Genomic DNA, 134,253 nt, shown 5'->3' on the forward strand with positions numbered 1-134,253 from the left:
TTCAAGGAAAACTGATCAAAAACTATGATCTGCCTTTTGATGTAAAAGAGTTGCAAATTCAACAACAAACTTGTCCTTACTACAAACCAATTTATGATTTTCTTGCCCACGACATTATTCCAAGTAATGCTAAGCATGCTAGAACTGTTCGTTCTCAAGCAGAGGATTATTTGTTATGTAATAGTTTGTTATTCAGGATATTTTTGCATGAGACTAATGATGCTAAGATGACTCTTCAGTTAGTCGTACCTGAGACTATGGTAGAGCAAATAATATCTCGATATCACGATGACTTGTTAAGTAATCATCAGGGTGTAATGCGTACATATTTGACCATTAGACAGCATTTCTATCTGCGTAATATGTTTCAACGCATCAGTAATTATATTCAGGCATGTCTCCGTTGTCAAGAATTCCGTAAAAAACCGGACAAATTGAGACAATATCATGCTCGCATTCCTGATTCTTATCGTCCTTTTGACAGACTTAGTCTGGATTTCAAGACTATGCCCACAACGGCTACAGGATTTAAACATTTGATGGTTGTTTGTGATGAGATCACTAGATTTGTTGTATGTGTTTCTCTTAAGACTCTTGATGCTGAAACAATATGTGAAGCATTATTGCAGAGGGTAGTCACAACTTTTGGTCCACCGTCTTGTATCATAAGTGATGCGGCAGCTTCTCTTACAGGAAAATTAGTGGAGCTCTTAAGTAAAGCTTTAGGCATTGAACAAAAGTTCATCAGTGTAAGCAATCATGGAAGCTTACAGGTTGAAAGACACATTCAGACTCTTTCAAACTTCCTCAAAGTGAACTTAAATCAGTTTGGTACGGATTGGGTACGATTTGTCCCAACATCAGCCTATGCATATAACACATTTTCCTCTCCTCAGTTAGGTAGCTATAGCCCATTTGAACTTGCATTTGGACGTAAGCCGCCAAATCTTACAAATTTATCATTCAATCCAATGGCAGGATTATCACAATCTCATGGAGAATATGCTGCATTGTTAAAGAAACGATTTGATCATTTGTCAAGGGTAATGTTAGTCTTTCAAAAGAAGCAACAAGATGCTCAGAATGTTAAGATAAGTGCAAAACTAGACAAAGGTGCAATTTATTCAACGGGTCAATTAGTTTATCTATATAAGCCAACGTCTTCCTCCTTGACTGCGAACTCTCGCAAAATTGCTGCTGAATGGTGTGGACCATTAGTGATCCATCAAGTTTTGGATAGGACTCATTATTTGTTGGCCACTCTCAAAGGAGAAATTCTTAGTGATGTATTCAATTATAACAGGCTTAAACCATGTTTTGTAAGAGCATCTTCTGAAACTAAGAATATCACCAACATTCAGAAATTGCGTCAGGTCTTGAAAACAAAGGGTTCATCAAGTGAAAAGCTTGCACGAATGAGAAATGTTTTGAGTAGTAACACTTCTAATGCAGAAAATGTTAATGTCATGCAAGATGCACATGTTGAGTTTCATGATGAGTTTGGTAACATTTTGCCAGGGGTAACTTCAGATCACATCATGTGTCTTATGACCACTAAGCCAATGAATGTTGCATCCTTTTTAGAGAATAGAGCACATAATGAAGGATTAGCAATTCCATATCCTTCCATGAAAGATAGCATATTGAGGCAAAAGAAAGTTTTTGCAAATGCTCCACAAGGAGACATGAAAGTCCAACGTGCTCGATACAAATTGGGTGAATTACAGGTTCTGGTCACTTATCAGACACCATGTTTTCCAAAAGGCTTTAAGAGTCATGATTTTTGGTGGAATGTAGGAAAATATTCCAACACAGAGGAAATAATGAATTTTCTCCATGAAAAGGGATTGAACATTACAGGCAATCCAGGCAGGATGTTGCAAACATTATATGGTTAATATGTATAACTGCATATTGCTTTAAGTTCAGATGAACAGGTGTTTTACCCACAATTGTATGAATGGAATGCGTCATGGCAATTACCTGCATACCTGTTAAGTGGAAGTCATTGTACTGTATGGTGTAACAATATAAGCTTTATTGTTTAAAACGCCACCAAGTGACCTAGTTTCATCTTTTATAACAAATATGTAGTGAGTATACCTAATTTCTCCTTATGAATTCGTTCAAACGTTTACCCGGCAATTAGAACATATCCGGAATATTAGCAACATGGGTTTTCATATATTGAGAAATATTTTAAGGATATTTACATTGCATCATTTATGTTATATTGAAGGCTATTTAGAGACAGCATTGGTGATGTGCAACTTTTGCTTACAGCAACAGTTATCGAAGCAAATGAAAGTATAGATGTTTTGAGGAAATTATGTATATATTTTCTTTTCCTCAAATATTCATGCAAAAGTAAATTTCATCAAGAAGTTGAAAAGACAAGATGTTAAGTATTATGTAAATTTGAAGAAAGATTTGTTGATGTCATAGTCTATGGGGTCTCTTTTATGGTATCGAATATCTAGTACTTTGGTACTTTACTAGATCATTTCGGAGTGCATACCTAGGGTCACCATGCTATCGAGTCACATTTTCTTGATTTTCTTGAAGTGGATGTATATGATTCACAAGGTTTCAAAACAGTTTTGAAACTACTGTATGCCTTCATTAAAGAGGAGGTACTTTGTAAATGAGTTTGTAATATTTTAAGGTTCTTTTTTTTAGTGTACGAAAATTTATGGAACGCCAAGGTGTTCTGTTCAGTTAAAAGACAACTAAGTCTAGTATTCTCTGATCTCTCCCCAAATCACGGCATGATTTCACTTTTGATATAAATGTATTATTGATGTATGAAATGCATAAATGTATTTTGTAAGAGATACTGCATATTTTGCTGTGTCATGTAACTTTAAGATATCTTAATGATATTTTTTTTAGATTACATCATATGATGTCATCAATTTTGAAGAGGTACACAAAATATTTTCATGGAGAATAGTGTCAATGTATATACCATATGATCATTTTAAAAATTCGTAACCAAGATGTTAACCTTTGAGATATATGAAGACCATTTATTGAAGTCAATGAATATTAGTGAATGTGCTTACAGTACTCTACCTTCTTGGGATAATGATAAGTTAAAGCAGTATGATGTTAAAATTTTGGAGTATCCAAAAATTTTAAAAGATTGAGGGGGATGTTATGAAATAGTGATACCATCTCTTTGATGTTACCGAAACACTCCATCGAGACACCTTACAGGGCCTCTTATGTATTTAACTAGGTCATGGATTCAGTTTTCCCACGAGAAGTTTTTAACTATCTTATTGAATCTTGGTACAGGGCCTTTTCCCAAAATAGATTCCATTATGTCTGTGGAACATTCGAGAAGGTTCTCTCACGTGGTATGGAAGTTTCCATAGAAAGGGGATGGACTTCCAAACTCCCAACCAATCAGGGCAGATCAGTGCCAGCGCACTTATTTTTATATCGTTAAGTTAATACAGGATGGTCAGGTCATTGGCTGCCTACTGATTGTGCGCAGTGAGATTTTGTAGAAGTAAGATATAAAAGTAAAAGGAGGCCGAAAGTTTACGGACTCCGTCAGCAAAGTTTATCACTTGATCAGCAAATTTATCACTCCGCCGAAAGTTCATCACTCCTAATTGTTTAATTGACGGAGTCAAGTCAAGTCAAATCATTGTAATTTAGTTTTATTTGTTAAGAGAATCGAGAGAGAAGAAATTATACCGAATCATTAATCAAATCCGATCTTGTCAAATTGTTTTTTGTGTGAACTCATTGTTTTCTTCCGTTCGAGACATCTCCTGAAGAAGCATAAATACGGCATCAAGATATCCCAGTACCTTTCTATCGCGAGTCCCGATGTAGTATTACCATCGGAGGAGCCGGGCTCGTCACAATATTACACTTTGTCAAAACATGGTTACTGATGAAGTTAGACCAAGGGCAAGGCTACGTACATATGCTTAAGTTAGGCTAAACCTATTTCCTAGTATTGAATTGTTAGTGGTAAGCCCAGGACATCATAACCGTCATCCCATGTTATTATTATGGCATGTGGATCTATCATTAGGGATATGGTTTTAAGTAAAATGAGGTGGTGGTAATTTTTGCCATTAGGCTGTAGTCATATCGCTTCCGAAAGGACAGCCGTAGCCGATCTGGGGTCCAGATTAACTTTTCCAGGGTCCAGTGAAAAAACAATACAGCAGCTGAGCAGACGACACTAGTATTACCAGTCAGAAACCACGGTGCCTTACGCACCATTGAACCAGGGACTAGCAAACCCACCATTCATTCGAGAAAAAGACAACAACTGGCAAGGTGTTCTGTGGACTTCAAGAGAAATGTCCAACTGGCTTTTAATGTATATTTGTTATATTAATACACGAATTACCTTACGGAAAACTAACTATGACATTGTAAACAAACTGTATATTTCAATGGGGAAAGGTAATGAATGTTTGTAACATGATGACGGCACAGTCTCTCAAATTTTCGACCAATTACAATTGCCAGTAAATATTTCAGATATTATGAACCACAAGTTTGCCTCCCTTTCGTTTGAATAAAATTGTTGCGTGTGCCAGCGTGTTTTTTAAGACGAAGGAATATTTAAAATATTTTAGACTTAGGAGATCTGGGGATATTTAGCCTCCAAAAATGGTGGAACTATGCAGCAGTTGGATGTTCTTGCGGATAATCTTATTCAAGATGGAGAAATCCATGTTATAACTTACTAGAAAGGTTTATTTATGTTATTTTTTTAATTTCTTGAGAGATTCCTGTATTTATTTGTGCCGTTTGTGCTGAGATAAACTCCTAATCATAACCTCTACTTACAAAATAAGTTTTGTATTCTGTAAAACGGTTATTGAGTAATTCTGTTATTTCGGCAATATTGTAGGGAATATCAAACAGACAGAAATGTTTTAACTTCCTCATTGTATTTTATTTGCCACAACTCTTTTACCCACTATATACTGGTGCTGTGCCCGACTGGGTAAAGGCGGTGACATTTGAAGCAATGAGACTTAGCAATCAGGAGGGTCGGGTTTTTGTAGTAACTCCGTGTCGAGCGTCCACATATAAAAAATAAGAAAAGAACATACGAGATGATAGTTGCGTCTAATCTATTCCAGGGTTAAGTCACAAGTGGAGGTAATGTATGTACAGGGCAGTATATAATATATATGGGGTTTTATAATATATATTGAGCTATACTCTGCCGAACAGTCGTTCAGTCCGTAGAACTTGATTACTAATCTACTACAGGGTTCGTTTCCCGACCTGGTTACAGTAAGGTGTGTTTTTTATCCAAGAGAAATATACGGTTTTACATCTGAAGTGACTTTCTAAATTGAAAAGATTCCAAATTTGAGTTAAAATATTGAATTGGAAACCACCCGACTTATAAGTTGTAATCCATAAGCACTTGTGGGCTACTCCCACATTTGTGGTCGCTTAAGCATCGTAAAAATAACTGCTGATTATTATTATTATTATAACTACCCTGTAGGTTTGTTTTTAAAATTCTCAGCCATCGTTGGTTCTAGCTTCTATACGCTACGACAGTAAAAATATTTACAATCATACAAAAATATAGAGAGATCCATCCATCCATCATTAGACTATTGTGATATTGTCTTTACAAGGATTTCAAACTTTGACCTCTGTTAACGTCAAATGACATTTAACCCATACTAACGGTGAACTACATAGTCTAAAGGACATCTGAAGTGACGTTCCCACTTCTTGTGTTCCAGTTTTCGACATCTGGCACTCGTTAGGGAATCAACAACTTATACCAACCAAGAACGATCTTCACTCAAGCGCGCGCTCTCTCTCTCTCACATGCCATCATGGTCACAAAGTTTCCTTTTGCCTCCGGCATTGAATCAAATCAGAAGCCGGTCGGATTAGCGATTTCCTGCCATGTTTCATTTGACAACGTAATGCAATAACAGCAGTGCACACGGTATGGTAATGTTTGCCGTTATTGATATGATTTCGAATGATCAGCAAGGTTCTTACAGAAATGCAAACCTGCCTATCAAGTAAAAAAGATTTAATTTAACAGTTATGTGCAAAAGTCTCAAAAGGGTTTCAGACTTGTTACCTATGTTAATGTCAAATAACCTTTGAACTCCACCAATTCAAAGGGATTCTTGTGCTCACGAGGGCGGATTTACATACCAAGATGTTGCTTTGAGGTACCATGCCATGTTTACAACGTTTTCAGACTTTGACCATTGTTGACCTCAAGTGAGATGTTACCTCTTTCAACTGTTTGGATTTATACTTACGAAGTGGGATCTACATATCAAAATAAAACAAATGTGCATGTAACTTACAGTGTATACAAGGCTCTGAGGTTTCGATGTACGTCGACCTCGAATAACTTGAACTAAACGAAAGTATGAAATTCAAGCGAGACGTTTTTTTTTACTGATCGTATTTACAATCTATTCAGACTTTGACTTATGTCGACCTCAAATGAAATTTGAACTCCAAGCAAGACGTACATTTTTACAAAAGGTGTTTACACCATAAGCTCTTTTGACTTCAAATGACCTTTTGCCTTCACAGAGAAGATAGTTCGTTTAATGAAACAAGAATGCAAAAACAATGCGTTGAGCTTTCGATGATTAAATAAGCTGCATCATTTAAGAATGTTACACCTGGAACCTCCCTACTTAATATATTATATTTACAATGCCTCTGACTCCTACTCGGAATTCATGACAAAACAGAAAGCCAGTTGGCTTTGTTAACTTGTTTACAAGGTTTTCAGACTTTGTCTTTAATGTTGTTTGCAAATGACCTTTGACCTCAACCAAATTTCAATAGGGTTAATACACTGAACAAGTCGGATTTACATACCAAGAGTGAAGTTCAACATGGATGTAAATTTTGAGTAATCGTGTTGAAAGGGATTCGACTTTGACCTCTGTTGATCTCAAATGACAATTGGACGTTTACTAATCAAGTTGGATCTACCAAGTATGAAGTTCAAAAAGATTTATGTTTGAGTATGGAGTTAATCCACCATGAACGTTTTGACTCACCGTGTGTGTCCACAACTAACTTTGACCTTTGGTGACCCAAAATAACATTTTACCTCGTCAGAAAATAAGGGCAGCTTCTACTCAATGTGATACATCTACATGCAAAGCATGAGATCCATTTGTGGTTCCCTTCTTGAGACATTGAGTTTACTATTTTGACCATCAGTGACCTCAAATAACTTTTGATATTCTCAAACAATAGCATTTTTGTACTCAATATGGGATATAAATTCATCGAAGATTTCCTGTGTGTTAACGAGCAAAGCTACACTCTTCTTGATATTTCTTAGTCCTATCTGTTAAAACCACAGATGATTCAGCCGCATCACACGGACGTCGCCCACCTGCCTTTCAAATTTCAAACTTTCACATCGGATGGCGGTTGCTTATGATTCGAGTCTTCCAAAAGCTTTGCTCTAATTAAATGAAATATACAAATATATGAATAAATACGACTATTATAAGTGCATGTTTCCATACGCATTAAAACATTAACACAGTGATTAGTAATAACTCTACACATTGTACATTAGCTTAGTATATGTGCGTAAAAGACGACATGTGCCGTACAACTTAGTGATTATACACAAATGACCACATTTGTACTGGACCAGAAATGTAAGTGGACAATTTTGCATATTAGTCGGATGTGGCAACTTATGAGATATCTCGATAGGCCTGCTACCGAGAAAACTATTTATGCTGTCATTTCGATTAGGCTTGATTATCGCAATTCTCTTCTATATAGTGTAGGTACATCCCAGATTTCGAGCTTGCAAAGGATCCAGAACACGGCTGCTCGAATCATCCATAGGGCGAACAAGTTTACCCCTAACACCCCTGTACTGGAAGAACTACACTGGTTACCAATAAGACTCCGTATTGGCTATAGAATCCTCATTCTAGTTTTTCGTGCCATTAAAACTGGTACCCCAACTTATCTGTTCTCTTACATTAGCAAGCTAAATTTAAACCAATTCGTTCGCATTATCAATTTCAACTTGAGGTTCCAATGTCACGTACAAGATCTTTCGGTGACTGTAGCTTTCTGAATGCTACACCACTTATATGGAACTCCCTCACGATTGAAATTAGGTCTTTGGATCTATTATTCAATTCAGGCGCTGTCTTTAAACTTGTCCTTTCTCTCAACTCTATTATTTGTTGCACCTTTCAGCACCCTTAAAGCGCATTGAACAACGCTTTTGGAGTCTGCGTTATATAAGACTAGCTATTCTTCTTCTTCTTATTATTAGCTAAGTGATTGGGCACTATACTGTATAGCTTACTGACTTTTCTTAACACATAATATGTCATCTTTGTAACCTCTGAATCTATAACATGGCTTATCAGTTCAGATAAAGTACATAATTGAATCGCAGTGAAAAGACTTACCCTTCTGTTTGGTCGGTCTGAAAGCAACAAATGGGTAGGAATGTTGTCACATATAAATTTTAAAATATGAAATATGAGAAACATGAAAAAAGTCGACTTGGTTTATGTAGCAAAACACAACGTTAAAAAACATTAAAATTGTGCATAGTGATCTAAACCTGTGCATAGCGATCTATAATTTAGTTGCTTACATAATTCACTTCGCATTCCAAGTACACCCATATAATGAATTCCAATATCATTTGACTTTAAGGTCTTACAGTTTAACATTGTTGCGATCGCATGAGTTCATAAACGGTATGCAACAATGCTATCAAAATAAATTCACCACGGTAACCACACTATGTTGTTGTGAACACAGTTACCATTTTAAAGTCATGCCCGTAGTGGCTGCACCAATGGGGGAGGGGAAAGCATGAGGGGATTGGGAGGGCAATGAGGGCTCATTGATCAGACTGCCTAGACTTATCAGTATAGTTTACATCACCAATGAGCAACGTTGTTTCTCTTTAATTGACTCTAGAACTTTACGCTGTTGGTGTGTGGTTCCATTCCTTGATCAGGAATGCGATATGCTATTTCTAAGATAAAGGATTGCTATTACATTTCATACAGCCTACACAAATGGATACTGAAACCAATATTATAAAAATATGCAGAGACTGCTTCATACTGTATATATACTAGCACTTAATTCTTCCCACTGTATTTTTTCTTCACAAAGTTACCTCTGACCCCTGTGATTTCACCTCACAAACCCACAGAAAGTAAAAGTAATGTAATTTTTGTTATGGTTCTTGTAACTCTGTGTTAAACTACAGAACAAATTTTTTATCAGAAATGATATATTTTTTTCCAACACACAGCAGATATTTGCTTCCATACACTGCAACTTATATCTTAACCAACCTAACTCTACAAAGTTAAGCCTAACAATACCTCTTGCTGTAACAATGAACATGTCATCAATTGTACAGGTGATGTTCATGGAATCACGTGACACATAGCCAACCATCAGTTAAGGCATAACATTAAATTTACTTCCTCCTACACTTAAGTCCAAGAACGGTGGATCCCATTTAGATTGGGGGAATATGACCAAGATTTCTGAAACTTTCCCTCTGTGAAGTCAAAAGCACACTGAACAACAACGGGTAGGGAGGTACGTAGTGAGCTATCAAAAAGAAAGGGGTTGGGATTGCAGGGGAAAATAATAACCCTTGGCCATGTGGGTATCTTTTGCTGGACGAATTTTACTTTTTTATGCTTCGTTGGGCCACTGCAGATGGTAAACTGCAACATTTTATCTCGGAATGTTGACGGCTTCACCCACTAAACTTCACTTTTGTTTATAGCAATTCCAATTTATTTTTGAAGTTGTCACACCTAAATTTATGTTTCTTATCTCAAAATGTCGTTGGGTTTTTTCCTTGCAAATTTTGACTAACTATACCTCAAACTTTCACACATTTCCTCAAACTGACGTCATTTAATCGCAAAACTTTGACTTCTAAGTTTGACAAATTTTGAATGGTTAAAGTAGTTGTTTTTAGTTTGTGAAGATTTTTTTTTGCTCTAGTGGGGTGGAGAATAAAGCCCACCACCAGACCACCCCACCAGGCCCTGCTGTCTTTGGGGTCATCGAGTTAAATAGTTGTCCTAACCTAATGAGATTTTCGGGAAAGAAATAGCGGGAGAGCGGAAGCGTGTACTCATTAATACACTAATAACCCATATTTTGTCCCACCCAAATATTATGGGTCACATAATTGTATATACACATACAAATCTTTACATTTTACTCGTAAGTACAATGTTTTCTTTAATATTTTACCAAATTTACCACAATATCTATAGAATCCTCGCCTGTTCGTAGAATAATTTGATAAATTCATGTGATGAAAATTACAGGCATAATTTCCACTTATAATAGGATACTGAATTTACCAGTTTACTTACCACTTCTTCATTTGCCTTCTCTTTCTGTAATACAAGTGTAAGACATGAAGTTCAGTATTATCACGCACATAAACAGAACATGCAAAACTAACACGGAAAGAAAAAGTGAATGAAATATTTTCTCCTGAAATTGGAAATGACCTTAATCTGTGTAATTATTTACTTTATTACAGTTTGTTTCTTGTGAAGAAGCTACTTGTAGCGTATCTGTTTGCCAACGACAATCACATAAAAGTTGAATACGGAACTTAATCGTTATGTCTTTATAAGGTCACTCTATACTTTGGGTTGTAAGTGACATACTAGTACTCCCCCCCCCCCTACCTAGAAGTAAAACGTAATTGCGCCACTCCTGAAAAATATGAGAGTCGTTGAATGAAATCAAGTGTTGTTGACTTCAACTGTTCATATTCTTTGTTGCACTGGATTGAAGTATATTTTACTAAGTAAGGTATACTTACAAGCATGTAATATACATTCTCGTTCAGAGGACCGAGTTGTTTACCCTGTGTGAATAAAAAAATAACACAATGATTAGTACATATGTATGGAAGAAGACATTAGCAAGAACTTGATGGGTGTTATTAAGACGAAACCCAGATGAATTTGACTATGTTTGTTCTTCTACTATGTAAAGGTATATTTAAAAAAAGGTCTATTTACAATGAAATCTTCATATAATTTATGTTACGAGGACATACCTCCCATTGTCCAGTGTCGTAATTCAAATGTAGTATTCCTGCAACTGCAAAACCAGTTTGCCACTCGACTGAAAGAGACCATAAAAAGAGTTTTCCTTAGTCTGGTATCTACGGAAACTTGAACGTGTAAAACATTTAGTACAAGCCCGTTTGGTCAGCTACATCCGGACATATAACATTTATTTAATTTTCGAAGACGATCTTTGATAAACCTAGTAATTCTCGATTAAACAGATGCACTGTGCCACCTGTATTTTAGACACAAGTAAAAGTCTACTTGACATTCCTTTAACACCCCTCAATTGTTATACTGGCGTCCTGTTCACAACTCATATTTGCTAAAAACACCCTTTCACACTGGACTGTGCATGTCTTCAACTCTCGGGGTCCTGCCTAATGCTAACAATATGAAGAAAAGAGGTCAATGGAAAATGCATTGATCTTTGGAGAACGCAGTTTTTGAAAAACTGTTAGTGATCTGATATCCATCCGAGTTGTTATTCTAAATAATATTTTTACTAGGTTTTCCCACTTTGACCTTCTCAATACACAACCAACTATCTTCGGATATGTTGACCATTCATATTGCTCCTGACGAGATATCGCACATATACGCATGTACCATCATGACTGCATCGGTGAAAACTTACTACCTCCGTTCCACCCCTCCCCCTTCAGGAAACAGTGATTAATGCACCCATGATTAGATGACAATCAACCCTATATATAAAGTACTACTGGAGCTTGAAATAAACAACTTTTCAAACCGTAACTGGATGCTGAAAAATTATACGACGAAAATATCAATTGAACAAAAATGAAAAGAGGTCAATTGTAATGTGAATAGACTCTTATCAACTGAGTGTTAACCTCAAATAACCTCCTCCCCCCAAAAAAAAACAAAAAACAAAATAGGATTCTGGATTTTATTTCACTCCACCCCCACCCCCACCCCCCAATAAAAAGGAAAAGAAAAAAACTTGTATTCATTACGTTAGATCAACTACCACCTATCAATTTCATCCAAACTGTGCTTTTTAATGTATTGTTTTTAAACAATTAAAAGCGTTGACCTTCGTGTACTTCACTTCACTTTTTAAGAAAATAATTTTCTTCTGCTAACTAAGGTGGATCAACACCCCAAGTATGACATTAAACCATCTTAATCATTTACACTTGAAGTGTTTAGCTAAACCGTCACGCACATACCCACACCCCACGAACATACCTAAATGCACGCGCAATTACCATCGCATAAATCTATTTGGCTTCGATAAGAAATGCGCTATGCTACTGACATTATGCACGACGAAAGCAAGTATGAGCCCAGTACATAAACATGTAGCTTTAGGGTTGTAGATAAAGACGTGAAGAAATCTCCTTTTTTCGTGTTTTACTAACTTTTTCTCAAACCAGTTGAACAAAGGATAATCATAAACGCATAAGTCATTGTTCTTAATCGTGCAGATGCAATCATTTACAAAACAACATTTCACCTCATCAACATTTACCTGTAAAGATTAATTTATTTGTAAGAGTAATTTGTTAAACTGCACTCTTACCAAGTGGCTTCTGTTGTAACGTGCTCAACTTGTTCTCAAATTTAAAGGGCAGCAGACTTCTTTCAATCCTTTGAGGAGAAATTGTATTAATTCGTCAGTGTTTTGTAATTAGATAAACTGAAAGGTGTGCAATATTATACTCTTATTGTTAAGTCCACAAATGCCGGTTCAAGTATTTTTTTACTTTTTTTTTCATTTCACATCTGATGTAGCCTGCTCAAATGAAGGAACATACCACCGTTTTTCTTGGTAAATAAATCAATCAATTAGCTGAAAGAGGTATATTAATTCTGTACGTGATATGTGTAAGTAAGCACGAGATGGTTCGACATATTGCTAAAACGTCTTCACATCTAGTTATACTCTAACTGCAGTAATTATTCCAACATATAGGTAAATTGAATACATGTAATTCTTTCTCAGACAATATGAATAATAGTCGACAGTTCAAAATAACTACGCTTACTTGATTTCGGTCGGTGGACTTCTGGAACAAGCATATTGCAGGATACTTATCAATTTGGTTAGGTCCCATTGTTGCCATTTTTCGTTTTCAAAGTCCAATCTGTTCAAAGTGTTAAGCGGAGGTAAAACTGCTCCAGAGCTTAGATTAATAGCTACACCGTTATCTTCAACTGACGTGAAGCTGTCTCGCAGTATAATCTTTTGAATGTCAACCTATTCAAGAAATTAACCACATAATAAGTTTGAGGAAACATGAATGAGGAACCTCAAAAAATTATCAACATCAATTAGATCATTTACTAACTAGGATAGATTACAAAGTAATTCAAAGATTGACCAACAGGAATATTGCTTTAGCAATCTAAGGTGTCTTTCATATCGTGTAAAAAATATCTAACATGAAATTGAAATCTGAAACATGACAGTTGTCTCAATTTAGCTCAGTTAATTTATATTTATAATATTGATATGACGATGCTTGGTGTTTTTGGCTCCGTGATTCTATTTAATAAAGTAATGTTACTAGGTTGCATTTTAGAGGTAAATACCAAACATGATGTGGTTTGAGAAGCAACAGGCTTATTGGCAATGGAGATGGACAACAAGCAAAGGAACATGACTCCCCTCTGTACTAAATACAAAACGTTTTCTTTCATTTAATAAATACATATTTTACACATAGTTATGTAATATTCATATATTCATCGCCTTAACTTGTAGCATTTAAAGGTTGCAAATTGTTCGTCACAAAAACACAACAAATTTACATATTTTATGATAGTTATTCAACATCACGTGTATGATTACAAAGTCCATAATTTTACACAATTATTAATCAGTTAAATCGTATCTATATTAAACAATGTTAATCTTCTCTGCAGTGTTCCTCTGTAGAGTTTGAAACTTTCTAAATGGAGTGGACACTAGATGCAGGCAATTCGTTGTTTTAAAATTTCACATATCATTGCTTCAACAGAAACAAGCATTTAGAGAAGTAAACTAGAGTTTTATCTCACTGAAAGTCAAAGATACGTGAAGTCGCTATTTGAAATATTGTTCAATGTATCGAAACATCATGAATTAAGACATGACTGAACGGTTAACATATTGGGCAAGCACTTGTTAGATGTATATACGAACTTAGTATATATTTAGTGAATGTTTTATTTTGAAAGTTAAAAGCAAAATAGAATGAAATAATGAAGATAACTATCTATGCATCGGTCACATTTATTCTCAACGCCACATATTTTCAGATTCTTCTACCAATTGTTTTTGTTTGACAAAAGAATATCAAGCTTAGGTACATAATTTCTTTACATATCATTCACACTGAATCGAAATTAAAGTAATATTCTTTTAAGAAGTTTTTTACCTGTCTTTCAGATGCTTCCTTCAACCTCTTCACTATCCAATCGTGTGTAGCTCGAGTTTGGTCTTTCGAAATTATAGCTTTCTTATACAAGGCTTTACAATGAAAGAACAAGGTCGATTTATGAGTAACAGTCTTACAATCGTATTTAATTTCTTTCTGGGTCATTAACTTAAATTTATATGCAGGTGCAGTACAGGAAACTTGATAATAACTGAGAACGCATTGCTTCTTACATCAAAATTAAATACACAGTAATTGAAAGTTGTAAATAATCCATGAAATAATATTTATATATATATATATATATATATAGAAATATAAATATAGCTTAGATACCTTTTAATTCTTCTTCTGTCACCCTTTTTGGAGGTTCGAGTAAGTGCTGTTGTTGCTGCTGTTGATGTTGTGTTGATGCTGTTGTACCCCGTCGATCTTTGGAATTAATCTCTGTTACGGATAAGATATAAACTGTATTACTCATCTGAGTATTGTAAGCTGTAGTTCTAACAGCGAAAATGAACGTATTCATAATAAAAGACACAAGCTTCAACGGACATTCTGAATACGTTAGGTAAGATAATATATTGTTATGTACATAAATAGACGCCTGAGATCTGTGGGATGTGAGTCACTAGTTTTCACGGGAACTGCATTGACAACTTGAACTCTGATCTAAAGAAATGACCGGCACCACTCTATATGTGAATGTAATGATGCATAAATATACAAAGTGATCATCTCATAATTGTCATAGTGCTGATAATAGTAATACAGTCAAAGCGTGACTTTGGCTGAGTGGGCGTGACTAAAAAAAAAGGTGTAGAAGTAAAAGATATGTTATTGCCTATTTTATGTCAGGATGATCATGTATGTTAACATTCAAATACCACTTTAATCTGTTTAATATGATTAATCTGTTTAATCTATATAATCTATTATATTTATTCTATTTAATCTATTTAATCTGTTTAAGTTATTTAATGTATTTAACATATTTAATATATTTATTCTATTTTATTTATTTCATCAATTTCATCTTTCATCTGTTTAATCTATTTCATCGATTCCATCTATTTTATCTATTTCATCGATTTCATCGATTCATCTATTTAATCTATTTTATCGATTGTATCTTAATAACGTACATCGTTGGCTAAAGTCTGGCTTTGGATGGTGTGTTCCAAGGAATAAGTTATGATGACATGTTGGCTAGTCAATAGCTTGGACAAATCCATGATAGGTACCAAAGTCTAAATACATACTATTATCAAGTTATGTTCATCCAATGATTTCCATCTTATTAAAGTTTCTTAGTCTATCCTTATTTTCTCCTTAGACTACTTGTGGAAGCCGGAAAGTGAATTCACCCGATTGTAACAAGAATTACGTAATTTGAATAAGTGCATTTGCTATAACTACTTTATTACAAGATATTGTTACGAAGTGTGGAGAGTGACGAACACGTTTAATCAGCATAAATAGGTTAGAGTATTCAAATTTTGATCAAAACATTTAACAGATGAAACTAATTTGAAATATGTAGTTCTTGACAGTGTGCCTTCACCAAGACATCTAAACGTATTATGGATCCGTTTGGCTTACATCATTCCATTTACGTGGATTCAGTCTGATTGTAGTTATTATCACTGCTCTAATTTGTAGTGAAACAATGAACTATAGAACTGCGTCACAAATACAGTTAATTGAAACACGACAACAAAAAATGCACTAGAAAGTAGGTGCTAACCAGGTTTGTAGCTAGGATTCCCCACACATAGTAGAACAGGAATCACAGGAGAGCATTTCAAGATTTCTAACCAGGAAGGGGTGAGAAGTCATAGAGAGCATCTGGGTGAGGCTTAATCCAAGTGTACGGCTATGCCCTATTATTGCAATGGAAGACCCCGATCCCATCACTGATGCTACAAGTCGGAGTTAACACAATGTCATATCAATGATGGGAACATGGATAGCCGTTAGTGGGGCAAGTAAAGGCTGAACCAGATATCCTTGGTGTCACAGATTGCAATGGCTTCGAAGTGTTTTCAGTATAAATAAAGTAAGCAGATATTCCTAATAGGAAAAACTGATTTTAACGTCTAGAGCAGGGTTGTCCAACCTTTTGTACAGGAGTGCCACATGGAATGATTATGATGAAGGAGAGGGCCGCATGAACCCTACGCTCGATTTTTTGCCCGGAGCCCAAGGCAACAACATGTGAGCACTGCACGCGGAGCGCACTGATTTATTTTCCTTCCTGATAAAACAGATGAATAAAGTACACCCGCCCCCCCCCCTCCCCACTGAGAATGTCACACAAACTGACCTGTATTCGGTTTTTTGGACCCAGAAGGTTCGAATGATTGATTATATAGCTTCAAATTTCTATCAATAAATCTGCTCACTAAAATTTCGCACCGTACAGCATCTCTGGCTGGACTATCTAGGTTGGACAACCCTGGTCTAGAGTTATCTAAGGAAGCATCGACAACGGTCTGATTGCAAAAAGAAACCTGAACCAAATCAATTAAACAGAAGTCTATTATATACTTTAGAGTAATATTTACATTTACTGATTAATAAATAAATTACCTTTCCATCGGTAGAGGACGACTCCGATGATAATCAATAACACTAATAACACAAAGAACACAACAACACCAATCCAACCAGTTCGTCGTTCCTCCTCTGAAATACCAAGAGAAATGGTCAAACATGAATATCAACAATTCCAAATGCAAGTTGACATCATCTCCAGATAACAAATCAACACGGCTATCTTAAATTGGTTCATAAAAGTCCAAACATGCATGTGAACGATATACAACGGTATGTCATATCGGTATCAAGAACTATACACCGCATACAAAGTAAAAGTACATATCTTACACGTTAATTTTGTTAAACTCTGTCCCTTTATTTTGCAACGCTTCTCCTCCAATTCCACATCAAAACAACAAATGTATTCGATCAGTTTATGTTTACTACGTTAACTGGAATACTACATAAAATTTAACCTGCACATAAAATAGTTATGGGGAAGTTCTTTCATTTTAATGTAGTTCTTACCCTGAAAAGTTACATCAGTTGATGTAAATTTCGTTGTAACACCGTCAGTGCTGTAAACACACGTGTACGTGCCCAATGTAGGATTTTTAACCGTGTTTATGACCAGAGAGCTACTTTGCAATGTGAATCCACCAGGCATCGTAACTTCACTCCTAATTTTAGTTCCAAATGCAATAATTTCTTCCGTTTGACCCACTTTTTTCCATACAAAGAATAACACATCTTCCCCGCAGTTCATAACCACTCTTTCATTAAGAGTTACAAGCAGAGGTTCCCTAGATGCTTCCAGTGTCCCGCTTTCAACCAGTATCGTAGATTCATTGTAACCTACCTCAGACACATTGCTTCTCGCTGCACAGACAAATAAACGTAATGACAGAGAGGTTTGTAACGAAATATCTACAACAGTATAGTAAGATTGTAACTCATTGACACTGGTTGTTACAGCTTTCGACTGAGAAGAGATCTGTTTATCGCCACTGCTAGTTCTCAACTTCCACGACAAATCATCTAATACTGCACCTACTCGTAAAACACTACATTTTAAACTTGAAGCAGTGTTTAATTCTAAAAAGCATAAAGATTTCTGGTCACATCCAGTAGCATCAATGGTAGGGTACGGTTCACGTGGTTTGTCTGCAAATTGTGAAAAGGAAGAAAAATAATATTGTCCGGCCAGAATATATTCGGCCTCATAATATGGATAACTTTTATGAATTTAGTTGGGCTCACTAACAACTAAAGGTCGGTATTCTTTCATTGAGATCTTTCCTACTCAAGTAGTTCATACTCGTCCAGCTAGCCTGGGCATTTATTGTTAATTTTTGGAGACCATACTTAGCGAAACATCTCTATTTCAATAAGAAATTGAAACTGTAGCTTGTCCCCTAAAAAGATATCCTATTTAGACTATTTACTGAAGATAATATACCACCATCTGAAATTACCAAATGACATCCAGTCGTCACGTAGACACCGCATGATATTCAACCATATTCATAACTTCATTATAGGGTATTAATATGCTGCAGTGTGGTTTGACTGTTAGATATATACCCACAATGCAGCTGGCTTCAACGCTAGTGTTATTTCAATAATGTAACTTTTTACACTGTTGAACCATTGTAACTCTATTAGTAAGCTACTAATCACGTAATACTATTTTATCATCTGTATGGTTGTACACCGACCGTTTCTAACTTGTTCTCACCGTTCCATCGTTTGTATGATAACATTAAACAACGTCTATATAGTATGAATATGACTGAGTGAGTATATGATTAAAAGTATGGATGAATGGATTGATGAATGAATGAACAGACCACCTTTTGTCAGCTTGTAAACCTTCACGTTAATGAGAAACAATGTATGGAACATGACAATGGAATATGAAAGGAGAATGTGAAGATCATCGAGGAATGATTAACTGAACTAAAGTCATATGTTTCACACCACGCCTTTCTTCTCAACAAGCATGATATATTTCTGAGAAGAAATTATCACCAAATAGTAGGCGTAAAATCGGTCAGTGTCTCGATTTTTCTCTTCTTGGAGGATGATTTAACGTTGAATGATTTCCGGGAGAAAGAGAAATATACAGAAAAGTATCGGAACTTTATCGAACAGACACGCATCTACAATTTAAGGGAGGGGTTTACCTACTGTCAGTTATGCCTATGACGTTTTTCGTCGAACTCTACCAAGCCGCAGTTAAAATGTTAAACCTCTTATTGTGTTTGTATGTGGATTCCACATCGCATTGTTTCTCTACATCTTCGCTCCAAAACTCTGAACTCCTTGTGTTCGGTCCAGTGTTTCGACGGATAATGCTGATGTGGTTTGTCTTGATGTAAGACATCATGTTGACGTTCTCTGTTCAATTGACTCTTTTTTTTGTCTTCTATGTCCATCAATGATATCACATCATATCACGTCAAATATATTTTTCAACTGTGTTTATATGTCTTTCATTTGCAAGCATGGAATAAATATTTGTTTTTATTCAAAAATCTCATTTCACTAAGCAAAACCCTTATAAGCCAGACTTGAACTTGGAACCCTAATATTACCCCAGGTAATCACTGTAGACTCGATTTTTTTCTTGTCCCTTATCACCCTCTACATTTGTTTTCTAATTGTTACCGTCGAGCCATGGTTACTGTCCAATCATTCTCTGGTTAATATCGATACTTGTGGACCACGACAAACAGACGTCGGGTTGTTTGGAAACTTATTTGATGTATTCCTTACTGAAGCTTAAACACTTCTCTCAAAGGGCGAAATATTGAATTATTGAATCATGATTCACAGGCTTAAGAAATATTTACAAATCACTGCTTATCCTTGTTATTACTTGCCATGCTAATTCCATTGCAGATTCGAATCAACTGTTTTAGTTAAATGAATTTTCGACACATCTATAGCAGTTTCTTTATCGTTTCAATAAAATGATACTGCTTTTTGTTTCTTATGTGGAACATTTGAAAAGACATGTGAGCATGCTTTGGCAGATTGACAAGGAACTTCTACTTTCTTGCAAGGTGTCAAAAGTACTATTTTTGGCAGATTTTTTTTTTAACATTTAACAATAAAGAGGTTATTAGGTCATTGTTCTATACAGCAATATCCTTCTAACTTTCTTGTTTTCAACAGGACACCTTTTTTACTTTGTAAGAAATCGCTGAAGAGCGACCCCCTGCTTAGCTAAAGACTTGTTGCAAAAACCTCAGATTTATGTTAAAAGGAGAAAGCAATATATATGACTCCGAGAAAGGCGCATATAAAGTATGAGGAATTGAGACGTCCCTTTTGTTTCTGTACAATGCTATTTGAAGGATAGTTTTAAAATATCTGTATTTAAAATTTCCTCCATATGAAAGCCTATAGTGTATTGTCTTCATTTTGTTATTTTTGTAAATACAACCACCAACAATAAACAGATGCAAATGAACTAATACCTGTTGTTATGAAAAAAATCGACTTACTAAAGACAACTACATGAACATCTTCAAAGATAGGATCTTCATCTAAAGTCGCCAATATTGTTACTCCGAAAATATTATTATGTTTGGTAGAAACTTCGTTGATTACAAGAGATCCATTAGGTTGAACAACGTATTCTCCAGAATCATGTCCGGGTCCAGATATGATGCCGTCTCCGAGGGAGATAAATGGTCGATCATTGCTAGTCACATTGGTCGAGTTGTACCAAAAGGCTCCATATAAACCACTAGGATTGCTGCAGGATATCACACCTTTCTTTCCTAATTGCAAATATTGCGGAGACTGACACTTATCAGATGAGACAACCGTTCCTGTAATTAAAGAAGAAAGACTTATACATGGAACCTGTTCTCAAATCGCATGAAAGTTGTAGGGAATCGATTTTCCCCTCACACCGACTTCCATTCTCCAGTTCAAAATGTATAAATGGGTGAGTCTAAGAAATACACAACCAGCATATGGAGTCGTAATATATGTTGACTTGCATTTAACTAAATTTTAAAATTACTATTCAATGGACCCTACCCCAACCATAATAGTATTCATAATATTGTATTACCATCATGCAGAAACTTTCACCACATTTGAGAATGTCACCCCCCCCCCAGCTGTCCCTTCCTCCCCTGCAATACCGCTCGAGACTGGGCGTGTGCATGTGATGTGATAGTACTGTACATAGGAAGTCTTAATACCGAAGTGCAGGTCTTTCATTCCACTTCGTGTATATTCATGAAACCCTTCCCTCGCCCTTACGTGTATTACCAACAGCAGTCACATACCCCCCCCCCCCCTCTCCAAGATAAAACCGGTATTTGATCTTACCACTCATTAGGCACCAAAGGATAGTAGTGATCACGAAAAGGTTTGTGGTAGACATCTGAAAAGAAAACTAACACTTGAACTCCTGACATAAATTGATCGTGGGGCATCACAAAAAATGAAAACCAGGCCTGATAGTTCAGGATGGCCTTCATAGTTCATTTTTTAACAGTCACATGCAATTTGGCAGGAAAACCTGTTTTCGATAGAATTTGAAAGTTAATATCCTCCATTTCACTGTAATCATTTCTTTTTTTCATATATATGTTTTCTTTGGTGCTGCATTTCTCCCTATTAATCTTCAGTGAATTAACAAGAAGTTAAAATAAAATGAGCTGTTTAGCCATTACTCATATCAGTGAGGTTATATCCGGTAATTTTTAGTCAAAGGGAGTTTCAGTTGCGGATAGCCACTTCTCAACTTGGGTCGCCAAAGAAAGGGTTATATAAGCAGGATGGTAAAGTAATTATCATATATCAGTTGTATCAAGGATAAATCTATTGTTCTCTAGGTAAAATATTGAACAGGAGGGTCATTTCATGTCAAATGAACAGATTATTGGAGAATTCTGTAGTTGAACCTTCTCCAAAAACAACACCATTCTTGATGATTGGAGCACCATGAAATTAGGAAACTGTGAAAATTTCAGTTGCATTGCTTAAAAATTGTCGATTTATAACCATTTGAAATTTTCAAGAAACCCTGTGGGCCAAGTGGCATTTCCTTAATTTTCCTCAGTAATTGAACATCCCAGCACCCTCTCATTACAGAAAGCGGTAGAGCCAATTACCTCATACCAAAAGTAATGCAAAATTAAGGTTGTTTTAATACTGTTTTGTGGAGTTGTTTTAAAAATGCCACAGTATCCACATTTTTGAATTCTTTTCCTAAAAATGTGCCATTGTGGGTGATTAAGTTCTCCTAAATTACTTAAGGATAATTGAGTGTTTTTAAAGGGTTTATAGCTCCATGATACGACTAACCCAGTGAATACAAACACACGCTAACAATGTTTTCCTGTGTTATACTTTTAAGTTATGTAACTCCGAAGATGATATATCATGTTGCGATCCAGTACGTTGAAGGGTTGTAGTAGCCAAATAATCACAAACATAGCCATGTGAGATTTGTGAATTTTACTTACCGGTACGTTACTTGTACTGTAAGTAAAAAATCCTTAAGTATTAAACCAATTTCAAGGTTCTAGCTTTTTCCATGAAAAATTATGAGATTGTAAAGTTGCTCCGAAGTGCAAAATCTGTCGTTTTTGACAGCTGAATAGTCAAAATGGGTCAGGTTGAGAGAGGCTGATTTTGTAGTCTATAGTATAAGAGAATTTATGTTTGTACAAACCGTGAAACATGCTATGACCTTAAATTACAATAACAGGTGCTCAGAAAGCCTGTGTAATGGTAAAACAGTACTGTAAAAATCTCAAACTTTGATTGAGTTTTGATTGATTTAAGTGATTTCCCATTAAATATTTAAATACTAGGCAAAATAACTTCCTTAAATTTTCGGAGAGGGTCTAGCAGCAGCCATAAGTGATTTGATACGGAATGACAAAAATAAACAAGCATTTTGTCTATACTAAGTCAACGATTATTCATTCATGCCCTTACTTAACTAGGCATAGCAACGTGTCTTTGTAACCTAAGCCCGTGCTATCATTAAATGAGAAGGGACACCATTTCCAAGGAAACTTGTCGTTCACCAAACTTACTATGTTTATCTCACGTTGGTTCCTTCATAAATGGCAAACCTGCATTAAAAGATTTCACAAAGACATTAAGCATCACGTGATATAAGGTATTTCATATATAACTCATATATTAATCGGCGTTTGTGAAACGATTGCTTGCTGATTGTATGCTGTAGAAGTTAGAACGAAATGCAGCTCATGGTTACATGCATAGTGTAACGTTCGTCAGAGTATTAGACCTTTTACAAAAAGATATATACATGACAGAGTGTATACACATAAATTCGGGAAATTCCACTTGGTATTATTAGAACTGCCTCGCAAAATACTGTTTTGGGGCTTTGTTCTGATCGATCCGATATGCAAAATCTAGTACACATATTGCCACATTCTGAGTCATATATATGGAATAAACATACCATGGCAAAACTGCACAATGATTACCAACTTTTAACATACTACATAACTGACCTTATATCCTGTTTTAGGAAAGGAACCTTCACTCAGATAATCTAGTCGGGGTGTACACAAGCTTACGTTGACTTCGACACAACCTACGTACAGTACTACAGCATACGCCCACGTAAAACGAAACTTGCAGCTAGCCTAATGTCTACCGGCACTAACTGACTCAAAACAAACGAAGTGTTTAACGTATAATTATGAAAAAATGCGAACCAATAACGTCAACTCCATACCTTAAAAAATCTATTGTTCACTATAGGCTACGTCTCTTTGTGTGCTAGGTCTACACAGTAGCGCCTTCACTACAACAAACTACAACCAGCATTACGAATGAAACAACGTAAGGTTCATGGTGCAAGGTCAAATCACTGAAAGTTGACACAGTGATACCAACGAGGTTAATGAATCTGGAGAAACTATCACACAGTAAATACGCGCGTACGCGCGTACCATGTATGGAGGGTCATGTGATGTGTTCCAGGGTGGTACTAATATACTACTCTCCCTATTACGCACGATGATTTCACCTAACTAGTATAAAATGTGTTTGCGTGCTTAGAGCAGCAGACGACACCCGTTACCTAGCAATAACCGTGCCTGTAGCCTAACGTGATAGCTATATTCCCGTCGGCGTATTTTTTTTTCCTAGGAGGGTTAGGGGTAATTATCATATATAGGCGTATCCAAACCCTCGCGCATGCGTGTTACTCATAGACACGCGTTACTCATCGATCGCTGTAATACACATGTGTGGGCCAGGTGTACGTGGGCAGTATGTACGCTGTACAATGCAATAGATCTCCGCTGTACAGTTTTACAATGCAGTTTGCCTTTTTGGCCAAGGATTACCAAGTGAGAATTGAAGAAAATAAGTGAAAGAAGTACAAATTAAAGCTCGATCAAATCGTCACCCTCAATATCATCACATAATTATTTTTCATTTGTACAATTAAACAATGATGCAAAGCAGATAAAGTACCGAATGACTGATAGTTCATAAAAGCAGGCTTAAGTTTGTATGTAGGCCTACTATATTAGTATCATGTACATGTTACACTTTACCGTAACATTAAAGTTTACCGTGAAACTAGAAATACATGTAATGTAGGCTAGCAGATTAACATTAACCAAATCATTAAATTAATGTCAGTCGCGCACAATGATGACGACAGATGAAATCCGTACATTGTGTCTAAAATCTGGGTGAGAGAATTACTTTAGTTAATGCAATTGTATCGAGTAACTTTACATCTAGGGCGAGATTCCAGCTGAAGATTTTCGCAAGGATTGTCAGTCGAGCAGGTCTCCATTGTTGCACGAACGCATATACGTATACATGTGTGCAAAACGTGAATCGCGTCGCACACACTGTATGTACGACTACTACTACTAGCTATAAACTTTATACGAGTAACACGCAAGCGCGAGGGTTTGGATACGCCTATATATGATAATTACCCCTAACCCTCCTAGGAAAAAAAAAACGCTTCCCGTCGAGCAGCATTAGGCTCTGTTCCATGGAGAATTCCGTGGTTGCACTGAACTAAACATTTCCCCACATTTCCCATTTCTACATTCACTTATAGCGTGTGGTAATAACGTTAGGCCATATGAGACAAAGCTTGCCCCTAGAGCTGTATTAATAAGTAAGATTATGTAGAAAGCCTGCCTTCATTCAAGAGAATAAGGTTGAACGTTAGCATATTAGCACTATTTCGTAGGCCTGAAGTACCAGTACCTTCTTATGCCGTTACTTCCCATGTCCGAACCAACCAATCTTTCACGAAGTCACTAACACTGTTCTCGAACAGCTACAGAGAAATATCAGTATAGTACCACCCTGGAACACATCACATGACCCTCCATACATGGTACGCGCGCACCCAATTGACATGAATCCTCCAGATTCATTTACCTCGTTGAGTGATACACGTTACAGAGATCGTTCGTATGGAACGCCGCAATGACAAAATTAGTTTATCGCGAAAAACACGGTCATCCATTCGATAAACTGAGTTTACCGATCGAAATACAGAGTTTAACGGCGATGAACCCGGTTATCGAATTATTGCACTTATGACTTGCCATAAAGCTTATTTGCATTATTAAGCATATTTGAATGCCGATTTTTCTTCATATGTGTAACTCAAACTGGCCCAGGCCAGTTAATTCCAGATAATATATGCTGAATAACCGTGCAGTAAGAATCAACCAATTTTACAATCACATCTAAGCCGAACGTTCAGCCGCAATTCGTGCTCTTATCGTATATCTCATGCTTCAACAGTCAGAGTTGTGCAAAAATGAATCGTATTCAATCCATGCAACATGTAAAAGGTTTTCCCGATTGATCGAACGAGATATATTCAAATGATGGGGTGAGGCTGCGTTCGGCAGTAACCGTCACAATAGTAACTACTTATCCTTCTTTACATATTAACGTTGCGTTCTCTCCTGGGTTCGTATCTTCAATTATCTTCAATCATCATCAGACAGTGATTAATGACTATTTCGGCTATGCTAGGTTTTTGGTGTGGGTGAGGAGGGGGGGGTGGGTAAATTTTCTGTCCTAATAGTCAGGCACATAGCGGTGTGATCGCTGTCCTGAGTGAGGGGAATGAGGGAATGAGGGGAGGGGGTGTCCCTTTTTTGTTTCTCGAAAAGGGCTTAGATGCAAAATGGTGCTATCATTAACATCGTTTTAAACTTCATTCGAGTACTGAAACTTTCCTTTTATAGTACCAAAACCTTGTGCATGGTCAAAAACTATCCGGTTTTATCAAATATGAAAACAAAAAAAGGATATGTGAATACAAATATATGGCCACTCAGAGAGACATTGCGTACCGCACATATTTTTGAGGTGACTGTTTATTACATTCCCCCCTCCCCCATCATCGATTACATCCCCCAGGTTCGAGTACATTTATATTTTATTGTTCTTTTAGCTCCTTTTGATTTCCAACAAACTTTCTGTGGGGAGGGAGGCACTCTGCGACCCCCCCCCCCTCCCGCCTGCTACGCTACAGCGGCGTAGAATACAATTTGAGGGTTCATTAGTGTCATTTGAGAGGAGAGGGGGCAGGGGATTATACATCCATGGTCTCTCCGAAAGGGAAAAATTCAAGTCGTCTGAGGGGGGGGGGGTCGTGGTTAAACGCATAGGCGTAGGAGCCTCATTTGATTGGGGGGGGGGGGCTGTAACGACTTGCCCGAAAAATATAAGCAAAATTTTTTCGCGCGCTTCGCGCACGTTCTACATGTTAATGTGCATATTATATAGGCATCCATCAGTTATTACATCACCTGCCAATAACATAAAATCATTTTCCGTGTTATTATATTGGTTAGAATTATTGGGGAAGTCGTTACAATAATAATGATAATAATAATAATATAAGTTTAACCATTGAAAAACACATTACAAATTCTTCTTCTTTCAGTAGATGCCAGTGGCGGAGCTAGGGGAATTGGTCAGGGGAGGGGGGGGGGGAGAGGGGCGCTTTTGACACTATCAGAGCCGTATATAGAGAGAGTTTGGCCAACTGGCGATTTGTGACGTCACACGCAAACCATGGGCATCAAAATAGGTCCAGTTGTCGTTACCAGTTGCGCGAAACACGAAAAACACCACACACAATATATAGCAGCTTTGCACACAGTATGCGTTATTTAATGACATTTACGTTTATCTTCACACCTGAAATGCATAGAAAACTAGCTGAAAACCTGTCATTACACTTGTTTTATTTTACGCCTCATACTACTACTCCTACTTTAGTCATACAAACGAAAAGCACACATCACAGTCCTGGCTAGGCTAGATTACAGACGCACAACTATAGCATCAGGCCTACATTTATAGATCCTTCAATTAAATAAAGTAGGCCTACACATAGAATGACAATTTATGCTTCACTGATCTTTTCAGGTTTGCCAAAAGTAGTTGTACCAGAGGTCATTGTCTTAAACTCCAGAAGTTACAAAGTAGGATTAATATTCGGCATAACTTTTTCTCTAAAGTCTAATACAAGGGTTGTGAATGGATGGAATGGTTTGCCTGAGAAGGATGAATTGCAAGTAGTGTGAATGGGTTTAAGAATGCTTTGGATGAGTACATTAAGCATTGTAATTGGGTATGACATTTGATGTCCTCGGTTGTATTCCTCTCATATAGCCTTAGGGTCCTTAATGGGGACTTGAATGTCTCTCCTGGTCTTTTTTTTCTACTAAACTAAACTATATACTTGAGTGTAGGAGTTAGCAATAGTTGGGAGTCTGTGGGCAAACCTAAGACTGATATTGTGGTGTTAATTTCTCAGGAATGTACTTACTAGGCTATAGTAGGTGCAACAGATTGAATGGGTCTGTCGAGAAAAAAAAAACCTGCAACAACTGAATACTGGTGTATGTTGTAGCTTATGTATTTTCCATTAACATATATACTATACGGTCATGTCCTTAATAAGGTTTCATGGATCACACTAACATAGTGTGCCTACTTGTCAGTGTTGTCAACTGAGCACAGGGCTGATGACATCATTCAGTTTGTTATTATGCAGACAGCAAATGGCCATAATGATAATTATTAATTGTTACTTATTCTTCATACTGCCCTTACTGGCCTTACCTGAACAGTGATGTATAAAAACGCAAGAAGTCGTTAAGCTTTTCATTTAAGAATCGTTTCAGCCTGTCCTGTTTCAAACATATGATTGGCAGGTTTCCACGTTACATAGCTTATCAAAATGGAGCTGATCTGTAAAGCAAGAAAATCACACATATGCATGCATACAAACACACTCATATAACAATTTCTGAATATCTTTTCAGCTGCCCAAAGGTACTGGAATGCAAGCTCTGTTGGACGAATTAAAAAACCCTCATTGTACTCTTTTATTATGGTCGGCGTAGCTGGAACCAGCAATGATGGTGATGTGGATTTGACAGTACCTAGACAAGAATTCAATAGCTGCTTTGTGTTGAAGTGGGTTCAACTTGCTCAATTCCATGACAGGATGACGACTAGACATCAGGATGAATTATCTGTTGCAGAGCTCTATAAACCAGGCAGTTGTTAAAACATCCATTGGGTGACCCTCACAGTCTACCAGGCACTGCATCGCAGAAGCAAAATGAAGTGTGTGATGCCTTCTTCTTATGAGAGTGGAATGGTATCAGTGTGGCCTCTGTCAATTTGGCTTCAAGTCTTTGTTTTCTTGAAAGCTGAGAAGATCTTTCAGTGGTTTCACACTGACCTCTGTACTTGACAATTCATGTGTATTTGCCAGCTCAGGAGGAAGCCAGATTTTAATTAAATAAACCGATGCTGACTTTTTTTTGGACATGTGGTACATCTGCAAGGAGGTGAAGGAAGCAGTTGGAGTTGCATGGATGTGGAATCTTGTTGATAGTCTGGCAGTCTTATCCACAGATTATCCCAAAGCTTCTCCACATTGCCACATTCAGAACTTATTACATTGATAAACTTGAAAATTGCAGGAATCTAACGAAGCACCCATCAAGGGAATTTGTTTGTATAATTATTGAAAGCTGTGACCTTCTGATGTGACAGACTAATGTGAAATAAAGGGCAGTAGATTACCTTGTAAATGAACCTTGTTATTGTTTGATTGTATCTAATGTTTGCAAAATTTTAAGTTGCATGCTACCAATTGAAACATAATTCTTTCTCTATTAATGGGATATAAATACTTCTCCTTTTTATGTTAGGAGTTTTTCTTCAGAGCACATGTCACCTTTGATTTGTAAAAAAAGTCCTGAAATTCAGGGAGTTAAAATTTACTGTCTAAAGATAATTTAAAAAGATTTTTTTAACTTCAATCATCAATGTGGGTGTCAATTAAGGGAATAAGGAGGTACTGATGCAACTTTGATAAATGATAGTTGACTGCATCCAAATTAAACCAAGGCCTAGGCTATACTTTTGAAGAAGAAAAAATTAGGCTGAATTCATGTTAGCCTAAAAAGGCTAGGCCAATGCTGACAATTAACACAAACCAAGATCATTTAACCATTTGGGCACTTGTTTATGGCATACTAAAAAGGGTCTATATAATTAGGCCTGTATGTGTACACAACCCACAAGTTGCCAATGAGTATAGACCTAGCCTAACTAGTTTAGGCCTAGGCTACTTTGTTTTCCTTAGACCTAGTTTAATTGGGCCTTATACTGTGCCATATTATGTAATGTGCTATAACAGTTGTAGTAATAGAAGGAATGGTCCAGGTCTAACTAAGCCCAGGCTTAACTTATGCTTCGGGCTAACTAAGGATTAGGGCTTTACGTGATGCCTAGAGGCTAGCCCACCCTTTTACATTAAACTAAAAGTGATACTTTTTTAGGCTAGGCATAGCCTAGGCATACAATAACTAGGAATTAGGATAACTATATGTGCGACTGAAACTGCCATGCCTATGATTAGGAGAGCTGGCATAATGAAATCGAATTTGTGGATCGTAAAACGATAGAGAATAGCCATGCATGTAATTACAGAACCAGTCTGAACGTAAAATTCTCGCATTGCTTGTACATTACTCGTATTACACTAGGGCCTATGGCTTGTATGGGCCTAGGCTACACAGACTTTTTTCATTAGATCTCCATCTTGTTCTTTCTACTTCCAAAAAATTCCTCCTCTTTTATGGTCAGTCGGATAATCAAACAACAATATCCATGTTCTGACCGATTGCAGCATCCCCAGCACCATTTCTTTCATAATTTCGTACTTTTTTCGTGTACACAAACGATAGTCTATACACTGTGTGTAAGCGTGTCGTCTGCTATCAAGTTTTCAAGTGGACCTATTTTACCACCCTGTGTGGGCGTTTTCCCTCTCGACCAATCCAAATCGGTTACATGGTTGGCCAAACTCTCTCTATATACGGCTCTGGACACTATCTAAGCGGAGCGCCACCACAGGTTGGCGCGGAGCGTACAGAAATTTTTGAGTAAAGATACTCCCTAGATCGCCGGAAATGACCCTTTCCGGGCCTTGCTAATTTGCAGATAAATGAAGAATAAATAGGTGTCATTGTAGAGGACTTCACTTTTCTTAAATCTATCTCAAATCATCCATCAAAGCTCAACGCGATCCTTCCAAGTGGGCCGAGGTTTTGCCACTTGTTTTGTTAGGCATACGTACAACGCTTAAAGCCGACCTCGGGTGCAGTGCAGCGGAATTAGTTTTCGGTACTACTCTTCGCGTGCCATGTCAACTGGTATCTCCTGTTCCTGACGTGAACGAGCTTGATCCTACAATTTTCGTCGACCGCCTGAAACGACAGATGGCCGATTTAAAACGGACCGACACCAGGCCAAATCAACGACATGCGCAGCAGTCCGACGATCTTCAGCACTGCACACACGTTTGGGTTAGAGTCGATTCAGTGAAACGTCCACTGCAACCTCCGTACCGAGGGCCTTTCCGTGTCATTTCCAGGAGGTACAAAACATTTGTATTGGACATAAATTGCAAACACGACACAGTGTCGATTGACAGGTTAAAGGTCGCGTATGCTGAAGACGACGAACTTGTGGAACCGACCGAACCGCTTACTTTGCCCTCGTTCGAGAACGACGAACTTTCAACCAAAACACGCCACTCGGACGATAAGCCCACCGGACTCATACAGCCTGACCCCACTCCAAAGACCGTTACGCGATCAGGTAGGCGGGTTCATTGGCCAGCGCGATATAGGTGAAGAACTGTGTACATATATGTTTTATATTACGTTTTGTTTTTCTTATCGATCACTCTTTTTCGCGAGTGATCTGGAAGGGGGCTATGTAGAGGACTTCACTTTTCTTAAATCGGAAGTGCGCCCTCATTTTTATAAGATTAATTACGATCGATAATCACTCTATCAATGTCATGACTAATACTAGGTCAAGAGACATTGGTTTCGATAAAACAATGGATGGTTTTATTCCGACGAACGATAAGCGAAATATTTCACACAACGATAGAATATATAGCTACTTACGACTTACGACTACGACTTGGATTACGATATTCAACGGATCGACAACGCTTATACTTACGACGAAATTACGCTTAAACGGAAAACTTTTATTGTTTTTCCCTACTTTTATTCAACATCAAATCGGATATGTGTTGCCCCGCTTCCGGGTGAATTGTTTTTATGGATTAGGATTTTGATAGCGGAATTTGTGTTGGATTTTTAATTGGATCCTGTCTGTAGTATTCGTACGAGACGGCGACCTAGCGCAAATAGGACTGTAGTGTTTGAGGTGAGTGACGTACTTTTATATTTCATATAATTTACCACCTAATAACCCTAGCGTCCAAATCATCGCCATTTGTCAGAAAGTTGCACCAACAAAGTGTGAAAAATGTCAATAGGTATTTGAGAGCGCAATAAAAAAGTCAATAATCGCGAATAAGTAAAAAGTGGTAAAAAGCTGAAAAGGGCGCCAGTAGTCCATTTGAGTCCGTCAGGGGCCATCGCCCCTCTGACTGTATGGATGCTCTGCCACTGGTAGGTGCCCGAAAAAATTCTCAGCATATTGCCCGAATTTTCACCAAAATATTTGAAAAACACATTGCAAATTATTCTTCTTTCAGTAGGTGCTCGAAAAATCCTCAGCATAGACCTATTGCCCGAAATTTCACCCAAAAAATTGAAAAACACATTGCAAATTATTATTCTTTCAGTAGATGCCCGCATAATTCTCAGCATATTGCCGAATTTTTATCAGAAAAACCCAGAAAAACACATTGCATATTATTATTCTTCCAGTAGGTGCCCGAAAATTCTCAGCATATTGCCCGAATTTTCACCCCAAAAATTTGTTGATTGGGGGGGGGGGGGCTGCAGCCCCCCAGCCCCCCGCCTCCTACGCCTATGGTTAAACGTTCAAACAAACAACAACTTTATAATTTTTTTCATCAACATTTAAAGGCTTAACAAACACAACCGTGCGTATCAACCTTATTATTCACCTAGTTTTATCTAGGTTGAACATACTTCAGGATTTCCCATTTGAAGCCTGAATTGTGCAATTTTCTTCAAGAGGCACACCAAAGAAAAATAAACATTCAGGAAACCCAAGGTCACAGCCCTTCTTTAGGGTCTATGTCACAACAAATCATTCGGGGTAAAGGATTGGAATTTAGTCCCCACCTTTCCATAAAATTAGACTTTTTAGTAATTCTGTTGCTATAGCATTACGATTCCTTGTAAGGGTCACTGTATGGTTTCTGGATGAATGTAACCGGTGGTTTGACCTAATATAAAGCCGACATTCTGTAACGGCCCAGAGTAACGTGAATCCAGGACAATATTAAGTGGCTATCAAAACCTTATCTAATATGATTAAGATTTTCAATACCATCAAAATTGGAACCCAAGGTTCCTGGAAGCCAGTCCAAACAGGCATTCTTTGTCAACACAGTCAATTCTGGACCTTCAAGAAGGGAAAATAAGTTTCTCCTAACATCACAATTCACCCAGGATTGCTTGTAGAACCTATGCAGTAGTATTCGTTCAAAGAACACAATCCCTTCCCTAGTTGAAATCAAGTATGCCCTGCGGATCATAACGGTCTCCCAGTTCTTGAAGAGACCAAATGCTGGAAACAATCAAACCGATGAGAACGACTTCCTCGCAGTAATGCACATATTGTATCACCCAGTAAAATTCCATCAGATTCTAAGGGTTTTAATACTACTGCATCAATGACATAACAATCCTGTCTTACACAACTTGAAATAAAATGACTAGTAATAAGCTCAAATTATTGGTTTGTACTCAAACTATTGTATATAGTTCCATTCGATTCTAGAGCATTGTGTGTTGTTAACTGTGAGATTTGACGATCTCACCTACAATGATAGTTGAAGCTGTGTGTCTCAAAATGAAACAGTGTTGGCAGGTTATTCATACTTTCAAATGGACAAGTGCCATAATTCACTATACTGCAGCACATATGGGTACATATGTGTAAAGATTCATTATAGTGTTGAGTCAGGGAGCTGCTACTCTAACCTGGTTGAGTAAACAGGGTGCTGAATACAATATCACACACACACACACAAATTGGCTGGTTGTAATGTAAAAAACGAATAAAAATTTGAGTAAACTGCTGAATCAGAACCAAATGAATTATTAAAATGATATGAATGGCTCATAAAAATGGAGATTTTTTAATTTAGTCTGAAGTACTTGTGCACTGCTTGCAGTCAAATTGAGAAAAAGTCCCAGTTGGGTACGTACAGTACGTTGTGCACTGTGTTGCAAACTGGCATTTGCTGTGGCTGAAATTAAAGTATAGTGGCAGATAAAGATAATCCTTTTCCTACTGAAATCAGTCAAAAGCAGGTTTCCAAGACATCTTTAAGCCTTTTCAAGATTTCCACATTCTAAAATAACTAGATTGTGGATGCATTAACCACACCCTCAATCGAATAACAATGTAGACTAGCTGGATAACGCGTAATGCAATTTTGTCAGATCATTCCTGCCAGCTATAGCAAATATATTTATAAATTAAGAGATGTAGTTTGAAAGTTATTGCCTAACTATTTGACAGTTGTAAGTCTAGACCATCTGTTCAAATGTCATCGCCCTCGTCATCATTATTGTTGTTGTCGTTGTTGTTATTATTATCGTTGTAACCATTATTAATATTTTTCTTATTATTATCATTATGATCATCATTGTTATTATTACATATAAATGTATATGTACCTTGGTTTTACCTTATTGTACCACAGCCTTACCCTTAAATGTGGGATCGCTCGTAATTTCCTCTTAAATTCTGTCCTTCACACCACCCGATTCAAAAATAATATCAATACTACCCTCTACAGGTTCGTCGCTGTTGTCTCGTAATATCTTAGCAATCCCGTATTTACGGCTAGTAAGCAATAAACGGGTTTGGTTACCTGAAGCGGTGGCCTTGGCGAAATTCCTGCATAGTTTCTTGTCTGTGGTAGTGTCAGTACAGGTCCCTGGTCAGTATAGTATCATGGAGCTATAGGTAGTAGCCTATGCGATAAATTATTACGCCGCGTTTTCGTGTGTGCTGTGTGATAAAAAAAAAAAAAAACTCTGTGGTTTGTTTTACGATCATAACTTTTCACAACTAGTGGGCTGTACAGTATAGGTGTAATAGTTTGACCAGTAGCAGCTCCGGGAGCTGCTACTCCAGCAGTTCCCTGCTTTTACTCTTTTAGGCCTACATGGTGAGCAGTATAAGTCCGAACTGTTCGGATGCCCTGGTTTCGTAGTTGATTCACTGATTTGGAAAGCTCTGCATGCTTTATGCAGGCGCGTATCCAGGATTTTCTAACCCGGGGGGCGCGAATTACTATCTAAGCGGAGCGCCACCTAACAGTTGGTGCGGATCGTACAAGAAAATTTCTGGTTTTGATACCCCCCAGATCACCGGAAACGGAACTTCTCGGGCTTGAAAATGACCAACCAGATGTACACTTTTGCCTGAGAACCAAGTATTTCCCAAAAGTTTTTTCCATCCATAACCTTTTTGAAGTTTGTCACCGGTCACACATCATATTCGACCTCATTGCATATAATATGGATCATTGCTATTGTAGGTGATTCTACGTCACCCACGTTTTAAGCCCATTATTTGTTCAGAATTTGAAAATTCAGATTTCTCGTGAATAAAATCACTTCAAAACATACCAATAATGTTGCACAAAATTCAATCTATTGACAACCAATATAGAAAAACCTCTTTCAACCCCTAACAGACAGGTCAAAATTGCACGAGTAGAGGAAAGTATGATGAAGAATGTTGGTCAGGAAATTTTTGAAAATTCAGACACAGTTAATTTATTGGTGTAGAAATATTAAAACCTCTTATAATGGCTATTATTAAATTTGGTTGAAGGAAATGAAAAATACCAGATATTTCCGATATCAGGTATATCGAAACCGACCAATACACACATAGGCGTAGGTCCCGTAGGAGGCGGGGGCTGCAGCCCCCCCCCCCCCGCAACCAAATTTTTCCCCATTTTTTTTCGGGCACCTACTGAAAGAAAAATAAATAGCAATGAATAGCTTAAAAATTATCTCCTTGGTAATTGAAATAAAGTTCTAAGCTTGACCGACATTACTATTGTAAAAGAGGGTTTTGACATAAGTGGATCTGTATGCTTTTCCTCCATCTACATATGACATTTCGTTGTTAACATTAGCATCCGGCGGTATACTGTGCAACTTTCACGGACCGTAAGGTACACGATGCCATGCAATGTAATGGCCGGTGCTTGCTTATATGATATTGGCATCGATATGCTGAACGCGCGCGGAGCGCAAAAAAATTTGTGGCTTTTTTTTCGGGCAAGTCATTACAGCCCCCAAATCCAATTGGGCTCCTACGCCTTTGACTACACACATAGACAGTTTCAGAGGCTGTTCATCGTGGAACATGCATTTCAATGCTCACTGATATGAGGTTATATCTGCTCTTTGCTTTACAAATTCGAACAGGCGTGTAGCGAGTAATTGCCAAGGGAGGGGCGAAGCCTGTAGGCAAACTATCTAAGCGAAGCGCCACCATGGTTGGCGCGAAGCGAACAATAAAAATTTTGGCCGAAAATGCCTCCCAGATTGCTGGAAATGACACTTCCCAGGCCTTGTAAGTTGCATCTAAGCATTGTCTATTTTGTAATTACTAGCGATGTCGTAAAGAAAATTTGCTCGGGGGGGGGGGGGGCTGTCGCCCCCTCCCCGAAATGCGTCATGTTCCCCGACGACTCGGTCGAGTTCAAGACCAGCCACAGTTGGTTCCATATAGCACAATTGTACAATTGTTTAAGGCATCCATACACACACACGCGTTATGATAGACCATTTATAGTATTTATATAGATACATTAGCGAGAGAGGAAAATGGACACTTCAAAATGGAGTTGTCGGTGTAAGGGGTAAGGTGAGGCGCACACCCCCTCCGTAATCCTTAATCTGTCACTAGCTACCCTAGGGATCAGCGCTTTAACTATGACTGTTCCTCTTTCTCTTCCTGAGGTCTTGGCTATCTTCTACTCCCTCCTTTTCTCCATTTCTCTCTTTTTTCTTTTTCTTTTCCCTTCCTTCTTCTCCTCCTTTTCTTCCCCCCTCCTTTTCCCGTTTTTCTTCTCTTTATTCTCTCCTCTTTTCCTTACCCGGGGAGCGCGCTCCCCCAACGCCCCCCTGGATACGCGCCTGTCATAACTGTATCGAATATCAGAAGTTTAGCCTATAGACGTACAGTAACCTAATGCTGTTTTACTGTAAAAACCATCGTATTTCAAACCTTTACAGATGCGCCAGTCTTGTAATAACCTGAGTAAAGTATTTGAAATGTTGTAACCGAAGTTGCGAGTCGACATTCTTTCACAGCTCAAGAAACTAATAGTGAACTTTATGTCTGACACACTGACTCGTGTCACAAAAAGACAAACGCGAATTAGTGAAAAAATTGACTGAAGTGATTACAACATTAGGTATCAAACGTATGGTCAAGTCCGTCATGTGTGAACAATTGGTATTTCAGCCAATTTAGGTATTAATTATACATAGACACAGTCACAGCTTACATTGAATTTTATATATAAATTTTAGTTATATATCAGGAGGGAAAGTCAAAGCATTTTATGTCATAAACCATATATAGATAAATATGTATATTTAATTATTGTTGGACTCCTGGCAACGGGCCCTATAGGCGATCACAGAGCACTTGCCCTAGCGGCACCCCATCCTCCTAATCGGTGCACGTAAACCCTATCCTTGCACCCCTTTGACCCGAATTAATAAAAACGAAACTTGAACGGAAAAGGGAAGGAAAATACGTTGCCATGAGGGGCGGCTCCACCCTCTTTAGAAAGGATTGGCAAAAGGGGAATAAGTACATGAACAATAAATTAATAGTTATTTCCATTGAAAAGTGACTCGCTGAACATCGGCCGTCAAAGCAAAACAATTTTTTCCTTCTAATTCACGTCAGTTTATTTCTTTCCAGCGTACTGTACTCCAGAATTGACTATCCTGCTTCTTGTTCCGAACGGCTCCCAACGAAATGCCAACAAGTCAGCAACAGTGTTGGGTTATACCCAGCCCCACCATGGGGCACCTCATCAAGACTGACTCGTATTACAACTCGAAACTTTAACTGAAATTGGATTTAATTTGAAGGAAAAGAATACTAGATGTCTGCATGGATCATACTTATCTATACTATTGTGTGACTATATAGGCGTACGGGCTCTAGTCGACCAGGAGGGACGCTGGTGGGGGGGGGGGAGCCTTTTTTGTCTTGCCACAGAAAATTAAACATTGCCCGGAAGTTCCTAGCACGATTAATTCATTTCAAACTTCGACGGCAATGTAGGACACATAGAACCATATAGGCCTATGCCTGACTATAAGATCATTGAACCATCACGTTCAACTCCGAATAATCTTCCATTTGCCGATTCATGACATTGGGAAGTAAGGGGTGGGGGGATCGGGGCTTTCCTTTTGATCCGCAAGTATAGTGAACGGTCACCACAACAAGGGTGTTTAGCTTGGGAGTAGCACGGGGAGACTTGTCAACCTTGTGAACATTTTTTGGGGGGGGGTGAGATGTGGGTGGGGGAGTCGGCAAACTAAAACATACAGGGTAAACAGATGGCAGGAAAGAGGTCCAAAAAGAAAGAGTGAAAGACAGATGAAGGGATAGAGGAAGAAAGTAAAGAAAATGTGGAGATGGAGGCTATGGGTAGAGAAAGATATGATATGAAGGTACAGAGAAAAGAAAACCAAGAGCAGAAAAATGGAGATCACTGGGATACTGTCAAATACACAAGAAGAATAACAATCTAAATACTGGAATTAAATAATGCACCACATAAATACAGCTTTATGAAATCAGGAAATCAAAGGGGAGGGATATAATGTTTCAAGGATGATGGAAAATAAGACACAACAGAAGATGATTATGGTTTCTGATCTATTAGGCTTCTTCTCTCTACTGCTACCAGGATGTAAGAGACCACAGGGACTCACACAACTCTTACGTTGTGATGACCTCTGACCCTTACTATGCCTAACTGTTATCTTGCCAGGAAATAAATACACCAGTGCATGAGAGGAGGTGAGAGACAGGACTGATTGATCGTGTCTATAGGGGTGTTTAATGTACATGTGATTCAAGAAGATAGATGTAAAGTGTAGCATTGTTTGAACACTTCAAAGGGGACCCACTCCCCACCCCCACACCCTCCCTCACATTCAAATCATATCCCCTCCTGGCAACGGAAATGAACACCAGTATAAATAAAGCTATACAGATATTTATACACGCTGTGCGTGTAGGCCTATATACAATAATACAAAGCTGGCCATTCTCTGATTGTTACTCCTTGATTGAATTTCCCCAACCTTGCCCACCTTGACTTAGAGGGTGGCCAAGCTCCTGATTCACAGTCATAGCTACTATCGAACAAAATGGACGAAAGCAATTTATCTCAATCTGGTGATGCAGATGTATCAATAGCTGCTAATCCTACGTTTGTGAATGTCGCACAACCTGTGAACAAAAGTCTGGGAAAAGTGCTTGCCCCTGTCATATGTATGATCTCTTTTGTTCAGGATCATGTAAATGTGGCAATGTGTATTTGTATGGTCTGAGGTTTCTCTCCCATGCCGCTCCATAACTAATCCTACTGGTGACATTGGACAGAACATGGCAGATGGCTTCTTGAGAGGTGTTGAAGTAACTGGATCAGAAGTATCTGTAGAGATTACATAAAACAATAGTTACTAGAATGCATGTATCCTGCTATAGCTTCTATGGCTGTGACTAAATATATACTTTTGTTTAGAACTTATCAAACTTATGCAGCACTGGAAATTGACATTTCAATTTAAATGGTGTCATTGAGTTTAGAGGACACTGAAGTAGAAGATATTGAAGTTACAAGTATGTTGGTGAAACCAAGACCACCACCAAGAAGCAGTTCTAGTCACAGGTCAATACCATGAAAATGGAGACTCCAGTAGGGGGGCACTTTCAGCTGCCCAATCATACCATTAAAGACATGTCCCAACAGGTAACTGAATTCATAGACTAACCATCTCAGACATAGTACACCACAGCAGAGATAGAGAGAGTGGATGGAATGCCCTATAGCACCATTCAACTGAATGGGCTCAATATACAGGAAGGACATGCCTAACTTTATCCTGCTCCATCTCTGTATTCTGCTTCGAACACCGTTCGAACACATAAGCCTTAAAATAACCCCAAAACTATATCTTCATTTTATTGACAAATATGTACGTACATACTTGCACACGGGTTATTTTGGAGAGGAAATAACTGTAGCTTCCTAGTTTTTAGTGATATTGGCTTTGCTTGTAGGTTATCATGGTGAAATCGTGTATTTCTTAGGGGTGTCCGAACTTCGCAGTATTCTGTACTTCGCAATACTGACTAGGCTATACATGTTACCTAGGACAATACCCTGTAGTACTACTTTAGAGGTCTTGTAAATAATAATAAATAAATACTGCTAACCTCTAATACTAGTTCTGTCTAGTGTAACCCTCCTTGGGTGGGTCCAGGGAACTTGATCTGCCAGTTCCAAGATAGATCCGTATAATAAAAATCCTTATAAATGAATAAATGTATAACTGAATGCGAAGCGCTAGTAATTAGGTGGGTTGCATTGTTACATCCCACACATAAAATTTCCAGTGGATTCCCGAAGTTTATACGAAGAATATACGAATTTATTTAGCCAGCTATCGCTGTGGTGTAGGAGATGGTATATATCGTAGTGCTAAAATAATATTACGGCTTAGAGAACAACCTTCGCTGACCGATTCACTGAACGAAGTGGCTGATCAAATATGTCGCTGTACACTTGAACTTATGACGCCAAAACTTTCTCTCGTTGGACACTGGTCCTCTTTGTTCAAGTTTACTATAAATGGGAGTGGAGATAAGCAAGAAAGTTGGGCGACAGAATGTCTATAAACAAAAGGCGTAGGCAGTTCCACTTTGCGAGAGGAAATAAATATATACTCGCTTGCAGTGCGGTCACAACACTACTATGTACTAGTAGGGTACCGTTTTTTCCGAACACGTTACTTTCCGCTGAAACAAAACGGTTTTCCGCAAACAAATTTGTCAGCGGAAAACAACGTTTTTTTTCAGCGGAAAGTACCGTTTTTGGGGGAGGAACAGAATGACTTACTGAAATGATTAGGCACATGGAAGGATTTAGGATGTTGGAAAAGATAGGATTTGACTGTAACAGGATAAAATGTAGCTTCGAGACTAGGGCTGCACCGGATATCCGGTCCAGCCGGACTATCCGGCCGGATAGTGAGGAATTATCCGGTTCCGGTTCCAGCCGGATATTTTTCAAAATCTGGCCTGAATTATTCCTTAAGAAGGTGTTGGTATTAACTTAAATCAATGTAAACTATTTCCAAAAATTAATAAAAACATTCAAAGTAAGGAAAAAATTAGCTACAGTATATACAACAAATACAGTTTGCAGTAAAATCATTTCTTGCAGCCTTCATCAGTTTAATATTGTGCAGGTAAAATAGACCATTCATATACTTATCAGTCAAAATACTGTTCCATTGAAATACTTTCCCATTATTGTTGGCATTCATGTTTTCTCTGAATATTTATGTGTGAAACAATCTCTTATATGGTTAAATACGTCTGATTTTTTTTTTGTAAATTCCACATAAACCACCTTCTTTATAATATGCGTATACCTCACCTAAGATTTGCTCCTTGTTTCATACTTCTACTTCTTATTAATGATTTTCTTTTGTGTAATAAAAAAATCCGGTTCCGGCAGTATTTTATCCGGCCGGATTTCATGTAGTATCTGGCAAAATCCGGTTCCGGCCGGATCCAAAAATTTGGATCCGGTGCATCCCTATTCGAGACTAGATTATTATTAGGATAGCTTAGGTTGTAAGCGCTAGCTTAGGCTATAAGCACAAGTTTAATTTTAGTCAAACTTCGCCACCTTTTTGGGTTGTAGTTTTCGGTATGCGGTGAAGGTGAAAAAAGGTGAGCTGCCGTGACGATTTGGTCTCGCTAAGTTTCATCCTTTAGGGGGAGGAGGGTGAGGGGGTGGGGTGATATTTTGATGTATTGGTGATATTATATGTACGGAGTAAAAATATAAAGGGCCATATAATATTATGTCGGTGGGTATTGTGTGTGGTGTTTTATTCATAATTCATAACCTCATTCAGTGGGTTTTTGAACGTTAGTAACAATAGACCTAAGCCCGTGAAGTATAAGAAGCTAAAATGGGAGCTGGGGTTGTGAGTTTGTTTATAGCGGTTGGTAAATACCGCAGCAAATTGCAGATTGTACCCAAATGCTCTTGAAACAGTTTATTTTGGTAACCTTAATCAGAGGGGCAGGGTGGGGCAGAGTGGATCATTGGGGGAGAAGATCATGGGGCACAGTGATACACTTCAAATTACTTGAAGAAATAGAGTAAAAACAGTATGTTTTTCTATTTATTTTACCATCACATCGAAGCCTATAACTCCCAAAAGAATTACCATAGTGGCTGCAGTACCAGACAAACTTGAAATTTCATTGTTGCTGCTTATCATTGTGTTTATACCAGGGTTTAGCCTAGTTTTACAGTTTGTTTTACTGAGAAGGTAGAGAAGCATTAGCAGTAGATGTTTTGATGTTAGGCCTATTTTAGTATTGTTGAGTTTAGTGTGCTTATAACTATCAATTTTCTTGCTGCTGGTAAGATCACCTTGAGATCCTTTATTTTCCTTTTGATCATTTCACATGTGCAAATTAGTCGAGGTAGATACCAAACAAAGTTGAATCTAGGCTATAGTTTCAATTTTTGGATTTGACCAATATTAATATTCATAGTTGAGTTTGAATGTGTTTGTTACTCTTGCTGCCATTTAAATCACCTTTAGCATTTTAATTTGCTTGTCGATTTTTTTGATATACGCAAATTAGTTAGCTAAGTTGTTCTTTGTTTCCCTTTCTAATGATTCACTGTGCCCTATGGCAAGCCGTTTTACTTTTTATTCAATATTTAATGATATCTTTAATTATTTGATGATATCATTAAATCAATTGTTGATATCAAGAATTCGAATTGTTGATATCATTAAATCAATAAATGATATCATTAATTCAGTTCATTTCTTGATATCAATAATTCATGTAATGATATCATTAAATGAATTAGTGATATCAAGAAATGATTTAAGATATCTTTAAATGTATTTGTGATATCTACATATCACTAATTCAAATTCGTGATATGTACATATCACTAATTAGATTTAATGATATCAACAAATATGACGTCATATTTACTGATATCACTAATTCGAATTAGTGATATGTACATATCATTAATTCGAATTAGTGATATGTACATATCATTAATTTGAATTAGTGATATCATCAAATATGACGTCATATTTACTGATATCACTAATTCGAATTAATGATATGTACATATCACTTATTCGATTTAATGATATCAACAATTATGACGTACATATCAAGAATTCGGCCATATTTAATGATATCATTAAATATGGCTGCGATATGTCTGATTATACGGCGTAGTCTCAATAACTCATCCGTACACAGGCCTTATGGAACTAAGCTAATGGTAGTTGGTATGGGTCTAGTGCAGTGCAGTATACATTACATTAGTTATACGGTAGGCTCAATACATAAAACTGCTCTCAATATGGCGGGGATTGAAGCTCAACCAGTTCTAGACAGAATATAATGCACCAACCGCACTGCACTGTACTTCCCGCCACATAATCCCAGGCGCTCAACATGAGGGCGTAATTGATGATATCATTTAATATGGCCGAATTCGTGATATGTACGTCATATTTGATGATATCATTAATTGGAATTTATGATATCAAAAATTTGAATTAATGATATCATTTAATATGGCCGAATTCGTGATATGTACGCCATATTTGATGATATCAATAATTGGAATTTATGATATCATTAAATATGGCCGAATTCGTGATATGTACGTCATACTTTTTGATATCATTAATTTAAATACAGATATCTGAAATTGAATTTATGATATCTTCAATTAAATTATTGATATCTATAATAGTTCATCTATTTTAAGATATCACAAATTCAATTCTTGATATCAGAAAGTTTAATTATGATATCATCAAATAAAATAATGATATCAATAATTTCCTTGCACCAATTAATGATATCATCAAATATAACGTACATATCATTAAAACAATTTCAGATATCATGAAATAATTCATGATATCATGAAATAATTGTTGATATCATTAAATAATTGTTGATATCATTAAATACTGAATAAAAAATAAAATGGCTTGCCATAGTGCCCCATGGAGTGAGCCAGTCTGAAAAAATCCCCCCCCCCGCCTTTCCCCCTACTACATTGTGAAATTTAAATTGTTGCTAGGTCGGTGTAGGGTATTGTTGTGAATGTAGCATTCATTATATACAATCAAACACAAAAAAGGGAGAGAAACGGTTTTTGGTTCCTTGCTGAAAGCAAAGGAACCTATGTATTCAGGTTGGCGTGTGTGTGTGTGTGTGTGTGTGTGTGACGCTTTAGCTTGTATGCACGGTAACTCAACAAGGGATTGACTGATCATGATCAAACTTGGTGGGTGGGTGGCCCATAGTGAGTAGATGAACCCTATTGTTTTTGGTGCTCACAAAGGTCACCAAAGGTCAGTTATGGTCCAAAAACCCAAAATACTAAAACTGCAATAACTCCCAGTGCCAATGTGCGACAAAGTTGATATTTTGGGACAAGTTGTGAACTGGTTAGGGGAACATTTTGAAACTTAACGGTCATGTGATCTGAGGTCACCAAAGGTCAATTAATGTTAAAAAACTAGTATTTTTGCGATAACTTGAGAACGAATTGTCCGTTAGAGTTGGGAGTTGCTTCAGTATAATCCAATTGTCGACCCACACCTGGGTGACCCTTGACCTCAATTTGACCTCTGGTGACCTTTTCATGTTTTGGGGATTTTTACAGTTTCGATGCTATTTTCAGATGTCAAAGGTACCTTCCGATCACAAATATGGATAGGTTGACCCCCGTGTGACCTTTGTGTGCGAACTTATATGGGGTCAAAGTTTTCGGTCAGAGTTAGGATGGCCGTACAGACTTATCGTGTTGATTTTTGGAATCAGCAGATCAAACTACATTTGAAACCAAGGTCAAAAGGTCAAAGGTCACATTAGAAAAAATGTGCTTAGTTTGGGAGAAAACGGGCGAAAAAGAAAATGTTTGGTTTTGATGCTAGATTTGGATATCAAAGGTACCTTCCGATCAAAAATGTCAATGGGTTGACACCCGGGTGACCTTTGTGTGTATAGTTATACAAGGTCAAAGTTAATTTTCACACATTTAATGCAATAACTCCCAGTGCCAAGGTGTAACAAGGTTGATATTTTGGGACATGTTGCAAATGGTATAGAGGAATATTTTCAAACTTAATGGTCATGTGATCCGAGGTCATCAAAGGTCAATTAATGTTAAAAAACTAGTATTTTGGGTGAGACAATGGGCAAAGAAAAAAATGTTTGAATTTTTACAGTTTTGATGCTATATTCACGTCTCACCAATCAAAAATGTCAATAGGTTTACCCCAGGTGACCTTTGTGTGTGAAGTTATATGAGGTCAAAGTAAATTTTCAGACATTTAGTGCAATAATTCCCAGTTCCAAGGTGTGACACGGTTGATATTTTGGGACAAGTTGCAAATGGTATAGGGGAATATTTTCAAACTTAACGGTCATGGTGATCCGAGGTCACCAAAGGTCAATTAATGATAAAAAACTAGTATTTTTGCGATAACTTGAGAACGAATTGACCCTTAGGGTTGGGAGTTGCTTCAATTTAATCCAATTGTCGACCTGCATCTGGGTGACCCTTGACCTCAATTTAACCCCTGGTGACCTTTTCGTGTTTTGGGGATTTTTACAGTTTCGATGCTATTTTCAGATGTCAAAGGTACCTTCTGATCATAAATGTCAATGGGTTGACCCCCGTGTGACCTTTGTGTGCGGAGTTATACAAGGTCAAAGTTAATTTTCAGACATTTAATGCAATAACTCTCAGTTCCAAGGTGTGACACGGTTGATATTTTGGGACAAGTTGCAAATGGTATAGGGGAATATTTTCAAACATAAAGGTCATGTGATCCGAGGTCACCAAAGGTCAATTAATGATAAAAAAACTAGTATTTTTGTGATAACTTGAGAACGAACTGTCCGTTAGGGTTGGGAGTTGCTTCAATTTAATCCAGTTGTCGACCCGCATCTGGGTGACCCTTGACCTCAATTTGACCTCTGGTGACCTTTTCGTGTTTTGGGGATTTTTACAGTTTCGATGCTATTTTCAGATGTCAAAGGTACCTTCTGATCATAAATGTCAATAGGTTGACCCCCGTGTGACCTTCGTGTGCGAAGTTATACGAGGTCAAAGTTAAAAAATATTAATGAGGTCACGGGTCAAACGTGACAAACTCCCAAGTTGCAATAACTTGGCTACTATTTATTGGAATTTCGTCAAACTTGGTATGATGATATTGGTAGATAGTCTCCACACACTGATGTGTGTTGCAATTGATATCATGCATGTTTATAAGGGGGGGGGGGCTAGCATTATTTCGTTATGAAAAGTTTGTATGCACAATAACTCAACAAGGGAATGACCAATCATTACCATACTTGGCGAGTGGGTGGCCCATAGTAAGTAGATTCACCCTGTTGATTTTGGTGCTCATTTCATGAATATTAATGAGGTCATGGGGTCAAACGTGAAATACTCCAAATTGCAATTACTTGGCTACTATTACTAGTCGGAATTTCGTCAAACTTGGTATGATGATAATGGTAGATAGTCTTCACACACTGATGTGTGTTGCAATTGATATCAGGGCTTAGCATTACTTTGGCAACAAAAGTTTGTGAGCATAAATTACTGTTGTTGTATTAGGGCTTTGTTAGAAATTTCCCTATGAATGGAACTAATGAACAGCAGCAAGGAACCATGAAATGTTTTCATTCTGGTTTTAACAGTCAAAAAGTCTATTCAACAATAAAACAAATATAATACATTTTATTAAACAGGCGATTTATTAATAACTTTCAAAGCCAACAAGAACACTTAAATAGTTAATCATGGTTGAGCGTACTTGGGAACTACCCCCAAGGCCCTGCCCATGCCCTCTTTTCTCCCCGTAGGGACAGGCGAGGAGTTAGTTCCTGTTACCTATACAGCTCGATCTCTTCTCCTAAACATCCAAATTGCCCAGCATCTTGGCACATGCCCGTAGCAACCTATTCGTGGAGCGTGTCCCCTCCTCGAATTCATACCAATAGTTTAAAAGCTTCTTTTCGATGTTTTTGAATCCTTTCCTCTCCACTCTCTTTAGTTTACCTTCTGACACTAGCAGAACTTGTAGTTTCACAAAGCTGGCCGCTTCAAACATGACCCAAACAAGAGAATAAAATGGACTCTTAGCCCCTATTTCTTTGTTTAAAGCATGGTGCCACCCTGTAAAGAAACAAGTTAAGTAGCTGTTAATTGAATCTCTGCAACTTTTAATATAAAATTTGCATATTACAAATATAAAATATATTATATATTATAAAATATTATCTGCAACAAGTTGAGATATTAATTTAATTCCTTTGTGTAATATGACTATTAAAACAAAACAGTTACAAAAATTACTTAAAGGATATAAAGTGTCAACACCTGTCAATCAGTTACCTTCTACATCAGCGTTGCAAACAGAAGTCAAATCATGGACATGTTTGTAGAGTTAACTTCTTTCTCCATTTGCCAGTTTACATAGGAACGTAGAAGATAGATCTTCGTGGCATCTCTTCGTCGCTGTTGTTCCTTTGCACTGCTGTTTTTGTCAGGTCCATGCAACAAAGGCCTTCCTCCACTTCAACCTACACTCGTTCCAGGATAAGGCCGTTTTCTTTCGCCCGATTCTCCTTGCCCTGATCCCTTTTCCATGATTGTCACTATACTTTAGTCTAATCGAATGTATTTGTACGAAAATCGTACAGTGTTCTTTGCTCGATAGGCACACAAACAACAAATTATCGCGTACGAAAATCCTTTGCGGTAAACAGTACAGTAATCTGAAATGCTGTGTTATAGCACTATGTGTGCATGGGTACGGGCTTGTTACGCATACGCTTGCCTGTGCTATTCACTGATCTAAATTTGCCACCGAGGTCACGTGAGTATTCGGGGTCCCAGTAAACCTCGCTGAAACCTCGATAATGCCAGCGCCCTCAAAAAAAAGGTCTACGAGCGATATCGCCTTTAACTTAACAGAGTTGTTCTCCAATTGTATCACAGTTTCCCTTAATTGTCTTAATTATAGTCAGTATACTATATTTTATAGTCATATTTATTTATTAGTATATCATTATATCAATATATTATGCTCATTAAATTTCACCCACTGGTGAAAATGCATCATAATTGGGCGAATTGAAACGTACAACAAAGTATCACTCATACTGTATTTCATGGTGTCGTATATCTTTATAGTATACTATGTTACATGCACCAGATTTGGTCTATAAGCTGCAGGCAAAATATGCATGACTACATTCTAAAGGTTTAACAGTTGTTTTAAATTATAGATACACCTTCTGTAAAGTAAAATAATTATGTACCATAATTTGATCCTATATAGGGTAACATGGGTAGCGGTATGCGAAATTATTTTTCCCACTTCGACGCGGCCACATGGGCGTGGCTTATGAAATACGTCACAGGCCAGCAAGTTTGTAACTTCGACTTTGAGCTCTTACGTCTAGCTCTTTAATAATATACTCAGCTAATATACTCAGGCCTAATATACTCAGGCCTAAGACATGACTTCATGAGATCCATGATGATGTGCGACTGCTCCTCCCAGTCAATCGGGTCTTAAGGAGCTCTTGAGGTAAATTCCATGACAAAATCAAACTGTGTTGTTCTGATATTGATAAGCTAGGCCTAGGCTAACGCTGAAACAGTTAAAGTTAGGCCCAACCTAATGTGCTAGACACAGCACAGGATGGTTCAATCAAGGTATGAATTAGGCCTAGGCTAAGCAATGTCTGAGGACATTGGAGCAAATTGGCCCTTGTTCAAGTTGCTGACCCTTTGGTTTGTTTGGCTTGATTTGTAAATTGCACCCAGCTAGGCCTACCTTGACTAATGACTTACCATTCCATGGGGCCACCCTCTTGGTCTTTTCTCCCATCCCCTTTCACATTTCCACAACCCCCCACAGCACCCTCCCCGTCCCCAACCCCGCAACACCCTCCTCCACCCAACAACTCCCTCCCCCACCCCCAGAAATATTTGTGATTACATATTCTTACTACTTGACAATTTCATTTGACAGGCATTACTTCCAGCTCCATTGCTTAGTGGAAATCAACACAGAGTATGTCGCTTCAAAGAAACGTCACTACACTGTTTTGCAGCTGTTCTGCGTCTGCCATTTACTACGAAAGATGAAGCTTGTGGCTGGCTCAATGACTTTGAAGAATCATCCCACAGTACATGGAGAGTGTCACGGACTTTCCCACATTCTGGATTGAAGAATATGTCATATGAGTGGATTGCTGGTGGTGTGTGTATGGACGATAGGGGGGGGGGCGCGGCTTGTGCAATGATTGGTTCACAGATTATTTTCAGTAAACAGAACTCGCACGGTTTATTTATTTCATGGCCTGCTCTTATTGTTCTCCGATTCCGAACATAAACATTCAGTGAGGCAGCCAGGGGGGGGGCACAGGGGGGGGGGGCAAAGTTCACCCACATAAATTATGGGGACGCAATTTACATTTTGTAGAATGAAAAAAGGTAGATTGAAAAAACTTTGAGAGTTGGGAACTGAGGTGGCTAGTCATGTGAATGGGTTGACTTAACCTTGATTTTTCTACTTATATTCCTGCATATTATAAATAATAAATCTTGTTGGAAAATACCCCACCTTTTAGCATGTTGTCCATATCTGTGGTATGGCTCTTATATTTTATGAAAGGCAACCCCTATTACAGGTGTTACAATAGGCCAGTCAGAATATACGACTGTCAGTTCCATATAATGTAATTTGTTATAAAAGAAAGGTAGTGATTATGCTCATATTTTTATTTAATGCTTGATAATGGTCCAAAATTGTTGAATCTATGAATATATCCTGCACTAATTGTTTTCATTCCTTGACTCCAGTTGAGGAATCTATGCAGTCATGTCAGTGGGCGTGTGTGTGTGTGTGTGATGCCTGGCTTGTTAACACGATAACTTGCCCCCACTTAGATATATGAGGCTCATACTTGGGATGTGTGTTCCCCATAATGAGTACATGATCCGTATCGTTTTGGGGCCAGGTCAGAGATTTTCTGAGGTCAACAGAGGTCAAATTATGGAAATCTTGTTAACACGATAAGTCCCGAATGCTTGGTCCGATCAGGCAGAGATTTGGTATGTAGCTTTCTTATGGGAGATCATGAACCCTCTTGTTTCTGATGTAGACCAGTGGCCAGTTTTGGCCTATGTTGGCTTGCTAACACAATAACTTTAATTGGGACTTCAATCAATATTTGGAGTCTTCTGATATCGTGTCTCTCACAAGCTTTCACAATTTGGACCTCTCCTGACCTTGAATGACCTTAAACTGATACCAAAAAACAAGTATTCTTGCCATCTACATGGATAATTAAGCTCATATCGCTGCCGCTTGCGTTTTCTAGTTAAATCGGGAGGAGACAGAAACATGACTAAGTGGCGTCAGCAGAATGTTTAGAGAGTTACATGCTCTCCGAGACGTTGGGGGCATTGGTGCCCCTCCGAGGACCATTCGCCCAAAAAAGTTTTCGATGTATGAGTCTCGACAACATGCATGTAAGAGCATCGGATCAGAGTGCATGCAACCCCCCCCCCCCTCCTCGCCCCTCCCCCCCAATGCTTTTTGAGGATTTGTGCTACGGTCGTGACAGCAGGGTCTGGAAAAGTTATAAATGAACCTCCCGTGGTATTGATTATCGTCCTTGACAAGTTCTGGCGAAAAAGTTAGATGTGTCACTTCATATTACACCAGGTAGGCCCACTGACCTTTCAATGCTAAAAACCTACAAAGATACATGTATTGTATTGTGCCCCATATTGTTTTATCCATCATTCTAAATTATTTGTTCATTTATAAATGAACCCCCTTTTAAACGGCAGTAAGGAGCCTACGTGCTTTCATCATTAGTTTACGTACGCTACTGGGTATTGTTACGGACTTGAAATATTCTACCCATTTTATTAAACAGTTGTCACTTGCGTCTGTATTAACTATAACCAGGGAGCTGCTACTGTTAGAGTAGCAGCTCCCTGCTATAACTGTGCCTAAATAGCAATGTCCCTCTGAACTATACTATTTATTATACTGGTACGTGTACTAGAATCCCTGACATGTAACTTAATTGAGAACTTTCAGCACCCAAACAAACACCCGAGTGATATCACTGCATAGTCTGTGACGTGGACCAATAAGCCGTAACAACGACCGATAGTCCACGCCCATTATGCTAATGTGGCCGCGTCGTAGTGGGAAAAATAATTTCGCTAGCGGTATACGGCTGTAAGACTAAGGTACCTTTGTTTGCTGCGAGCATATATATATCTTATATCTTATATAGAGTGATATCTTATTGTATTGCCTCAAAGGTCATTCCTTTGATATATGTTCAAGGCCAGACTATCAACTATCTCACAAATCAGATTAATTTCTAAAATATGACATGGCCGTTGCTTCAGGTACGAGTATAACTATGCTGCGGTTAATCTCTCGTACATATACATAATGGCGGTAATAGTACATCGATTGGGGCTGAACCGTTGCCAGAAAATAGGAAATTTTACTTTCATTTACAATTGATGACTAAATGTTTTTTTCTATAATCTGAATAATAGGTTGCCGTAAGAGGAAGTTACTAACGTTCTTTCGTTTTCATGTTCATTAGTGAATCAAGGTTCATTACTTTGTCGAGTTGAAAAGGAATACAACTAACAGCAAGAACAAATCTTAAAGAGGTAAAAAATAAAAGCGGCTTTGTTTCAACATGGAGAGACATTGTTTGATAACCTTCTTGATTATTTTAAACTTTGCCGGTTTTATTGGATTTGATAACTCAATATCAGTCAGACTGATCGAAAGAGATTCTGTGACCTTGAAGTGTAATGGATCTGCGACAGAAGGAAACAGATGGTTTATTGACGATCGACTCATATATATAAATAAATTCTTGGCTGTTTCTTTGTCGGGTGTCAACTTATCAAATGATTACTCATTATCAATCTCAGATGTTACATTCAGTCATCAAGGATTGTATAGATGTTATCGTAATTATACCCATGTTGTGAGCTACAACGTGATAACAGAAGGTAAGTAAATAAACATTAAACTTCCTGTCGTGTTAGGAATTGACATTTCTAGTTAATATCAAGGACTAACAAATTAAGAACAATCCTGAATTTCCATGGCATTAAACTTGTATTGAAACATGTACAGTTTTATCTCAGTAGGAGACGGACATACCTAGGATCAAATGCTCCACCCTCATACATTATAAAGTTCTCAAACATAAGCGTAAGTAGTATTACAATACTGCTGTCTATCTTACCATGGAGTTGTGAAGGTCCTGCTCTTACAATATTTGATACCTGTTAGGAATTTACAGTCCTAGTAGGACCTAAAGCTTAGGAATAATTCTGTATTTAGTTTTATGTAATTTTTGTTGTTATAACTCAAAATTATTCTCATTCATGAAGTCAAACTTAAACTGAAACATGTACTAGGTAGCGAAGAAGTTGAGATTTTAGAAAAGGAATAAAGACAATAGAAACATGAAGAAAGTGAGGTCATGTTTTGTAAGCGACACATTGAAAACAAACTCAAATAAACACAAGTTGAAAGAATAGACAGATTATAACAATGGCTTTAAAAGTCCAACATGGATAAAAAGAGCAGGTCTGTATGTAAACGTGTTTTTCTAAAGGATTATTCCAAACCTATGTTATACTGCAGGATATTGCTGGTTGTACGTTGTGTTATTGCACAGAGCAGTTAGCTTAGGAAGGAAGAGATGACTTCTAAAATTATACAACTCTTTGCAACTCTTATAAAATGATATCATGCAGTTTTAATGGCTTTATGTAAAGACAGTGGTTGTCAACTCGGAAAATTTTAAAATAATATTTTGAGATAACTTCTTTCTCTGTGCTTTACTTAACATGTAAAATATGATACCAAACAGGAACGTTTAATACCATTAGCGGAATAATGGCTTCATTTAACGTTTTTCCTGACATATGTGAAAAAAATATTGAATAAATATTAATACAAATTGTTAATTCCAACTTAATATCAATCTCAGATTATTTCTCTTTTCAGTGATCCCAGAGCTTACGTTGTCATTTGACGAGCAAACATTTAGTGAACCACGACGTACATATGACTACTTGGTAAAAGAGGACGAGCCTCTGGAGCTGAAGTGTATGGCGGTTGGATCAAGACCACCTGCTAGCCTAACGTGGGTTGTGAATGGTGAAGATGTAGACGCATCCAATGTACACAATGTACTATACAAACCAAACAAGGAGAGGATAAACACCACAGACTCAGAATCTACATTAAATCTACTACCAACTGGAACTCACGTCAACATTTCATGTCAGTTTAAAGGGATAGAATTAGTCATTCAGAACCTGACCATCAACTTCATCTTCTTTGAGAGCTCAGATAAATCAGGTAAACTACATTAGCTTTTATACAAACAATAAATTAAAAAATACTAAATGAAGTAGTTTCGTTTGTAAATTATGTACTCTTTCAGCCGCATTGAAGTTTTAGTAAGTTCTCCTAACGTTTATTTTTTGCAAATCTAAACAAAAAATGTTGTCGAAGTGAAGATAACAAATACGGTCATTATAAATCACTAATAAAGCTTATCGGGATTAAATATTAAATAATAAACTGTATGATAACAATTGCAAATCTATCAATCAATCACTAATCAATATCTCTGGTGTTGTGTTTTATAAGCATTTCCATTTAAATATATAGAGGGTAGACGGTAGGCATTGTTGATCGCTGAGGATGGAATTCCTGACAACAAAACAAGGTTTTTACGAAGATTTTGACAACGAACTGCTTAATGACAATGGTAGCAATATCTGCAATAAGCGTTGCTATTATCATAATTGTGTGTTCAATTGTTGCTTAACACGGACTATGTAAAAACAGAATAGTTTTCTCAGAAAGTTCTGCGAAATACAGCAGCAACATTGGTTGTTTGTTAGTCAAACATATTGGTTTTGTGTCTTTTGAAATTTTGAAATCGAAATTAATGTTTGTTTTAGAAAGTTACTATTATTTCGAACACTGACATACTAAAGTCTAACTTGGTAAGACACTATACATTGCAAACACAGTAGATAATTGAATTTAAAAAATATTTGTCTTAATTTAAAGTTAGAATTTGACAACAATACAGTTTACTTGTTCAGTTTGATTTTTCCTAATTAAAGAAAAAATTTACGAAATCTTTTACATGTTCAATGTGTCCTTATGCGTGATGTAAACCACTAAGAAGATAGAAATGTCTGATCGATGAAGTTTTTATAAGAGACTGAATTATTTGATTCAATCTGGCTCACCATAGAAGAAATTAAAGCTTTACATTTAAGAATTCTTATTTCAATTCGATAGAGAAATTCCTTAATAAGATTTTTTTTTAGAATCTATAGCGGTTTGTTTCTTTAGTTTGATAAGTTGTATTTATATTTTTAGGTAATACTCAGATACTGTTGGGGAAATGGACTACACAACCTGGTGCATTGAGTCATATGTCGATAAACGGACAACATGTAAATTACTTTTAATGACTTTTGTTTAACAGAGGACGCAAAGGATGACAAAGACTATGTCCCGGCACATGACCATGATTGGATAATTACAACAGCTATTATATTAGGCGTCGTTGGATTGATCGTAATAACATTTGGCTGTGCAGTAGTGCTTCTTAAAAAAGGTGAGGAAATGTGTGACATTTTCTAAAGTTCATATTAATTAACAAAATGAACCAAAATTTAATATGTAACTAAGGTCTTGTTGAACCATTTGGTGACAAATCGGGCCATGTGAGCTACAAGCATCCGAATGATGGAAGGAGAGAGTTTTCACATTGGTGAGACTTAAAAGAAACGATGATAGGGTTATTCAGTATTATAGAATACAAAAAGATATGGAACAGACAACTATACACTGTTGGTTCAAACCTATATGTCATTCCTCGCTCTACATACGGTTTCTTTGATGTCAGCATTATAACAGATATTTATCAAACCGTTATATTTCCTTGTGTGATATCGTTGCTAGTGACATTTCCTTGACACTAGATACCTTTATGATTGTGTGTTCCCTTCATTCAAAATTTTCTCACCATGTTTGTTTTTTCCACACTGGCAACATGACTTGTAAAAGAGAAAGCAAAATAAAGACTGTGTTTTTTGTTTGCTCAATTGTCATGATGTCATCAAACACACTTCATACAGGAAATAACAAAGCTGTTTCAATATATAAATATATGTAACTATTTATAAATATTTCCTTCAGATTCGCAAGAATTCCAAGTTTCTCAGTAAGTAACTTCGATCCTTTTTGTTCTATTCAGCTTGTTATTAAGAGAGATAGAGAGATAAAGCCGGGGATGGGAAAAGTTTGCCGTGGTCCAAGCTTGAAGTTCAAGACAAATTATACAATAATTTTCAGTGTAAATTGAGTCATAAGAGAAAGTGTTATTCACTAATCCCTTCATGATAAATTGGAAATCAATAGTTATGATAGGCTTTATCATAAACATGACTGACTGTACATCATGAGAACAACATTTATATATTTTTGTTTGTATGCTTTATTGTATGTCCCTTTGTCTGTAGATTAACATCCCCGGCCAGTGGGCGTTGGCAGAGGGTTCCAATTGGGTTAAAGCATGGTGTACTTAATCATTATTCATTAAACTGAGGAAAACTCAAGTTGGGGCAGATTGGCAAGGGCATAACTTTTCTTAAGAATTTAACATTCCAAACAATTTCCAGACATGAGATTATCAAACTTCATAATTTTGTAATGATTATTTAAGTTTTGTATAGTGCTTTTATCGGACTTACTCCATAACAAACTATAGTGTTAGCAATAGTCTACCTGTGAAGCTTGGTAACTGACATCAACTTCCTTGTTAGCTGAAATTAAACAAAACATGTAGTTTCAGATATCAGTGTATTAATAAAGATTAATGATCTTGTCACTTAAACGTTACATACTTGAAGATCAAGGTTACAATTAACTGATTTCAGGTAATCATTGCTAGAAATAAAATCGTCTTTAAAAGGCATTTTCTGCTTAAACTTTCATTTTTCTCCAGGGCAGAAAATAAGAACAATTCTACATCGGAACGAAGGAAAATTTCCATAGACTCTGGTAAGTTACGAAAAATATGTTTTTTTTTGATACTATATGTTAATAAAATTATGATGAATACAGTTTAATATAGAAGTTTCATTTTTTGGTTCCTTGCTTTAGCAAAAGGAACCTATGCAGTCAGGTTGGCGTGTGTGTGTGTGTGTGTGTGTGTATGTATGTGTGTGTGTGTCTGTGACACTTGCTTGGGTACGCTCTATCTCAATAAGGGAATGTTGAATTGAGGCCAAACTTGGACTATAGATCCGCCATATGGAGAAGGTGTGCCCTATTGTTTCTGGTGCCCACAAAGGTCACCAAAGGTCAGTTATGGTCCAAAAACCGAAAATATTAAAACTGCAATAACTCCCAGTGCCAATGTGTGACAAGATTGATATTTTGGGACAAGCTGTGAACTGGTTAGGGGAGCATTTTCAAACTTAACGGTCATGTGATCCGAGGTCACCAAAGGTCAATTAATGATAAAAAACTAGTATTTTTGCGATAACTTGAGAACGAAATGTCCGTTAGGGTTGGGAGTTGCTTCAATGTAATCCAATTGTCGACCCGCATCTGGGTGACCAATGACCTCAATTTGACCTCTAGTGACCTTTACGTGTTTTGGGGGATTTTTACGGCTTTGATGCTATTTTCAGATGTCAAAGGTACCTTCTGATCATAAATGTCAATAGGTTGACCCCGTGTGACATTTATGTGCGAAGTTATATGGGGTCAAAGTTTTTCGGTCGGAGTTAGGATGGTTGTACAGACTTTTCGTTTTGTTTTTTTGGAATCAGGAGATTAAACTACATCTGAAACCAAGGTCATAAGGTCAAAGGTCACATGAGAAAAAATGTGCTTATTTTGGGAGGAAACGAGCAAAAAGGGAAATGTTTGGTTTTGATGCTAGATTTGGATATCAAAGGTACCTTCCGATCAAAAATGTCAATTGGTTGACACCCGTGTGACCTTCGTGTGCGAAGTTATACGAGGTCAAAGTTAATTTTCAGACATTTAATGCAACAACTCCCAGTTCCAAGGTGTGACATGGTTGATATTTTTGGACAAGTTGCAAATGGTATAGGGAAATATTTTCAAACTTAAGGGTCATGTGATCGGAGGTCACCAAAGGTACAATTAATGTTAAAAAACTAGTATTTTGGGGGTAGAAAATGGGCAAAGAATAAATGTTTGAATTTGTATAGTTTGATGCTCTAATTTAGGTCTCATCAATCAAAAATGTCAATAAGTTCACCCAAGGTGACCTTTGTATGTTAAGTTATATGAAGTCAAAGTTAATTTTCAGACATTTAGTGTAATAACTCCCAGTGCCAAGGTGTTACACAGTTGATATTTTGAGGCAAGTTGCAAATGGTATAGGGGAATATTTTCAAACTTAAGGGTCATGTGATCCGAGGTCACCAAAGGTACAATTAATGTTAAAAAACTAGTATTTTGGGGGTAGAAAATGGGCAAAGAATAAATGTTTGAATTTGTATAGTTTGATGCTCTAATTTAGGTCTCATCAATCAAAAATGTCAATAAGTTCACCCAAGGTGACCTTTGTATGTTAAGTTATATGAAGTCAAAGTTAATTTTCAGACATTTAGTGTAATAACTCCCAGTGCCAAGGTGTTACACAGTTGATATTTTGAGGCAAGTTGCAAATGGTATAGGGGAATATTTTCAAACTTAAGGGTCATGTGATCCGAGGTCACCAAAGGTCAATTAATGATAAAAAACTAGTATTTTTGCGGTAACTTGAGAACAAATTGTCCGTTAGGGTTGGGAGTTGCTTCAATGTAATCCAATTGTCGACCCGCATCTGGGTGACTCTTGACCTCAATTTGACCTCTGGTGACCTTTTCGTGTTTTGTGGATTTTTACAGTTTCGATGCTATTTTCATATGTTAAAGGTACCTTCTGATCATAAATGTCAATAGGTTGACCCCCGTGTGACCTTTGTGTGCGAAGTTATATGAGGTCAAAGTTAATTTTCAGAAATTTAATTCAATAACTCCCAGTTCCAAGTTGTGACAAGTTTGATATTTTTGGAGTAGTTGCAAATGGTAAAGGGGAATATTTTCAAACTTAAGGGTCATGTGATCCGAGGTTACCAAAGGTCAATTAATGATAAAAAACTAGTAGTTTTGCGGTAACTTGAGAACAAATTGTCCGTTAGGGTTGGGAGTTGCTTCAATGTAATCCAATTGTCGACCCGCATCTGGGTGACCCTTGACCTCAATTTGACCTCTGGTGACCTTTTCGTGTTTTGTGGATTTTTACAGTTTTGATGTTATTTTCAGATGTTAAAGGTACCTTTTGATCATAAATGTCAATAGGTTGACCCCCATGTGACCTTCGTGTGCGAAGTTATATGGGGTCAAAGTTAATTTTCACACATTTAATACAATAACTCCCAGTGCCAATGTGTGACAAGGTTTATTTTTTTGGACAAGTTGCAAATGGTATAGGGGAATATTTTCAAACTTAACGGTCATGTGGTCCAACATCACCAAAGGTCAGCTAATGTTAAAAAAGTAGTATTTTGGGGGGAGAAAATGGGCAGATAAAAAATGTTTGAATTTTTACAGTCATGCTCTATTTAGGTCTCACCGGTCAAAAATGTCAATTGGTTGACCTTTGGGTGACCTTTGTGTGTGAAGTTATGTATACAAGTTCAAAGTTATTTTTTTTTTAATTTAATGCAATTAAATCTCAATGCCAAGGTGTGACATGGTTGATATTTTGGGACAAGTTGTGAACGGGGTGGTGGAACATTTTGAAAATTAAAGGTCATGTCATCTGAGGTCACCAATATTATCATATCTGTTGACACGCTTGTAGGTCTCTTATATTTCTTACATTTCCGACGCCATATTTAGATCTCAAAAGTGCCATTTGATCCAAAATCCGATCACATTTTGTGATCACAAAAGTGTTGGCTATAGTGTTGGTTACTTTATGGGAACATGTAGGACCACAATTACTTGGACTATTTGAGCCCAATCTTGCTTGATAATATTATGTGTATTGTCATATACCCCAAGCAAGGAACCACAGTGCCCTTGGGCTCTTGTTTTCAAATTAGTAACAAGCTTGATCATATCAACGATCATTAATTATGTTTCTGAGAAAAAGTTGAAAGTGCTGATACTAGTTGTAGTTTCACAATGGGATTCATTATAATATGTAAGGTTTCTTATTCAGCAAGAGCCTGTGCGTCTTAGCTAGTAGTTATGTGTATTATGTTGTAACGGAATTAATCCTTGATCTACATGTGTCACTCTATCGGAGAAAACAAAATCAAGTGAATAGAATTTGGTTATATTTGTATTGTTGTATATGCTATTTTCATTTTTCTAGGTTAGTCGTAATTGATCGTGTTTAGCAAATTATATATTTTAAAGCTCGATGTCTGCTAAGCATGTATAGTTTCGAAGGATTGCAATAAAAAATGTTCTTAATTAGCTAATATCAAATAATATGAATAAGCTGCTTCGTTTGTTAGTGAATATCCAGTGAATTAAATTTGGTTGTATTTGTATTATTGTATGTCATTTTTCGTTTTCTATGTAATTCCTAATTTAATATGTCTAGCAAAGTATATATTTTAAAGATCGATGTCTGCTAAGCATGTATAGTTTCAAAATGGTTCAATAAAAATTGTTCTTAATTAGCTAATTTCAATAAGCACCATCCGTTTGTTAGTAGTCATGATTACCAAACTGCTCAACTGTCCTGGTTTAGGGATTGGTTAATCGAAATTATGAAACTTTAGTTACTCTTAATCACTTATTACTTGATATGTAGTCGGTACAACATCGAAGAGTGTGAAACGGCATTCCGTAGCGAGAAGGAAGAGAAAGAGTCCTAAGGATGTCAACCTGATTTCGCAACTTCCAGGAGAAGGTTTCATCACGACCTGGACTGCTCAATCTACTGTGGTTCCGTCAAATGAAACGCAGTTCGTCGCAAGAACCGTTAAAGGTTAGCAAAAATTACAACTTAACCACGCCTTATGTAACTAGGGCATCTATATAGAGCAAGTTCTCGACCGGGGACAATTATATCACGACATTTCCTTTTAATGTCTTCAATACTGCAATTATAGTACAAATAGTATTAAAATATCTTTTATCCTGCATTACCCCGTAGACCGTGGCAGGGGTCGGGAGGTTTTGAGTGAGGTCAGGGTTTTCTAATTTTTGTTCCTCTTCTTTTTTGGTTGTTTCTTATTTAGAGACATATATGTATGTATATTTTCAAAGTTAAGTATAGGGAGCGCTTTACTCATTAAGCTATAAATGTTTTGTTAAAGCACTTCCTTTCACAACTTTTTGGATTTTTGTTACTTTATATGTGCTTCTTAGTATCACCCGAACGTTGTGATCAAACAAATAAATAAATGAAATAAAATGAGAGCTGTAAATTGAGATCAGTGGAGACTGGAACGATGAACTCAGTATTGTGTTTATATGTGACAGTACTACTTTAATGTTGTATATTGAGAACAATGGAGACTGGAATGATGAACTCAGTATTGTGTTTATATGTGACAGTATTACTATAAAGCTGTATATTGAGATCAATGGAGACTAGAACGATGAACTCAGTATTGTGTTTATATGTGACAGTACCACTATAATGTTGTATATTGAGATCAATGGAGACTAGAATGATGAACTCAGTATTGTGTTTATATGTGACAGTACTACTATAATGTTGTATATTGAGATCAATGGAGACTAGAATGATGAACTCAGTATTGTGTTTATATATGACAGTACTACTATGAAGCTGTATATTGAGATCAATGGAGACTAGAATGATGAACTCAGTATTGTGCTTATATGTGATAGTACTAATAATAAGCTGTATACTGAGTTTGAAGGAGACTAGAAATGATGAACTAAGTATTATGTTTATATGTGATAGTATTACTATAAAGCTGTATTTTGAGTTCAATGGAGACTAGAATGAAGAACTCAGTATTGTGTTTATATATGTGATAATACTGCAGTAGAGCTGTATTCTGAGTTTGAAGGAGACAAGCATGATTAATTCAGTATTAGGTTAAAGTGTGGTACTATTGTTGTGGCTGTAAAGCTGTACATTGATATCAATGGAGGCTAAAATGAAAAACTCAGTATTGGGTTTATATGTGATGCTTCCGTGAAGTTGAGTTCTGAGTTTGAAGGAGACTATAATGATAAATTCAGTATTGTGTTTATGAACGGTAGTACTGCTGTAAAGCTGCATGTTGAGTTCAATGGAGACTAGGGTTCTGAACTCAGTATTGTGCTTATATGTGATAGTACTGCTGTAAAACTGTATGCTAAGTTTTTAGGAGACTGGGGTTCTGAACTCAGTATTGTGTATATATTAGAGAGCAATGTTGTAAAGCTGTACATTGATATCAATGGACACTATAATGATGAACTCAGTATTGTGTAAATATGAGGTAGTACTACCATAAAATTGCTGAAGCTGAAGGTTGAGTTCAATGGAGACTAGGATTTTGAACTCAGCATTGTGCTTATGTGTGTTAGTACTCACGTGTAAACATGTATGTTGAGTTTGAAGGGAACTAGAATGATGTACTCAGCATTGTGGTTCTAGTTATAGTACTTCTATAAAGCTTTTATAAATACCATCCATCCATTCATCCACACATCCATCCATCTAAATAATACCTTCGTCAAGCACCTCCTATTGTAAGCAATAGTCATCAGTCTTGAGACAAGTAGTTTCACAACGTGATTCATTTTAGCATTTAAAAGTATTCAAACTTGACTAATATTGAATTGATTATCACATATGTGAATAAGTTTATAAGTGCGTTGCTCATTACAGGGGTTTCGAAACCCTCGGTCATCAAAGTGTAAGCAATAGCCATCAGAGTGTTGAGACAAGTATTTTCACAACGTGATTCATATTAACGTTTAAAAGTATTCAAGCTTGAATAAAATTGAATTGAGTATCACATATGTGAATAAACTTATAAGTGCATTGCTCATTACAGGGGTTTCGAACCCTCGGTCATCAAAGTGATCAAGTAAACAATTGTATTAGCGTAAGCAAACACATAAAGCAACAACGACACACATAAAGATCTTTAAAAAATGATTTGATTTTTATAATCATTTTCAGGGTGAGCCCTTAAATATTCTGTCGTTGTAGTATTTAAGAATGTGTCCGGAAATCGAAACCCCAAAGAAAGGTGAATGTTTAATTTCGCCACCGTTGATATGCATGTTAATTACTATATCAACTGACCAAATTAAAACAAAGAAACGACGGATTGTTAAAACAAGTAAGTATATCGTGGTTTAAGTAAATTGTTTAAAGAATATGACCGAAACAGATTGATTAAAGAATTGTCGGAAATGTTCTGTACCAAAGATCAAACCAACATCCTCATAGCATCGTGGTATCTAAAAAATATGAAGTTGGTGATATTTTGTTCATTTCACACTTGTTACATATTTTTGAATTTAATTGGCTCATTGTCGTCAGCAGACGTTGTATTAACCTATGGATAATGCACGAAAAAGTCACCGGCGGATTAATACAAGCTCCCAAAAAAGAGTATCACAGCTAGCTGCTTAAGATAATTCAAAACAAACGAATCACAAAACTTCTCTGAAACGAATTAGACCAAGTAGACTTGTCGTATGACAACTATCCGTTCGGTGCGAGCGCCCATTGACCAATTGATGCCCTGAACAGAAACTCATCGACTCAAATTCATCGATTTCAAGGACCAGTGAAACATTGCTTGGAAAATTGTATTAATTTATATTTTTTCTTGTTGTTTTTTCTCTCTCTCTCTCTGTCTCTGTTTAAAGAACAAGCTAAAATGACGGATTTGTACAACTTTCAAGAATGCGCCTGGTTTCTTAGCATTCTAGAGAAAAATAGACACTTGGTTAACTTCTTGGGTGCAGCAGTTGATGATGGTAAGATATAAAGTATCAACAAATAAAAGATAAACAGAATCATCCAAATAGTCACTTTATGATGGATTATCAGGAGCATGTGGAAGTGATATTTGGACTTGCACGTAAACAAAGAAAAGAAAACTTTCTAAGTCTATTACAGTATCTTGAGAAATAATTGTTAAAATAACGCTAATTATTGAAGGCATAGTAAATTAAATAAAATCGTTGCGTGAACTAGTAAATTGGACAGTCTGGTTTCCTTTGATTATATCCTTCGGAAGACGTCAAGTCGGGATGTCGCACAGTGGAAAGAGCGTTTCTTCACTGCTGGGTAATTGCGTGACGCTCTGCTGGTAAAGATGCTTGCTTGTTATTTCCACCACCGATTACAATTTTGTTTTTGTCAATTAATACGGCAAAAATTACCATTAGACCAACAACAACGTTATATAAGCGTAAACCTCTTAGTATACTTGTACGAGCTATAACAATTCACATGATTCACGAATGTTTAATAGTACATTTTCAGGAATTAATAAATTAGTGTACTGTAGACAAAGTCGGACGAAAATATTTTACTTATATAAGCTTTCGCACTGGACTTAACAGTCAGCTGCATTAGTGTTTATTTTATAAAAGCGTATTTCCTTAATATGTGTCGCACAGTAATCACAAGCTTTACAAAGCACGACTTCAGTACGGGATTGCGTCAAAAGATTTCCGGAGACCGGGAACTCAGCTCAGAGAACAAACAGCAAGGTGCACGGTTACAGATGTCACATTACTCTGTCTAGGAAAGAAATGGTGATGTCTCCGTCAATGAATACAGCATCACTTACTTAATGTTGGACAATTTATACAGCGCTATGAATGGCTTAAAAACTTTGCTACGTAAGTTAATAATACACTAGCTCGTTCAACTATGGCACGATCAAACCGAGGCGGATTTCAACATCGTATCGCGACACGTTTCTTCGGGACGTTGGAGTTTGGGATCGGGAGGGCTGCTGGACTAGCGGGCGGGCCGACAGTTGGGGTGTGATTGTTTCAACTACCCTACGTTTCACCACAAAGAAAAAAAAAAGTATTTTTAAACTCATCTTTGCTTTGAAACCTAATTTCGTAATTATAACCCTAATATAAAGCAACCAGAGAGAATAATTTTACGTTTTTAATTTAAATGACCCTCTCCAACTTATATTGAGTTTTCGACAGCGTTTTCAGTTCCTCCCACCTTTTGGAAAACCCTGGACACGACCTTGATTACAAACGGAAGACAATGTTATGGTATCTGTTTATATTTCAAATTGAACGATAACTCGAAATTTTGCTCATTTTTTTATATTTATAGTCCCATACTATATATACCAAGAGTATGTTGATTGTGGATCAGTGCGAGACTTTCTGCTGATGAATTACCAGTCGGACTATGAGGCGAACAACGCAACCTCGTCCCAAAGGACAGAGAAGTATGAAAAAATCAAGACAAGACGATTGATCCTAACATCTTTCGTCAATGATATTAATAAAGGAATGGATTTTCTCCATACTAAGAGTGTAAGTTCATATAGGCTTCATCATGCTAACTCTAAATTTGCAATGTAGATCAGGTAAACATTGTTATATTAAGTTAACATTTACAACACAGTTTCGGCACTTTTCACGACTTTCAAATTATTCATATCTTTGAGATGTCATTGTGCTAAAAAAAATTGTTACAGTGACAAACCTTGTGCAAAAAAAAAAATCTTTCAATGTATTACAAAACGGTATTATCCAACTAAACTTTTGGGTTTCCATAGGTCTATTTGCTAAAATGTGTAATTCTCAAACAGATCCCTAAAAATATTTGAGCGGAGGTGTTACTTTCAAGATGATATTAGACTGTAACAACAGTTACTGTTAAATGTAGTAAGCAACCTTATATCGTTTCATCAATTTAAAGCAACTCTTTGAATGTATCTAACTTACATGTTGTTCTTGTTGTTTTATTCAGTACAGGCATCCAGCTCTTGCTGCACGAAAGGTGTTATTAACCGAAGCAGGATATTGTAAGCTTTACGACTTTTGGCCCGAGAAATTGGTCCCCCATAGAATCACACAACTGATTAATAAGGTAACTATTAATCAGTTTTACGGAATGGAAACAGAAGCAGCATGCAAATAACTTACGTACCCAGGTAGACGATAAATGGAAAAATAGCGTCGTTCTATGTTTCGATCAAATATAATTCTCGTTCAATCACCTTATTCCAGACCATTCTGTACTATTTTAATTGGTTGGATAAAATAAATTACTGTTATTTACTTGGACACTTAAGCTCAGATACAGGATACGTTAATAAAAGGTATCTTACTAAGTACCAGGGAAGGAGTTGGTCTATAGATCTTACGGTATAACGCATTGCGAATACTGGGGATCCTTACAAGATGAGTTTCGTCTCTTCCACCAATGGGCTAAAGCCACTCCGGTTAATATCGGAACGGACGGTTCTTATTAAACGCTGTTGTGTGAATGCAGAGACAAGTAAATGAGTGGACGAACGGCAAAACGGATGGCCGCATGGCTGGTGAATGTAAGATTGAATTAATTGAACATAAGAACGAAGGAACGAATGTGTAAATTAATAGATAACGGAACCACAGTTAAATTGATGTGGAAGTGAGTAACCAAATCGATTTATGCATGGACGAGTATAATTGATGAATGAATGAATGCTTGAATGATTAGGTGAAGGATAAACGAATGAGTAAATTAATAGATAACGGAACTACAGTTAAATTGATGTGGAAGTGAGTAACCAAATCGATTTATGCATGGACGAGTATAATTGATGAATGAATGAATGCTTGAATGATTAGGTGAAGGATAAACGAATGAGTAAATTAATAGATAACGGAACTACAGTTAAATTGATGTGGGAGTGAATAACCAAATCGATTTATGCATGGACGAGTGTAATTGAAGAATGAAGAAAGGAACAAATGAATGAATGAATGAAAAAACGAAACTAGAAATGGACTAAAGAAGTACATTTAAATTGTAGTGAGAATGAGTGATCACTTATGTATTTATGTATGGACGAGTCGATTGATGAATGAATAAACGAAGGGGCGAACGAAAGGGTAAATGAATGACCATCGGTGAATGGAAGAATGAATAAGAAAGATAAGAAAAATATAAGAAAGTTAATAGATGTTTAGGTTGATCTTATACACATAACCACTAATACATTTCCGGTTAGGCTTCACAAATGTATATTTGTTGGGGCATTTGAGAATCATGATAGCCTTTAGTATCATGTATTATCATTACATTTTAAGAACGTCTTTGATTATGGAAATTGAGTCATAATGAACTAAGAAATATTATCCTTTTATCTGAAGCAAATTTGAGAGGACTCTGTTTGTTATATACTTCCTCAACAGAAACCTCGACCAGTGGCTTGGCTGGCTCCAGAAACTCTTTTTCTTGAGGAATATTCTGATAAATCGGATGTTTGGTCTTTTGGAGTCGTTTTGTGGGAGATATGTTCTCTTGGTAAGCAAGTGACCTATGGCGTAACTAATAGATGAAGAATATGGCGTATATACTTACATTTTAGACCTCCCTATAAGGTAACTGGTCTTCTAAAATACCAATAAGCAAAGATGTTGAAGGAGGTAACCAAAGAACGTATTTTTCCCCAAAAAGTATCAGTTACCAAACCAGCACTGACCAAGAAGCAGTTGACACACTTGGTTGAACGATAATGTAACAGACTGTGTTTATGTAACAGTTGAACCCACATTCTTCAATACACTGAATTATTTGTTGTGATTCAAGCAGCAGGTCTATAGATTGGGACCTACTGTCATCAAAACACTTAGTTATTTCTTGTGCTTCAAGTAGCAGGTCTAAATAATGGGATCTACAATCTTCAGGGCACTAAATTATTTCTTGTGCTGCAAGTAGCAGGTCTAAATAGTGGAACCTACAGTCTTCAAGACACTGAATTATTTCTTATACCTCAAGCTGAAACCTACATCAGGTCTAGTCAGCTTATAGATGGATCAGGTTATGATCAATCACAATTTGTACTGTCTATATAATAAATAGTGCCTATTAGTGAGAGTCAATGAACAAATCACTTGTCCAATTTGTTAACTCTGAGACTACGGATTTATTAGGCACTTGCTCAAAGAGAGACCCATTTAAACACACATACACATATACAATAACCAATTGTTAAATAACAACTACTGTTTAAATTAACTTTCCTTTGCTTCGAATAGATTGTTTAGCATTGCGACGTTACTTCCTTGTTTCATAAATCTGGATAACCAATTCAAATTCTCCTTTCAATTTGATAAACTCAGAGGTTATATTCACTTTCATTCTTGCTTTTAATAAATCTGTAATGTAAAACAAACAAAATGCTAGATATTCGCTGCAAACTTCATTCGCTAAAAAAGGTCAAGGAAACACACATATTGAAAGGTTTAATGAAACTGTTATGAATGCTTTTGGCAACAGCAAAGTTTATGAGAATATTTATGTATTATTTTCATATTTCAAAATTCATTTATATTCAGAGAAACAATATTTTCACAATACAATTTTTATAGTGATGAGATAATAAATGAACACAAAACGGACAGAGAAATTATAATCTAAAGTGTGCACGTTCCACCAACGTCAATATTGTAATAAGGAAGTAAACTTTTGAAGAAGATCTGAACATGGTGAATTCACAGACCGCTCTCTTTGATTCATTTCCTGTGAAAAAGAAAATATTTTATATTCACTTAGTCACATCTAGATTTAATAACTTGATATTTAGGTTGGGCTTTTAAGTAACAGTCTAGAATACGTTCTCTTCTCTGCAAGTGTCTGGCAAAGGAAAGTCATTTACATTAAAGTGATAGCGTCAACTGCTAGTTTTTCCATTTACGTTTTTTCTTCCTCTCTTTTATCATCACAAACTGACCAGGTGAGACACCATACGTAGGAAAAACTTGTGACGAAATCGATGCATTAGTTCAAGACAATCAAAGTCTTACCCAACCTTTATCCTGTTCAGGAGGAATGTAAGTGAAACGAGCTATATGCTTAGAAGAAATAACGCTGATATTTTTATTTTTTTTAATATGACATATTCCATTACATATCCATGCATGAATAATACAAAATACTTCTTTTAGTGTTTGTTCATAGTTTATTCATAGTTTATTTATAGTTTATTAAGATGGCGGCATGCAACGATGCTCACATACATCGTTTAGACTAGAAAAGTTCAACTGTGAATAGTGGGGTCCGGGGTTTCTAGTGGTAATGCGACTTGTAACTGTGAATTAAGCATTTGATAAGAAATAATAGTAGATGGATTCTTAGAATGTTCATCTATTAAGTACCGTCCTTACATATACCTTGGGTTATAATGGGCATCTTATGTTGTCTCTAATGTACTAGCTTTAGATGTCCACTCACTCACTCACTAATAGTGGTTTACTGGCTAGGATCAAAGGAGGTTTGTTTGTGGGGGTGTAAAACATATTTCAACCCCGCAAAAAATAAGAGCGTTTATTGCTATAATCTTTTGTTTCCTTCAGATATTTCACATCTAATATTTCTTTGTCTTTTCTGGACGAAAATCCTCAGAATCCGCTTAAATGACAGTCGGCTACAACAACCCAAGGACCATACCATCTTCTTTTATTTAAGTCCTTGTACCGCCTTAGCTGAAAATCTGTATTAAAATCTTTTAAATGATAATGGCATTGCTTTCCTTTTTAGGTATAGTCTGATGCTTTCTTGTTGGAATAGAAATTCTAAGAAGAGGCCTTCCTTTAAGCATATTCTGAAACAGATCAAAACGTTGCCATACTGTACAACAGAGGTAAGCATATTCAGCCAAATGCAGGGTTTACCCGAAGAAGGATTGTGGTGTAGAAATCATGCTGCAAAATTGTGGATAAATAAAGAAAATAATAAGCTTTTTTCTGTTAATTATTTCGTCTTTACCTTTTCCTTGTCAGCGAACTGCAGGTTGATTTTATTGATATTTCCTATTCATAAGTAGCAACTCATAGGTACCTGGACTAAATATAAGATGCACAACGTGTAGTCCCTATAGCGTACAAATTTAGCACATCCATAGCAGTAGCAGGTTACATTAATGTTAGGAGCACATCATTCTCATAAAGCCTTTCACGAAATATCATTTCTGCGTTACTTTCAAAAGCTCTATGTTTTTCCTTTGTGTTGTTCTGAATAATACAAACAGATATCTTCGCAGGTCGTCTTATCCGTCGACTTATATTTATCGCATGAATGTAATCCAATTCTACCTCATACAGTAAAATAAAATAAAGAATCATGAACGCATGCCATGGCCTTTAAAGTACCGTCTCTGGATACAATCATCAGATTGATAACATACTAGTGTCGTTCTAATTTGTTTTATTGCAGACGACAGATGACGACCAGGATTACTCAGATATTACCTCATCTCCCCATTACTTCACGGTTGAGATGGAACAGCGCTACAAAGGTCTGTCAACCACGGAGGAATCGAAACGGCCAAAAGACGTAAGCAAGAAGACACAACCCGGCCGCAAGAAGACATCTTTCACGGAACAAACTGAAAGATTAAATGATTCAAGAAGGACAAATATGTCTAATTCCGACCGCAAAAAGACATCTTTGCCGGAAGAAACTGAACGATTGAATGATACACCGAGGACAAAAACAGGAAGAAAGAAGAACACTAATGTGAGAGAAGACGTCGAAGTATAGGATATTGTATTTCAAGCACATCTTGGCATGTTACGCAACACAGAGTCTATACATTATATTTTCGCATGATGACTCCTTCAAATGTAAAATCCCCCTAATTGTTAAAACAAACATATTATACTCCTTTAAAATTGTACTACTGACAACTGCAAGGTGATGGGATACAGGTTGACAGCGGGTTGAAAGCATATCACTTCTATTGACCTTTGACATTCACGAAAGAGAATAGGGAGCTTGTAAGCAGACGGATCTGCATACATTGTATAAAATTAATCGACAATGAACGTTTGAGTTACTGTGTATATATGCCGGTGTCCAGTACACGCACACGAAGACACACACTCAGTCTATGACATACATCCTGTTGCCTCCGGCAAAGTAATAAAAACCAGAAAGCTCAGAAGATTAGTTTAATAACTTGCATTGATTTTGTGTTAACTTAATTAAATGATTGTTTTAGAGCATCTGGGCTAAGTTTGTGCAAGCATTTAGTCAAACTATAGGAAATTTTCATTCCTATCAACCTACCTACATATACATAAATACATATGTATACATACTTACATACATACACTCACACATACACACATCGGGAAGGAAGGAAGGAATGGACAGTTACTGCACATATATTCCTCTTTAATAGTTCCTGTTTTAATCGAAACCCGGAAAAATCTTGGCATTTGTGGAACTTCTCTTTGTAGAGGTGAATAAATGAAAAAGTGAAAATATTGCTTGTCATGATTAATTAAACAAAAAAGTTCAACTTTCGATGTTATAGGGCCACGAGTTGTTTCCTTGTAAGAGTTATGATACTTATTTGGATTTGCAACGTAGGCCTATTACAAAGTGCAAACTTAATTTGGTAATTGATAAACAGTGTCGTGCATATCAAAGGTGTGGGGAGCGAAAGGAGACACATTCTAACCTAGAAAAATCTATATGGAACGGTCAGAGGCAAAGAAATAATTCAATAAAGGAAGGGCGTGGCACTAGGGTCACTGAATGATGAGACGGTCATGCGTCCACACCCGGAAATAAAAAAAAATAGACCTCAAATGGTGCGTTTATTCTGAGGTGCAATGTAGACAACAAATGGTGCGTTCTGAGGTGTAATTTAGAAATCAAATGATGCGTTCTGAGGTGACTTTGGAATATAAATTAGTTTTATAATGAGCTCGAATTGCTTGTTTGTGCTGTGCGTGCTTGTGATTGAAAAGATGGTAAATATTTTCCCCGACTGAACGTATTAATGGCGAAGTGTAAATCGGCTGTTAATTACCTGTAGCCGCTCTCGTGTCTTGAAGTTATTTCACTCTTATTGTTTCCCATAAATCTTTTTTTTTTCTATATAGAACGAGTTCGTTTTAAGCTTTATGGGATGTGATTACAAATTCCTCTTTTGGTTCTCTTACCATATCCGTGATGATTAAAAAATACAATGGCGAAGCGCTAATTGAATTTCCTGATCCGCTTTCGATTCTGCTAGATACTCACAGACTCTTGATGGTTTGTAAAAGTAGAGAATCTTCGACCGTATGGCAAGCCGTTTTAATATTTATTCATTTTTTAATGATATCAGTTATTATGGTTTTATATATATATAGAAATATATATATACATATAGTAAATCAATAAAGAATAACACACCAGAAAAATTCCATTTCACGACCGGTTTCGTCCTTTTGGGACTCTTCAGGCGAAATTAGGAATCGAACCCCCTGAATCCTGTGTCACAAACCGAAGTCCGTACCACTCGACCACAGTGGTGTGAATTCGTAAAAAATAGCTTTGTATAACTGTTATTGAGGGCGGATTACCCCAGTGTTATGATTGTGATATGACCCCTGGTGCTTTGTTATTAGACAATTTACACATAATAACCACTCTTTATAGGCAAGCCAAGCCGTAAATAAGAAATAAATGTGTAGCAAGTGGTATGATAGATATATAGTAAATAAATAAAGAATAACACACCAGAAAAATTCCACTTCACGACCGGTTTCGTCCTTTTGGGAATCTTCAGGCGAAATTAGGAATCGAACCCCCTGAAGGTAGGAATCGTAGTTATACAAAGCTAATTTATACGCATTCACACCAGTAGAATCACTGTGGTCGATTGGTACGAAACCGGTCGTGAAATTGTAAACCATTAAATATATTCCGTTCTCCAGACAACAAGCCCCTTTATCATTACCAGCAATGAGGAGTATAGGCTGAAGAGAAGGATATTAGGCTGCCTTAATCACTGTGATATGAATCAAGGAGCAGCTTACTGCAGCCTAATCTACAGGCCTATACCAATCTTAGTGCACTGTATATATGGAATGCACAATCTGTGTACCGTACAATCATTCTCCTCACATGCACCTACGTCGTGTTATCGCAACTAAATATAATATTGTTGACTATTGGTTATGTTCACGTTATGTTGTTGGATTGACTGTGTTTCAATTTGATCTTAACTCAGATGAACACATATTATGTAATTTATTTGTTTAATTTGTCCAAACTAAATTAATTAACAACGCCATCTCCAGCTTTTGGATATAACTGAAGTTTCATTTACAGTCACTTACATTCAGATTACAATAAAAATTAAAATAAGAATAACTGTTGAATTTTAGTTTGATAATTGAGCAAAAATAATAAGACTCATCCCAACTCTAGCTCTATAATAGTTTTTTTTCTAGTTAGCAATTATAGTTTAATTGATAAGGAATCTAAAGTGTAAGTCATGTTAAATAAAGGTATGTGAAAAAAAAATAAGAAAATGTCGTTGTTCTTTGCTAATCGTGAATACTTAGTGTGAGGACACGCAGGAATAAATAGGCAGAAGAGAGTGCTAATTTCTACCACCGCTTGTTCTGGTGGTCATGTGGTTTATTATTTCTCTCACATAGCATGTTCGAGATAACTTTTAGTGGCTACATAAACAAAAAGGACGGTGCAGCACCTTCAGGTGATTTTCCTGTAAGATAATAAAAAGAAACAAAACATAAAAATAAAGTCACTTAATTTTATAACAGACTAACCCTGCCCTCTGTGACGCAATTAGGCTGGTTTCTACGCTGTCTGAATAACTACAATGACAAGGGTAGAACTGGGAGTACCACTAGACTTAACACATACTAGTAATAATGAGATTGTGACATTTAAATCACGGCACGTCTGCCTAACAATCTCTGTTCATTTCTGGGCAGGGCATTACACTTATAAAACAATAACACAATTAAGCTAGTCAATTACATCTCAACCAGTTCCCCGTGCACAGAACGTGTAACTTATTATAGTATACAACGTTGAACAACTAATCTTGGTTACCACAGCAGCGAGAGGCATTTTGTCCAAAACCGATATCAACAGAGGTGAATTTAATTTTAATCAGTGCTGGTTAACACATAAAGTGGTGAATAATGAAAGAAAATACCATAACGAATAATTGGATAATCTTACACAGGCTCACTCGGGTGGCTTGCCTATTACACACACATATATTCAACGATAATATGGGCGCAGCCATCTTGTTTGTTTTGAGAGAGCGCTCTATCGGAATGCAGTACGAAATACTTTACACACACTAAACAATTCACCGTACTTAAGGCACGCTTAGCCTAGACAATGCACACACGATGCCCTCGAAAACAACAATAACCAGGCATGTGAACTTATAATAATATATTTAACAGTAGAGACTTAATTAAACCCTAGAAAATACTCGATTTAAACTTGAATACCAATGTTATGCATTCTCGGAACAATAAACCTAGGCCTACCCACGATATCACGATAGGCTAACCCACGCTGAGAATAGGTCCACGTTATACAAACAAAAATACAAATTGTGAGTCACAAACTAACTAAAACTTCCCTATCCTAACATGAGCCAAAGCTTAAATATAATATACAAATAATTACCTCAATTACGTCTTTAAAAGCGACATCTTCGGCAATAACTTTACATTTCTCAAGAGCGTTAATTTGTATGGTGTTCGTAGTAAATTATTACGTGTAATGGTACAGCAACGAACGCCGAAAGGGACATATGTAAAACCAACACATGGCTCCCTGTGCGATGCACTACATTAGCAAATTAATTACCTCCTATTTACATAATTTCGTGTACAGTTAAAGTGGTAATAACACCCCAAGCGTACGAGAAGACTCGAAGACTTACAAAATTTAAAAAGCACCTGACATCCGATAAATATGACCCATTCTATTATTTTTATCATTTGTTATGAAATTCTGCAGCTTATCTTTCACATTTTCGTAATAAGCAATTAAAGTTATTAAGCTCCTTGACCGGAAGTTAAAAATATGCGAAAACTGTCTACACGGTCGATGACTTCATCACAAGAACCTGCTCGGAGTAGTAATGTAAACACCAATTATAAACACGTAGACGCAACTTCTATGTGAGAAGTTATCGTTTGACAAACACTTCCCTGAAATGCCTACCAGGTGTATTTTAGGGGAAGCAGGACACTTCGCCCAACAACCATTTCGCCCAACTGCCATTTCGCCCAACCTTACCATTTCGCCCAACCAGCCAGGTAATTTCGCCCAACCAGCCTGGTCATTTCGCCCAACCAGCCTGGTCATTTCGCCCAACCAGCCTAGTCATTTCGCCCAACCTTGTTTAAATATGATACTTCAAAAGGAAACGTTCGGGAATTGTAAACGTTACAGGATACGAACCGAATATGAATATAAGGAAACTTGAGGATTGATCAGTGTGTTAGGGGTTAATTATTAAATTGAAAAAAAAAATATAAAACCCGTCCGTAATATTGAATTACTATATTTAATCAATGTAACCACTTTATCAATGTTACCACATATGTAATCAATTTAGACACGACTTCAAGTTTCCTTAATACTCGATTTGTATCCCGTAACGTTAACAATTCCCGAACGTTTACTATATCAAACCTATGAAACCTAACCCCTAAAACACTGATCCATCCTCAAGATTCCTTAATATTCGGTTCGTATCCTGTATAGTTAAAATTCCCGAACGTTTCCTTACTAAAGTTATACAAAGTAAAGGACTTCAAGTTTCCTTAATATTCCTTAATATTCGAACGTTTACTATCATACTTAAGGAAACGTTCGGGAATTGTTAGTCAGTAGGATGGATCAGTGTTTTAGGGGTTAGGTTTGATAGGTTTTTATGAAGACCGATTCCCCTGTGTTTGTATAATAATATAACTTCCATTGTATGCGTAAACGCCTAAAGTAGTGTAATCCTCCCATTATACCCGAAATAACTACTCAGACTCCGATCGACATCGAGCGGACCCCACTTTTTTATTTACCTATTACGAAGTAACCTAACCCAAAATAAATCAAATTGAACTAGTGGAATAGAAAAAGTAATATTATTCTGACTGAATATTAGTAAAAATAAGGTTGGGCGAAATGACCAACACGGTTGGGCGAAATGACCATGCTGGTTGGGCGAAATGACTATGATGGTTGGGCGAAATGACCATGCTGGTTGGGCGAAATGACCAGGCTGGTTGGGCGAAATGGCAGTTGGGCGAAGTGGTTGTTGGGCGAAGTGACTAGAAAGCACTTTAGGAGGTTGCAGTAATACAGGCAAAGATGGTATTACACTGCACAAGTTTCCGAAAGATAAAAAATTAAGGAAATTTGGTCACGATTCGTTCAAACTACGAGAGCCAATTTCCGGGAACCGTCCAACACTAGTGTAATACGCAGTGCACATTTAACTGTGGACTGCTTCGCCAACGCCATTAAATTGAGTTTGGGATAGCGTTTCTTAATGATCAGCTGCCTGGAAAGTATCCGACGATCAAACCCCTAATGCAGGATTGGGTCGATATCGACCCAAATAATCATTGAGTTTAAAAAAAAAATAGTACTCAGGCATCTTACATCCTACAACATTCATCAAGGTATTGAAATGTATCTAAGACCATACGTTTGTGTATAAAACAAATACAAAGGGGGGTAACTGTGATTTTTTTTAAGTGGGTGGGGCTCAAGGTCAAAGGTCAATCTGAAAATGACGTAATTTGGCTAAAAATCGATGTTCGCTTCATAAAAATCGTGATAGAAAATAAGAGTTGAACAACCCCCCCCCCATTATATTTGGTATAAACCCTAACATGTTTTGAACATATTCTGAGCATTTCAGGAATATATCTATAGAGAGTTCTGAGAAAAATGCAAATGTCCTTGAAATTTCCTGTAATTTGACACCAAAATCGTCCAAATCCGTTCATTTTTGAGAAAAATCTCATTCCCGAACGCTTCAACCTACGTACGTGTTTTTTTTATTCTTATTTGAGATATTTAGGCCACTGCAACATTTGTAATTGATAGTTATGGTATAGCGCCCTCGCATTCCTTTGTAAGTCGATAGCAACCGCCGTTCTTGCGCAATATTGTTTCATTGAATGTTTAGTGTACAGTCTCAATGGACTGTTTCGTACGGGTACACTTTCAAATAGGCCGTGGCCCAAATTTACGGCCCAATAGGCCCTAAAGATGTGGGACGATTGGTCAGATACCATGATGAGGTCCAGGACCCTCTGGTCGAACCAGTTTATCAAGGTTCGGTCCTTTTGAGGACCCAGAAATCGTAAGTCAATAGCGTTGTTTACAAAAAAAGGCTAGGCTAGGCCTAACGTTATGCCAACGTTAGGCTGTAATTTTCGAAAGTAAACAACTTTTGTACTAATTGAAATCAGTCATAACTCTGTAAATCCTCAACAGATTTCAGAAAATAAGGTATCATCTGAAAGAGCAACCCCAGTAGAACCTTTATCATACAATTTGAAGTCAATTTTGAAGTCATTAGTGATTTTATTGTATTTTGGTGTTTTCCAATTAAAACAAAAGTACATCCTAATTTGCATATTATAATTTGCATATAATTTGCAATTTTTATAAAATTATCAATTCCAAATTTTGTTCTCTATTGATCTAAATCAACTTCCTAATAGAGAAGTTGTCCCTAACCTTTAAAAGCCAGCCCTAACAAGATAAGTGTCCCAAATCCTAATTGTGTGCCCAACCCCCCATGTACAGAAGACAAACGTCAGATTTCAATCCGACTCTTCCAAGGCTCCAACCGAACAGGGAGCAGAAACGTGAAACTTACCTAGCACAAGTGGAACTCGTTACACCAACTGTGTTGCTGTAGGCTAAGTAGCCTGGGCCTCTTGTATGTAGTAACGACGGAAACAGTGACGATAGCAAAGTTGGTCTCAGAGACAAAGTAGAAGGACGGACCTACTATAAAGGCTCGCTTTTTTGTCAGATAAACGGGCAGTGAAAAAGCTTAGCTGGCAACTTTGTATAGGCCTATGTCTTACTTTCTTGTACTATGCAAATATTGCGGCCTTAGCCCATGCATAGGCTAGGCTATTATTAGTCTTATTCAAAGATGTAAGTGACAGTCTTAATTCAAGCCACTAAATGTCGGCTTCTCTCTTTTCTTTTTAGGTTATGCTGATGAACTTATGGAGGAGATGGTAAAAAGCGCAGAGCAGGACGCTGGTCCTGGTTAATATCCAGAGGTGCATCCCCTTTTATTATCATCTTTCGAACATCCTAGCGTAAAAGATGCTCTTTGCAGGCACATTTCTAGGTTCTCATCAGATGAAGGTGCATCCAGTTCTGGCAGTTTCAAGGAATAGAAATGGAAGACTGGGGATGTTCGGAGGAGGGTGGGGGTTGTCAACAGTGAAAACGTTGCATTTCTTACAGTTGATTTGTTAACTGTTCAAATGGAGTCATTAGTATCGTATTGAAATAATTATCATCTAAACTATCAATGGGCCAAAGAATACAATAGAACAACATGAACTGGTAATTTGTGCCAATGATGTAGCGTAAAGCACTATTTTGAATCGTACGGCTCAATTTCATAAGTCAGAACAGGCTATTACTAAGTGACCTAAGCCCCAGTGAGTTTGTTCAAAATTTTGTATTGAATGTAATTTTGAACAACTTTATTACTCAATCACTTGATATGATTCCATTGCATTAGAAATAGTTTCATTGTAGCATGCAACTAAGTACAATTAGGGGGATTATTGGATGACGAAAAGGGTTTTACCAGTTTTTTTTTCTTCAAATATATGCTAAATTGTCTTGAAAATATTTTATAAATTGATGGAAGAACAGAAGCATCACTTGATGATTTCAAAAGTAAGTGTGAAATTTTCTGCTCAAGCTAGTCATCATGTTTAGTCAACGTTTTTTGAGAGTTATTAATGCTATTTAGCAGTTTATCTAGCTAGTGACATAGCTTGGCAACATTGATGTTTTCTGTGTTTGTACACATTCTGAGAAAATTTGTGTACAGCATTTTGAGGTCACTACTGCATGATATTAAAGGTGACCTCAATCTGGCTCTACAGAATGAACCTACATAGGCTCTATAGAAGAAGTTTATCTAAACATTTCAAATCGATGTTATCAGCCTGTTATTTTTCACCAGGGTACAAAAGTTTAATGCTACTAGATATCGTCAGCAGAGAGCAAGTTTCGGGAAGGCAGCAACTGGGATCCAGAAGGAAGCGTCCTGTCCTGCTGCTTTGAAATTAAACTCTGCAAAAGTCTCTATATCGTCAAACTAGTTAGTCTTGTTTATACTTGAGCTAAGTAAAATGAGTGCATAAAATGTTACTTTAACATATTGCTTTAGATGAAGAAGTAAACTAGTTTAGAAAATTTGATGAGTACTTCCTGTCTTGCGTTTTTTTATTGAAACATTTTAGATGTAACAGCTCACTCTAAGTTTGGGTACTGATAACCTTCAAATCCTAGCACTGGAAAGCTCTCTCTTATTTTCTGCACTGCACATGCTGGTATGACCACTCTTAAGTGACGCCCTAGGAAACCCCAGCACCATCTAACACATTGCCTGTACGCCGTGTACCTGAATTATCTGAACGAGACGACAAACAATAAAACTATTAAGTCTCTGAAAAATAAGTTTGCTGGATGATGCCAAATGAACAATTAAAGTACAAACCTGCATCCTATTGCTATAGTAGCAAAAATATGGGGTGAGGGGTTGGGATGTGTAATTTATGATACCATAATGCACTCTCCTTTTCATTGAACAATTAATGATCCTTCGTGAAGTCCCATATGGTCTAATCAATATTTCATCTATTTCAGGTATCTTGCTATTTTATACCTCGCTTTTAATCAGTTACTGTGGTCACTGACGTGTACCAAGCTTGTTTGCAAGACCAACTTCAGTGTACTAAGATTATGCAATATCCCATTTTCCCCATATGATAGCTGTGTTGTCTTAGCTAAGGTTTCCCACAAACAAAAATGAGCTCAATCATAGGCCTACACCTCTTGTTAGTACACAATTAGTTACAGTTAGAACTGGTGTATACAGTCCATTGAGTGCAAGTTGTTTGTTTTTGTAAATTATCATTCTACAGTGCCTTATAACTCATTTACAACCATAAACTATAGCAAGTGAAGAGGAAATTATGGCTAGGCCACATACCATTGTATGTTTGTGTTCTACGTAAGAGTCAAGTAATATTGTCACGGTTTTTCGTAGGCCCTATATCGAGTTGAGCCGAAGCCTATATCCATTCACTTATGTCAATGTACTACTAACGTACTACTGCTGTGGCCCTACTGTCACACAAGAAAACAACCGTTAAAACGATCCACTGACATTCGATTCATGACCTACAATATATTGTTTTGAATCATTTCGGGAAATAACTAAGATGTAGCCAACCGTTTGGTATCTCATATATTTTACATAATAATTCACGTTTTTATTCTGTCTCCGGCTGGCTCTTCTGCGGCGTTTGATTGCGATTCTACTGCATGTGCGTCGGCTTGTGCAACATCTGCTTCAACGAGAAGAGGCTCAAACTGATAGGGCAAAAATCAGTAATTTTCTTCGTTTGCAACTGGTTCTTCATCAATGTCTTGTTGGAGAAAGTCATCTTCATCGTTACTTGAAGAAGAATCCGAAAGATAACGGTCCAAATCTTCGCTAACCCCGGAATTCAGATAGAAAAGCTTTACACGTTGGGAAGCAGTGTCCTGCGCTAACGCTTTGAGAAGTGAAAGTGCGTTGACTTTAGGCCTAAATGGTTTCTGGCAATGACGTCACAGGGTAGCTGTAGAAGGTAGTTCGGATGCCGTGGGATCCATAACTCCTTTACTTTGGTGTCAGATTTCGCACCCAAGAGAGTACTGTAATCGTGTTTTTTGTATCATATGTAATATGTAGAACATAAACTTTATATTTAGGCGTATTCATCGGACCGTGTCAGGTGCTCTTTAAAGTCAACCTTAGAACGAAGTTACACGCAGAATTAACAAACGATTTAACAAACACTGAGTCAGATTTCTATTAGTAATTATATTAATTTTGATGTTTAATGTCACGGAGAAGCTATTTAATTGCAACATGTCATCTTTTTTATCAAAAATATAACCGCATCAACAAATTGTCCTCAATCAGAGGCTTGATATTGTTTTGTCTTAAATCTTGTTTATCAATAATATATGTGTCACTCATACAAGTACCAATACTATGAGTAGTTCTATACACAGTTTTTAATCTTTTTTAAGAATATTTCTCGAACAAAATCACGGAAAAGATATAATTGATATTAAGCACATTGTTTATTTCTTTATCGTTCTTTACTTAGAAGAATGGTGGGGAGAGTTCGCATACCTCCAATCGAGGGAACCAGTTGCAGTTGTGAACGGTGCTACGGCAATGGACGGGGTAAATATAAGCATGTGGCCACCACGTGAAGAAACACAATTAAGTTGGCATACTCCTATTAGATTATATATCCATCCGCTCGATTGTTCTCCTTCAGGAAAAGTTCCAAAAAGCAGGAGAACAGTTTGTTTGGACGTGTTATCATTCATGATCTAGTTTTTTTGTGGCTTGCATGTTGAAGAGCATGAATGGAAGTACATGTGGTGAGAAAATTAGGTCAATTGAGGCAATTTTAGACCACTTTAGGCCTCCCAGGAGCAGCGTAGGAAAATTGTTTGCTACTGAGTGAAGAGGTTTGTTTACAAGTGACGAGAACTTCCGGCTTACGATAGCAAAAATCTACATGGTCATGATACGGAAACTTGGTGGTTCCATGAAAGGCCAACTTGTCAGCTATCCGGTGATGGGTAGAGTTTAGCTAGTGAAAACTATCTAGACTTATGATTTAGTGTGTAAGTCAATGGTGGCTTTTAACGAGCGTATGCTACCTTATAAAGAAAGCGTCTGTGGCTATTTAGGTCGCTATCAAATACTTCTTGAAGCTTCGAAGGTGAGCTTATATACATTTTTTGAACGAACTTAAAAAAGTGACGAAATACATCAAATGGTTCTTTGACATATCTCGGACAGGGCGTTTGACGTTTCTTCATTTGTTACCCTTTGGTCCTACAAAGTTTGTCTTAGTAACAGTGTCTTTGTGAAAGAGTAATTAGAAGGATAGTCCAAGGGAAAAGTAATGTTGGCTGATTAAAATTTAAAATATCCTTGTTATTCTTTGTACTGTAGTGTTATTTTTGTAATTCCTGTACATATACTACAGAGAAGAGAGACCGATTTATAGTAGGGACCCTATGGTGGGGTAACCTAATGGGCACCTAATGGTAATTCCATTTCTATGCACCAGCTGAGGTATTTGTTTTGTTTCTGTCGAGAGCCTGGAGTAGACTGTGACAAAATGAGAAGACACTGCTAAACTGGTAAATAAATCATTGTGAGCTTAAAAGCATACGGTTTCGTTTCGTTATTTATAGTATTCAAGAATGATCCGCAAACATGACAGGAGAAGGGGGGGGGGGGTTGAGGGTGTTCTGGTTTTGTTCTGTCTACAGCCCAAGACACGGTGTCAATTACGGGGACCTTTAAAATATGGGAATAATAATCATAGTGTATTCTTTATCTACTGAAGTAACAATGAAGACTTCATAATACAATTTATTTGAGAGTAATATTAATTATGCAGTTAAGAAGTTTACATTTTAATTTGTAATTTTATCATTAACAGCAAGCGAAAGTCCATGCCCTAAATCACGTGATTGTGCTGTGTATTCGTCACATCTTCAGGCTGGAAGTTTTTCACGTAAATGAAGAACTTTACGGATCAATTGAAATACTCCGGTAAGTTGATCAAACTAGGAAGGTATTGAAAGCGAAAAGTGGTAATTATATCAGACCAATATATAGTATATCGTGTTAAGTTTATGTTGTAAACAGGTTTATCTTAACTAAAACTCTACCTTAGTAACTCTACACTCCCTAACCTCCCAACCTCCACACCGTCCCCTCCCTCCCTCCATCATCTCCCCTCCCTCCCTCCCTCCCTTCCCTCCCTCCCTCCTCTACCTCCCCTCCCACTATTCTCCTCGTTATATTTCATAATAAATTAAGTTTGAAATAGCAAATATGTCATCAGCTACTGACGGGTTTTTGAACTTTTAAACATTACGTTCTTGTATGGGATCACAAGTCAGAAACCACGGTGCATAACGCACCGTCGAACAGGGACTGGAAAACTCACCATTCATTCAAGAAAAGACAACAACCGGCAAGGTGTTCTGTGGACTTCAAGAGAAATGCCCAATTTGCTTTTAATGTAAAGTTCTTATATTAGTACACGAGTTAACTTACGGAAAACTAACTAGGACATTGTAAAAAAAACTGTATATTTCCAAATGGGGAAAGGTAATGAATGTTTGTAACATAATCTCTCATAACTTTCGACCAATTACAACAATGGCCAGTAAATATTTCAGATTACGAACCACAAGTTTGCTACCCATTCGTTTGAATAAAATTGTTGCGTGTGCCAGCGTGTTTTTGAAGACTTGAAGGAATATTTACAATATTTTAGACTTACGAGTTCTGGGGATATTTAGCCTCCAAATATGGGGGAACTGTGCAACAGTTGGATTTTCTTGCATATAATCTTATTCAAGTTGGAGAGTTCCATGTTATAACTTACTAGAAGGGTTTATTTATGTTGATTTTTTAATTCCTTGCCAGATTTCTGTATTTATTTGTGCCGTTTGTGCTGAGATAAACTCCCAATCATAACCTCTACTTACAAAATAAGTTTTGTATTCTGTTAGACGGTTATTGAGTAATTATGTTATCGGGATTACTCTACGGAATATCAAACAGACAGGAATTTTTTAACTTTCTCATTGTATTTTATTTGCCATTACTCTTTTACCCACTATATACTGGTGCTGTGGCCGAGTGGGTAAAGGCGGTGGCATTTTAAGCAATGAGACTTAGCAATCGGGAGGGTCGGGTTTGTAGTAACTCCGTGTCGAACGTCAACATAAACAATAAGTAAAGAATATACGAGATGCTAGTTGCGTCTAATCTAATCCAGGGTTAAGTCACAAGTGGAGGTAATGTATATACAGGGCAGGATATAATATTTGGGGTTATATCATATTTATTGAGCTATACTCTGCCGAACAGTCGTTCAGTCAGTGTAACTTGATTACTAATCTACTACAGGGTTCGTTTCCCGACCGGGTCACAGTAAGGTATGTTTTTCATCCAAGAGCAATCTACGGTTTTCCCATCAGAAATGACTATCTAAATTGAAAAGATTCCAAATTTGAGTTAAAATATTGAATTGGAAACCACCCGACGTGTAAGTTGTAATCCATAAGCACTTGTGGGCTTCTCCCACATTTGTGGTCGCTTAAGCATCGTAAAAATAACTGCTGATTATTATTAGTATTACTACCCTGCAAGTTTGTTTTTAACATACTCAGCCATCGTTGGTAACCAGATTCTATACGCTACGAAAATGAAAAATATATACAATCAAACAAAAATATAGAGAGATCCATCCATCCAGCTTTAGACCATTGTGATATTGTCTTTACAAGGATTTCAAACTTTGACCTCTTCAAGCAAGACGTACATTTTTACAAAAAAGTATTTACACCATAAGCTCTTTTGACGTTTACTCAAACAAGAATGCAAAAATGCATTGAGCTCTCGATGATTTAATATGCTGCAGCTTTGAAGAATGTTATACCTGGAACCTCTCTTCTTAAGATATTATATTTACAATGCCTATGATTCCTAAATCGGAATTAATGAAAAACCAGAAAGCCAGATAGCTTTGTTACAAGGTTTACAGACTTTGTCTTTAATGTCTTTCGCAAATGACCTTTGACCTCAACCAATTTCAATAGGGTTATTACACTGAACAAGTTGGGTCTACATACCAAGAGTGCAGTTCAACAGAGATGTATTTTATTAGTTATCGTGTTGACAAGGGTTTCGACTTCGACCTCTGTTGATCTCAAATGACCATTGAACGTTTTCTCATCAAGTTGGATCTACATACCAAGTATGAAGTTCAAAAAAGATTTATGTTTGAGTTATCGTGTTTGCAAATTTTTCAGTTTTAACATGTCATGACCTCATATAACAGTTGACCTTCACATAAAAAAGCAGAAAAAATAGGTTTTGTAAACTTGATAAGACAGGTCCAAATACCAAGTATGGAGTTAATCCACCATAAACGTTTTGAGTCACCATGTAGGTCCACATACGAAGTTTTTATTTCAAACTTGACCTTTGGTGACCCAAAATAAAATTTCCTACTCAGAAAATAATAGGCACATTCTACTCAATATGATACATCCACATGCAAAGTATGAGATCTGTTGGAGATTCCCTTCTTCAGACATTGTGTTTACTATGTTTACATATTTTGACCTTCAGTGACCTCAAGTAACCTTTGGCATTCTCAAACAAATAGCATTTTCGTACTCAATATGGTGTATAAATTCATCGGAGATTCCCGGTGTGTTTACGAACAAAGCTGCATTCTTCTTTATATTCCTTAGTCCTATCTGTTTAAACGAGAGATGTTTCAGCTGCATCATACGGACGTCGTCCACTTGCCTTTCAAATTTCAAACTTTTACATCGGATGGCGATTGTTTATGGTCCGAGTCTTCCAAAAGCTTTGCTCTAATTAAATGAAATATACAAATATTTGAATAAATACGACTATAATAAGTGCATCGTCATACTCACTAAAACAATGTATCCTATCTCAGTGATTGGTAATAACTCTACACATTGTACATTAGCTTAGTGAGTGTGCGTTAAGGACGACATGTGCCGTACAGCTTAGTGATTGTACACAAATGACGACATTTGTACTGGACCAGAAATGTAAGTCGACAATTTTGCATATTAGGCGGATGGAGCAACTTAGGAGATATCTCAATAGGCCTGCTACCGAGAAACTTATTTATGCTGTCCTCTCGAGTAGGCTTGATTATCACAATTCTCTTCTATATAGTGTAGCTACATCCCATATATCGAGCTTGCAAAGGGTCCAGAACACGGCTGCTCGAATCGTCCATAGGGCGAACAGGTTTACCCCAACACTCCGATACTGGAAGAACTACACTGGTTACCAATAAGACTCCGTATTGACTATAAAATCCTCATTCTAGTTTTTCATGCCATTAAAACTGGTACCCCAACCTATCTTAATGTTCTCTTACATCAGCAAGCTAAATTTAAACCAATACGTTCGCATTATCAATTTCAACTTGAGGTTCCAATGTCACGTACAAGACGTTTCGGTGACCGTAGCTTTCTGAATACTGTACCACGTTTTGAACCTCATTCCGGGTTGAACTTAGGTCATTGGATTCTATTATTCAATTCAGGAGCTGTCTTAAACTGTTCTTTTCTCTCAACTCTATTATTTTGTGCAACTTTCAGCACCCGTAAAGAGCATTAAACAACGCTTGTTGGAGTATGCGTTATATAAGACTAGTTATTAGTAGTAGCTAAGTGACTGGGCACTGTTGAGACACCATTATACTGTATAGCTTACTGACTTTTTATAACAAATAATATATTATTTTGTTACCTCTGAATCTATAATACGGCTTACCAGTTCAGATAAGGTACATAATTGATACGCATCGAAAAGACTTACCCTTCTGTTTGGTTGGTCTGAAAGCAACAAATTGGTAGGAATGTTGTCACATATAAATTTGAAAATATGAAATATGAGAAACATGGAAAAGTCGGCTTTTGGTTTTTATGTGGTAAAGCACAACGTTAAAAAAAATTGAAAATGTGCATGGTGATCTAAAACTATAATAATTTAGTTGTTTACATGATTCACTTTGCATTCCAAGTACACCTACATGAATTCCAATCTCAATTAACTTTAAGGTATTGCAGTCTAACATGGTTGCGATCGCATGAGTTCATAAACGATATGCTAACATGATATGAAAAGAAATTCACCATGGTAACCACACTATGTTGTTGTGAACACAGTCACCATTTTAAAGTCATGCCCTTAGTGGCGGCACCAAGGGGGAGGGGAGAGCATGGGGGGTTGGGAGGGCAATGTGGGCTCATTGATCAGACTGCCTAGACTTATTAGTAGAGTTTACATCACCGATGAGCAACGTTGTTCCTTTTTGAATTGATAACTTTTACGCTCTTGGTATGTGGTTCCATTCCTTGATCAGGAAATGCGATATGCTATTTCTAAGACAAAGGAATGCTACACAAATGGATGATGAAACAAATATTACATGCAGAGGCTGCTTCATAGTGTATATATATACTAGCACTTAATTCTTCTTCGTTTCCTTGCTATAAAGTTACCCTGGCTCCTGCAGTGACCTCACTAACCTGCAGAAAATAAAAGTACAGGGATGCCAGCAGGGTTTGCCAAACGTCCCAAAGACTATCTAAGCGGAGCGCCACCCTGGCTGGCGTGTAGCGTTGCAAGAATATTTTGGCAAAACATCCCTCCCAGATCAATCAATCAATCAATCAGCGCCAAAGTCAACATAAACTGTTCAAAGATCACCGGAAATGAAACTTCCCAGGCCTTGTAAATATCATTGCAATAATGTTGGGAACTTTATGAAAATGTATAGAAAAAATGCGATATAGGCTCCAGTTTGTGTGTGTTAGAATAATAGTTAGAAATTCACGCAAATTCCCGGGAAAAAAGCTCTTGTCTGTTTCAAATGGGACGGAAAGATCGTGTGGAGCCGGAACAAAATTCCAAAATCTGGGAAAAGCCGGAATTCCGGCTATTGTCGGAATTCTGGCATCCCTGAAAATAATGTATTTTTTTATGGTGTGTCACTGTGTGTTAAACTACAGTACAGATTTCTTATCAAATATTATATATTTCCCCTACGCATAGCAGATATCATTTTTCTTCCCTACACGGCAACTACGTAATGGATGAGGTTGGGATGGGAGGGGAAAATAATAACCGGTGGCCACATTGGTTATATTTGATAGACGATTTTTTATGCTTCGTTGGGCTACTGCAGTGGTAAACTTCAACATTTTATCTCGAAATTTTGACTGCTTCACACACTAAACTTCGCTTTTGTTATATCAATTCCACTTTCTTCTCGAAAGTCTAAGTTTTAATACCTAAATTTATGTTTCTCATCTCAAAATGTCGACCGTTTCGACCTTTTTAAACTCATTGCTCGATTTCTTTACATAGAATAAGAAATTATGTCGAAAGTGTTCATTTAAAAATTTCATTTATTTTATTTATGCTATAATTCTATATTCTCTAACCTTTGGCTATTTTCTCCTGCAAATTTCGACTACTATACCTCAAACTTTTAACCATTTCCTCAAACTGACATCACTTAATCTCAAAACTACGACTTCTAAGTTCGACAACTTTTGAATGGTTTAAGCAGTTGTTTTTATTTAATGAATGTTATTTTTGCTCTATGTTTTGATTGTTAAATAAAAGTTTCAGGCAAAAAGTGGGGTGAGAATTAAGCCAAAACACCCCACCAGGCCTTGCCGTCTTTGCCGTCCTTAAAGAAAACGCGGGAGAGCGGAAAGCGTGTATTCATTGTTACACTAAAAGCCCATATTTTGTCTCACCAAAAAATTATGGGTCACATAATTTTATAAACACATACAAAATCCTTACATTTTACTCTCAAGGACAATGTTTTCGTTAATATTTTACCAAATTTACCACAATATCTAAAGAATCCTTTCCTGCACGTAGAATAATGTGAAAAATTAATCTGATGAATAGTACAGGCATAATTTCCACATATAATAGGGTGCTTACTTTACCAGTTTACTTACCACTTCTTCATTGGCCTTCTTTTTCTGAAATACAATTGTAATGTTCAATATTATCACCCACATAAACACAACATGCAAAACTACCACAGAAAGAAAACGTGAATGAAATATTTTCTCCTGAAATTGGAAGTGACCTTAATCTTTGTACTTACTTTATTACAGTTTGTTTCTTGTGAAGAAGCTAATTTCAGAGTATCTGTTTGCAACGACAATTATATAAAGTTGAATACAGAACTTAAACGTTATGTGTTTATAAGGGTACTCTATACTTTGGGTTTGTTCATAATTAATTCTGCAAGAGGTAATAAATCATTCATAATAAATCTCAAACCACCAGTTTGGCTTTGATTGTAGAGAAGATGTCTATAAGATAGGAATTCATGGTAATGTGGAGAGTTATTACAGCATGGCAATCCAAAAAAAAACATAACTCAAACTTCCTACACTTTTTTGAAAAAGCCGACAGTTTAATATCATCACTAAGTAAAAGATACAAATTGAACTTAATATGATACACCAACTACTGCTTAATTGCACAATGGTTATACAATTAATATAATGGGAATTAATCACTCTTTGCTTTAAAAATGCAAACAGTGTCCTGTTTCTTAAATGTCCATTCCTCTGTTCATTTCTAACTGAGTCTACAGTTTGCATAATTTGTAGGAAGCATACCAGCTACTATAACGTACATATAATGACCGGAAGTAAAAATGTAAACGAAATGTAACGTTTGCACAAACAATGAATCCTTTATTCTTCCTTTCACTCTTGATACATCCCCTCATCTACAAGCAACATGATCTGTCTATATAGATGAACATTCATTGTAATACACTGATCGTCTTGACACAAGGTAATCCTAACATTAAACTCATGATTACTTTGGTAGATTTTGCCTAATTATAAGATATTTATATATTACTGTTAAATAAAATCTACACACATTTCAAGCCGTTTCATTTATAAATACGAAAGAATAGGCAATTAATTCTGCTTCTTTACATTATCCTGATACATCCAGGTCAATCCTGTTCTGTCTAATATATCTTCTGAAAGCCGTGGCGTAACCACCTCCCTCTCCCCAGAAGTAAAACGTAATTGCGCCACTCCTGAGAAATATGAGCGTCGTTGAACGGAACCAAGTGTTGTTTACTTCAACTGTTCACATTCTTTTTTGCACTGGATTGAAATATATTTTACTATGTTATATATACTTACAAGCATGTAATAAACAGACTCGTTCAGAGGACCGTGTGAAATACTCTGTGTGAATAAACAAATAACAAAATGATTAGTACACATTACTTCTCTTGTAATGTATGCAATAAGACCTTAGCAGGAACTTGATGGGTGTTATTAAGACGAAACCCAGATGAATTTGACTATGTTAGTTCTTCTACTATGTAAAAGGTATATTAAAAAATAAGTATATTTGATATGATATCTTCATATAACATATGTTACCAGGACATACCTCCCACTGTTCAGTATCGTAATTCAAATGCAGTATTCCCGCAGATTCATCACCAGTTTGCCACACGACTGAAAGAGACCGTAAAAAGAATTTTCTTTAGTCTGGTGTCTATGGAAACTTTAACGTGTAAAACATTTAGTACTAGCCCGTTTTGTCAGCTACAGCCAGAAATATAACATTTGTTTAATTTTTGAAGGCGATAATTGATAAACCTAAATGAACTGTGTCACCTGTATTTGTGGCATATGTAATAGGCTTCTTGACATTCCTTTAGTACCCCCTCACTAGTTATACAGGCGTCCTGTTCACAACTCATATTTGCTAAAAACACCCTTTCACGTGGGGCTGTGCATGTCGTCAACTCTCGGTGTACTGCCTAAATGCTAACAATAGGAAGAAAAGAGGCCAATGAAAAATGCATTTATCTTTGAAGAACGCAGTTTTGAAAATCTGTTAATAATCTGATATCTATCCGAGTTGTTATTCTAAATATCTTTTAACTAGGATTTCCCACTTTGACCTTCTCCAAGCACAAACAACTATCTTCGGATATGTTGACCGTTCGTATTCCCTTTCATGAGATATCGCACATGTATGCATGTCCCACCATGACTGCAAAAGTGAACACTTACTACCTCCCTTCCACCCTCCCCTTTCAGAAAACAGTGATAAATGCACCCAGGTTTAGATGACAATCCAACCATATCTATATAGTACTACTGGAGCTTAAAATAAACATAATTCTTCAAACCATAAATAGTTGCTGAAACATTATACGACGAAAATATCAATTGAACAATAATGAAAGCAATTTACCTAATTGAGACCCCTTTTGGATTATACAATGGACTGGTACTGTGTTTGTACAGTCCAGAGGTCAATGGTAATGTAAATAGAATCTTATCAACTGAGTGTTAACCTCAAATAACCTCCTCCCCCCCAAAAAACAACAACAACATAGGATTCTTGATTTTATTTCGCTCCAGCTTTCGGGATTTACATTAAGACGTGAAGAAATCTCTGTTTTATCAGATAATCATAAACGCATAAGTCATCGTTCTTCATCGTGCAGATGCAATCATTTACACAACTTCATTTCACCTCATCAACATTTACCCGTAAAGATTAATATATGTGTAAGGGTAATTTGTTAAACTGCACTCTTACCAGGTGGCTTCTGTTGTAACGTGCTCAACTTGTTCTCAAATTTAAAGGGCAGCAGACTTCTTTCGATACTTTGAGAAGAAATTGTATTAATTCGTAAGTATTTTTTAGATACATTAAAAGGGTTATTATACTCTTATTGTTAAGTGAACAATTGCGGGTTCAAGTATTTTTATCATTTTTTTACATTTCACATCTGATGCAGCCTGCTCAAACGAAGGAGCATACCACCGAATTTCTTTGGTAGATAAATCAATCAATCATCTAAAAGAGGTATATTCTGTACGTGATATTATGTGTAATTAAGCACCAGATGTCTCGATATGTTACTAAAACGTCTCCACATATACTTATACTCTAACAGTAATTATTCCAACGAATAGGTAAATTGAATAAATGTAATTCTTTCTCAGACAATATGAATAATAGTTGACTGTTCAAAGTAACAACGCTTACATGATTTCGGTCGGTGGACTTCTGTGACAAGCATATTGCAGGATACTAATCAATTTGGTTAAGTCCCATTGTTGCCACTTTTCGTTTTCAAACTTCAATCCTTTCAAAGTGTTAAGCGGAGGTAAAACTGCTCCAGAGCTTAGATTAATAGCTACACCGTTATCTTCAACTGACGTGAAGCTGTCTCGCAGTATAATCCTTTGAATGTCAACCTATTTAAAAAATTAACTACATAATAAATTAGGCAAAAATGAATGAGGAATCTCAAAATATTATAAACATTCATTAGATCATCGACTAACTAGGATAGATCACAAGGTTTTTCAAAAATTGGCTAACAGGAATACAGTTTACAATTGATATTGCAATATATGTGTCTGTCATATCGCGTAAAATAAATCATAACATGGAAATCTAAAATTAAAACATGACAGTTTCTTAAACGAGCTTTGTTCATTTATATTTATAATATTGATATGACGATGCTTGGTGCGTTTTTCTGCTTCATGATTCTTTTTAATTAAGTAATGCCTGTAGGTTTAAGTTGAGATAGGTAAGTCCTTTACATGATGTGGGTCGGAGAGCAAACTGCTAATTGGCAATGGAGATGAACAGCAGTCAAAGAAAAATTGCTCATCTTTGTACCAACAAAGAACGTTTTCTTTCATTTAATACATAGTAATTTTAAAAATATTAATGTAATATTCATATCTTATTCGCCGTAACTTGAATCATCTAAAGTTTAAAAATTATTCTTAACAAATAGGCAACAAATTTACATATTTCATGATAGTTATTCAACATCATGTGTGTGATTACGAAGTCCATTATTTTACCTAATTATTAATCAGTTAAATCGTATCTATATTAAAACATTTTTAATCTTCTTTGCATTTTTCTTCTGTATAGTTTGAAAATTTATGAAATGAAGTGGATACTAGATGCAGGCTATGTTGTTTTAACATTTCACATATCATTTGCTTCAACAGAAACAAGTATTAAGAAAAGTAAACAAGAGTAAACAACTCACTGAAAGTCAAAAATATGTGACGTCGCTATTTGAAATATCGAAACATCATGTATTAAGACATGACTGAACGGTTAACATATTGGGCAAGCACTTGTTAGATGCATATATAAACTTAGTGGATATTGTGGCTGTTTTATTTTGAAAGTTTAAACAAAATAGAATGAAATAACGAAGATAGCTATATACGTCTCGGTCACCTATATTCTCAATGTATAATATTTTCGGATTCTTCCACCAACTGTCATGGTTTGACAAAAGAACATCAAGATTTGGTACATAATTTCTGTATTTCTTCTACACACTGAATCGAAACTAAAGTAATATTAGAAATTATTTTATATAAGTTTTTCACCTGTCTTTCAGATGCTTCCTTCAACCTCTTCACTATCCCATCGTGTACATCTCGAGTTTGGTCTTTCGAAATGATAACGTTCTTACCCAAGGCTTTAAAATGAAAGAACAAGGTCGATTTATGAGTAATAGTCTTACAGTCGTATTCTATTTCATTCTGGGTCACTTTAACTTAAAATTATACGCAAGTGCAGTACAGGAAAACTTGTTAATTCTAACTGAGAACGCATCGCTTGTTACATCAAAATTAAATACACAGTAATTGAATGTTGTAAATAATCCATGAAATAATTAATTAAATATTGATAGCTTAGATACCTTTTAATTCTTCTTCTGTCACCTTTATCGTAGGTTTGAGTAGTTGCTGTTGTTGCTGCTGTTGTTGTTGTGTTGCTGCTGTTGTACTTTGTCGATCTTTGGAGTTATTCTCTGTTGCGGATAGGATAAAAACTGTATTACCTATCTGAGTATTGTAAGCTGTAGTTCTAACAGCGAAAATAAAAGTATTAATAATTAAAGACACAAGCTTCAACGGACATTCTGGATACGTTAGGTAAGATAATATATAGTTATATACATAACTTGACGCCTGTGATCTGTGAGTCACTCGTTTACACGGGACATGCATTGACAACTTGAACTCTGATCTAAAGAAATAATCCTCACCACTCTTGATAAGAATGTAATGTTGCATAAATTTACAAAGTGATCATCTCATTGTCATAGTGCTGATAATAGGAATACAGTCAAAGCGTGACTTTGGCTGAGTGGGCGTGACTAAAATATTTTTAGAAAGAAAAGATCTGTAATTGCCTATTTTATGTCAGGATGATCATGTATGTTAATATTCAAATACCACTCTAATATTTTTCATCTATTTAATTCATTCTATAAATTATAAGAGGTGTTTTCCAACACCGACAGCTCATTACTTATCATTTAGTTATCTGTTCTGTATAATAACCACGGTATTTTCATTTTTGAAGTTGAGTTTATGATGATTTCAATTGTATCATCAACGGAGTGCATTAAAAATATTGGGATATTTGCTCGGGTTTCGGGTTTGGTAGTAAACTATGATACGCCTTTTATTATGCCATTAGGTCAAAGCATTTTATATCCACCCGAGCATTTCCACTTTAATGTTAATATTTCTTTTATTCCTATTATATAGATATCTTGGAGACGTTTCTACACACGACGATGACATTTCTCAGTTTTAATTTCCTTCCAACGAGATGTTACGAATGTGGTCCTCAATAGATCTTACTCCTCCCAGGTAAAAACTTATTATTGTTAAACGGTTGGCTATATCGCAGTGAGTATTTTGTAGTTACTGTTTTACCCGATCCTCTCATTTGTTTGAGGATTTAGAAAAGGGGAGTTATAATTTAATTAGGACAATGAAATTGACAAGATTTATAAATTACAACTCTCACATCCGGCATAGCTAATGTGGGATTTAATATGATGAATATTAGTTTTGTTAAAAGTCTTTAATGTACCTGGGTTGAACGCTACATCGATGGTAGAGTTTGGCCATGGAAACAGAATCTCCAGACGAAGAAAATACAAGAGTGAGAAGAACTATAGGAAATGAAATTATATTGAACAACGGTCTCTATTTCCTAATAAGGCTGTGCATAATTACAAAGGTTTTTATTTGCAAGTAAGCTTAAAGGCATTGAAAACTCGCCCCAAACCAAGTGTTCAGGGTATCTCTTTCGAGATACGGCTTTAGGAATCACAGATGATTTCGAGTTGGTTAGCATTATGTTTGATCTCTTGAGTAAAGCAAAATATGTCACCACAAACAGAATCAGAATTGTTCGATACAGGTGACAAACGCCTACAGTGGAATTACGACCTTCTTTACCGGTTTCGAACCTCTGGACATACAATCAGCGTCCATAGTCTAATGGTTAGGGTGTCCGCATGTAAAGCAGGAGGCCCGGGTTCGAATCCTGGCGGAGGCTGGATTTTTTTTTCACTGTTCTTGATTTTCCAACTCTTTACGATTTCGGTTGTATATACACTCTAGAAACAAAAGAGTAAATTTTCACTCGTTTGGAGTAAATTGTCACTCTTTCTGAGAGTGTAGTGAGTGATCACTCCATGAAGAGTGAAATTCACCCTCTTAAAAGAGTGAGAATGTTCACTTCTTAAAAGAGTGAGCTTTTAGAAATTTAATGATTTTTACAGCTGATTTTGAGCAGGGACGTAGCCAGGGGGGAGCAGGGGGAGCGACCGCTCCCCCCCCTTTCAGTGTCGATTTTTTTTTTAAAACTGTTGTTTTTTAGCATGGTATTTTGTCAGTGCTCTTTTGATCTTGAATACTCGTCAGCTCCGTTAACTCGATTATAATCGTAGTAACATTCACGCCTACTGATTCAACTACTAACTTAGTTTGGCAGATGCAATTAGCTAAATTTAGCCTATAGCCTATTACAAGCCTACAGTTGGCCACTGCGTAATAAAATACATATTGCCTACCTAACCGCACTCTATGGAATGTCACGAACCGTATGCACAACAACGTCGACAACGTTCGTTCTCATCCTTTCTATGATTCGTCCTAAGTTGTGCACGAACAGCATGTTATGAAGCTAAGCTATAGCAATCGTACGTGATACGCACTTCCTTTAAATAATTATTACACTGCTAACGATAACGATATTTGTTTTTAGGCCACTGCATATCTGGCTATATCACAAAATATGAAAGTTTATATTGTCCATCAGTTAAGTTCGTCAAATGTATTAAAGTCCAGACATTGGACAATAAACAAGAATCATCCTACTGGAAAAAATTGTAAAAGAGCACTATGTTTGTCTTTCTGATATATTATGTAAAAGAACATGAAAAAGAATTCAAACAGGAAACAAAATCTGCTGATAATATGATATCCGTGATCAGGGGCGTAGCCAGTATGTAGCACTGTAGGCCCGGGCCTACACTTTTTTTGGCCAAGTTATCTTTTTTAAAAACACCCATATTTCAAATCCATAAGCTTGCTGGATGAGTTTAAGAGTCCAGACAGGAATAACTATTGAAATGAACGTAACAAGAATATGGCTAAATTAGGTGACCTAGTCTTCTAATTTAGGCTGTAATTTCTATCGCGTGCCGTTTCATTCAACACTCTACCCGCCGAAAAAGTCTAGAATCCGATCTTGTCAGTTTTTTTAACATCTAGTTAAGAACCCGCTTACGCAGATAATATTTCAGTTGAGAAAACAGTTGAGAAATTTGCATCAGATGGCAATCGTCGGATAGCTCTCGCCTTCTCTAATATTAGGCTAACTTAAACATTTACAGTTGTATCAAAGACAATTACTGGCTATAGTTGTATCAAAGACATTTCTGGCCTATCTATATATGTATCTACAAGTATCAGCAGTTGAAAAGTAAGACTACTCTGTACATGAACTTTGCTAATTTTAAATACCGAACATTATGTAGTATTGAATTACGTACTATTTTAACTCATTTGTTTTTTTGGTTTAAAAGTGATATTGAATGAGGTGTCTCAAGTTAGCAAGAGGCCATGGAACCAGAATGAGCACTCGGGAAGGGCCGTTTCCGGCCATCTGGGGGGTTTGTAAAACCAAAAATTTTCTTGTACGCTCCGCGCCAACCGATGGTGGCGCTCCGCTCAGATAGTCGTGCCTACAATTTGAAAATCCATATCAGTCGCAAAAAGTGCTCCCCCCCTTTCAAATTCCTGGCTACGTCGCTGATTTTGAGGAACGGGATTGATATAATGAGTTTGTGACTCAATAGAAAGTCACGATCTATTCACAGAAATATGTCTATTGCACAATGATGCATCCAAAGATCAAGACAATGGAATGGGCCACTACACTGATGATAAGACGATTTACTAGATTTGGACAGTGTTAAAAATGTTAAAAAGGACAAAGACAACAATTTATGGTATAAAATATATATATTCAACTGTGGAATGATACAAAGTTTCAAAGGCACAAACTACACAGGCACAAAAATATGCGAATGAATGATTAATTCACCCCTCCTGTGTGCTCCCCTCATACAAATGTGATTTTCTAATCATTAAAAATTATTCTAGTTATATCCATGAAACATGTATCAGAGAGTGCTAGCAATACCTCAAAAATGATTTTGCAAATAACGCAATATTACAAGTTGCTATATACAAACATTCATCATTTCGAACTCGTTTTGGCGCCTTTATAAAGCTGTGAAAAATATATGAAGAACATAAATCACACTCGGATACTAGTGTCAATGACTGTACAACATATATTACAGTAAAATGGTAAGTTCCTGGCAGATAGAAGTTAAACGCTCCATCCTATGTACATCTAAACCCGTCAACCCTCTGGATGGCAAAACTATTAAGTTTAAAATAGTAGTTTATGCATACCTTCGAAAGAAAAATTCACTCAGTACATATTAATTCATATTAAGGCACTAGTAAATATATTTAAATACTTTTTTTTCAAAATATTTTTAACTATGGGAATTGGATCACACTATTCAATTTGGTTTTGCAAACAATAACAATAAAGGCTTATAAGCACAACTACTACAGAAAACTGTGTGCACTGCTGTGCTGGAAAACAACTAAATAAATCTCAAAGTAACGATACATAAGTTAAACCTGTTCGAGATTCTGGCTGAAATCAGAACTATTGACAAATAAGTAGTGTTTTAATTGCCTCTTAAAAGTAGCAGCATTTTGGACTTCTTTAAGGCTGTCAGGAAGCTTAGCCTATTCCACAATTTAGGTCCAGCCTTTGCAAACGAGCGATACTCATACCAGGATTTAACTCGAGGCTCTATCAATAACGTATTTCTGCTACGGTCAGATGTTAACAACATATCATGGATATTAGAACCCAGTCCTCTAACAGACTTAAACATAATTAATTTTATTTTAAAGTACCCCTCTCCTTGATTTTAAGCCAATGGAGATCCTGGCATAGATCAGTCACATGATCATATCTACTTCTACCATGTATCATTCTTGCAGCAAAACTTTTAACAGATTGGAGTTGATCATATAAATGTTGGTTGATACCAAAACAAAGTGAGTTACGATAATCAATATGCGAAATAACCATGGATAGGACAATAGTGCTTTACTCGGACTTAGTAATATAGAACCGCATTTTAGAAATATTTCTAAGATTCTGAAAGCACTTAGATTTAAGTGAACAGATTTGATGCCGAAAAGACATGGTATCGTCAAAATGAACACCAAAGTTACGAACAATTTGGTCAAAACGTACACAATCAACAGAGTTAAGAATAACACCCTTGATATGAATCAGTTTAGTATAGGATGGGGACCAACTACAATTATTTGGGTCTTGCCAGGGTTGAGTTGCAAATAATATTTGCGCATCCAACGTTGAATACAACCGAAGGAGGATTGCAGAGAGTCAACCAGAACTGATTCTTGATTATGGTTCCAAAGTGTTTATAAACCTGGTGATCATCTGCGAAACCATGACTATTAAATCCTATTCTGGAAAATTCAGCGAAAGTGAACGAATATAGATGTTAAATAAGACCCGGACCCAATACAGATCCCTGTGGCACAACAAACTTAATTGTAATCTGATCAGACCCTCAAAACAATACCCTCCTAAAAGAATTTCATATTAAAGGGTACTCATAACAGAGTTTAATAAGTTCAAATTAACGGTGGCGTCTAAAACAGTGTAAGAGTGTCCAGTTTTTAAATAGCTGCATTGGGACCATATAAAGTAATAATGTAATAATGATGAATGAAAAATATATAAAAATAGAAAGTGAGTCAAGTGGTTTAAATTTCGAGTTCATAATATGTTATTGAACAATCCTTTATAAAGAATGACTCATCCATTAAAGCTTACATTAAACCTTTTACTTACTAACATAGCAGCACTTAATGAATAAAACATACCTTCAATTGCTTCTTTAAACTATCAAACTTGTTAATAAAGAATATAAAAAAGTGGGAATTTAAAGGTATACAGACAGGTCCCATTCGTATAGAAGAGTATGAAATTCTGAGTAAGATTTGAAATATAGTATATATAAGTATTTGAAAAGTCAAAGTAGCAGCTGCACTATATATATATATATATATATATATATATATATATAAAATATATAATATATATAAATATATATATATATATATATATATATATATATATGTAGATACTAGTTGAGACTAGTGGAACACTAGTAGTTGTAACTCGGAGTTTCACCCGTTATGGCGATCGTCAGACAACTGGTAGCTTCACGATATGATATGATATGATATACCTCAAATTGCTGTCCCGGGAGCAAAACTACACACCCCTGCCTCGTTACTTCAGGGCACTATTCGAAAAGAGAAGGCGAGATTCGCCGGTGTCCTTCCACGCACAAAAAAACTTGGAGCCTCAATAAATTCTGCTCGTAGTTTTGTAAAATGTGGGAAAAGCTTCCCTTCTGGAGATTTCATTTTCACAAGTTTTTATTCAAACTTTGACATTCTGTGGCCCAAAATAACCTTTAAACGTCTCAGAAAATATTAGGAACATTCTACTGAATATGATACATCCTCATGCAAAGTATGAGATCTGTTGGAGATTCCCTTCTTCAGACATTGTGTTTACTATGTTAACATATTTTGACCTTCAGTGACCTCAAATAACCTTTGACTTTCTCAAACAATAGCATTTTCGTACTCAATATGGGGTATATATTCGTCGAAGACTCCCTGTGTGTTAACGAGCAAAGCTGTCTTCTCCCTGATACATCTTAGTCCTATCTGTTAAAACGAGAGATGTTTCAGCTGCATCATATGGACGTCGTCCACTTGCCTTTCAAATTTCAAACTTTCACATCGGATGGCGATTGTTTATGATCCGAGTCTTCCAAAAGCTTTGCTCTAATTAAATAAAATGTACAAATATATGAAAAAATACGACTATAATAAGTGCATGTTTCCATACTCATTAAAACATTGTATACTATCTCAGTGATTAGTAATAACTCTACACATTGTACATTAGCTTAGTGAGTGTGCGTAAAGGACGACATGCATCGTACAGCTTAGTGATTATACACAAATGACGACATTTGTACTGAGCCAGAAATGTAAGTCGACAATTTTGCATATTAGGCGGGTGGGGCAACTTATTCTCGATAGGCCTGCTACCGAGAAACTTATTTATGCTGTCCTCTCGAGTAGGCTTGATTATCACAATTCTCTTCTATATTGTGTAGCTACATCCCAGATATCGAGCTTGCAAAGTATCCAGCACACGGCTGCTCGAATCGTCCATAGGGCGAACAGGTTTACCCCCATCGCGCCTTTACTGGAAGAACTACTCTGGTTACCAATAAGACTCCGTATTGACTAAAGAGTCGTCATACTAGCTATCGTGCCATTAAAACTGGCACCCCAATCTATCTTAATTTGCCCTTACATCAGCAAGCGAAATGTAAACCAAGACGTTCGCATTATAAATTTCAACTTGAGGTTCCAATGTCACGTACAAGATCTTTTGGTGACTGTAGCTTTCTGAATGCTACACCACTTATATGGAACTCCCTCACGGTTGAAATGAGGTCTTTGGATCTATTATTCAATTCAGGCGCTATCTTTAAACTTGTCTTTTCTCTCAACTCTATTATTTGTTGCACCTTTCAGCACCCTTAAAGCGCACTGAACAACGCTTGTTGGAGTCTGCGTTATATAAGACTAGTTATTCTTCTTCTTATTATTGGCTAAGTGATTGGGCACTATACTGTATAGCTTACTGACTTTTCTTAACACATAATATGTTATCTTTGTTACCTCTGAATCTATAACACGGTTTATCAGTTCAGATAAAGTACATAATTGAATCGCAGTGAAAAGACTTACCCTTCTGTTTGGTTGGTCTGAAAGCAACAAATGGGTAAGAATGTTGTCACATATAAATTTTAAAATATGAAATATGAGAAACATGAAAACAGTCGACTTGGTTTATGTAGCAAAACACAACGTGAAAAAAAAAAACTGTGCACAGTGATCTATAATTCAGTTGTTAACATAATTCACTTTGCATTCCAAAGTACACCTATATAATGAATTCCAATATCATTTGACTTTAAGGTCTTGCAGTTTAACATTGTTGCGATCGCATGAGTTTATAAACGGTATGCAATAATGCTATCACAATAAATTCACCATGGTAACCACACTATGTTGTTGTTGTGAACACAGTCACCATTTTAAAGTCATGCCCGTAGTGGCGGCACCAATGGGGGAGGGGAGAGCATGAGGGATTGGGAGGGCAAAGAGGGCTCATTGATCAGACTGCCTAGTCTTATCAGTAGAGTTTACATCACCAATGAGCAAGGTTGCTCCTCTTTGACTCTAGAACTTTTACGCTGTTGAAATGTGGTTTCATTCCTTGATCAAGAAATGTGATATGCTATTTCTAAGATAAAGGATTGCTAACACATTTCATACAGCCTACACAAATGGATAATGAAACCAGTATTACATGCAGATACTGCTTCATAGTGTATATATACTTGCACTTAATTCTTCCAACTGCTTTTTTTTTATAAAGGTACCTCTGACTCCTGTGATTTCACCACACAAACCCACAGAAAGTAAAAAAAATGTGTTTGTATGGTTTGTGTGACTCAGATCTCTCATCAGAAATTTAAATATTAAATTTTTTCCCTACGCATAGCAGATATCATTTTGCTTCCCTACACGTCAAGTTTTTTCTTAACCAACGTAACTCTACAAAGTTCAACCTAACAATACCTCTTGCTGTAACAAAGGAATATGTGATCAATTGTACAGGTGATGTTCATGGAATCACGTGACACATAGCCAACAACCACTTAAGGCATAACATTAAATTAACTTCCTCCTACACTTGAGTCCAAGGACGGTGGATCCCATTTAGTGTGACCAAGATTTTCTGAAACTGTTTCCTCTGTAAACTCCAAAGCACACTGAACAGCAACGGGTAGGGAGGTACGTAGTGAGTTATCTAAAGGAAGGGGGTTGGGGTTGGAGGGGAAATAATAACCCTTGGTCACTTTGGGGATCTTTGCTAGACAAATTTAACTTGTTTATGCTTCGTTGGGCCACTGCAGATGGTAACCTTCAACATTTTATCTCGAAATTTTAACGGCTTCACCCACTAAACTTCGCTTTTGATTATATCAATTCCAATTTCTTCTCGAAGTTGTAATACCTTAATTTATGTTTCTTATCTCAAAATGTCGATCGTTTCGACCTTTGTTACCTCTTTGCTTGATTTCTTTCCATAGAATAAGAAATTATGTCGAAAGTGTTCCTTTAAAAATTTCGACTTTTTTATTCTATTTATTCTATATTTTTATACTCTCTAACCTTTTACTTTTTTCCTTGCAAATTTCGACTACTATACCTCAAACTTTCACACATTTCCTCAAACTGACGTCATTCAATCCCAAAACTTCGACTTCTAAGTTCGACAAATTTTGAATTAAAGCAGTTGTTTTTAGTTTATGAAGATTTTTTTTACTCTATGTTTTGGTTTGTCAAATACAGGTTTCAGTACAGGCCAAAAGGTGAGGTGGAGAATAAAGCCTACACCAGACCACCTCACCAGGCCCTGCCGTCTTTGGGGCATCAAAGTAAATATTTTTCTAACCTAATGAGATCTTAGGGAAAGAAAAAGCTGGAGAGCGGAAAGCGTGTATTCATTAATACACTACAAACCCATATTTTGTCCCACCCAAATATTATGGGTCACATAATTGTATAAACACATACAAATCATTACATTTTACTCGTAAATACAATGTTTTCTTTAATATTTTACCAAATTTACCACAATATCTATAGAATCTTTGCCTGCTCGTAGAATAATTTGATAAATTAATCTGATTTAAGTACAGACATACTTTCCACTTATAATAGGATACTAAATATACCAGTTTACTTACCATCTCTTCCTTTGCCTTCTCTTCCTGTAATACAAGTGTAAGACACGTTCAATATTATCACGCACATAAACAAACATGTATAACTAACACGGAAAGAAAACATGAAATGAAATATTTTCTCCTGAAATTGGAAGTGACCTTAATCTGTGTATTTATTAACTTTATTACATTTTGTTTCTTGAGAAGAAGCTAATTGCAGAGTATCCGTTTGCCAACGACAATCACATAAAAGTTTAATACAGAACTTAAAACGTTATGTGTTTATAAGGGTACTTTATACTTTGGGTTTGTAAGTGGCGTACTACTACTAATTAATTCTACATGAGGTAATAAATCATTCATAATAAATCTCCAACCACCGTTTTAGCTTTGATAGTAGAGAAGATGTATATAAGCTAGGACATCATGGTAATGTGGAGAGTTATTACAGCATGGCAAACCAAAAAAACATACCTCAAACTTCTTTAACTGAAAAACAAGATGTGAAACAACCGACAGTTTAATATTTTCACTAAGTTAAAGATACAAATTTAACATAAATATGATACACCAATTAATGCTTTATTGAACAATGGTAATAACATTAATATAATGAGAATTAATAGCTCTTTGTTGTAAAAATGTAAGCATTGTCATGTTTCTTAAATATCCATTCCTCTGTTCATTTCTAACTTAGTCTACAGTTAGCATAATTTGTAGGCAAGCATACCAGCTACTATAACGTACATACAGTGACCGGAAGTGAAAATGTAAAAGAAATGTAACATTTGCACAAACAATGAATCCTTTATTCGTCCTTTCACTCCTGATACATCCCCTCATCTACAAAGCAACATGACCTGTCTATATAGATGAATATTCATTGGAATACACTGATCTTCTTGGCACAAGGTAAACCTAACATTACACTCATGATTACTTTGGTAGACTTTGCTAAATTATAAGATATTGATATACTGTTAAATAAAATCTTCACACATTTTAAGCCGTTTCATTTATATATACGAAAGACTAGGCAATTAATTATACTTCTTAACATAATCCTGATACATCCAGGTCATTGCTGTTCTGTCTAATATATCTTCTGAAAGCCGTGGCGCAACCACCTCCTCCCCCCCCCTCCCCAGAAGTAAAAGTAATTACGCCAACAAGCGTCGTTGAACGGAACCAAGTGTTGTTGATTTCAACTGTTCACATTCTTTTTTGAACTGGATTGAAATATACTTTACTAAGTTATGTATACTTACAAGCATGATATATACTTTCTCGTTCAGAGGAACTTGTGAAGTGTTCTGTGTGAATAAACAAATAACAACATGATAAGTACACCTTACTTCCCTTGATATGTATGCAACAAGACCTTAGCAACAACTTGATGGGTGTTATTTAAACGAAACCCAGATATATTTGACTATGTTAGTTCTTCTACTATGTAAAAGGTATATTTAAATAAGTCTACTAAAAAGGATATCTTGATATAACCTATGTTACCAGGACATACCTTCCACTGTCCAGTTTCGTAATCCAAATGCAGTACTCCTGCATGTCCAACACCAGTTTGCCACACGACTGAAAAAGACCGTAAAAAGAGCTTTCTTTAGTCTGGTATCCATGAGAACTTGAAGGTGTAAAACATTTAGTACAAGCCCGTTTTGTCATCTACATCCGGACATATAACATTTATTTAATTTTTGAAGACGATAATTGATAAACCTAGTAATTCTCGATTAAACAGATGATTTGTGCCACCTGTATTTGTGTCACAAGTAATAGTCTTCTTGACATTCCTTTAGATCCCCCTTGAATTTTATACTGGCGTCCTGTTCACAACTCATATTTGCTAAAAACACCCTTTCACATGGGTCTGTGCATGTCGTCAACTCTCTGTGCACTGCCTAATGCTAACAATATGAAGAAAAGAGGCCAATGGAAAATGCATTTATCTTTGGAGAACGCAGGTTTTGAGAATCTGTTAATGATCTGATATCCATCCCGCCGGTAAGAAATTCGCTGTTACTAACATTACGCACGACGAAAGAAACTATGAGTCCAGCCGTTAAATTAGTAGCTTTAGGGTTTAGATACAGTGATGAAAAATATTTCCATGTTGTGTCGTGTTTCACTATTATTTCAAACCAGTTGAACAAAATACAAGGGCGTAGGAACCGGGGGGCTGGGGGGCGCCAGTCCCCCCAGTGACAAATATGGGGGCGGAAGTATCATTCCGCCCCCCGCACTGCAAGTCAGAAAACCCCTTTTTTATTTCCAAATGAGAAAAAAATCTCATTTGGAGCACCAAATTGCATCTAAGGCCAGGTGAAAATGCAAAATTATTTACAAAATGGAGTGAGTGTTGAAGTGTGCTATATTGCACCAAATTGCATCTGAGGCCACCTGGAAATGCAAAAAAATTCCAAAGGGGACACCCACTCCCCTTAGACCCCTCCCCCAGGCCGGCCATCAGTCTTCACCCACCCCCCCCGACTCAAAAGTATCTTCCTACGCCACTGACAAAAGATAATCATAATCGCATAAATTATTGTTCGTAATCGTGTTGTTGCAGTCATTGCACTACTTCATTTCACGTCATCAAGAGTTACTCGTAATGATTGATTTATTTGTAAATATTAATTAATTAAGCTGCATTCTTATTACCATATGGCTTCTGCTGTAACGTGATCAACTTGTTCCCAAATTCAAACGGCAGCATAATTCTTTCAATCCTATGAGAAGAAATTGTAGTAATTTGTCATCATATACACCTAAAGGCGTCCATTACCGTTACTATTTAGTCCCCAAATGCGGGTGCAAGTATTTCTATAATTTTTTTTTATTCACATCTGATGCAGCCTGCGAAAACGAAGGATCTTACCATAGTGTTTATATGGTAGTTAATCAATCCAAAAGCTAATAGATGTATATACTGTACGTGATATTATATTTAAGCAGGCACGATATGGTTCGACATGTTGCTAAGACGTTTTCACATATAATTATACGCCAACAGTAATTATTACAATCAGTAGGTTAATTGAATAAATGTAAATCTTTCGCAGACAATATGAATAATAGTCGACTGTTCAAAATAACTACGCTTACTTGATTTCGGTCGGTGGACTTCTGTGACAAGCATATGTCAGGATACTTATCAATTTGGTTAAGTCCCATTGTTGCCATTTTTCGTTTTCAAAGTCCAATCTGTTCAAAGTGTTAAGCGGAGGTAAAACTGCTCCCGAGCTTAGATTAATAGCTACACCGTTATCTTCAACTGACGTAAAGCTGTCTCGCAGTATGATCTTTTGAATGTCAACCTATTGAAGAAATTAACTACATAATAAGTTTGAGCAAACATGAATGAGGAACCTCAAAACATTATCAATATTAATTAGATCATCGACTAACTAGGATAGATTACAATGTTTTTCAAAGATTGGCTAACATGAATACAGTTTACAATTGATATTTCAATATAAGGTGTGTCTGTCATATCGTGTAAAATAATTCCTAACAAGAAATTCGAAAATTGAAACATGTCAGTTGTCTCAAATAGCTTAGTTAATTTATACTTATCATATTGATATGACGATGCTTGGTGTTCTTTTGTTTTGATTCATGCTTCTTTTCAATAAACTAATGCCTGTATTTTTAAGTTGAGATAGGTAAGTTCTTTACATGATGTGTAAAGCAAAGTGTTAATTTGCAATTGAGATGAACAGCAGCCAAAGGAAAATGGTTCATCTCTGTACCAACAAAAAACGTTTTTTAATGTAATACATATTAATTTTACACATAGTTATGTAATATTCATATCTTAATCGCCGTAACTTGTAACATTTAAAGGTTACAAATTATTCTTCACTAAAACACAACAAATTGACATATTTCATGATAGTTATTACAACATCACGTGTATGATTACGAAGTCCATTATTTTACCTAATTATTAATCAGTTAAATCGTATCTATATTACAACGTGCTAATCCAATTTGCAGTTTTCTTCGATAGAGTTTGAAAAATTACTAAAATGAAGTGCCCACCAGATGCAGGCAATTTTGTTTTAACATTTCACATATCATTGCTTCAACAGAAACAAGTATTAAGAGAAGTAAACAAAAGTTTTAACTCACTGAAAGTAAAAAATACGTGAAGTCGCTATTTGAAATATCGAAACATTATGAATTAAGACATGACTGAACGGTTAACATATTGGGCAAGCACTTGTTAGATGTATATATGAACTTAGTGGATATTGTGGCTAATGTTTTATTTTAAAAGTTTAAACAAAATAGAATGAAATAACAAAGATAACTATATACGGATCGGTCACCTATATTCTCAATGTATAATATTATCAGATCCTTCCACCACCTGTCATGGTTTGACAAAAGAACTCAAGATTAGGTACATCATTTTTGTGTTTCTTGTACACACTTACACACTGAATCGAAAGTAAAGTAATATTAGAAATTCTTGTAGAACGTGTTTCACCTGTCTTTTAGATGCTTCCTTCAAATTCTTCACTGTCCCATCGTGTACATCTCGAGATTGGTCTTTCGAAATTATAACTTTCTTAAATGGGGCTTTGGAATTAGTCTCTGTTACGAATAAGATATAAACTGAATTACTCATCTGAGTGATGATATAAATATTAATAATTAAAGACACAAGCTTCAAACGGCATATCAGGCAGTCTGAATACGTTAGGTAAGATAATTTTAGTTATATACTAACTTGACGCCTGAGATCTGTGGGATTTGAGTCACTTCTTCATAGAAACTATGGAAAACTTCATATCTGATCTAAAGAAATGACCCGCACCACTCTTTATGTGAATGTACTGATGCATAGTGCTGATAATGGGAATACAGCCAAAGCGTGACTTTGGCTGAGAAGTAAAATATCTGTAATTGCCTATTTATGTCAGGATGATCATGTATGTTAATATTCAAGTACCACTTGTTTCTTTTCGATCTATTCAATCTATTTAATCTGATTAATCTGTTTATTCTATTTAATCTGATTAATCTGTTTAATCGTTTTAATCTGTTTAACCTGTTTAATCTGTTTAGTCTGTTTAATCTGTTTAATCTGTTTATTCTATTTCATCTGTTACATCTATTTAATCTTTTCCATCTATTTCATCTACTTCATCTAAGTCATCTCCTTAATCTACTTCATCTATTTCATCTTTTTCATCTATTTCATCTAATTCATCTTTTTCATCTATTTCATCTGTTCCATCTGCTTCATCAATTTCATCTATTTCATATATTTCAACAATTTCATCTATATCATCTATTTCAACTATTTCATCTATTTTATCTGTTTCATCTATTTCATCTAATTCATCTATTTCATCTATCTCATCTATCTCATCATTTTTATCTATCTCATCTATTTCATCCATTTCATTTATTTCGTCTGAATAACGTACATCGTTGGCTAAAGTCTGACTTTGGACGGTTTTGTTTCATAGAATACGTTATGCTGATATTTGTTGTTGTTGTGTTGATGCTTTGGAGTTGTTGCGGATAAGATGTAAACTGAATTACACTTCTGAGTTTTGTAAGCAGTATTTCTAACAGTGAAAATATAAATAATTAACGACACAAGCTTCACACGGCATATCAGTCAGTTTGCATACATTGGTAAAATAATATATAGTTTTGTACATAACTTGACGCCTGAGATCTATGGGATGTCAGTCACTCGTTTTCACGGGAACTGCATTTACATCTTGAACTCTGATCTAAAGAAATGACCCAGCACCACTCTTTATGTGAATGTAATGATGCATAAATATACAAAGTGATTATCTCATTGTCATAGTGCTGATAATAGGAATACAGTCAAAGCGTAACTTTGGCTGAGTGGGCATGATTAAAAGTGGTTTAGAAGGAAAAGATCTGTAATTTGCCTATGTTATGTCAGGATGATCATGTATGTTTACATTCAAATACCACTTAAATCTACTTCAAGTTTAACCTGTTCAATATTTTTAATGTTAATCTCTTTAATCTATTTTAAATCTTTTATCTACTTTATCAATTTCATATATTTCATCTATTTTATCTGATTCATCTGTTGAATCTATTTCATTATTTCATTTGTTTAATCTGATTAATCTGTTGAACCTGTTTCATCTGTTTCATCTGCTTATTCTGTTTAATCTATTTCCTCTATTTCATGTATTTTATCTATTTTATCTATTTAATTTGTTTAATCTGATTAATCCGATTAATCCTTTCATCTGTTTAATCTATATTTCTTTTCCATCTGTTCTTTTGTTCTGTTTAACCTGTTTCATCTAATTTCATCTATTTCATCTTAATAACGTACATCGTTGGCTTAAGTCTGACTTTGGACGGTGTGTACCAAAGAATAAGTTATGATGACATTTTGGCTGGTCAATAGCTTTAACAAATCCATGATAGGTATCACAGTCTCAATTCATACTATCATCAGGTTATATTCATCCAATGATTTCAATTTTATTAAAGTTTCTTAGCCTATCCATAGTTTCTCCCAAGACTACTTGCGGAAAGTGAATTCACCCGATTGTAATAAAAAATAATGCCCTGGTAATTAACATAAGTGTATTGCTATAACTGCTATATTGCAATATATTTTTATGAAGTTTGAAGGATGACGAACACGTTTAATCAGCATAAGCAGGTAGAGTATTCTCATTTTGATCAGAACAATATCAAACTAATTTGAAATATGTAGTTCTTGTAACAGTTTGCTTCCACCAAGATCTCTAAACATATTCTGGATCCGTTGGCTTAAATCATTACATTTACGTGGTTTTAGTCTGATTGTGGTTTATTGTCACCAAGGCTACACCGCACTCTGCTCTAATTTGTAGTGAAACAATGAAAATAGTACTGCCTCACAGATACAGTTAATTGAATACGGCATGCACTAGAAAGTAGGTGCTAACAAATTGTGTAGGTAGGATTCCAAATACATGGTAGAACAGGTATCCCAGGAAAGCTTTTCGAGAATTCTATACCAGGAAGGGTTGAGAAGTCATAAGGAGCATATGGGTGTGGTTTAACCAAAAGTGTACGGGGATGTAATATGTAAGAGATGCCCTTTTATTGCTCTTGAAGACCCCCATCCACCCCTCATGCTACAAGTTGGAGTTAACAAAATGTCTTATCAATAATGGGATCATGGACCAGCCATTGGTAGAGCTATAAGAGAAGCTGAAACAGATATTCAGGAGTCACAGATTGTAATGGTTCCGAAGTATTTTAAGTATAAATCCATTAAGCAGAGATTAATGGGGGAGATAATAGGGGGAAATGGTTTCACCATCTAGAGTTATCTATGTCAGCGTCGACACCAGTCTGATTGCAAAAGAAACCTAACATAATTAACAGAAGTCTATTTGATACTTCAGAGTAAGATTGAAATTTGTGATTAATCAATAAAGTACCTTTAAGTCGGCGGCGGCGGAACACGATCAGAAATACGACGATGCAAATCATCAACACAAATAACAAAACAACAACAGCAACAACAACCGAACCAACAACCGAACCAGCTCGTCGTTCCTCCTCTGAAATGCCAAGAAATGCCAAGAACTATATACCATACTAAGTAAAAGTACATATTTGAAACTTTTTTTTAAAATATGTCACTTAACTAACAACGCTTCACTTTCAACTCCAAATCAAAAGAACAAAAGCATTCGATCATTTTAGTTTTACTAACTGTAACACCACATATAATTTAACCTGCACATAAATAGTTATTGGGAAGTTCTTGTATTTTAAGGTAGTTCTTACCCTGAAAAGTTACATCAGTTGATATAAGTTTCGTTGTAACACCGTCAGTGCTATAAACACACGTATACGTGCCCAAGGTAGGATTTCCAACAGTGTTTATGACCAGAGAGCTATTTTGCAATGTGAATCCATTGGGCATCATAACTTCACTCAAACTTTTAGTTCCAAATGCAATAATTTCTTCGGTTTGACCCACTTTTTTCCATACAAAGAATGACACACCTTCCCCGCAGTCCATAACCACTCTTTCATTAGGTGTTACAATTAGAGGTTCGCTAGATGCTTCCAGTGTCCCGCTTTCAACAAGTATCGTAGATTCAGTGTTACCTACTTGAGACACATCGCTTCTCGCTGCACAGACGAATACACGTAACGAGAGAGAGGGTTTTAACGAAATATCCACAACAGTATGGTAAGATTGTAATTCATTGACACTGGTTGTTACAGATTTCGACTGAGAAGAGATATGTTCATCGCCACTGCTAGTTCTTAACTTCCATGACAAATCATCTAATACTTCACCTACTTGTAAAACATTACAACTTAAACTTGCATCAGCGTTTAATTCTAAAAAGCATAAAGACTTCTGGTCACATCCAGTAGTATCAATGATTGGGTACGGTTCATGTGGTTTTTCTGTAAATTGTGAAAAGAAAGACGAATACAAATAGTATTATCCGGCCAGAATATATTAGGCCTATCTATATGGATACTTTTTATGAATTTAGTTGGGTTCACTACCAACTAAAGGTTACAAGGAAGTCGATATTCTTTCTTAAAAATCTTTCCTACTCAAGCATTTCATGCTCGTTCAGCTAACCTGCTAATTCATTGTCAATCGTGTGGACCATACTTTGCGAATCATTTCTATTTCAATAGGAAATTTAAACTGTAGCTTGTCACTTACAAAGATATTATACTTAGATTATTTACTGAAGATAATATATTACCAACTGTAACTACCAAATGACATCCAGTTGTCACGTAGACACTGCATGGAATGCATACATATTCATAGCTTCATTCATTATATGTTATTAATGTGCTTCAATGTGGTTAGACCATTAGATATGTACTTACAATGCAGCTGGCTTTAGCGCTAGTGATATTTCGATCATGTTACTTTTTACACTGATGAACCATTGCAACTCTATTATAGTAAGCTTCTAATCACGTGAGACTAATTTATCAGGTGTTTGGTTGTATTCGGACAGTGTCTCGCTTGTTGTCTCTTTTCCAGCGTTGAATTTAAAATTAAACAACATCTGCACATTATGAATATGACTGAGTGAGTAGATGATTAAATGTATGGATGAATGGATTGATGAATAAATGAACAAACCACCGTTTGTCAGCTTGTAAACCTTCACGTTAAAGAGAAACAATGTATGGAACATGACAATGGAATATGAAAGGAGGATGTGGAGAACATCGAGGAATGATTAATTGAACTAAGTTCATATGTTTCACATCACGCCTTTCTTCTCAACAAGCACGATATATGTCTGAAGGAAATTATCACCAAATAGTAGACGTAAAATTGGTCAGTGTCTCGATATTTCTTTTCTAGCAGGATGAATTTACGTTGAATGATTTCCGGGAGAAAGAGAAATATACAGAAAAAGTATCGGACCTTTATCGAACATCTACAATTTATTGGTGAGGCTTACCTATATCATGACTTTGACGTGTTGCGTCGGACGCTACCAAAACCGCAGTTAAAATGTTAAACCTCTTATTGTCTGTGTATTTGGATTCAACATTGAATTGTTCCTCTACCTCTCAACTCCAAAACTCTGAACTCCTTGTGTTTGGTCCATTGTGTCGATAGATTATGTGGATATGGTTTGTCTTGATGTAAGACATCATACCGATGTTTTCTGTTCCATTGGCTCTTTTCTTTTTGTTTTCATTTTTGTTTTCTATGTCCATCGTTGATATCACATCAAATAAAATCTTATATATTTTTTTCAACTGTGTTTTTATGTCTTTCATTCGCAAGCATGGAATAAATATATGTTTTATTCAGAAATCTCATAGCACTAAGCGAAACCCATCTAAGCCAGACTTGAACTTAGAACCCTAATATTACCCCAGGTAATCACTATAGACTCGATTTTTGTCTTGTTCCTTACCACCCTCTACACTTGCTTTCTAATTATTACCGTTCAGCCATGGTTCTCTGATTAATATCGATATTTGTGGAATATCGACAAAGAGACGTCGGGGTGTTTGGAAACTTATTTGATGTATTCCTTACTGAAGCCTAAACACTTCTCTTAAAGGGCGAAATATTGAATTATTGAATCATGATTCACAGGCATAAGAAATATTTACAGATGCTGCTTACTTGTAATTACTCGCCATGCTAATTCCATTGCAAATTCGAATCATCTGTTTGAGCTAAATGAGCTTTCGACACCTTAGTAGCAGTTTATTAATCGTTTCAATAAAAGGATACTGCTTTTTATTTTTCTGTGCAAGATTTGAGGAAACATCAAAAACATGCTTCAGTGGATTGAGAAATAACTTATACTTTCTTGTAAGGTCTCAATAGTACTAGTTTCAGATTTTGTTAACATTTATCGAGATATTGGTTGTTAGGTTATTGTCCTACGCCACATTATTCTTATTACTTCCTTATTTTTAACAGGAAACATTTTTCTTCGTAAGAAAATCGCTAAAGAGCGACCACCTACATATGACTATTTGCATAAACTCAAGTTTATGTTAAGAGTAGAAAGCCCTATATGATTCCAAGAAATGCTCATATAAAGTATGTGGAATTTAGACGTTCCTATTGTAATTGTACAATGCTATTTGAAGGATAATTTGAATAAATCTTTGTGTGTAGTTTTGCCTCCATATGAAAGCTTGTAGATAATGTATTGTCTTCTTCTTTATTATATTTTTAAATTCAACCACAAACAATAAACAGATACAAATGAACTAATGCATATTGTTATCAAAACATTTGGCATACCATAGACAACTACACGAACAGCTTGAAAGGTCGGATCTTCATCTAAAGTTGCCAATATCGTTACTCCGAAAAAATGATTATCTTTGGTGGAAACTTTGTTGATTATTAGAGATCCATTAGGTTCAACATCGTATTCCCCGGACTCATGTCCGGGTCCAGATATGATGCCGTCTCTGAGGGAAATAAATGGTCCACCATTGCTAGTCACATTGGTTGAATTTGACCAAACTGCTGCATATAAATCACCAGGATGGTTGCAGGATATCATACCTTTCTTCCCCAATAGCAGATATTGGGGAGACTGACACTTATCCAATGCGACAACCGTGCCTGTAATTGAAGAGGAAAGACGTAAACCTTGAACCTGTTTTCAAATCACATGAAAGTTGCAAGGTATCCATTTTCCCCTCAAACTGTGTTCCATTCTCCAGTTCAAAATGTATCAATGGGTGAGTAAAAGGAACATAGAGCCTCAATGAAGTCGCAATAAATTTTGTCTTGCATCCAACTACAATTTAAAAATAATTAACCTCTTGCCCAAAAAGAAACGCATTCCATCAGTTTGCCAGAAACCTTCACGGTTTCACTATATTTTCGAATGTCAGCACCCCCCCCCCGAAGCTGTCCCCTGCATAACATCTCTGTAATGCGCGTGTGCAAGTGATGTGATTGAGTAAGTACTACTTCAGACATATGAAGTCCTTATACCTCAGTGCAGGTCTTTCTTTCACTTTTTTGCAGCTTCATATGAACATGTAAGCCTTCACTTGCTCTTACATCTGTAACCCACCACAGTCCCCTCCTCTTCTCCCCTTCTCCATGATAAAGCTGGTTTTGGATCTTACCACTCAATATGAACCAAAGGATAGCTGGGATCGTGAAAAGGTTTGTGATAGACATCTGAAAATGGAAAAAAAATTGGAACACTTAATTGAACTGACATAAATTAAATATAAATAGGATGATGTCCAATCTATGACCTACGGTGGCCGATAAAGCCACCGTCACTTAATATAGGTCTTGATTTGTTAACAGTAACTCACGAGCAAGGTAGCAGGAAAACCTGTTTTCAATAGAGTTTAAAGTTCATATCCTCTATGTCACTGTAATCACTTGTTTTCATATGATTTTCTTTGGTGCTTTTTCACTAACCTTCAGTTAAGTTACAAGGAAATACAATAAAATCAAATAAGCTGTTGAGCAATCACTCATCGGTGAGGTTATATCCTGTACTTTTTGGTCAAAAGAAAGTGTGAAATGCGGAAGGCCACTTCGCGACATGGTTCGCCAAAGAAAGAGTTTTAAACCAGGATTGTGAAGTAATTAGCAAATATCACTTGTATCAAGATGAAATAAATTGTTCTGACATATTGAACAGAAGGTCATTTCATGTCAAATGAACAGATTGTTGGAGAAGTTTATAATTGAATTTTCTCCTAAACTAACATCCTCCTTGCATGATTAGAGCAAATAAGGAGAATTAGAAAAATTTCAGTCACATTGCCTCAAAATTGTTTGTACAATACATTCAGGAGGTATCGTCAATGACCGTGAAACATGCTATGAACTTAAACTATAATAGTATGGCCTCCAAAAGCCTGTGCAATGGCGAACTAGCAGGCGAAACAGTACTGTGAAAATGTCAAACTTTGATTGAGGTTTGAGTGTGATTTTCCATTAAATAATTTCATGCTTGGCAAAGAAACTTCCTGAATTGTTTGAATTGGGTCGAGCAAGATTCATTAGTGATTTAACATGGAATGACAAAGAAATAAAACAGCTTATTTAGTGAACTGGTGCTCATTGATGCCCTTACTGAACTGGGTATAGCAACGTGTCTCTTTAACCTAAGCCCGCGCTACCATTCCATGGTAAGGGTCACCTACAGTATTCAAATGAAACTTGCCATTCACAAAACTTACTTTTTTTTCTTACTTTGGTTTCTTCGCAAATGGGCTAACCATTCAATGATTTCAAAATAACATTTAGCTCAGTTATATAATGTTCACTCAATGTTGTGGAGTCACGGTATAGGCGAATCCATTTTGACCGCGTTAATTGCAACAGTTACAGTGTAGTAGTTGGAGTAAATTCAGTTGATTCTGTGCATACTTTAGGAATAGGCAAGTTCATATATTAATGTAAACTTTCTGAAAGAGCCTTGTGAAACGATTGTATGCTGATTGTATGCTGCAGAACTTAAAGGCATTGAAGACTCGCCCAAACCGCGTGCGGTCATCTGAAAAAGTTAACTTTCTGTTGCTTGCAAGTGACGTTTCGTTCGTGTAGCTACAAATGCAGACAGTAATGAAACGTGGTACCTTAATTGTTATCTTTAGCTGGACCTGAGATGTCCAACGCTGTATCGTTTGTAAAGTGTTGTGTGTATTGACCGCAGCTGTATGTACTGACTGTACACTAGTGTCTAATTACCGACGGTAGCAAGCTGTGTGAGCATTTTCTTGGATCGATGGTAGTGTTACACTGTTACACCTCATTCGAAACTAGGTCAAATTACCGGCATTAGACATTTCTTTTTGCGAGAGTCTTCACACCCTTTAATGCTACAATGGTTTAAATGTATACTGTAACGTTCGTCGTTTATATTTGAGAGGGAACCTTTCACAATAAGATATGTACATCACCTAGTGCTACACATACATTCGGGAAATTCCACTTGGTATTTGTTAAGCACTGCCTCGTGACTGCAGCTATATTGGCTGTTGTTCCGTTCAAACCGATATGCAAAATTTACTGTGAAAAAGAACACTAATGAAAATCAAAATTTCAGCATTAGCTATTTATTTGAATGCAAATAGTTTTTGGTAACAAACCAAAAATGGAACTAGCCTCTTCATTTAACAAAGCAAAGTTCAGGAAGTAGTAGCTAGAAGCAATATGACTAGGCTATGAGGAAATTGCATATGAAATTCATGATAATAAAAGCATATACTGTAGCTACTGCACATCTGGCCACATTCTGAGTCATATAAATAAAATTAACATACCATATCAAAACTGCACACGGATTACCAAATTACCACGTACCGTAGTACCCAACGGACCTTTTATCATGAAAAAGGAACCTTCACGCAGTTAATCTGTAGTCGTGTACACAAGCTTACTTTGACTTCGAAACAAACCTGCTATACAAACGCCCATGCAAAAACGAAACTTACAGCCAGCCTACTGTCTTGTGACATAGCATACAAATTATTACAAAAAACAAAGAAATAAAAACGGCGTGTTTAGCATATGATTGTAAAACAAATGCCACTTAATAGTAACGTTTAATACCATACCTTAAAATATAACATTCTGGTGTACACTAGGCTACGTCTCTTTGTATACTATAGGTGGAGATAGAATCGCCTTCACGTACAGCAACGAAGCGTCAGTATACTACCTGCAACCCAGCTATATGACTCAACGAAAGGTGTTAAGGTCAGTCACAGACAATCAAAACAACATACGTGTCGCGTTTCAGAGATCATTCCCATGGGAAGCCGAAATGACACCGGATATGATAATACCATAACACAGTATGATGAACAGGGTGTGCTTCAACAAAGGATATGTTACAAGGAACCTCCTGGCTACAACCTTACACAGGTCGTGGTACTACTCGTAGTGACGATGCTAGTCTAATAAGGTGGCTCTACTATTATTCTAAACAAGAGACGCTGCTACCACGTCAGGCGGCGATGTTACTGTAAATTAGTGGCGCTACTACCCTTTGTTGGAAGTTGGAACCAAACCAGGTCATAAATTGAACTATATATAGCCTTTTCATTTTTTGAAACAAAGTTCAGGAAGTAGTAGAAGCCATATGAGTAGACTATGAATAATTGCATATGAAACTGCCATACCAGAACTGCAAATATCAAAACTGCACAGGTATCACCAAATTACCATGTAATACACAACGGAGCATTTATCGTGTTGTAGAAAGTAACCTTCACTCAATTAATCTAGTCGTCACACAAGCTTACTTTGAATTCGAATCAACCTACTACAGAATACGCCCGTGTAAAAACCAAACAAACTGTTATCTTATCGTCTACTGACACTAAATAACCCAAACAATTCCATATCTTAAACAATTCCATTCTTTGTACACAAAGCTACGTCTCTTTGTGCACTAGGTTTAGAAATTATCGCCTTCACAAACTACCACGAAGCGTCTGCGTTACAATCAACCAGAAGGCCATTTATAAATAAAACAGCGTAAGGTTCATGGTGCAAGGTCAAATCACACAATATCAACATAACGATACGTGTTGCAGGGATTCGTATGGAACCCCGGAAGGGCAAAGGATTTGGTAATACTCTAAACAGGAATTGCTACAACTATGGAGGTAAAACAGACGCTACAACCAAAGGAGTTGTTTTAAGGAGCTTCTTTGCTACAACTCTAAACAGGGCGAGCTTATCGTAAGCCGTTTTACTATTTACCTCGTTATTCTACTTAAGTAGAACCTATTCCACTTAAGTAGAATACAATTAAGCTTATGTGAAATTAATTGCACTTAAGTAGAATACAATTACGCTTAAGTTAAAATTAATTGCCCTTAAGTAGAATTACATTTTACTTATAAGTAGAATTGTATTCCACTTAAGTAAAATGACCACTTTCTTTTAAGCTTAAGTTAAATTCAATTTCACCTAAGCTTACATGTATTCTACTTAAGTAAAATACAATTCTACATAAGCAAATTAAATTTAGCTGAAGTAAAAGTGTCATTCTTTTTTCACTTAAGCTAAATGAAGTTTACCTAAGTAAAATTGTATTTTACTGTTTACCTAAGTAAAATTGTATTTTACTATGGTAGAATACAATTAATCTTAAGTGAAATTGAATTTAACTTAAGCTAAATTGTATTCTACATAAGTAGAATAAAAATGAACTTAAGCTAAATACAATTGCATTCTACTGAAGAAAATACAACTTTTTAAGTGGAATTGAAGGATCGCTCGTGTGGCAAGCCGTTTTAACATTTACCTCGTGCGGAGAAGTGGTTTGTCTGGGGCAATGTTTACATGGGTACCATGCCTTATGGTACAACTACTACTTGTACCACTGCTTGGTGGTATGTCGTGTTGCAGTCGTTTCCTTGTACTCAAAAGTGTCCTTCCAACTACATCAGCAACAGTTTACAACGATTGATTGGCTGGCTGCATTTTCCGAATGTCTAACGTTCACTCTTAAAACTGTTGGGCAAAAGTGGTTGATATTAGTATAGCATAGGACATCAGTGCTCGTAATGTTATAGGCCTATAATGCTGTTTGCATATTGTTCTCCTTCCTACAGGTAGAACAGCTAGGACTTCGAATTATTTACAAATACCAATTAACTGCCAAAAAAATATACAACACAGAGTGGGATATTTGACGATGGACATCTTGTGCTATACAGGCGATCATCCTAAACTGGCCGAACTTTTTGCATTTAGAGAAGACGTTGGATGCACTGACTGATGGTAAGCCTAATTTAATGTAGCCGTGGCCTGTGAATTCATTGCTAGCTTCACTAAGAGCTTATGCCATGACAATAGAGTTTCTCTTTCCAGTATATCTGTAAATATGGGTCAATATTTGGATTTACCTTCAAAATATGTTTTTGGTGGATTGTTACTTTTTAAAATCTATCAAAATCAACTGGTCTGAAAGGACCAAATCAGGTTAATGTCAATGGTGGCTTCTGAACCTTTCTGCAAACTTTCTCCAATCATTGCACTCAATATGATTAATTGGCTACTATTTTTTTTTTGTAGTCGCTTTCGGGTTTGTGTGTGGTTGAAGTGAGACCCAGCCCTGTTATAATATTAACTTAATGACAGTCACTTGGACATGTATCAGTGTTGTTTGAAGGTTCCACATAGGGTTTGAATAATTCTTTCAAAAATCTTTGGACAATTGTATTCAGATTTCAGTACAACTGTGTTAATGAAAGGTTAGCACTATGGGCTTTTTCTTTCTTTTTTCTTCACAATTTGATAAAATTTGGCTTGAAATTAGTGTGTAGGGTAGGTAATTAAGTCTTCTAATACAAATGTGTAGGTGCCCTATGAGTACACATGCCATATTAACTTTCATGTTGCTGTTATTAATGTGTATGAGCATCAAGTTGTGGAGCAAATTTAGGGCGGTGTATCTCTTGAATTTTATCCTCAGTCCTTGAAGTTTTACATGGTCAATATGGTCAACAAGGTGTGCCTTATTAATGTTTTTGTCGTTTATACCTGCAAGCATTCTCATTTCTTGCCTTAATCTCTTCACAGATGAAAAGAAGAACTTAGCTTTCTTTCTGTTGCCATCGCTTTTTCGAGGACGGGCAAAGAAAAGCGGGTCTACTACGGTGACTGGTTGCCTTCAAGCATTCATAGACGATCAGCCAGTAAGCAAAATCTTTAATTATATTTTAAGTAAAATTCTTTTGGTGGTACACCTTTTGGTTCATACCAGCTCAGCTGATAGTTTTTTAACCTTAAAAACTTGGTGTGTTGTTGTTTATAGTGAGCAGAAGAATGCTACTTATTGTGCTAGTGGTCAAAGGTCATTTGAGGTTAACAAGGGCCAAACACTTAAAACCTTTTAAATATGCTAACTTAAAAGGTGAAAGTTAGATGAATCTCATATGTGATGCATATAGGTTTGCCAAAATGAGTACATGAATCCCATTGATTATAGCTGGAGGTCATTAGAAGCCACCAGGGCATTTTTTTTAATTAAACTAGTAATGAAATGGGGGGGAGGTTAAATAAATTTCATCGTCGGTATGTAAACCTTGGTCATAATAATGGAGTGATCCGGTACTTGATAGTGGAAGGGAAAGGTCATTTGACATTAATGGGGTGGGTGTTATTATACTTTGAAAACCTTGTCAAGATAAGTATGTTGACTTTTTTGACCTGTTTTTGTTTCTTTTAATTACACTGTTCCACAGTATCATAGCATTGTGCAGAAGTCTTAAAACTCTGTCTATCCACCTGTTTTAGTTACATTTTATTTGCAACTCGAGGACTTTATTTTCTTTAATTTGCAGTCGGTGACAAGTGTTAGAGGACTACTGCAAGAAAATATCGAAGGATGAGCGACCACAGCCATTCATGCATTGCTTAGGAGAGAGTAAAGGTTCCCCCCAGCATTTGTTTGTGATAATTGAGAGACATCCAATAATGCAGTCCTTACTCCTCAAGGCAGTAGACTATGTGTTTTAAAGGCAGTATGTGTTGGACATTAACTTCCAAACTCAATGTAAGGGGGTTTGCGAGTTTCCATGCTGAGGTATATGAACTTGGTTTTATCAAAAGTCGTTCACTGAGTGCCTTTGGAGCTTTCAGAAGTGTTTAAGGGTCAAAGTGTCTTAGAACAAACTTTTCAAATGGTTTCTCGGTATTAGCCTGACATGTTTACATTTTAAGGTTGCTTTTGTTTCATATATATTAACATATTAAAGGGAAATAGTAAATGTTTGCCTTAGTGAACTGTACCTACATAAAATCTGTTTTTTTTTTCGTTGGGGGGGGGGGGGGGTGGGTGGTAGGAAGTAGATTTGCTATTGATACAGTGAAAGGTTGAGGCAGGCTTGGTTTATCAAACAAACATTCAATTTTGTGTGTTTATCAGATCAGGTGGCAGCAATGTCCCTACTATCACTTATAATTGTGATCTTGAAGCTGCTTTTATTTCTAGTATGTAGAATCAATGTGGGATTTACAACCATTTGGCTTTTGTTTGAAATTATCAGTGATATTATATTCACTTATTAAGACCAGAGTTGCTTGAAAGAGACCAACATTAAGCTGTACATGATTGTGTGTTGCACCGGTACATTGTGTAGTTGATGTCAACATACAGGAGGTCTTCTGCGGTCAACACATTTCAAGAACTGAAAATAGTAAACAATGGCAAAGTATGGATAGCTAATATTTTCAGCTTTAATTATGTTGATATGTGTTTATCCCCATTGTGAGTTTATGAAATTATTGCTTCGGATCGAAGTCACAGATCATTTAACTAGGTAAATAGAGGTCAAGCACTGAATGCTGTGATAATTCATACTGGAGGAACAATCTGAAGTCGGCAAAGACCAGAAAAAATAAAAGTATGAAAACATGTATTACTTGTTTGTTCTTTATCATTCTCTGTTTAAGCTTTATAACCTATTCAATAAAGCCAGTTGTATGAAAAAGGTTACAATCCAATGTTTGTATTGTATTAGTTAACCAACCACTATTATTTTTAACTAGCTGTTGGGCAAGAATCATTGGGTAAAGAAAAATCCATTGGTAAAAGGTTTTACACAACCATTGGGCAAATCGGTGACCAACATTGTTGGGTAAAGGCATTGTGTAAAAGGTGTTGGGCAAAGGTGTTGGGTATTTATTTAACCGTTTGCTGGGCAAACTCATTAACCAACTTAGTTGGGCAATTTTTTGCCCAATATCAACCAGGAGGCATACGGACCCAACGAATGTGTAAATAATTGCCCAGGTTGAGCAATAATTTGCCCAAAAATTTTAAGAGTGTTCAGACTCAGTAATAAACATAGCTTTGCTTCATTTGCTAAGGGTACATATGGTGTTATATTCGTACATACACAACGAAAGCTGGATAAGTACGGCAGTATGGAGGAATGGCCGCAATATTTACGTAATTACACTATTAAAACGTTGGTTAAAAAAAGAATTGTATAGGACCCCCGTGCACTTTATTGGTTAGTTTGTACCCTTAAGTTGGTTAACTGGCAGTATTTGGGCTATTCCAATGAGTATGTACATTTCACAGTCCGACGTTTAACCAACTTGTTTATAACTTTACCGCTCACTGTGTAAAAAAATTCGCGCGTACACATATATGTGCACTAGCTGTACGTACATCAGCGCAGCGTCTATAACACAAACTACATAACACGTCATGCAAAGTACGATCCCCGACAGGGTGGTTCAGTGATCAAGATTGCAGCTAACGCCATGACAGATATCGAAGACAGTGCTGTCTTGATTTTCTTGAAAAAAAATACGAGATCGAGTCTCTACATGAAACTTTTATCGGTAAGTGTAGCTTAACATCGGTCAAAAGTATGAACTGGGCACTGAGACCCCCAGTGACAGTATAACGTTAGGCTCATAGGCCAACGTTAGGCTTATACTAGGCTAATGTTAATACTAGTACTATACTACTACTAGTATGCCTAATACTAGTAATAGTAACACTAGTAAACTCAGTAACAGTATACTACTAAACTGCCACTGAGTTTAACAGAGTGGTTTAGTCGATGTTAAATGTTATGAATCTTTTTCGTGTTTTTCACCATATAGTGTTGTTCGTGTTAACAACAAAGACTAGGACTAATTATTAATGAAAATGTGGTATCCTATTAAACTAGTCCAAATACAAAAACTTTGACCTACTGTCTATATGTAGCCTAGCCTAGTGTAAACACCTGTTTAACTATGTACACACTTATAACAGTTTGGCTAAGAATAGATCAAATGTGATGCCACAAAGTTTTTTATTTTGATCTATATCATACATTTTTTGGAGAATATGTATGAGAATTTCATGCACGATTACTCAACAAGGGAATGGTTGATCATCGCCATACTTACTGTCGCATAGTGAGTAGATAAACCTCATTGTTTTTGGAGTCATATCATGAATATTAATGAGGGTTTTAATAGAATTTATAATAAAAATTATTCAATATGGTTATGTTTCTGAATGGATTGTTTCAATTGTCAATATTGGATACAATTTGCTGTATTGTTGTCAACATTTTACCTATTTCCTTTTAATCTACAGGCCAAGCTCCTTCATTAAGGGCCAAGCTCATTCATTAAGGCAGCGTTAGCAGCAGCAGTTGTTGATTTGTTTCCCTTTCTGAAGGATCCATAATCTCCCTTGTGTGTAATGTAAGCATGTTTATGTTCTAATATCCCTCGGCTTAATTGTCATTAGCCATAGTATAGACCACTTTCGTTGTTGTGTTGACTTGAGGTGACTAGTTTCCTTTTCCTGCCCTTTCAAATTGTTTTTAAAATGTGGAACACAACACACTGCCCACAATGTCACTACTTTTTGCCATCTGTAGTCAAGTAATATAATCTTCTGTGGGTTCTACCAAGTAATTTGTTCATCTCATAGAGGACTGTGATACTAAAATCTATTTCCAATACTACCATGATTATATAGGCATCATTTAACTGAATTATTTCTAATTGAAGTCAGCACTAGGGTGACAAGGCCTTTTAATATGTTAAAAATATCAAAATGGATGTTCAATTGTCACATTGGGAACTCCAAAAACTGTAACTTAGGCACTGGTTTTCAGTGGGCTTCATATCTCAATCTAACCAAGGTATTAATGAAGTTTGTTGTTCAGTAGGTACCCTTCTTATTCCATAAAATATCAGAATTCTGCAACTTATTGATTATATGTGCAATTAGGGTCAAACCCATTATTTTTAGGCTCATCACTTAAAATCAATTGTCATAGTGTCCCCTGGGACAATACTGATTCATCAGTAAGCATACAATATTATATGAGGACAGTATGGAGTGCCACAGTGTCCTTAGTCATAGCGTTCATATTGTTACCGTGCCGTGTACAACAGCCTTACATGTAGATCAATAAATCACATAATTTTCTGAGTTAACTTGAATTTTGCTACCATACTTCAGTGTGTAAGATCTGAAGCTATAAGGAAGGTTTGATTTTCAGTTTGATAAGAGAGTATGCTGATTTCATGTGCAGGAAGCATGGTATTGCAAAGGTGCTGCAGGACAACCGGCGACAGGGTAACTAGAAGAGCACCTACGCTACATACGTAAAAAGAAGATTGCCATGGTGAAAGATTCCCCGGGTGCATCAAGTCCACCTACTCCTTTGACTAAAGTGTCCACTCCACCAAATTGAGAGATGTGTAATAGGTTTTTACCAACTATTCTCAGGATTTGACTTATCTCTGATGCCATGACAATGATCAAAGACTGGCTTAGGACACGTTATACCTACCACAACCATTGGTAACTTCAAAATTTGATGTTAAGGCATCTCTGTTTAGTAGGAAATATATGTTTTTATTGTCCTTGCCAGAAGCTGATCTGGAGAACAAAGAGGGATTGGTGATGATGACTGAGTGGCTAAAATGTAACATGGAACCAAGAGAGAAAGTATTGGACTTCATGAGGCAAACTGCAGTTTACAACAACAGCAGATCAAAGACCACTCAACTAACATTTCAGATATTGTGAAAGAGTATCCCAGGTTGTTAGACCGTGGAATGGTAACTATCAAATTTGAATTTTTGCTGCTTAATTAAAGAGAAATACGTAGGTGATTTTGCATCAAAAATACTAAAGAAGCGAGCTCTGAATACATATATTACGACTATTCAAGACCATATCCTTTAACTCTTGAAAAAGGAAGTGGAAAAATTACTAGCAAAGTTTAGATTTAGCAGAAACACTGAAATTAATTCAGTCACTAACCTCACTGATGAGTTAATACTATATTTCACTTTGAAGTATTTGGCTAACTTTAAAACAGTATTATAATTGACTACATATCTAGTTTGATTGGAGAGAACTAGTTTCACTGCTTTTTTGCAATGATGGCATTATATTTTAAATCTCTTTTAATTTATTGCCTGGAAGTTTATGACAGTAATCAGCCACACAGTGAAGAAAAGTGACTGACTTTTTATTTAACCTTAGGCATCTGACAGATCAGTATGCATTATAAAGACCAGATTGGGAATAAATGTTATTTTTGGATGAAAATCTTGCTTTATTCCAGGATATAGCTAGGATTTTAAGAAAGGTTGCTGATGTTGAGTGTGGAAAAAAGGTACAGATTCAAGCGGTATAATATGGTTTACAAATTTGTACAAAGTTTTTTTTTAATATGGTGTCTTTGCCATTCAGTGCTATGGTTTTATGTGCAATGTTTGCTCTGCATTTCTTGCAATTGTGTACCAATCTAACAACTTGTCTATCATCTTGTTACAGGGAGACAAGATAAATAATTCCCATGAATATGCTTTTGTTCAGTGATGATGTAAATAATGAATTTTTGCAACTCAAACCCCCACCCACCCCCCCCCCCCACATTAAAAAAATATTGTGAAAAAAAACATTTTTGAGCTGTATTCTGAGATATTTTCAAAGCATGTGTCAATAATGTTAAATACTTAAATTTCTTTCCCAGATGTTTTCTAAATGTTATTAATCTAGTCAACGGTATCAAGCAGTTGGATTTACCACATTCAGCTTCAACAATACATAGTGTTTGTATAGATGCATGGAACCAGACTTTAACAAATTCAGTGAGAGTGATTTTTTAATGGATCCTAGCTGAGGATCAAAAAAAGAATACACTTACACACATTAAAGTATTCTATTTCCCTTTGCTCTGTCAGATAGAACAAGATTTTTCAGTGCTTTGGCCTGAGCTTGAGGATCACCTGTATGAGAAATGGGACTTGTACTACAATGGGATTATAGAATATGGCAAACAGGTTGAAAATTGGTAAGGCCTTCTTGGATTGGAGTATGTTAACCTAGAGAGTTTGTCTATTGGTAAGAGTGCTTCTTATTTCAGTGCACATAGTTGAGCAAATTTAGTTTTTGTATGTTGATCATTCCTTGAGAAAAGGATTCATTTAAGCCAAAAGCTAGGGACTACTATAGAACAATAGAACACAAAATATGTCAAAGGTTCATCAGTGTTTTGAGATCTGAATATATAATAAAATATAAAGAGTAGATAACTTTGCAAACAGGTTGTGATAGCAGCACAACATTATGAATGTAGGCTTTTAAAGGAGACATATATGATTGAAAATAAACATACACAAAATACCAAACAGATGCTAACTTATCTCATTACATTCTCATGATATGCCATTTTCTCATTGCATTCTCATGATATGCCATTTTCTGATACAAATGACTTGGAGGACTTCTAGTGTTAGAGACAAATAAAGGCAAGAGAAAATACAAATAATTTGTGCTGTACGGGCACTGTACGTGATAATGACAATTTATATGTTAAGTGGTCATTAATTGTGTTATATTTTTATGCACAAGGACTTTGGACCTATATTTAGTTATGTTTTGTCACTTTCACAGATAAGAAGAAAACATTGGCATTTTTTCTTCTTCCAGTCATCTTGAGAGGGAAAGGAAAGGGAAAGAAAAGATTGTGCTCAGTAAAAGAGGCAATCACCGCCTTCGTGGACTTTCAACCAGTAGGTGTTTAAGCATTCATTTGTCCACTTGTTGAAGTTCATTGACAACATGCTTATGACATATATGTGTTTTGTAGTTTGTGGTGGATTGCTTGTAAAAGTGGAATCTCAACAATTATGCTGGATATGTGTCAATGTACATAGATGCTCCCAAGCACATGAACCATATTCCGTTTGGTTCAAAATGGATAATTAATATTCATGAGTGGGCAGGGCCTACGTAATATTATTTAAATATTGATTTCACAACAATAATATGCTTGTCAAATTTTGCTCAATTTGGTAATAACAGTAGTAGGACATGGGTCACATGTTTAGCTGATTTTAACTAATAAATTATGAGTTAATGATAGTAAAAGTATCTTCTAAACATGATAAATAAACAGTAAATTTCAAATGTATCAAACGTTCATAGTACTTTTTTAAAACTAGCATGTCATGGTAAGCATAGATATGGGTGGTCATGAAGTTTGGCTGTGCCAAGTATAATTTCATATAAAGTTTTTTCTGAATACAAATCTGCTAGAATGGAGGGCTTTTTGCAGTCACAACTTCATATTGATTGACAAAGAGCAGCTTGTGATAATTTTCATTTTTATCAATTTTTCTCACAGGAAGTGGCTGATATTCTACAAATTTCAAAGACTATTGATGCCACAAAAAAGCCGCAGCGATTTGTTGTATGCAAAGGAACTCTCTTGGCACCAACCCAAACATTCGTTATACTAGAACGGAGGCCTGTCCCTCAAGAATCACTACTGAAAGCTATCGATTTCTGTTTCAAAGCAATGTACATTTTGGACATGGCTTACCAACCTTCATGCTGTCTTGTGTGGCAGTTCTTTCAAAATGTGATTTATGAAATCAAAGAAGCACATGTGCCAAGTTGCATAAGAGATCTTAGATCATTCTTGGCCTTTAAAAGTAATTAGTGGCTTAAAAGAAAAGAGTTGTAAGCAAGATATTCATGGCTGATATTTTACAAAGTTCAAAGGATATTGAAAGCCACAAAAATACTGCAGCTACTTTTGTATGCAAGGAGCCCTCTTGGTACCAACCCAAATATTTGCTATTTTAGAACAGAGGTCAGTTTCTCACAAATCTCTTCTATTAAAGCTGTCTTTTTCTGTTTCATGGCAAATGTGCATTTTGGACATGGGTTATCGACCTTCATGCAGTCTTGTTTGGCAGTTCATTCAAAATGTGATTAATGAAATCAAAGAAGCACATATGCCAAGTTGTATTATAGCATTCTTGGCCCTGGAAAGTAAGAAGTGCCTTAAAGGGAAATTGTAAGCAAGAAGCTCATATAATAATTGTAAGCAAGAAGTTTGTATAATATTACGAATCCCGATCTAATCAACTGATCTTTCATGAGTGAGTAAGGTTATATGTAGCTTAAGTTCACTTACACATGTATCTCTATATGTGGTGAAGATATATATACTATACATCCAAATACTGGAAATAAGAACAATGCACTGGCTGCAATGTACTGCATATATCATAAATATGTCTCTAAATGTAATCATGTACACCACATATGTATGTGAGACTCAATGTAATTCTTATGTATACTATAGGTAAACCTTGATTAATCAGATCATGATTGATGTTTAGATTCATAGATTGTTTATACATCAATTGATCTATAGTTACATATGTGAGATATTGAGTGTTACAAGTTTTCTATGAATAAGGCTCTTCTTGAAGAGTAGAGGTTTTTTACATTGTGTCACCTTAAAGGTCTGATAGAGCACAGCTAAGAAGTTGTTACATCCAAGCATATTTATGTGTTGTTTTGTTTTGTTTGTATTTTATTCACATGGTTCAGCTGGTTATTGTTTTCAATAAAAACAAGTTCTCAAAATGTCATCCATCTGGCTTCTGTAATGTAACTGTTTGTTAATTTTTCAATATTTTTCAAGAAATTGTTTACTCTTTGCATTGCCATATTCAACTGATTGTTGCAAACTAGGTCTGCATAAACAAAACTTGTGAGGAGTCTTTCAACTACATTAAGTAAAATCCACTGAGGATCTCATCCATCACCGTCCAATATATTGCATTCGCCAACATATATTGGGCAATGAAGGCTCATTTGACCCCCCCCCCCACCCTTTTGTAATGGTAAAAGCCACTGCCCAATTTAAATGTAGTAATTGCCCAATACAATGATTTTTAATTCCCCAATTTAATGATCCCTACATTTGTAAGTTCACCAATGATGGGCATAATTTACACAATTAATTTAACCAACAACTGTTGGGTACAAACTTATAGTTATTTTATTGGTTAAAAATGTTACCCAACGGCTGGTTAAAGCCGTTAACCAACAGGTGTTGGTTAAAATATCACCAATAAGTCGAATTTGACATACGTGCCCAGTGTTGGTTAAGGTATTGGTTAATTTTTTAACCAACTGTTTTTAGAGTGTAGTACGTCTTGAACGTAGGTCTCGCACCACAATGAATTGTTCCATTGACTTACACACTAAACTCTTCACATTCAAGACCGCCCAAAGCATAGATAGAAGATTTCAACTGGTTTATCCTACCCACCAAATGATAGCTGAGATCTTGGGCTATCATGGCACTTGCAAACTTCTACATTAAGACCGTTTAGATTTTGAGCTAGAAAAGGAGCAAGTTTACAAACACTACTCAACCACCATCTGTTCGTTCGGAGTAATATCCCAATTTACCAAAGATTTTCTAAAATGGTGTACATTAAATTATGTTCCTTCATTCAAAGGCAGAAAAAACGATGACAGTTACTGATAACATGCTTAAACAAGCTTTACCTTGGGTACTTTTACCTCTTTTTTGCTGACAATGGTTAACCTTTTGAGCGAATGAACACCACTCAAATTGTGGTGAGGTACCCATACACACAGTTGGACTTAGCGACAATTACAGTGACGCATACTGATTGACCAATCACATTTCACTTACGCGTAATTCTATTTCACTTAAGTAAAATTCAATGCTTAAGTGAAATTGAAAAGCCAGTTTGCTTAAGTAGAATATTATTTTACTTGAGTAGAATTGAATTTTACTTCAGCAGAACTGTATTTTACTTAAGTAGAATTGAATTTTACTTCAGTAGAATTGTATTTTACGTAAGTAGAATTGTATTTTATTTACGCTTAATTCAATTAAGCTTAAGCAAAATTGAATTTTACCTAAGTAAAATACTATATACACAAAAACCGTTTGAACTTATGCCAATATGAATTCCGTTTAAGTGGAATACAATTAAGCTGAAGTAAAATGCGATTATACTAAAGTGCAATTAGTTTCACTCAAGCTTTAATTAATTCTACTTAAGTGGAATAGCAAGGTAAATGTAAAAATGGCTCGCCGTACGAGCTGCTACACTTAAGTGACGATTTTAGTGTAAGAAGGTGGTTATACTACTATTCTAAACAGGTGACGCTACTACCATTTCAGGCTTCGATGATTCTGTAAATTAGTGGCGCTAATACCTATTAGAGTAGTGCACTTCCGCATGAGAGGTGATCCGTCGGAAAATAGCCCTTAAGTGACCTACTGCATATTTTCCTGCATTTTTTGAGTCAAAATCATTCTTTTTTATGTTTGGATGTTGAAGAAGATAAAATAAACTACTGAATAAATATCTGGAGGATTGAAGGTGATTTTAGTTACTTTAGAAAATCTTGGGTGAAACAAGAATATTCCGCAGCGACAGCTGGCAGATAATAAACTAAAGTTGAATGTGTTGTGATTGCTCAAGCCATCAGCTATCATATGGTTGTAAGGACATGTCAGTTGAAAACTTCCATCTTTGCTTTATCGGCCTGGGAAAGAGAAAAGGTCAGGATGTAAGTCAGTGGGAGCAATTAACTGTGGTGTTGATGTAACTACGACCTGTTTCCTAAACATGCTTTGTTTAAAGATAATATCATTAAAAGCTTCATTTTTCCTTTTGGGGATATGTGCTTTCACCGTTTGGCCATATTAACGTTTAACAATAACTAAAAGATTAAAACAAATGGCCGTACTGACATGTCCCTGATGGGTAAATATCTTTGCTAATTGTTTTTCAAGCTTTGCCAAAATGCAGTTCATTGATCATTAATCTGCCTTATGTCCATTATTGCTGAGGTCACCAACTTTTCTTATCAAGAAGATCTACTCTAGAGAAAGGCCATATGTGGTAAATGTGACAATCTGCATTTGTGGAGAATGATAAGTGAAGTCGTAATATACCAGTATGAATTGAGTCGTATTAATTAAATATTTTCTGATGAGTTGTTCGTGACAGTATTACTTCACGTGGTATCCCGTTACTCTATCTTCGAGGGTGCATTATACAATGATAACACCAATGCAGTAAATTAGTTTTAAAGAATAGACCTATCGTTACAGTAGTGTCATCGTCGTCGTTACTATTTTAAGCACAATTGCATCATTGGAGAAAGATGTAGAAGAGGAGTTAATCTTTCCAATCGTGTCCTATGTTTTTTTTTATATAATACTACTGTACTTCTAAGTATGAACCCTCGAGACAGGCTCCAATGAAGATTCAAAGCACAAATCCCAATCTCGAATAATCATCAGTCATCCATAAGAACAATATTATTCGCCCAGAAGCAGGGGCAATACATATCCGATTTGATATGAATAAAAAGAGGGAAAACAATAAAGGTTTCTGTTCAAGCGTGAATTCGTCGTAAAATATATAATATCATTGCCGATTCGTTGAATGTCGTAATCCAAGTATCGCAGTCCTAAGTAAGCTTTATCTTCTTTCACTGTGAGAAAGATTTCGCTTATCGTTCGTAAGAACTAAACTATCCATTGTTTTTTCGAACCAATGTCTTCTGACCCAGCATGAGTCATGACATTGATGAAGTTATTATCCTTCGAAAAAAGTCTTCTGAAAATGAGAGCGCACTTCTGATTTAGTGAAAGTGAAGTCCTCTACATTGCCCCCTTCGAGATCACTCGCGAACGTTTTTACAGCGTCTACTGTCTCCGTATTTGTGTACTAAGATCTCAGTGTTGCTCATAACTACAAACGTTATATTGATTCAGGGCAAACTCGGGTTCTATGGCAACCCAATCATTGAACAATGTGATACCCTGTTTTCCACGCGTGTTAGAAGCGTTTCTGTTACACATATAAAATAAAATTGTATTTAATAAGATCAGGCCTATTCAATAAATTTATGCATACAATCCAACTGTTTTTATGCTCCTTTCCATCGGTTGTGAATAGGAGGCTATATGGCCTACCGACGGCGACCTTTGTTACTATTCATGAAATATATATATATATATATATATATATATATATATATATATATATATATATATATATATATATATATATATATATATATATATATTTATATATATATAACCAGCTGCCATTGCAGCCGAAACTTACCTCAATCATTTGCTTCGGAAATGCAACGTTAAACATGGAATTGATCTTTTATAGCGTAACTTTTATCTTCTTGATCGGTTAATTCTTAGCTTACACAAACATACTCCACAACCTTTCAGTACGTAACAACCACTCCTATTAGTATTATTATATGGTAAGGACAACACAAGTTTTCTTTAGTAAATTTCGAAAATGATAGTAATAGTTATTATTTGTCCCACGCTTTCTAGGGTTCTACTTGGTCTAAGCCTGCTCTGAACCACATGAAAGTAGAAAGAGGAAGAAATTGTAGTTCGGTTGGTTATGTCACCATGGAAGCGATTGCCACGGTTACAAGTAATGTTCCTGAGTAACGAGGTTTGGGGTCACCATGGTAGGGTTACCAAGAAAACACGAATTTTGATCTAAAATTAATATTTCACTTGTTTGGTCTATTTCAACATCCTTCGAAGGCGGCAACAAATACGAATATGTAACAGAGATAATTACTATAATTATTGTTATGACTAAGTTCATCAATCATATGTAAATTTAATAAAACATCATCAATAATGATGCATGTCTTGGTTTTAGAGCACTTGTTCATAAGTCATAACAACCATCGACATACAACATTCCTTTACAACCCTAACAGAACTGGCAGTCGAGCTGCGTCGGGCCCGTGATCAGTCGTGTGTGTGCGGCGGGCTTGGGAAACTTTAGAAAATGAACTTTAGAGAAACTTAACACATACAAACACGAGAAAGGAAGAATTTAACTAGCGCCCTCTTCTTTGATATAAAAATTGTTCATGCAGACGTGAAACTGATTTTAGTCAAAGTCGGTTTGCTTTACAGACATATATGCCTAGCAGTAGCGTCTTTACATGATTTCAAAGTGTGTACGGGAAGGGATCAACTCTAATTTTATCCCGACTGATTAAAATAGGGACGTGAACCTTTCAAGATAGAGCAATGAAGGATTTTATAATGGAGGGTATAAGGTCCTGGGTTTGTTGAAGTCGCATCCCATGGGGGGGGGTGGGGTGGGGGTGGGGGTGAGGATGGGATCTGATTAAGAGGACTCTGGTATACGTTAATGGCTGCACTTTGTTACGTAGGATATGTACATATTGTGGGGTATACAGTAACAAAGCTATGATGGTAGTGGTTGAAAGGAGATAAAGTAATTCGAGGTAGATGCAGGTCTTTAAATAGAATGGTGTACTATATTGAGGACTTTGACGTCGACCCCTATGTGTGGAGGTTGGGGGGTTCTCTCATAAAAACAGTGAAACGTTCAAAAGTCAGATGGTGCATCTTGAGACATATTTAGAAATTCGTGGTATATATTTAGGTGTAAACGCTATTAGGCCTACTCGTGAATTTTAGTTTTTTTTTAAAGGTTAAAATGGGGTACACCCGGAGCGGTCTAATTCGTCCCCAACTAAATTTCAAATATTCCTAGACTGAACCATCCATCCCCCCCCCCCTCCACCCGGCTGACGAACAAGGTGGGAGAGAGGGAATCTGACCCTTACCTCTTTGCGCATGCCACTGACCTAATACACAATATTCCCTTTCATCAATCCGTCTCTGGCCTTTCCCTTCCCGGATTTAGCTATATATATAGATTATCATCAAAATTGATTCAATACAGATAGAGTGTTGCATTGCATACATTGAATACGTAAGAATGCTGTTGCTGTACTAGGTAATGCTCTCCTATTCCATGCCATCAGTGTCAAAGAAATTTTGGTCTTTTGTAGTGTTAGTCTGCTTTCCAAACATGGAATGGTTGAGTCTCTCGTCGTAGGCGTATTCTTCACGGATGCGACTACCATGTGAAATCTCTACATGTACTGGGGCAAAGGATATTGTACTCCATTGAACGTTTTGCATAAACAGGACCTTCATTAGTCGCTGGTGAAATATCGGAAACATTGCAATAACATCGGTTAGACTGTCCATTTTTTAGTTGAGGTCAAAACGTCCTTTTGTGAGTACTTGTGAGGTTATTTGCAAGAGAGTCATAAAGCAAACGTGTTTCAAGACTCCTCCTACGTCTTCAGAATAAGGGACATCACACGTTTGGGTATATGCCGGAGAGAGTGCAGCTGTGACTTATGGACGGCGTAAATTATAAACTTGTTAGGGAATTATGCAAAATGTCAAATTGACCGAAATACTCACTAGCATGTAAGTTTGTTTCTGAAATAATAACATGCAACGGATATGAGGTCAAATAGACGTTAAAGATTTACATTAACCTTGGGGAAAACAAGTTTCTTGGAGGCTTCTTATAAACCTGATGGCCGTCAATCATGGTGTCTGCTTGCAT

At 36.4% G+C, this 134,253-nt stretch overlaps 4 protein-coding genes and 2 long non-coding RNA genes across 14 annotated transcripts; 3 read left to right on the forward strand and 3 right to left on the reverse strand.

Moving 5' to 3' along the window:
• Positions 1-2,689: 2,689 nt before the first annotated feature.
• On the reverse strand, positions 2,690-23,938 carry LOC139983191 (uncharacterized). 3 transcript variants are annotated; one of them, XM_071996582.1, is made up of 15 exons: positions 23,799-23,938; positions 23,122-23,160; positions 21,401-21,455; positions 20,560-20,889; positions 17,576-18,211; positions 17,099-17,194; positions 14,843-14,953; positions 14,507-14,598; positions 13,133-13,344; positions 12,667-12,734; positions 11,105-11,172; positions 10,865-10,909; positions 10,404-10,427; positions 8,445-8,461; positions 2,690-7,465 (listed from the first exon to the last, which is right to left on the reverse strand). In XM_071996582.1, exons 3-15 carry the CDS (start codon positions 21,453-21,455, stop codon positions 7,408-7,410), a joined length of 1,812 nt encoding a protein of 603 aa, XP_071852683.1. In that variant the 5' UTR covers positions 23,122-23,160; positions 23,799-23,938; the 3' UTR covers positions 2,690-7,407. The 3 variants fall into 3 exon arrangements, with proteins under 3 accessions (XP_071852683.1, XP_071852684.1, XP_071852685.1); XM_071996583.1 differs by lacking the exon at positions 23,799-23,938 and adding an exon at positions 23,572-23,776; XM_071996584.1 differs by lacking the exon at positions 23,122-23,160 and having other exon boundaries at positions 23,799-23,896.
• A 27,334-nt stretch (positions 23,939-51,272) lies between these two features.
• Positions 51,273-71,056, forward strand: LOC139983189 (uncharacterized). Its single transcript, XM_071996575.1, has 13 exons — positions 51,273-52,085; positions 53,095-53,451; positions 54,602-54,733; positions 55,318-55,342; positions 56,126-56,181; positions 59,974-60,150; positions 63,012-63,122; positions 64,456-64,661; positions 65,101-65,220; positions 66,534-66,645; positions 68,078-68,174; positions 68,881-68,983; positions 69,556-71,056. Exons 1-13 carry the CDS (start codon positions 51,764-51,766, stop codon positions 69,880-69,882), a joined length of 2,145 nt encoding a protein of 714 aa, XP_071852676.1. The 5' UTR covers positions 51,273-51,763; the 3' UTR covers positions 69,883-71,056.
• Positions 71,057-75,879: 4,823 nt separating this feature from the next.
• On the forward strand, positions 75,880-98,466 carry LOC139983196 (uncharacterized). 5 transcript variants are annotated; one of them, XR_011798545.1, is made up of 4 exons: positions 75,880-76,492; positions 77,359-78,496; positions 80,562-80,641; positions 81,924-82,335. It is a non-coding gene; the product is annotated as an uncharacterized lncRNA (long non-coding RNA). The 5 variants fall into 5 exon arrangements; XR_011798542.1 differs by lacking the exon at positions 75,880-76,492 and adding an exon at positions 93,691-98,466 and having other exon boundaries at positions 77,028-78,496; positions 80,562-81,618; positions 81,924-82,036; XR_011798543.1 differs by lacking the exon at positions 75,880-76,492 and adding an exon at positions 93,691-98,466 and having other exon boundaries at positions 77,029-78,496; positions 81,924-82,036.
• LOC139983193 (uncharacterized) lies at positions 82,472-93,652 on the reverse strand. 2 transcript variants are annotated; one of them, XM_071996587.1, is made up of 9 exons: positions 92,835-93,648; positions 92,518-92,609; positions 91,136-91,347; positions 90,683-90,750; positions 89,516-89,583; positions 89,260-89,304; positions 88,039-88,062; positions 85,874-85,890; positions 82,472-84,885 (listed from the first exon to the last, which is right to left on the reverse strand). In XM_071996587.1, the coding sequence occupies exons 1-9, from the start codon at positions 93,208-93,210 to the stop codon at positions 84,828-84,830; spliced, it is 960 nt and encodes a 319-aa protein (XP_071852688.1). In that variant the 5' UTR covers positions 93,211-93,648; the 3' UTR covers positions 82,472-84,827. The 2 variants fall into 2 exon arrangements, with proteins under 2 accessions (XP_071852688.1, XP_071852689.1); XM_071996588.1 differs by lacking the exons at positions 82,472-84,885; positions 85,874-85,890; positions 88,039-88,062 and adding an exon at positions 88,191-88,234 and having other exon boundaries at positions 92,835-93,652.
• LOC139983192 (uncharacterized) lies at positions 96,447-117,218 on the reverse strand. Of its 2 annotated transcripts, XM_071996585.1 has the most exons (14): positions 116,565-117,212; positions 114,108-114,162; positions 113,263-113,592; positions 110,280-110,915; positions 109,928-110,050; positions 106,972-107,078; positions 105,582-105,793; positions 105,138-105,205; positions 103,984-104,051; positions 103,730-103,774; positions 102,936-102,950; positions 102,483-102,506; positions 100,411-100,427; positions 96,447-99,429 (listed from the first exon to the last, which is right to left on the reverse strand). In XM_071996585.1, the coding sequence occupies exons 1-14, from the start codon at positions 116,577-116,579 to the stop codon at positions 99,372-99,374; spliced, it is 1,773 nt and encodes a 590-aa protein (XP_071852686.1). In that variant the 5' UTR covers positions 116,580-117,212; the 3' UTR covers positions 96,447-99,371. The 2 variants fall into 2 exon arrangements, with proteins under 2 accessions (XP_071852686.1, XP_071852687.1); XM_071996586.1 differs by lacking the exon at positions 109,928-110,050 and having other exon boundaries at positions 116,565-117,218.
• Positions 117,219-117,360: 142 nt separating this feature from the next.
• LOC139983197 (uncharacterized) lies at positions 117,361-120,774 on the forward strand. Its single transcript, XR_011798546.1, has 4 exons — positions 117,361-117,696; positions 118,575-118,743; positions 119,545-119,660; positions 120,309-120,774. It is a non-coding gene; the product is annotated as an uncharacterized lncRNA (long non-coding RNA).
• Positions 120,775-134,253: the final 13,479 nt, after the last annotated feature.

The sequence above is a fragment of the Apostichopus japonicus genome, chromosome 16 (assembly GCF_037975245.1).
Source record: "Apostichopus japonicus isolate 1M-3 chromosome 16, ASM3797524v1, whole genome shotgun sequence".
NCBI classification, from domain to species: domain Eukaryota; kingdom Metazoa; phylum Echinodermata; class Holothuroidea; order Aspidochirotida; family Stichopodidae; genus Apostichopus; species Apostichopus japonicus.

Bases quoted from the DNA above. Each gene is read 5' to 3' on its own strand.
- LOC139983191 (XM_071996582.1), bottom strand. From the start codon at position 21,455: ATGTCTACCACAAACCTTTTCGTGATCACTACTATCCTTTGGTGCCTA. The intron at 17,195-17,575 runs GTAAGAACTACA...TTGGTATTTCAG, and splicing joins AACTGATGTAACTTTTCAGG to AGGAGGAACGACGAACTGGT. The intron at 11,173-12,666 runs GTAAGAGTGCAG...GGTCTCTTTCAG, and splicing joins GTTACAACAGAAGCCACTTG to TCGAGTGGCAAACTGGTTTT.
- LOC139983189 (XM_071996575.1), top strand. From the start codon at position 51,764: ATGGAGAGACATTGTTTGATAACCTTCTTGATTATTTTAAACTTTGCC. The intron at 53,452-54,601 runs GTAAACTACATT...TTTGTTTAACAG, and splicing joins TGAGAGCTCAGATAAATCAG to AGGACGCAAAGGATGACAAA. The intron at 55,343-56,125 runs GTAAGTAACTTC...ATTTTTCTCCAG, and splicing joins CAAGAATTCCAAGTTTCTCA to GGCAGAAAATAAGAACAATT.
- LOC139983193 (XM_071996587.1), bottom strand. From the start codon at position 93,210: ATGCAACATTACATTCTTATCAAGAGTGGTGAGGATTATTTCTTTAGA. The intron at 91,348-92,517 runs GTGAAAAACTTA...TTTTTTAAATAG, and splicing joins AGGAAGCATCTGAAAGACAG to GTTGACATTCAAAGGATTAT. The intron at 90,751-91,135 runs GTAAGCGTTGTT...TTCTTCTCAAAG, and splicing joins AGTCCACCGACCGAAATCAT to TATCGAAAGAAGTCTGCTGC.
- LOC139983192 (XM_071996585.1), bottom strand. The intron at 110,051-110,279 runs GTAAGAACTACC...TTGGCATTTCAG, and splicing joins AACTGATGTAACTTTTCAGG to AGGAGGAACGACGAGCTGGT. The intron at 105,794-106,971 runs GTGAAACACGTT...TTTCTTCAATAG, and splicing joins AGGAAGCATCTAAAAGACAG to GTTGACATTCAAAAGATCAT.